Below are 144179 nucleotides of genomic sequence, written 5' to 3'. Positions count from 1 at the left end.
ACTGCTTATTTCGAAATCTGTGGGTCACTGGTCGCACTCTTATCGGAGTCAGAAGGTTGTAGGTTCAATTCCCTCTCCAAACTCCAGTACAAAATCTCAGCTGATACTTCATTATGTTACTGAGGGAGTGCTGCACTGTCGGCAATGTTCCCTCTATTTCCCCTTCTAAGTCTGTGGCACTGCGCCGTCCCTTTAAGATTGCCACGCAGCCGCACATGCACAGGGACTGCTTAAAGGGACTGCTTCCTGTGTATGGCCTCTTTGTCCCCTGCGTGGCAAGTTCTGGCCTGCTGTGTGGCCGCGCACCCGCGCAGCTTAGAGGGAATGTTGACCGTCAGAACTGTTGTCTTTTGGATGAGATTTTAGACCTATTGTCAGACAGACATAAAAGACACCATGGCATTATTCAAAAAGCGCGTGGGAGTTCTTCCAGTGTCCTGGCCAACATTTATTCCTCGATCAACCCTCTGAAACAGATGATCTGGTCATTTATTTCATTAATAATAAAAATGGAAAAGGCTGGAAATCGTCACAATTGCGAGTGGAAGCCTGTGACCAGTTGTGCACCGCAGGGATCCGTGCTGGGACTCTTGCTGTTTGTAGTGTACATTAATGATTTAGACGTGAATATAGGAGGTACGATCAGTAAGTTTGCAGGATGACACGGAAATTTGTCGTGTTGTAAATAGTGAGGAGGAAAGCCTTAGATTACAGGACGATATAGATTGGCTGGTAAGATGGGCACAGCTGTGGCAAATGGAATTTAATCCCGAGAAGTGTGAGGTGATGCATTTTGGGAGGATTACCAAGGCAAGCGAATATACAATGGATGGTAGGACCCTAGGAAATACAGAGGGTCAGAGGGACCTTGGTGTACTTGTCCATAGATCACCGAAGGCAGCAGCACAGGTGGATAAGGTGGTTAGGAAGGCATATGGGATACTTTCCTTTATTAGCTGTGGCATAGAATATAAGAGCAAGGAGGTTATGATGGAGCTGTATAAAACACTGGTTAGGCTACAGCTGGAGTACTGTGTAGTCTAGTCACCACACTATAGGAAGGATGTGATTGCACTGGAGGGTGCAGAGGAGATTCACCAGGATGTTGCCTGGGCTGGAGCATTTCTGCTATGAAGAGAGACTGGAAAGGCTAGGATTGCTTTCCTTAGAGCAGAGAAGGCTGAGGAGGAACCTGATTGAGGTATACAAAATTATGAGGGGCATAGATAGGAAGAAACTTTTTCCCTTAGCGGAGGAGTCAATAACCAGGGGGCATAGATTTAAGGTAAGGGGCAGGAGGTTTAGAGGGGATTTGAGGAAAAAAAATTTCACCCAGTGGGTAGTTGGAATCTGGAACACACTGCCTGATGGGGCGGTAGAGGCAGGAACCCTCAACATTTAAAAGTATTAAGATGAGCACTTGAAATGCCATAGCATACAAGGTTACGGGTCAAGTGCTGGAAAATGGGATTAGAATAGATAGGTACTTGATGGCCGGCACAGACACGATGGGTCGAAGGGCCTGTTTCTGTGCTTATAACTCTATGACTCAGCAGGTCTGGAAGCATCTGTGGAGAGAGAAACAAAGTTAATGTTTCAGACCGATGACTTTTCATCAGAACTAGGAAAGGTTAGAAATGTAATCGGTTTTGAGTGAGTGGAAGTGGGGCAGGTGGGAAGAAGAACAAAAGGGAAGGTCTGTGATAGGGTGGAGGGTAGGAGAGATTAAATGACAAAAGGGTTCATGGTGCCCGGCCAAAAGAAGTGGTAATGGGACAATTTATTTATTTGCTGTTTGTGGGAAGTTGCTGTGTGTACGACATTGACTGTACATCGAAAGTAATTCAATGGTTGTAAAGTGCTTTAGAGGTCATAAAAAGTGCTATATAAATGCAAGTCTTTCTATACATGTGCAGTAAGCATGCCTTGGATTTTTGCCACACTGCTGACGCTAGTCACAAATTCAACTATCTCATTACATGACCACGTTATAAACTACCTTCCAGTCTTCATAATTTTAAAAAGTGTTACTTCAACTTCACAGAAATAATCTGTGAGGAGCAACTTGTAAAAGCATGTGTGAGCAGGAAGTGTGGTTAGATGCGTGGGAGTGGTTATTATAGGATTATTTTCCTGAAAGAGGTTGACTTCCTGGTTAAACTCCGGTAACAGTAACGACAACATCCTGTATTGTATACTTGAAAAGGCAATTGAATGTTAATGACCTTGAGAATAAGATCTCATATCTGTTTATTTTGGCTGTGAAGTATATGTGGGTGGAGGATAGCTGCAGGGAGCTACAGTGAAATGAGCTGACTCAGAAACTTGACATAAGCAGGTACAATTCAGAGGAAAGTACTTGCAGCTTTGTACAGTTCTGGGCACCGCACTTCAGAGAAGATTCACTGGCCTTGGGAGGACTGTAGGGTAGATTCACTAGAATGTTACTAGGGCTCCAAGCGTTGGAAATGCATAAATTAGGCTTGTATTCCTTATAATATAGAAGGTAAGGGGTGACTTGATTGAGATTTTTAGGATCTTGAAAGAAATAGATAGGATAGATAGAGAGAAACATTTTCCACTAGTCCAGGACAATGGGACATAACCTTAAAATCAGAGCCAGGTCATTCAGGAGAGAAGTTAGGAATCACTTTAAGGGTGATAGAAGTATGAAACTCTCTTCTAGAAGCAGCAGTAGATGCTAGCTCAATTAATAATGTTAAATCAGTGATTAATCGATTCTTGCTAGCCAAGGATATTAGGGGATTTGGAACCAAGGTGCATGGATAGAGTTAAGATAAAGATGAGGCGTGGTCTCATCGAATGGCTCGAGGGGATCAATGGTTGACTGCTGTTCCTAATTTCTTGCTAATACGTTCAACTCATTATCGTATCAGCTGTGCAATTCTGTGCGAATGTTTTGTTATTGCAGTCAGTACGGAATGGATATATTTGAAAATCCATCCTGACATTAAGTTACCACATTGGATTAAAAATGTAACACTTCCTGACAATGACAAATTCACTGGCCTGCTTGGGCCTCTTCTGGTCCCCGCTTACCTTCCTGCTGGCTTCATAGAATTACATTGAATTTATAGCATAGTAACAGGCCATTTTGCCTAACTGGTCAATGCCAGTAGTTATGCTCCACACAAGTCCCCTTTAACCCTAACTCAACTAATCCTGTTTGCATATCCTTCTATTCCCTTCTCCCTCATGTATTTATCCACAAACCCCTTAAATGTAGCTATGCTATTTGCCCCAACCACTCCATGTGATACGAACATACAAGTAGGCCACTCGGCCCTTCAAGCCTGCTCTGCCATTCAATAAGTTCATGGATGAACTGATTACTCCACATTTCCACCTATCTCCAATAACCTTCCACCCCCTTGGTTATCAAGAATCTATCTACCTCTGCCTTAAAAATATTCAAAGACTCTGCTTCCACCGCCTTTTGAGGAAGAGAATTCCAAAGACTCACGACCCTCTGAGAGAAAAAATTTCTCCTCATCTCTGTCTTAAATGGGTGACCTCTTATTTTTAAATAGTGACCCCTAGTTCTAGATTGTCCCACAATGAGAAACATCTTTTCCACATCCACCCTGTCAAGACCCCTCAGGATCTTATTTGTTTCAATCAAGTTGCCTCTTACTCTTCTAAATTCCAGCGGATACAAGCCTAGCCTGTCCAATCTTTTGGCTTCTCCGCTCAGGCCTTCCAGTTAAAATACCTGTTAGGGCCCCACTGATGTCATTGGCCCTGATCTACATATTTAAAGAAGGAACCCAGCGGCTTCAAGCAGACAGCCCTCTGCTCAAAATAGCAGTTCAAACTAGATGACAGTGGGAACAGAGAGGAACGTTGGTGGGCAAATCTCCTGGGAAGTTTTAACTCCTTGTCCTGCCAGGCGGGCAGGGTTAAAATCACCACAGATTCTGACAGTCTAGCCTGAATATTTAAACCAAAAGCATAGTTGCTTAGTTTATGAACGAAGAAATGTGCCTTTGAAAAAACTGCTAATTGCATCCTCAAGATGTCATAAAACATTTCTTAGTCAATAAATTGTTTTTGAAGTGCAATCGGTTATGTGAAGAATGTGGTAACCAACAGCATACAGCAAGGTCCCATAAACAGCAAATGAGACGGATGTCCAATTGATCTGCTTTTTGCTGGTGCTGATTAAGGAAGGAATGCTGACCAGGATACTCCTGTTCTGCAAATGGCACCACAGCAACTCTTACTTCTAGCTGAACAGGTAAACAAGGCCTCTGTTTAATACCTGAGAAACAAGCACTTTGAACAGTTCAACACTCTCAGTAACTGCACAGCACCTACTGGAAGGTGTGCCTAATTTTTGTGCTCAAATACCAAAGTCGGCTTGAACACACAACTTTCTGTCTCAGGTATGTGTACCACTGACTGAGGAAAGTTGAAAGTGTTAGAAAAGTTTCCTGATCCCTTACAGTCCAAGTAGTTCAGGTACTAAGAAGTTACAATTATTCAGAAAATCCATTTTAACCAGTGTTGGGATAAAGAAATCCTGTGATCCCGCACTGACCATGTCATTTTCACCATTGGTTGGCAGGACAGTTTAAGCCTCATTATCCCTCTTTATGCCATAATAGAGAGAATCCCTCCATAATAACAAAATTGGTTGAAAGACTCCACCCCCAAAGATTGGTCTTGTGTGTATGGTTCAGCCATACTCTAGCCACAGGGATGAAACAAAGTAAAATAATAGCAAACTGTATTTAAACGTTCTGATGAAGGGCCATAGACCCAAGACATTAACTGTACTTATCTCAGGTGCAGCCTGACCTGCTGAGTATTTTCAGCATTTTCTGTTCTCATTTCAGATTGGCAGAATTTGGAGTACTTTGTTTTTTAACTTAATCTTTCTTGGGTTGTGAGTTGGATTTATGTCAGGCAAGAGAAGATTGACATTAGTGGGCTGTGCAACGATGCCAAGTCCCACATGAAGCAGTAGCCAGAATTTTACACTCCCCTAGGAGTGGGCTGGGAGGTGAGGGGGTGGGGGGCATAAAATCAGGTAGGATGGTGGGGGGGGGGGGGGGGAAAGGTGACAGGTAACCCGTCAGTCCTTAGGCCAATTGAGGCCTGCAAGTGGTCAATTAATGGCCACATAAGGGCCGCTTCCCACCGCCGCTGGTATTTTATCAGCAGTGGGTAGGCACTTCGCCACTTGAGGAGGCTATCCAGTATTACCTGACGGCCTCTTTGCGGACTTGTGGGAGGTTCCTCCTGATCGGGCACCATGTGCCTCATGACAGGCCCCACCAGCCGCACAGGCCACCCTCACTGGAACACCTCCCCCGCCCTCTCAATCAAGACCACCCCCCACCCCCCCGCCCCTCGCTGGGGCCTGGCCAATTGACCCTGGCGAGCCCTGACCCCACTTGTTCCGAGGTTGCCATCCATGGAAGCTCTTCTCATTGGGTGCAGTCCAGCAGTAGCCACCACTCCCACTGGTGCTGCCAGGACTGAAGAGCTGCCGGCCCTCTGATTGGTTGGCAGCTCTGGGAGATGGGACATCCTGCCTCATGGAGGTGGAAGCCATGACTGCAGGCAATTAATTGACTGAGCCACACAAAATGCGCTCATGTCTTCCAGGGCCAGCGGAGGTGAGCTCACCCACCGGATTTCCAGCCAGTGCACAGGGCTTCCTCATCTTGGTGAAATTCCAGCATTTGTTCCATTAAAATTCTCAACAATAATCTGGACAATAGATAATTCTGCTGTAAATAGTGGATTTCACACTATATCTGAATTGTTGCGTAAATGACACTTATCATGCCTAGTTGTGAACGTTAGGAACCACAATAGTTAAATACATACTGCCCCGGCAAAAAATAAAATCCCATTAAACAGCATTACTGTCAGTCAGAACGAGCAGACTCTCCAGTTTGCAGCTCTAACTGACTTCCCTCAGGTGCAGGGTGTCATCGACTGCACGCGTGTGGCAATTAGACACCCAGTAGTGTCCATTAACTGCAAAGGCCACCACTCCATAAATGTGCATCTGGTGTGCTGCCACAAGAAAATGTTTGTGCAGGTGTCATGATGCTTTCATCCTACAGCAGTCCACCCTCCCTAATCCCTCCACACCTGGAAGCAGAGTTACTGGCTGGCTTCTTAAACACATGGGAAACCCATTTAAAACATAGCTGATGACACCTCTCAGAAAGCCAATGAATGAGGCCCAGGAATGATACAATGAATACCATATGACCACCAGATATGTCACTGAACAAGCCATTGGCATGCTGAAGATGCACTTCGGGTACCTGGATAGATCTGGAGGTGCCCTTCAGTATGCATTTGCCAGGCTCTCCAGAATGGTCGTGTTGTATGGTGCTCTGCACAACTCTGCGCATCAGCGAGGTTTGGACCTACATGAGGAACAAGATGCAGAGCTGCGTCAGGTGATTCCGAGGAGAAGGAGGAGGCAAAAGGTGATGCAGCTAATGCACCACCAGTGGCATACATTGCTACCCAGGATGCCCTCATTATTGTGATGTTCACTTAGGTTCTACCAGTGCATCCATCTGAAAATCACATGCAAAAGTCACTTTTGCACCACTCCCCCAACCAATGCTACAAACACAAAATCTTCCCTTTCACAGCCCTCCCATTGCTTGGCATCAATTCATGTCTTCCCATTCATTCATCACACAACTGAGAGAGGATGTTTCCACTGGCAGGTGAAGCTAGGACAAGAGGGCATAGCCTCAAGATTAGAGGGAGCAGATTTAGGACTGAATTAAGAAGGAACTTCTTCACCCAGAGGGTTGTTAATCTATGGAATTCCTTGCCCAGTGAAGTAGTTGACGCTTCTTCAGTAAACGTCTTTAAAGCTAAGGTAGATATCGTTTTGAACAATAAAGGAATTAAGGGATACTGTGGGAGCGCGGGTAAGTGGACCTGAGTCCACGAAAAGATCAGCCATGATCTTATTGAATGTCGGAGCAGGCTCGAGGGGCCGGACGGCCTACTCCTGCTCCTAGTTCTTATGATCTTATGAACTGAAAATGACAATTGCCAACCAAGAAAGGGAAAGACAGGAAAGTGGTGCAAAACAGTAATATTTATGCGGCTTGAATAGAAAACAGAAACTTACCATTCTAACAGTATGTAACACAGCCACGTGCTGTGAAGTCACAGCAACCTCTGTGATTTCAGCAGAGCAGAGACAGAAACAGGCTCTTCAGATCCCTGCTCCGACTGCTGAGATGCTTTTGGCTGACATCCTCTGGATTTGGAGCCTGTGAAGGCTCCCCACAGACTGCTCCAGCTATACCTGTGCAGAGGCAGACTTAACCATCAGGACACAAGGCTGCATGTGGGCTATTGATTGGGGGCTGGGGGGGGAAGTCAACAGGTATGAATTGGAACAAAAACAAGAAATGCTGGATTCACTCAGCAGGTCTGGCAGCATCTGTGGAAAGAGAAGCAGAGTTAACGTTTCGGATCAGTGACCCTTCTTCGGAAGAAGGGTCACTGATCCGAAACGTTAACTCTGCTTCTCTTTCCACAGATGCTGCCAGACCTGCTGAGTGAATCCAGCATTTCTTGTTTTTGTTTCAGATTTCCAGCATCCGCAGTATTTTGCTTTTATATATAGGTATGAATTGGAAGCACTTTCATGACCCCTTTCACAATCATCCCACTCACAGCCCAGCTGCACCTCCCTGCTAGCAATGCACTGGAGAACACACATCTTGTGTCCTCTCTTCTCCTGCAAGTAGGGAAAGAAGAAACCTATCAGTGTGAATAATTGCATGTGTTGAACAGATCGATGGAGAGTATTTGTTGACGGTGACTAAGAGGGAAAGGCATGACATTGCATAGGGATTAGGATGAGTGTTGGTGGTGGTTAGACAGTTGGGGATATGAGCAAGCGCGTAGACAGAGATGGATGGGTGTGCCTGCAAGGTAAGTTGGTGTGAGGGCTAGAATAGGCTTGGGAAAGCAGAGTGATGGGGTTGGGGTGATCTGCACATCAGGATGTAGGTGAATATGCCATTGTTCTCACCTTTCCTGCCCTGCTCAGGTTATTGAACCACTTCCTGCATTAGATCCAGGAGCATGGTACCACACTCTCCTTGTATTCCTAGCTGGCTTCTTCATTTTATTGCTAAGAAACAGTATATCATAGAAACATAGAAAATAGCAGGAGTAGGCCATTCAGCCCTTTGAGCCTGCTCCGCCATTCATTATGATCATGGCAGATCATCCAACTCAGTAGCTTGTTCCGGCTTTCGCCCCATACCCTTTGATCCCTTTAGACCCAAAAGCTATATCTAATTCCTTTTTGAAAACATACAATGTTTTGGCCTCAACTGCTTTCTGTGGTAGCGAATTCCACAGGCTCACCACTCTCTGGGTGAAGAAATTTCTCCTCATCTCAGTCCTGAAATCCCCGTATCCTTAGACTATGACCCCTGGTTCTGGACTCCCCCACCATCGGGAACATCCTTCCTGCATCTACCCTGTCAAATCCTGTTAGAATTTTATAGGTTTCTATGAGATCCCCCCTCACTCTTCTGAACTCCAGCAAATATAATCCTAACCGACTTAATCTCTCCTCAGATGTCAGTCCCACCATCCCAGGAATCAGTCTGGTAACCCTTTGCTGCACTCCCTCTATAGCAAGAACATCCTTCCTCAGATAAGGAGACCAAAACTGCACACAATATTCCAGGTATGGCCTCACCAAGGCCCTGTATAATTGCAGCAAGACATCCCTGCTTCTGTACTCGAATCCTCTCACTATGAAGGCCAAAATACCATTTGCCTTTTTTACTGCCTGTTGGACCTGCATGCTTACCTTCAGCAACTGGTATACGAGAACACCAGAATATCCCTCCGGATCATCACAGCCCCCAGCAACACATCCAGGGAGGCATCACTGGAGGCTCTTATGCCAGGAATGACACCGCTAGGGATCTAAGACAGCTGCCCATATACTTCTAGAGATAACTGAATCTTGGGAGTTTAGATTACAAAACTTCCATAGAAGCTTTGGGATCATTCATAAAAGATATCACTACTGTGTCTATGACCTACACAACTATAATCTCCACTGAAAATACTATTGCCACTGCTATATGCCTAACTGCAGACTAGAGTACATAAAGGTGGTTTTCAGTGACACCAATCGAAATGACAGTGTATTTCTGGTTAATAAATACCTATAGAAAATAATTTTAACTCCTCTGTTTTCTCTCCTTTTTCCTCACTTCTCTTATCTTTTAATATTCTTTCCCTCTGCTATGATTTTTCTGTTATCATACTGAAGAATTATATGTATTGTGCTTAATTTAACTATTCTCATTTACAGGTCCCATTTTGCATTTCTGATCAAGCTGTATTCAAAAAGCCATTAGGTGAAAAGTAGACTACTAACGGGTCAACTTCAGTAAACTGAAGGACCTTTTCTTGGACTCCCACAATGCTCAGATCACTTTCCAATTGGCTTACAGCAATATGCTCCCACTGCTGTAACACCTTCTCTTTGAAAGTTAGCCCACCAAGTTTAGTATCCCCATCTAATTTAGTAAGAATATTTAATATATTGGATCTCTGCACAGTATAGCTAACTCCTCAACTACCATCATCCCTTGATCAAAAGTGCTCCGTCTCCTATCCTGTACTCCCTTGCCAACACCAGTATGAACATCTTGCACAGTTTATCTTTATTCATGCCAGCTTCAAGTGCAGGTGGTAATTATTGGTGTAGGCTTGTGGTGTAGCTAATGCCCACTGAGTTCTCCTTCCTCTATGAAGTGAGTAGATGGAGCATTACGAGTACACAAGCACACTTATGCATTGGTGTGTTGTATTGCGATTTAATGTAATATGCACATATGCATGATGCAGAGCGACAGTTTGGTAACAAATCATAGAATGTGTGGTTAATGCAACACATACCAATAGCACTACATACCATTCTAATATCAAGGTGCAACACTTTCTAAAACTCTCACTCCTGAATAAATCAATGGGAGCCTCCTCATATGGAATGAATTGTCTAATGTCAGGAGGTCCATCACCTGTTCTACATTGTGGGATCCCACTAATAAAAAATTCAACTTTAAAAAATGCAGTAGCCCATGAAAATTGCTTCCAGTAGTACACACTGTATTCCATCACGGCATTCATAATGTAATTTATGTCACCCTGCTATTTTCAATTTATAATGTCTTGCTTGTTACAGTCTTGCTAATATTTCCAATTGCTCAATTCTTTTCAAGTATCTTACACTACAACTTTCTTTCATGTCTACATATGTCATGTGGTGCTCCTTCTCGCTAGTTTTCTTACCTCACCATTGTTCTCTTCTTCAAGTCCTCCAGCCAGAGTCTTCAACTAATTTTCGTTGAGTCCAACAGTGACTTATTACTAAGTACAATGCCTTCTTTGCATATTTAGGAGCTGTCCTCCCCCACCAATATATGCTACATCCCTTCATTACCATTACTTAGTAGCAACAGCAGAGCCTCGTTATTAATATTGTCCTTCATTCGTTGAGGAGCCAGTTTTGTGAAAAAATTGCAAGCTACTGTTGGATTAACAAACGTTGACATTTATACCAGTTAAAGGGCTCATTAGCTGCTTGCAACGCATTAAAGGATCATTACTGCGATGCATGGCGATTAGCTGCTCTTTTCTCGTTGCAGCTAACTAAATTGCATTCTCAGGGAAATAACAGTTTTCAAAGCTGTGCATTCCTTACAGAGTCATTAATAATGCTTTAAATGGGGACATTTGTCACGATTTGTGGAAATTAAAAAAAAAGTCTCCAGTATTTGCAAAGTAGGAAATTGGTTCTCGAGCAATAATTCAATGTAAACTCCTCTTCTTCAGCCACACAATCCCAATAAGAGGAATACAATACTGCAACATTAACTTTTCCTCATTCCAGGCATACATTGGAAATAGACCATGGCAGCCTCAACATACATCCAGCAAGCAGAAGATTCACATGAGCCAAGGCCAACACATACTGTCATGATGCACAGTAGATACAATTGAATTGGTTTCCAATATTAGGAGAAGTCCTCCACCTCCTTGAGTGGGTGCCTTAAGTCACTTTCCCTCCCTTATAAAATATGCATATTTATCCATGTCATGCAAATCTACTCAGTATTTGTTCAGCTTGTTTGTTTGTTTCTCCGTACGCATGTGTTTGTTTCGTTTATCTCCTCATTTGTCGGGAGTGCCTCGAAGATCGATTCCTGCTTTCCTCAGTTTAATGCATGCATCGTGTGCAGTGAAAGTGCGGTCACACCAGCCAGTAATGTGATGGAAGCTCTCAGAGTATCCGAGTTGAAATAAAGCTACCGAACAGCTGAGTGTTTCAATAATTCATGTGGGCAATATGACTTTTTTATGTAAATTCAATGCATTAACCCTCTATTATAATGATGGACGACAGATATGTGGAAGGGTGCATCAGTATGAGCCACTGCATACGAGCCATAAAGGCAATGTTGATTACTTTATTGTTGTGTTGCTGGAGATTTCACACAGAGACAACGCTTTTCACATTCTTGTGTGTCAAGCATTTTCATTTTTGTTCTGAACTGATATCTCCTAAAAACATTCTCAGTAAAAGCTTCAATATAGTAGAACTGTTAACCTAACACAGATTCTTTTGTTCAAAAAACAACAGTACCAAAACATAAAAATTTAAATAACCAAATTGAGTTTTTAGATGGAAAGTCCAAATCAGCAGAAATCTGCAGCACAGATTTCCCACAAGAGTTAGAATATCCCTACCTGAACCTTTGTTGAGAGCAGGCTAAAAAGATTTTTAAAAATTAGAAAATATCAATGATTCTCAGAATTCCCTGCAACAAGAACCTAGTCCACTAAACACCTGCAGTGCCATGCGGTTCCATGACAGGCAACTGATGGTCAACATTAAGCCTGTTTACTTGTTACCATTGCTATAGTCATACATAGAACCATCCCTCCTGCTTCCCTTATGGTTAGTCAGTTGGACTACAATTACTGTGTCAATACAAAAATCAAGTGGCATCAAAGCTTGGTAAGTGGTATAAGACTGCACCTTTTGAGTAGTGTGAACATAGGTCAGCTTTTCTATTGCTCACCCTTACTTTACCCAAGAACAGAGCAGTGTGGAACAGATGGTATAACTCAGTGCTGCTAGCTCACCTTTTTGTAAAGTAGGTGTCAGTCTGTAGTATAAATGGGCCATTTATGATGCTGAAATTTAACAGCACCCTTATCACAGAAATCAAGGTGTCGCATAATGCAACCACCAAAATTGTTACGACAACCAGAGGCCACAGATTTACAGCGATTGTCAAAAGAACCAGAGGTGAGATGAGAAAAAACTTCTTTACGCAATGAGTGGTTCGGATTTGGAATGCACTGCCTGATCGGGTGGTGGAAATAGATTTAATAGCTTTCAAAAGAGAATTGGATAAATATTTGAAGGAGAAAAAAACTGCAGGGGTACAGGGAAAGATCAGAGAGTGGGACTAACTGGATTGCTCTTTGAAGATCCGACACAGACTCTTTCTGTGATGTACTATTGATTCTATGATTCTGTAATTCCATTCTTGAACAGTATTTGGTATAGAGAATGTCAGTCATTTCTTGCTTTATTTCCATCAATTTGTTGATTGATCCTAATGATAATTTTTGAGTAAACAAATGCAACAACAATTTGATCTGTCCTTGCGTTGTTTTTTAGTGAGCCATGCCTTAAAAAAAAGAGTTGTAGAATCATTTACTGGATGTGCACAGAATCTTGTAGTGTTCCCATTGCCAGGACCTAATGGGGGATTTATAGAAGCTACAATTTGTCAAATTATTAAAAAGAGAAATCATCCTATGTTCCTAGTGTATAAACCTTAGTTCACATGGCAGATTCAGTAAATACAGCACCAAAATGCCAGCAATTGTGTGCAAAGAGCAAAACAATAGAATGCCCAGAGCCAGGGAGGAAAATAAAATGTTAAACATTAAATGATTGCTTATGAAAAACAAACTGCGCAACATTTACTACAGCTGCCAGAAACCAAGAGGATGAACAATTTCAAGACGTTCCTACAAATACTCAAGTCGGTGTTCAGGATGCGCTTCTACAAGGGGACCAGCAATAATGTTAAGGGGAAAATGCATTTTTAAGGGCCTTTAAATTGTTAGTATTTACAAATCCAAGTCGAAAAACATACATTCAAGCAAGCTGGGTTTTAACATGACATGACTATGCAAGATACAGAAACACACATAACTGTGTACTTGTGCCATTTCTAGGGTCAATATTCCATTTCTGGCTCAGCAAACAAATAAAAAATCCTTCAAAAATAATTGGCTGGCACAACTCTAATGTTTGGTACACAACCTGTACAACAATGAACACAATGCATGTAAGCAAATGCCATAACCAAACAGACACAATGTTCACTGATTATAAGGCCTGGCTATTGTGCTCCGTACACTAGAAGCCATAATTTTGAATGTGCTGCTGTCAAGGACCCCCTATTGTTCTGTCACGTTGGAGAGTGCACTGATGATTTACATTAATAACAGTTGGAAATGGTCTTTCTTCCCCCACTCCCCCACCATTCAATCTGAAGTACAGTAACATTGGCATATTCCATCAAGCCTGCGTGCTTATGAATGGGCTGTGTGTGTATGCGGGGGAGATGTAAATTCCAGGCAGCTCTTAGTGTCTGGATAGTGTCTTTTCATGCCACTATGCATCATCCCTAATTGGTCAGGAGCAGAATAATAATTTTTAGCATACCAGCAGTACACACCTGCATGTCTCAATAGGATACTGAAGTGTCAAAATAAACACCTAAAAATGATCCACTTAAACATAGGTTTGCAATGCATTTTATTATTGATTTCTCACCACCTATTCTGTGCACATATCCATTCACTGTACGTACATTACAGGTAAAATGTGTGAAGGATTTACAGGCAGATTCTGGTTTCCTCCTAACCATTTAAAACCCCATCACTCATTTATATGTAAAATCAATCTATTCTCATCCAGCACCAGCCACAGGGAAATTGTCTTCATTTCCTGTCAACCTTCCCTCCATGTCAACGTGTCAGTTCACAAAGTCACAAGACCTCCCTTTCACAATTTGCTGGTTTGATAACACTGGATATTTTTATATTCTGAATTCCCCCATATAAATGGTCACTTACTGGTTTTAAATCTGAACATAGAAGTGATCACAATGCCTTCTCTGTGGGAGGAAGACAAAGATGCATTAGCTTGGTCCTAGATATATTTCTAATGCATTTACAATGTAGCTGGATATACTTGCCAGTGAAATTCCTGGCACCCAACTCTACACCACCCATGCCCCCTCACCCCGCCCACAACAAGCCCCCTCTCCCCACACCCCAAAGGTAACATCTGTACTTTTATCATTTTAGAATCAATTCTGCAACATTTCTAATGTTAACCACTTTGTAACTTCAAGTTTGTTACTAGTAATAGTGGAGCAGTATCGTCAGAAATTTCTTTTGATTGAGGTGGAGACAGAGGATGATATCGTACAATAGCCAGTACAAGTATGCACCTAAACACTGCCACGTTTATCTCTTTAAGGATCACTTATGATGCAGCATCAGCCTGAACTGCTCCATGTTTTTTTTAAAAAGCTTTGTAAATTGTCTCTTTTGATTCTTTTCTCCCCTTGACTCCTCACTGTTTATTCTGGTACCTCAGCCATTAATCATTTGAGTGTTGACAAGGTATTCAAATGTGTCTGGCAAACTATTTGACTGCTGGAGGCAATACAGCAGGTCCTGATCGCGTTGTTGCCTGACATACACATATGTACACCTCCAGATGGGTCATTAGCCACTTCATCCTCCCCAACCTAGGGCTGCTGCCAACTGCAAAGCCACTTAGGCTTTCTTTATTCACAGTCAAGGCATTGGATTTGGGACTTTCCTGATCTATGTGTTCCAGCTACTCACTGGATAACATGCTGAGTTACTGGGGTAAGCCTCTTTATTTCAATTTTTAACATAAGCTTGTCACACCAAGGCATATGATGGCTTCATATCACTCAAACAAGTTCACTTACTGGATTTGGGCTATGATGAGGATACATTAAGCTCACTGTGTGCAATAGGAATTGGGAAATTCATGCTGATAATTTGGTGAGAGAACAATAGGCTCTGTATCAACTCACAGAAATTGGAACATAGGCACTGGCTTATTACAGGAGCTAATGCGATGACAAGCTTGAAAATTGGCTTGGCTATTTAATAGTTCCAACGAATGTTAATGGGACATCATCATACCAGTTTACAATGAGAATGTTGATGGCATTGTTTGGAGGCTGGCTGGAAGGATTGAGGCAGCTCAACTAAAGACATACTATAAAAATGACAAGTTTGCTGGATCACCCAGAGTTAGTATTCAGTTCTCTCACATTGTCAGGTTCAGTGACTCAGGGAGAAGGTAGACGGATTGAAAGAATCCCAGGTAATTTGAAGAAGACAAAAAAAAAGCACAAGGCTTCAGACACTGTTGGATGACATGTAACGGAAGAGAGAAAAATTGTTAAATGCTGTTTTGAAAGTGCTTCTTTTTTTTTGAGGACTCATGGTTGAAGATTGTCGAAATGGATTCTTTGGAAGACTGAATTAGTTGCATTAGCTAGAATTCAGTTACAGATGAAGCAGCTTGAACAGGAAAGAGAATTGCAAACAAAAAAACTTGAGCTTGAACAGGAAAAATAAATAAAAAACTTGAACTACAATTTCAAAAGGAAAGAGGAGAGGCAGGAGAGAGAGAAAGTGAAAAAGAAGAAAGGGAGCAAGAAAGGATATTCAAATTTTTAAAAAGCTAGAACTAAAAAAAGTGTGGCCTTGACCTCAATGAAAATTCTGGTGAGGAAAGAACTGACGCCAGTCCAGGACCTAGTAGAGAGCTGGTTAAATGTGTGTAAGCCCTCCCAAAGTTTGCGGAAAGGGACGTAGAGGCATTTTTCATTTCTTTTGAAAAGGTAGCTAGACAGATGAAGTGACCGAAGGAAAGCTAGACACTGCTTATGCAAAGCAGGTTGATGTGCAGAGCACATGAAGTTTATGCCATGCTTTCTGAGGAGGCTTCTGCAGATTATGTGATGGCAAAAAGGCTATTCTCGCTGTTTATAAGTTAGTCCCTGAAGTTTACAGGCAGAAATTTCGGAACTTCCGGAAACAGTCTGGGCAGAATTATATAGAATTTGAGAGGATAAAGCAAATTAACTTTGATCATTGGATGCAGGCACATATGAGAAACTAAGGGAACTTAGAGCGAATTTAAAAATTCACTCCCTCCATTAGTAAGAACCCATGTAAAGAACCAGAAGGTTTCAACAGCCAGACAGGCAGCTGAGATTGCTGCTGATTACAAGCCCAAACCTTGAGTCCGTTACCCCCACAAACCTGAGAAGGATAGAAGGTGGGAGGGTGAAAGGAAGACAAGTACCTGGGGACAAGAGGGATAGCTGGGAATGCCCGGGGATCTCCTCCTCAGGCCAGGAAAGAAGATACTGAAGGTGGAAGTGTGGTTTAAAAGTCTAAGTGTTTCCAGTGCCACAAGGCAGGACACCTTCATGCAGAATGCTGGAAGTTGCGGGGTCAACCCATGGGACTTATTGGGGTACACAAGGCCAATGCAGAGAAAGGGGCCCTCACTGAGAGTACGACAGAGAGTAGCTCTGACTGCAGCTGTAAGGCCAGGTACAAAAACTGCTGTGAGTGCGGGGGATGTGAACAAGATACCTGAGAGTTATAGGGAATTCCTGTCAAGAGGAAAAGTAACTCCTTATCCCTCAAGTGAGGCAGGTAAACCTACAGTTATACTTAGGGAAACAGGAGCCACCCAAACTCTTTTGCTGAGGAAAGGCATAACTTTTCCACCAGACAGTGCACTGAATGCCAAGGTTTTAGTGTATGGTATCAGCGGGGAGTATATACCTGTATCTTTGTACCGGAGTGTAACCTAATGTCTGGAATGGTAAATGAAGGAGTTGTCCATGGTTTGTCTGTAGATGCAGTTGACCTACTCCTGGGGAATGATTTGGCTGGAGCGAAGGTGATAACTTCTCCAGTAGTCATGGAAAGACCAATTGCAAAGCAGCAGAACAATTGCAGGAAAAGGTTCCAGGAGTTTTTCCTTCATGTGTAGTGAGCCAAGCAATGGCTAAACAAGTTCCATTGTAGGAGGTCAAATTGGCACTACAGACAGATAGCCGAACATCTGAAACTTTCTTTGGGGATTTGGATAATACAAAGGAAATGTTCAGTAAGTCTTCTCTGATCAAGGATCAGCAAGCCGATCAAAAGTTAAATAAAATGGCACAATCGGCTCTAACTGAAGCTGAAGCAAAGGGAGTTCTGGAAGGTTACTATATTAAAATGCGATTCTGGTGAGGAAGTGGAGACCTCCTCACAGACCTGCGGACAAAAAATAGACAGTAGTTCATCAGACAGTGGTACTGTTAAAGTATCACCAGGAAATATTACGAATAGCCCATGAAATTCCTATGGCAGGACATGTGGGAATCCAGAAGACCCAATCATATATAAGTCGACATTTTTACTGGCCAGGTCTTGACCAGGACATGGTGCAGTTTTGTAAAACATGCCAGATTGGGGGAAAACCGCAACCTGCCTTAAAACCGGCACCTTTAAGTCCCATAACAGTTTTTGGGGAACCATTTAGTAGGGTGCCAGTAGGCTGCATGGGACCTTTACCGAAAACAAAAGCAGGAAACCAATGTATACTCACTGTCATGGATATGGCTACTCGGTTCCCAGAGGTCATTCCCTTGAGAACAATTTCTGCTAAGGTAGTGGTAGAAAAGTTAACCCAGTTCTTCACCAGATATGGATAACCGATTCAGATCCAGTTGCATGAACGTTCCAATTTTATGTCTAAAGTTTTTCAGGAATGTATGCGTAATCTGGGTATAACACAGTTAAAGTCTTCAGCCTACCACCCACAGACACAAGGGGCTTTAGAATGGTACCATCAAGCCCTCAAAAAGATGATCAGGGCATCCTGTCATGAATATCCCCATAATTGGGATAAAGGACTGGAATTAATTTGTTTGCCACTAGAGATTCACCTAATGATTCTACCAGTTTTAGTCCTTTTGAATTAGTTTCTGGACAAGAGGTAAGAGGTCCTCTAAAACTAATTAAAGAAAAGTTTTAGAATAGGGGGACGAATCTTCTGTGTTAGATTATGTATCCGTGTTCTGGGAGTGGCTCATTAGAGCCTGCAAAGTAGCTCAGGAACGCCTGAAAGCTTCCCAAACAACCATGAAGAAATGGGCAGACAAGTATGCCAAGACCTGAACATTTCAACCAGGAAATGAAGTGTTAGTATTACTGCCTTTACAGGGTGAACCACTGAAAGCACGGTTCAGTGGACTCATATAGAGTGGTCAAAAGGATTGGTAAAGTAAATTATTTGATTGACACCCAGATTACCGGAAAAAGAATCGGCTATGTCACATCAATATGTTGAAACAATATCACCGCCAGGAGGAGGATAAGCAAGAACAGGTATGTCAGGTAGTAGGGACAGTGAAGGATGAAAGGGATAGTCTTGATGAGGCAGAAGACAATTCTCAGATTGAACCTCCTACTATCCAGTTAGCTAATACTGAATTGTTAGGGATTTTGGCACTATGCTTTCATATTTAAAGGCAAAACAACGTGAAGACCTAACAAGCTACTCACAGCATTTAAAGGAGTCTGTAGGGATAAACCAGGATGTACAACCTGAGCCATACATGATGTGGATATAGGAGAATTTTCTCCTATAAAAAAGCATCCCTATCAGTTAAGTCCAGAGAAACAGGCCCAGGCAAAAGCAGAAATCCAATAAATGTTGGAAAACGACCTAATTGAACACAATCAAAGCAGCTGGAGTGCCCCACTCATGTTAGTGCCTAAGCCTGACAGTTCAACTAGATTTTGCACAGACTACAGAAAGGTTAATGCAGTAACAAAGGCTGACTCCTACCCAATCCATTGCTTGGAAGACTATTGACAGAGTTGGCAGTGCCACATTTCTTACCAAAATAGATTTGTTAAAGGGATACCAGCAGGTTCCTTTAACACTCTGAGCTAAAGAAGTATTGGCCTTTGTCACACCAGATGCTCTTTTCCAATGCCGAGTTCAGGCTAAAAAATGCCCTAGCAACTTTCCAGAGACTAATGAACCACGTAGTAGCCAGTGTTCCTAACTATGTGGTTTACCTTAATGATGTGCTGACAGTGGTACTTGGAAGGACCACTTGGAACAACTGGAAGCTCTATTTAGAAAATTACAGTTGGCTGATTTGGTGGTAAACCTTGCCAAAAATGAATTTGCAAAAGCGTGGGTAATCTACCTAGGGTATATAGTAGAGCAAGGACAAGTGTTGCCAAGAACAGTAAAAGTACAAGCATTAATGGAGTTCCTTGCCCCTAAGACTAAATGAGAAATCATGAGGTTTTTGGGGATGTGTGGTTTCTACTTCAAGTTTGTACCAAATTTTAGCACTATAGCTACAAAAAAAGAAAGCCAAGATAGTGTGGTCAGGCAAGTGCCAAGCATCTTTTGAGAGGCTGAAAGCCATTTTGATCAATAAACCAGTGTTGCCTGTCCCAAATTTCACTAGGCCTTTTGAGGTAGTAATTGATATTAGTGACCTGGGAGTCATGCAGTTCTGTTACAAAAAAGTTAATTGGGCATGGAAAGGCCAGTGGGATACTTTTCCACAAAGCTAAATCAACACCAAAAGAGATACTCTACAGTGGAAAAAGAAACCCTGGGCTTGCTACTAGCTGTTAAGCATTTTGAAGTATATGTCTGCCACAACTACAGAGAGACACTGGTATATACGGATCATAACCCTCTAGCCTTTGTGGAAAAATTCAAAAATCAGAATGCCAGACTATTTCAATGGAGTTTACTATTACAGCCCTATCACTTAAAGATTATCCACATTGTGGGGAAAAATAATATAATTGTTGATGCTTTGTCTAGAATTTAACTTTGCTTTGAGTTATCTGAGTACAAAGATGATACAAAGCAGAACTGTATTAGTTACAGGTAAAGAGTGAATGAGAATCAATGCATAAACGTGTTTTAATAATTCTTTCAAATTCTGTTTTGTTTTCATCTTTGTAATGAAACAGATTTAAAAATGGTGTTTCATTCCTCCAAGGATGGAGGTGTTACAAAAGTTCTTCTATTGTTTTAATTTTTTTTGAGGACGTGTGGTTGAAGATTGTAGAAATGGATTCCTTTGGAGGACAGAAGTGATTCAATTGATGCTGGACTTTGTTTTTTTTTAAAGGTCACCAGAAGGACGTTGGGACTTGAGCTTTCTGTTTAAAAACAACACATACTGGAAGTCACATGTCTTCAGCTGAGTAAACAGTGGGTGCCTTCTCAGATCATAGGAAATAGGAGCAGGAGTAGGCCAGTTGGCTCGTCGAGCCTGTTCCGCATTCAAAACGATCAGGGCTGATCATCTACCTCTCAGCCATTTTTTTCCCACGATCCCAATATCCCTTGATGTCATTAGTATTCAGAAATCTATCCATTTCTGTCTTGAACATGCTCAATGATTGAGCTTCCACAGCCCTCAGGGGTAGAGAATTCCACAGATTCACCACCCCCTGGGTAAAGAAATTCCTCCTCATCTCAGTCTTAGATGACCTACCCTTTATTCTGAGATTGTGTCCCTTATTCTGGAGTCACCAGCCAGAGTAAAGATCCTATCCACATCCATCCTGTCATGCCCTGTAAGAATTTTGTAAGTTTCAATGAGGTCACCTCTCATTCTTTGAAACTCTGGAGAATACAGGCCCAGTTTCTGCAATCTCTCCTCATAAGACAATCCCGCCATCCCAGGGATTAGTCTGGTGAACCTCTGTTGCACTCCCTCTACGGCAAGTATATCCTTCCTTCAATAAAGAGACCAAAATTGTACACAATAATCCATCAAAGGGTATGGGGCGAAAGCAGAAACAGGCTATTGAGTTGGATGATCAGCCATGGTCATAATGAATGGCGGAGCAGGCTTGAAGGGCCGAATGGCCTACTCCTGATCCTATTTTCTATGTTTCTATGTTTCCAGGTGTGGTCTCACCAATGCTTTATACAATTGAAGCAATTGATCTTTACTCCTGTAATCAAATCCCCTTGCAATGAAGACTATTTGCCTCTTATCATGAAAACGACACCTGTCATTTAAGAAATACTCTGCCTTTTAGTTTTTTTCTACCAAAGTGGATCACCTCACACATGTTGGTTTGATCATATAGAACATTAATTTTGAACTGTTGTTGGACTGGGGAAAAAATGGCTTGATTTAAAAGACCACTGAAATATGGCTGCACATTTTGCATTCTAAAAAACAGTTGAACAAAGGAGACAATGGGAACCGTTCACTGATTCAATTAGCAAAGATTGGTCTGGGCAACAGTGGTCCACATCTTGTCTGTGTAAGAGACAACACAACACCAACCTCCCCCCCTCCACCCTAGTCACATGACTAACCTGCTGGCCAACTTGGAGTTTTGAATTGTGCTCGCAGAACAGTTGGAAAAGAGACTGCAATTTGAAGACAACTGAGAAAGAAGATCTCTCCCTGTTTTCCTCTCTCTCTCACACACACCAAGTGCCAGGGTGATCCACGGAAGTCACTCAAACCTCAAGAGAGAAGACTCCGACAGCTAAACAAGTTTGAAAGTGTGCACTGGGCCCCAACGAGAACTGCAAGACAACTGCAATCAAAGATTGTACATCAAACCCAAAAGCCAGTAACTGAACTCCAGCTATTACTTTAAACCTTTCCCCTACACTCTCCTCCTCTGTCTTTATTTGCGTGTGTGTTTATCACATATGCATGCTAGCATGGTCATGTCGCATATTTGTAGTAGTTTTAATCGAATTAGAGTTTTAAGGTTAATAAACTTACACCTTTCTTGTTTAAATGTAAGAAAACCTGTCTGGTTGATTTCTTTGCCATTACAATTAGAGAGCAGTGAACAAGGATTCACTGATGGGGAAGCTAAAAACATGGTGTTTTAAAAATTAAACCCTTTTACGGCTAAACCAGGCTAAGGCTGAGAGGGGAGCCCTAGACCCCTTCCTCACCTGGTTGTAACAGTTCTTAATTGCTTGTTGCATCTGCGTACTAGCTTTTAGTGACTCATGAACAAGGACACCTAGGTCTCTTTGGACATCAATACTTTCCAACCTCTCACCATTTAAGAAATACTCTGCCTTTTAGTTTTTTTCTACCAAAGTGGATCACCTCACACTCATGCATATTATATTCTATCTGCCATGTTCTTGCCCATTCACTTAGCGTGTCTACATCCCCTTGAAGCCTCCTTGTATCCTCTTCACAACTTACACTCCCTCCTAGTTTTGTGTCATCTGCAAATTTTGAAATATTACAGATTTTGCCTCCTCACTATGGGAGTTGTTTACAGAGAAGTCACATGTCAAGATTTATGGTGGTCAAGAGTTGGTTTCATTTTGAATACTGTTTTGAGTCAGTTGGGAGTCAGCCTGCTAAGAGAGAAACACCCAACTCATTTTTTCTCCACCTCTCTGAGAAACCCTATGAATCCAGTGTATGATAGCTGAAACCCCTGATGCCGCGTTTCTCCTGGAAAGCCAGCCAGATTAATTCTCGACATTGCCTGAAAAGAACTGCTCCAGAAAGATCCCAATGACAGCCGTCTATGCTTATTTGGGATGCCAGAGTAAATGAACAGCTGATATCATTCCATATCTTCTCCTTTTCCACCAAGAATTAACAAGTATTTGGCCAAAGTATTTTTTTTGCCTTTTTTTTTGTAAAAAGCTCTCTGCAGAGAAAATGTCTTTATTTTTTCTTTAACCTATGTGTGTGTGTGTCTAATTTTAAAAAGGAATTTTCATATTTCAATGTGTGTGTTAATGATTTGCATTGTACTGAATAAGATTTAGTTTATAATAAATTAATAATTTTGTTGTTTATTAAAAAAACCTGGTGGGTGCATTTTATTCTGAAATAAAAATAGCATATTTAATTGGCTGTATCAGTAATGGGGTAAACATTTAAATATATGTTGTGACCTGTGGAGAAGTGGAACTAGAGAAAGACAGTGCACTCCTCCCACCTTGGTCTTAACAATGCCTATGGGGGAGAATGCACATTAAACCATACTGACTACCATGTGGAGGAGATAGTGGTCACATTTTCTATCATCTCTGTCATCCAGTGCCATACAATGTTCAATGATCTAATGAAGATAGGCAACATACACTATCCCTTCTTTTTCTTGAGCACCAACAATCTGTTTGTTAATTACATATTAATTGTGTGTTTAATTTATGCAGGTGGTGGGCATGAACTGGGGACTTACTTGTGCCCCTATAAATAGGAACAGATGGAAACTGTGGTTGTTGGTTTAGAAAGTGCATGCTTGTAATGTGTATCTCTGTAAATAAAAGCTTATAAAAGTGTGTAAAGATTGGCTCCAATTCTATCCTTCACCTGACATTCTTGACAACTTTCTTGATGAAAATGACTCACACATGGAAGCTTCCTACTTTTTAATATATTGTTTCCAGAAGATTTTTACCTCAATACCTGAAGCCACTTGGGAGATACCCCTCAAATACTAGGATAACTGGCATTAAAGATGAGGAGCAGGCAACAGAGGCAATGGAGAGGCACTCCTTTCCAACTGTAGGTGACAGCAAGATCGTTGGGACTTTGCATACAGTTAGTGGATACAAGCCTATATAAACATGTACATGGTATTCCTGTAAAGCAGCAGATGGCCAGAAGTTTCTTCATCATTGACTGTCTACTTAATCTCTAGGGGTTATGATCACCCATTCTTTCTGGCAGATCTACCTCAGCATTATTTACAGATTATGATGATGATGATGAGGAACAACAGGCTATGGGCATAAGATCCTCTGCCTCAACCCTTGCCCCTGTGTCAGTTGCTTTCTCTTTCCCATGCCCCAATTCACCCAAGGTGAGATAGATAGTCAAAGTAAGGATTGTAAATGGGCGATTAACAGAAAAAGAGAGACGTAGAAGAGTGTACCAGCTTCTATCTGCGGTCGTGGTGAGGGATACACTTGGCTTAGGGATCATAGGACTCAGGCGTTATGTGTAATTGCTGGAAAACGATAATCAGCATCTCACTAAAAGCAGGCTGCAGTGGTGATGATTGAAGAGTCAGCAGCAACTGATCAGCAGAACTGGATTGTACATCCCTCATTTATAGGAACATCATGATTTTTTTTTCATATTGCCGCCATCAAGGGACCACACACATTAAAATCTACAACATTACCCCAGCTCAACTCACAATTGGTCCAGGACCAGTCTATGGAAGCACAAACTGCAGACATGAAGTCTGTGCAGCACAGGTTAGATAGAACATAGTGTGCCAACTTTCAGAACTTGGAGCTGGGATACATGCAGCTGCCTCAGCATTTTCACGATTTGATAGAATTAGACCAATCATCTCGCTAAGCAGTAAACAAATCAATCAATGGTCCAGTAGAGTGGCAATGACTGGAGGTGATCTACATGAAGTTGCCAGTTCTCAGAACAGCAGTACATGCCATACATCCAATCTTTCCCTCAGGTAACTATGTAAGTGGCATGTAGAAGGCAATACCAGGCTGAAGCTCAGGATCAAGCTGTCATGAGAGGAGGAGGACCACCTTAGTCCATTATGCCTCAAGAGAAACCAAACCCCACATTCACAATATAGACCCACAGGTTGCACCCAAGAGAAGCACTAGAACAGGAGAAAGACAGGTATGTTTGGACACCAAAGGGGAGCGTAGTGTCAAGAAGGTGTAGAATGACTAATGTTGACACTTGATGTGATGATAATAAAATAGAAAGTACATTTATTAGGTGTTCAGTTATTCCTGGAGTATGTAAAGACCTGCAGAGTCTAGTGAGGGAGAAAGAGTATGATGTGATGCAAAGTTCAAAGATGTACTTTGCACTCAAGAATTTGGACTTGATGTTCAGGTGGGGTATTTGGCTTAATGACAGTGGTTTATAGACACTTCAATAAACAGTGAAATATTTCACTATTCTCATTTTGATGCACTTTTCAGCCATTATTGAAGAATCCTCCAAGTTTCAGTCTTTGAGATGCTCCCTCATACTCCTCTGCGTCCAAAGCATCTGGCACTTCCTCCTTAGGAATCTGCATATCCAGGGGCTGGATTTTAGAAGCTCTCAAAAATGGCGGTCTGCCCGTGCGGACCGCATGTCACAGAGCCGCCACGATATTAGCGCGACGGCTCATTAACATGCCCGCATTGCGCCGACCCCCCAAATGGCATGAAGGGGGTGGGCTTGATGCCACCGTGATCGGCATCAAGTGACAGGAAAGCAGGTGCTGGCACCCTATTAAAATGGCAGCCAGCCCTGCATTACTTAGAAATCAGAAATGCAACCTTGTTGCTGCAACTGCAAAGTGAACATTCCAGAGAAACTTGTTGAGACCAAGGTCCCTTGAACTTTCAGAAGATGGCAGAGGCATGGTCCAGGGTGGCCCCACGGTTCAGCGATTCCTCTCTGCTTAGTCTCCTACAGGCTGTGTGGGCAAGGCAAGAGGTCCTTTACCCCAGCGATGGTAAGAAGAGTCCCTCCTGCCTGAACAAGCAAGCCTGGGTGGAGGTGGCAGAGGAGGTTAATAGACGTGGGGCCATTTGCTGGGACTAGGTGCAACGCTGCAAGAGAGTGAACGATGTCTTGCACTCTGCAAATGTAAATAGCACTTTGTTTCATGGCTCTGCTGAGCCTGGGTGTCCACATACAGAGGGTCACATGTGTGTCACTGCCATGCCAAAGACAGGGAGGTCGGGCAGAGAGGAATGACGTTACATGAATGGATGTATGTATGGAAGAACTCACCCTTGTCTGCTGCTCAGAGCATGGCACCTACATGACAGGCTCACTCAGTCGTGCAGACTGAGCCTTCCCCACCTTTGGGCCCAGCACCCCTGTTATGATATGCGTCGTATTGTTGCTTTATAATGCTTAATATCTGCCTCCTTGCTCCTCCAGGCAAAGAGGGCCCAAAATGCACATGAGGCAAACAGGACTGGTGGAGGAGTGCCCGATGTTTGCCGACTGACACAGGCTGAGGAAGAGGCCAGGGAACACACGCAAATTCACGTGGAACGTTCTGTCGGTGACATTGAGCTCGAGGTCCTGGGCGAACAGACAGCCATTTGATATACACAATGATCACTGTGACAATCTTATTGAGACAATGTTGTCATAATCGTTACATGCACACCACAAAGATTGACAGTGTGCTCTTCACATTGTATCTTGCAAGTCAACGCTCCAAATCCAACCCGGCAGCCCAGGACTCCTCCCGCAGCTCTGATGAAGAGACATCCTCAGAGGACGCAGCGTCCCATGACACTCCCGCACTGTCCACCAGCGCAGATACACTCACCTTGGTGGGAATTCGATTGGCCTTAGAGTCTGGATCACAAGCTGGTGAGAGCACTGCACATGCATCCGAGCAGCTGACTGAGGCTATGACAGCCGAGGCCCCTGACAGTTGGAGGCCTGTGGGTGTCCAGGCCCATGCTGCGCCCCAGCCTAATGATGACCCTCTGTTGTCAACAGCACAAGGCATGCCGATCGCCTGCTCAATGGTGGCTCTTGTTGTGCTGTGGCAGGTGTTGTACTCTCCTCTGCATTACTGGTAGGGTTTCTCACTGGCATCAAGAGACATGTCTGAAAGGGGTAGTCCTTGTCTCCAAGAAGCCAACCTTCCATCTTAGGCAGATCAGTGAACAGCAACGGCACCTGGGACTAGCGCAGGATGAAGGCATCATGGCAGCTGCTGGAAAGTGAGCACAGATTTGCATAAAGCCCCTAGAGTGATCACATACTAGCTGTACTTTGAGCGAGTGGAAGCCTTTTCAGTTTATGTATGCAGCTGGTCGCCCAGTGGGAGCCTTGATGGCCACATGGGTGCAATCTATGACCCCCTGCACCTGTGGGAATCCTGCGATGGAGCCAAATGTGGCTCTCAGTGTCCGTCCTGAAGCGGACATAGTCGCCGGCCCTCCGGTACAGGGCATCGGTGACCTCCCTGATGTAGCGGTGCACTACTGACTATGTGACCCCACATAGGTCGCTGGTGGGCCCTGAAATGATGCAGAGGCATAGAAGTTAAGAGCCACTGTCACGTTAAGGGCCACAGGCACAGGATGTCCATTGAAGCCCATTAGCTGCAGGTCATCGTTCAGCAGGGCACAAAGATGGGTCACCACCTCTCTCAACATCCACAGTCACCTCTGACACCGGCGCGCAGACATCTGCAGATATGTCATGCAGGACCTGTAGATGCATGGCGTTCTATAGTGGCAGGTTCGCCTTGGGGGCTGCTGCTACTCACGACCGGGGGCTTCCATGTGGGCTGCACCTGCCTCTTGGTTCTGCCTGCGGCGCATTTGGCACCTCACGAAAAGCGGATCAACGAATACAGGGTGTACCATCCTCATCTCCAAGTTGCAATTAAACTTGGCTCCTTCACTTCTTCAACGGTATCTAACAAGGCAGAGGCTAATGTTGATTGGTACAGCAGGTGCTTTCATGCATCAACTATGTTGCATGGCATGGAATTGCCCATCTTAGCTTCCATGAACAGTGGCACAGCATGACGACATTCAGATTGTAGCAGTTGCATTGATTGATCCACCGGCCAAATTACCTTTAAACGTCTACCATTTATGTCACCCACCCAACACACAGGGTTCCTGGAGTGACGTTGTTCCTTCACTCACACAAACATTCAATGGGGCAGAGTGCCTCCCTTTACAGAGGGAGGGTACGCGGTGCCCCCCTACATGCCTGCAGAATTGTGCTCCCGGTAATACATCCCCCTCCCATGTCCGTACTTACGCATGCAGAGTTCAGACCCGTCTCGCAACATTAACCTTCACAGGCTCCGAGCACTGCAACTTCTATCCCGCCAGTTTTTATCAGTCAGGAACGAGAAGGCATGTGAGAGATGCCTGTTCACCTGAATATTCGAATGTGTTTGAGAAGTGGCAGTGGGAAGCATAATGCGGCAAGGTAAGTAGCGCTTTGCACATTTAAATTTGGCTTCCGTCGCCGAGCAGCAGTGGGGGCCACCAAGAGGTCGTCGCCGCTGGCAATGTGGGGCTGGGCCTTCCCAGCGTCAGGGAACGTACCGGGCCTATACCGGAGGCATTTTCGCACCCCCCCCCCCCCTACCCCCGCTACGACCCCTGCATCGGGGGATCTGTAAAATACAGCCTCAGGCCTTTTTGGACTGCAAAGTTGGACAGGACACAACAAGTTACCAGTATAAAGTATATACACTCAGTAACCTATTGTAAAGCCCCTCCTGATCTACCCAGACAGTATTAGGACCCATTTAGCTCTCTCAGTGACAACCTGAGTCAAGGTATGGGCTTCATAGTAGCATTCCTCGGCTGATATTCTTACAAATAGCGGATGATCACGATCCACTGTAGTTAGGGTTTGCTGGACTATAGTCCTGGAAGAGAAGTGGCTAGTGAGAAAGTTGATGCGTTGGTTTTAATTTTCCAAAATTCCCTAGATTCAGGGAAGGTTCCATTAGATTGGAAAATAGTGAATGTAACTCCTTTATTCAAAAAGGGAAGGAAACAGAAAGCTGGAAGCTACAGGTCAGTTAGCTTATATCTGTTTTAGGGAAATAAAGACATTATAACAGGGCACTTAGAAAAATACAAGGTAATCAGGCAGAGTAAACATGGTTTTTTGAAAGGGAAATCATGTTTAACCAATTTGTCATTGGGTAGTACAGAGCTTGAGTATTGCTGAAAACAGAGACATTTTGTCAAAGCTTTTCATCTTGCACTCATCAAGACAATTTGCAAGAATACCAATGTAAGGGAAAGCAACAAATTTATACTGTATGAGAAGAGAGTGCTGATTGGTTGGCAAGTGAGACTCTGATTGGTAGAGGCATTGCCATTGGAGAATGCAGCAGTTTATGGTGACTGACAGTTAACTGCCAAGCTTTATTTGAAATTTAAACCAGGCAGCTTGACTCTAATTGATCAAGGCATTGCCTTGAGAAATGGACAGGGAATGGCTACCACTTATTTTGTTTAGCTGAAACAGGCACAATGGCGTACATGTTCTTTCTGTCTGCAAAGAACAGGGCCCTGTGTATTAATATATGTAGCTTCCAGTACGTGCAAATGAGCCACACTGCGAGCCTGACTGACAATCTTAAATTGGTTGTCAGTGTAATTCTTAGCACACTGAGGATTATTTAGCAAATATTGTCCAATCGCAGAATCACATCTAATGTTGGACGCTGTGTTTTGAGTTTTGTAAGCATGGGCTGGTTGGGTACGGTCAGTACCTTGCCCATTGCAAACAGCGGAAGTGACGTGTTGTTTGATACGATCCACCAGTCTTTGGGATATATGGCCTATATACCCAACAACACACTGGCACTGAAATTCATATATCACATTACTCATTTGTGTAATTGGGGTTCTTTGGAGAAGTAACATGCGCTGTGGATAAAGCGGAACTGGTGGATGTACTGTACTTAGATTTCCAGAAGGCATTTGATAATGTGCCACATCAAAGCTTATTGCAGAAAATAAAAGCTTATGGTGTGGAGGGTAACATATTGGCATGGATAGAAGAGTGGATAGCTAACAGGAAACAGAGAGTAGACATAAATGGGTCATTTTCTGGTTGGCAAGAAGTAACAAGCAGTGTGCTGCAGGGATCAGTGCTGGGACCTCAATGTTTTACAATTTATATAAATGACTTGGATGAAGGGACCGAAGGTATGGTTGCTAAATTTGTTGATGACGCAAAGATAGGTAGGAAAGTAGAGCCATAGAGTTATACAACACAGAAACAGGCCCTTCGGCCTATTGTGTCTGTGCCGGCCATCAAACACCTAACTATTCTAATCCCTTTTTCCAGCACTTGGCCCGTAGCCTTGTATGCTATGGTGTTTCAAATGCTCATCTAAATACTTCTTAAATCTTGTGAGGTTTCCTGCCTCTACCACCCCTTCAGGCAGTGTGTTCCAGATTCTAACCACCCTCTGGGTGAAAAATATTTTCCTCAAATCCCCTCTAAACCTCCTGCCCCTTACCTTAAATCTATGTCCCCAGTTATTGACCACTCCGCTAAGGTAGAAAGTTTCCTCCTATCTATCCTACAATGCCCCTCATAATTTTGTATACCTCAATCAGGTCTCCCCTCAGCCTTCTCTGCTCTAAGGAAAACAACCCTAGCCTATCCAGTCTCTCTTCATAGGTGAAATGCTCCAGCCCAGGCAACATCCTGGTGAATCTCCTCTGCACCCTCTCCAGTGCAGTAAGTTTTGAAGAGGATATAAGGAGGCTACAAAGGGATATAGATAGGTTAAGTGAGTGGGCAAAGATCTAGCAAATGGAGTATAATGTGGGAAAATGTGAAATTGTCCATTTTGGCAGGAAGAATAAAAAAGAAGCATCTTATCTAAATGGTGAGAGATTTCAGAGCTCTGAGATGCAGAGGGATCTGGATGTCGTAGTTCATGAATCACAAAAGGTTAGTATGTAGGTTCAGCAAGTAATTAGGAAAGCTAATAGAATGTTATTGTTTATTGTGCGGACAGTTATTCTGAAGCAGTATGTGGATGGTCCTACTAGAAAAGGGACTACACTCGACCTCCTCTTAGGAAATGAGGATGGGGAGGTGGTTGATGTGTCAGTGGGGGAGCACTTTGGGACCAGTGACCATAACTCTATTAGCTTCAAGATAGTTATGGAAAAGGATAGGACTGGTCCTCAGGTTGAAGCCCTAAATTGGGGAAAGGCTAATTTCGATGGCATCAGACAGGAACTCTCAAAAGTTGAATCGGAGAGGCTGTTTCGAGGTGAAGGGACATCTGGCAAGTGGGAGGCTTTAAAAGTGAGATAGGAAGAGTTCAGGGCTGGCATGTTCCTGTTAGATGTAAGGGCAAGGCTGGCAAATTTAGGGAACCTTGGTTGACGAGGGATATTGAGGGTCTGGTCAGGACAGAGAAGGAGGCATATGTCAGGTATAGGCAGCTGGGATCGAGCTAGTCCCTTGAGGAGTATAGGGGATGTAGGAAATTAGGAAGGCAAAAAGGGGCCATGAGATTTCCCTGGCAGATAAGATAAAGGAGAATCCTAAAAGATTTTATAAGTATATTAAGAGTAAAAGGGTAGCTAGGGAGAGAGTAGGTCCCCTTGAGGATCAGTGTGGCAATCTGTGTGTGGAGCCACAGGAAATGGGAGAGATCTTAAATGAATATTTCTTGTCCGTATTTACTGTGGAGAGCCAATGAGTTCAAAGGAGGGAACATCGATAACCTGGAGCATATCAACATTACAAAGGAGGAGGTGTTGGAGGTTTTGAAGCACATTAAGGTGGATAAATCCCCAGGGCCTGACCAGGTGTATCCTAGGATGCTTTGGGAAGCAAGGGAGGAGATTGCTGGGGCCCTGGCAGAGATTTTTGTATCATAGTTAGCCACGGGTGAGGTACCAGAAGACTGGAGGATAGCTAATGTTGTGCCTTTATTTAAAAAGGGCAGCAGGGATAAGCCAGGGAACTATAGGCTGGTGAGCCTTACATTAGTGGTGGGAAAGTTATTGGAAGGGATTCTGAGAGAGAGGATTTATATGCACTTGGAAAGGCATGGTCTGACTAGGGATAGTCAGCATGGCTTTGTGTGTGGGAAATCATGTCTCACGAATTTGATTGATTTTTTCAAGGAGGTGACCAAGAGGATTGACGAGGGCAGGGAGATGGACGTTGTCTACATGGGCTTTAGCAAGGCCTTTGACAAGGTCCCGCATGGTAGGCTGGTCCAGAAGGTTCGAACACATGGGATCCAGGGTGAGCTAGCAAATTGGATACACAATTGGCTTGGTGATAGGACGCAGAGGGTGGTAGCGGAGGGTTGTTTTTCAGATTGGAGGCTGGTGACCAGTGGTGTGCCGCAGGGATTGGTGCTGGGCCCTCTGTTGTTTCTCATATATATTAATGACTTGGATGTGAATGTAAAGGGCATGATTAGTAAGGTTGCAGATGACACCAAAATTAGTGGTATAGTGGACAGTGAAGAAGGTTGTCTAAGGTTACATCAGGATATAGATCAACTGGGAAAGTGGGCAAGGGAGTGGCAAATGGAATTTAACGCAGACAAGTGCGAAGTGATGCATTTTGGGAAGTTAAACCAGTGCAGGACATATACAGTGAATGGCAGGGCCCTGGGGAGTGTTGTTGAGCAGAGAGACCTTGGGGTGCAAGTACATAGTTCCCTGAAAGTGGCAACACAGGTAGACAGGGTGGTGAAGAAGGCGTATGGCATGCTTAACTTCATTGGCCGAGGCATTGAGTACAAGAGTTGGGACGTCATGTTACAGTTGTACATAACGTTGATTAGGCCGCACTTGGAATTCTGTGTGCCGTTCTGGTTGCCGCACTACAGGAAAGATGTGATTAAGCTAGAGAGGGTGCAGAAAAGATTCACAAGGATGTTGCCTGGTTTTGAGGGCTTGAGTTATAAAGAGAGATTGGATAGGCTGGGTCTGTTTTCCCTGGAACAAAGGAGGCTGAGAGGGGACATGATAGAGGTATATAATATTATGAGAGGCATAGATAGGGTAGATAGCCAGAGTCTGTTTCCCATGGTAGGGGTGACTAAAACTAGAGGGCATAGATTTAAGGTGAGAGGGAGGAGGTTTAAAGGGGATCAAAGGTGTAAATTTTTCACACAAAGAATAGTGGCTATCTGGAATGAGCTGCCTGAGGAGGTGGTGGAGGCAGGAACAGTAGCAACATTTAAGAGGCACCTGGACAGGTACTTGAATGAGCAAAGCATAGAGGGGTATGGAATTAATGCAGGCAGATGGGATTAGTATAGATAGGCATTATGGTCGGCATGGACGTGGTGGGCTGAAGGTCCTGTTTCTATGCTGGACGACTCTATGATCTATGACTTTATGACAATTGAATACAAAAGTAGGGAAGTTATGCTTTAGTTATACAGGGCATTGGTGAGACCACATCTGGAAAACTGTGTACATTATTGGTCTCCTTATTTAAGAAAGGATGTAAATGCATTGGAAGCAGATCAGAGAAGGTTTACTACACGAATACCTGGAATGGGCAGGTGTCTTATGAGGAAAGGTTGGACAGACTAGGCTTGTATCCGCTGGAGTTTAAAAGAGTAAGAAGCAACTTGGTTGAAACATATAGGATCCTGAGGAGTCTTGACAGGGTGGAAAGGATGTTTCTCTTTGTGGGAGAATCTAGAACTAGGGGTCACTATTTCAAAATAAGGGGTTGCCCATTTAAGACAGAGATGAGGAGAATTTTTTTCTCTCAGGGGGTCGTGAGTCTTTGGAACTCCCTTCCTCAAAAGGCAGCAGAAGCAGAGTCTTTAAATACTTTTAAGGCAGAGGTAGATAGATACTTGATAAACAAAAGGGTGAAAGGTTATCGGGGGTAGGCGGGAATGTAGAGTCAAGGTTACAATCAGATCAGCCGTGATCTTATTGAATGGCGGAGCAGGCTCGAGGGGCTGGGTTGCCTACTCCTGCTCCTAAATCATATGTTTGTATGTTCGTATATAAAGGGCAGCAGTTCCTGAAGACAAATAAATCTTGACATTGTTCAGCAAATTTAGCTTTGACATGCAAAATTGTTTGCATCAGGTCACTCATGGTCCATACTTTAGAAAGGGCTTCCACTCATCTATTTAGAAAGTTTAGGGAATTTAATGTAAGAACGTGCAATGCTTGTCTTACACTTTGAGAACCAAGCAGCTTGGTTAAAAATGTATAGCCCCACCATGCCAAATGAGATGAATTCCTTTGCTTTCCGTAAAATGGTGTCAGTGACCTGGCATTCTGAGACAGCAACCCAGGTAATATTGTACTGTTCCCCTACAGCATTTTGAAAGAAGCCAGTGATGTAAATGTTGAGTGCAGTGGTAACTTTTAGAGCCAGAGGCCAAATTGTCTGGGTCACGCAGATAATTTTGGCTTTCCTGAATAGGCAGTATTCTGGCGCCAATCCTTTCCGGTCCTTACATCTGATTGGCTTGAGCGATCACATGATGAGGTCATCCCAGCTGTGACTCACTGTCTATTGGGCCCAGCGTGCCTGCATGTTGCACTTCCTCCTCAACCCCATTCACACCGCTAACTCTCAGTTGTTCCATCAGATGATTGGTACACGATCCACCCATTGGTATCTCCTTCAACTGCTGTAGGACCTTTATTTGCATATTATAAATAGCCTTCCCACTGAAACAGGCAGGCGCCTAGGTCATCTTGGTAAAGGTCTTCAGCAAAATGGCAACCGGCTGATCAGGAACGAGGATGAGCTTATAAATTCTGCAGGATGATTTTCTTTATTTCCATCATGATACCACCAAGCGAAGGCCACCAAAATCCGGGCCAATTTTTTTTTAATACAATTGGAGCAAACCATTATTACTGGATTATTTCCTTCAACTGGACATAACGCTTAGGAATAGGGGAGGGACTAAGTGACATTGCAGAACTAAGCCATTAACTGGGTGATAGATTTAGTCAGCACCAAATAAATATTTTGCATGGCGGTGACTAATGAGATGCGAATCTGTCATCCACCTAGAACGTGATCGATGGCTGTGTATCTGACTCACCTTCACAGATGTCATTTGGACGCTGTCTTTAGTCTGGCAGTATCACACTATTTGATACATTCAACTATTGACATTTTTGGCCTTGTGTCTCCTCTGCTCTCAAATAGAACTCCCAGATCACCTCCATTGTCTATCTCCAAGGAAGTAGAGATCCTGTTCACGCCAAACACATCTCTCCTTATCAACTTATTTCTATAAACCCCAATCCACCCGAATCTTAAATCCGGCCTTCATATCTGGGAAGGATCTTTTAATATGAACATCAATTAAACAGTCAGTTTTACAGATTTTTTTTTTCTTTCCCAAGTCATTTTTTTTGTTCAGGTTAAAACATTTCATTCTTGTCCTGTGACAAAACTGTTGAACTATAGTATATCAATTTAAATTGCAGTGCGGATTGATTTTTAATAAGAGATGAAACGGTAAAAAATAAATAATTCCAGTTTAATGCTTATCAAATTATATAACATTGGAATTAGTATAGGGGGCATGTTGTACTTTGAGCTTTTTGGATGTTATGTTTTTGTGCTATTGCACCTTGATGGTAGAAACCTCCTGTCAAAATTGTGCAGTTTCATTTTTCCCTTTAAGTGCAAACAAAATAAGTCATTTGTTTCTGAACATGGCAAATGCTGGAGTAGAATTGGATTTAGTTATGAGAGAGATGCAAGTGCAAAATCAGCTATCAATGATTAAAGAAAAATCTATTTTTTAAAAAGAAAGTCAAGTAAAATTTACGTACAAGAAGATGTCAATGTTGAATGTGACTCTTGGTGTAATCAATTATGAGCAATCAATATCTTCACGAAAATATGTTTCATGAACCAATTTTGTCACTTGGGAATAGTGAGGAGCCAGGATTACCATCACACTACCTTTGTAATGTAGTGAAAAAAAATTAACAGGGTTTGTTCAAATTCAACTCCTTCACAGTCCTCCAAAACAGTTACTTAACCATGTAAATAATTGTTTCTTTATATGAAGGAACTTCAAAAATCAGCAGGAATAAATTGAAAAATCAAAACAATATTCTGTTGGTCATGATTTAGTTAGGACTTTTAGCTTACTATTCTTGGTGAAAATATGGGTCTATTTGCAACAAGGAAGGGTATGTCAATGTTAGTGAATAGACCATTCAGTACCAGCAGTAAGGACTGTCAGGTAAAGCACTGCTGAGTACAGAGTAAAGCTTTCCTACCAATGGGAGATATGGGGCTGAATTTTACTAGCCCTCTGGCTTCAGGGATCGTGGTGGGGGTGACCCAAAATATTCTCCCAGGAGATGCCCGCCACAACACCCGACTCTGGGAAGGCCCCACCGTGTTTTACTGGTGGCAGCAAGGCCTTATTGCGGCCCTCCGCCGCTCAGCAGCGAAGTCTTCATCTCCATATTGACATCAATGTAAATAAATTTAAATGAACGTACCTGGTCCCGATGGCCATCCCACGCCGATATTCCGGCCACCAGCCAAAAATGCCGGGTTTCGGATATCTGTACGGACATCCGAGGAGTGACACTGGTGGGGAAGGGGGAGCACTGAAATTCTCAGGGAGGGAGGGGGGTGGAGAAAACACTTTCTATTGGCTGAGTGGATTGTGGGAAGTGGGTGAAGGGCAAAGGTAACGAGATTCGGGGGGGAAGTTCGGGTTGGGAGTTAAGTTTATTTTGGGTGGGATAGGCCCAGAAACACTGGGGGTTTGGGAGAGGGGATTCTAGCTTTTACTTCGTTTTTTTACACAAATGTGCAATGAATTTCTCTTTACAAATTCAAATGGAACTGCAGGGCTTGAAGACCTTTACAAATGGGGCCGGCAACTGCACGGTGGCGCCAGACGACGTTGCCTGGGACGGACCCATCTATGTCACTGGGGGCGGCCGCTCCGCCTCCTCCATTTAAATGAGCCCCTGCGCAAAATATTGCGGGGACTCAGCAACGACGCATCCACATCAGAAGACCGCTGAGGTCAGAGCGTGCCGACGCGATTTGCAGCACGCTCATAAATTTCAGCCCACGCTCTTTGAAATAAAATCATAAATGAATTTATGATATTCACAGTTTATATATAAATAGCAAAGGAAAATCTGCCCCCAATCTTAACCATAAACAGTGTAAATTTTTGCCCTATTTCCCGGACTAGCCATCCTCATAGCTCGGCTCAGAGAAAGTTGTATAGCTTTGTGCTGTGACCTCCGAGCACTGGTAAATGGACTGTGATTGCCAAATGTATTTCACTTACTACTCTTGAAAAGTATATTTTGCAATCAGCAATGCTGATTTTGGGGCATAAGGTGTGCATTACCAATTATGCATTTCCAATTCTCAGTTACATGCAAGCAAGAAGACTGCAGTCTAATAATTTTGATATTAAGCTCCTGTGAACGCTCGACTATCCTGGATGGATCTTCAGGTGATCATCAATCACACGATGTCATGTATTGCGTGATACTGGATGAAAGTAGCTACACCTGAGTAGTCAATAACCAACACAAAACTAATTGGCCACACCTCCCATGATGTCAATCATATCCAGAAGCCATGGTATAGCTCTCTTGTAGTTATTATGGAGACATGGGCCTATCGAATCCAGATCAGCAGGGAGCCAGATACAGAGCTGTGCCATGTGCTGCAGCGAGGATATATAATAGGCTTGGCACAGCTAGGGACCATAATGATCAGCTTAGGCACAGATAAGCCTCCTACCTCCTTCCAGACATCTTGGAATGATGACCTATGGGGGCGATGTACTGGAATATCAAATATGGCTATCCTCCACACTATCACTTCTAATAGCACCATTCTTTCAGCCAACTAACAGAGGGTCAGATGCTGGGCTGCTCTGTCACTTGACCATGCACCATTATGTACCTCCGCATTGGTTTTCCTTTCATTTCAGTTTTTCCAGTCACTCCTTGCTGGGCAAGGACTTAAGAGGCAACATGTTTAAGTCTTTAGGAGGAATGGGAGGTTGGAGATGGGGCAGTAATTTGCAAGGACAGAGGGGTCAAAAGTTTTCTTTTTGAGGTGGTTGATGATTGTAGAACCGAAAGAAAGAGAGAACAGCATCCAAGAAGAGGGAACTCTTTACACTATTAGCTAGTATGGGGGCCAGGAAGGGAAGCTAACAGAAGAGGTGAAAGGACAGTGTACTGGGCTAATCCTCTGTGCCACTCTCTCCTCCTGAATTTTGAGGCTAGTTTCTGGTGGGAAGAAGCTATATCTAAATGTCTTGTCATTATGAATATATAAACATTTCAAAGTGAGAGTGTCTTTTACCTGGTTGTCAGCATTTGGTTCTGCTTAATTCGGAGTTTTAGTTGGTTCACTCATGACCCACTTTGTTAATGATCCACATGCTTTCTGTGGCTCAGGAATTTTCAGTTTTGACTGACAGGATGCTGTGCAGAACTGGAAATCTTTAATTGGGCAGAGAAATGTTTCACCGTAAAGCTACCAGATATTGTGAATGATTTTCTAATTAGATCCAGTCATACACCACAGATATTCCCATTTCAAGCCGCATTATTAATATTAATAGTGTTAACTGTTAATTACTGGTAGGGGTGTTAAATACAGGTTGCACTCCCATTAGTATTGCCATTTGTAGGTTTAACTCACAACCCGAATGGGGCCAGTTGCTGAAGATGTTAATTGAGTATGGCATTCATAAGTACCCTTTCAGTTCCTGTACACAGACAAGCCTCCAATAATAAATATTTCATTTAATTGTAAACTTATTGTATTTTGGTGAGGTTTTTATTTTCCGATGATTTGAATGATTTGTGACACTGACCTATAAAACTTACCACCAGTGAAGGTAATGTTCATTTGTTCTTTGCTCAGGCACTGCAGCAAATGTCGACGACTCAAAACAAAAACACGCAACAGTCATTTATTTCTGTATATGCATCTTTGAATTTCTTCCTCTGCAAACAAAGGTTTACTCGTATTTTCTTTTTATAGGCGCTATCTAAATAATTTGCATCTATTGGTTTATTACTGTGTGGTTGCTGGAATGTTGCTGTGTGTGCTACTTCATGTCAACTTTAGAAGATACTTCCTGTGTGTATTTATTTAAGCTTTTCTTTGCTTTACTGTTTTCACCTGTATATAAATTTAATACTGCCACGATGTGAAAGGAATTAAAACAAAACAAAGCTATTTAAAAAATAAAACGCCATGCCAGAAATAGCAGCCAGTTACTTTAAAAGGATTAAAGTCACCAGTAAAATAGAGAAGAAAGCAATGTCATATGAATGCATCAAGCCTTCATCCCCCTCATACCACCAACAGGAATTTCTAGCCATATATATGTACATGAAGTGGATATATTATTCATTTTAAGTGATTGCCTTTGAAAATTACTGATATTATGCAGAGATAATAACAAAAGCAGTAATAATCACAAGCTGACATTGGCAGAGAAAGGTTCATCTTAAAAGTGCAACTTTGATTAAAGCAGTGTCTGGTCATTAGAGAGGACATTGTAATGAAAGCCCCTGTGCATTCCCTGCTGGCCATGATAGGCAGATACACTTGTTTCGAGCAGAGAAACCGGGAAGAGCCCAGTCAATGATATTAGTAACTATTTATTTATTAAAGATATGGGGCTGGATTTTATTAGTGCGCCGAGCTCTGTGGCAGCGCGCTTTGAACTCGGTGGCCTTCCGACATGGAAGTGCTGCCATAAGGCCCCGGCGATATTACATGCGGGGGCTGATTTAAATAGAGGGGGCAGAGCGGCCGTCCCCGATGACGTAGAGGGGGAAGCTGCCACGTCCCCGGCAACGGTGTCCTGCGCCATTTGTAAAGGGCTTTAAGGCCTTAGCAAAGATTTAAATGTTTAAAGGTACAGTATGCTTTTTTTTAAAAATAACTATGATATGGAGGCCCTTCCCCAACCCCCCATCAATGGTCTTTTCATTGCCCAATATTGACAAAACTTGCCTTATTCCCGACCCGAACTGTCCCCCCCAACCTTCTAACTTTTGCCCTTCAACCCCTTCCCACTATCCCCACAGCCAATTAAAGTGTTTTGCCCTCTGCCCCACCCCTCCTGCCCTGAAAATGTTATTCCTCCCCCGCTCCCCACCAGGTTCTCGCCTCGGAATTCCGTACAGAGTTCCGAAGGCGCGCGAGCTGCGTTCGACGGCCATATAATCGCCATGGGGCGGCTGCCGCCTGCAGGTAAGTTCATTTACATCTATTTAAGGTTAATCTAAATATTTAGTTTAGTTTAGAGATACAGCACTGAAACAGGCCCTTCAGCCCACCGAGTCTGTGCCGACCATCAACCACCCACTAATCCTACACTAATCCCATATTCCTACCACATCCCCACCTGTCCCTATATTTCCCTACCACCTACCTATACTAGGGACAATTTGTAATGGCCAATTTACCTATCAACCTGCAAGTCTTTTGGCATGTGGGAGGAAACCGGAGCACCCGGAGGAAACCCATGCAGACACAGGGAGAACTTGCAAACTCCACACAGGCAGCACCCAGAATTGAACCCGGGTCACTGGAGCTGTGAGGCTGCGGTGCTAACCACTGCGCCACTGTGCTGCCCCGCTGCCATGCGGCGGGGGAGCCACACCGAGGTCCCCCCGCCACTGGTACTATGCGGCAGGCTCTTCACGATGTCAGGGGTCGAGATGGGCCTCTCCCTGCAGAATTTTACCGGCCCCCCACCCCCCCAACCGTGATCCATGGCATCGAGGGGCTGGTAAAATTCAGCCCGTTTATACAGAATTTCCCCCGTTAAGTTTGAACACTTGTTTACAAAGGTCTCCTGTCCACTGGCACCTAACTCGCACTTGCTTTGTAGGGACCTATAGCATAGGACGTGCTGGACACGTGAGAAAACTATGAAGCAACATCAACATGAGGCAACAGACTCATCACATTACTCGCTTGCAGCTGAACAAACATAGTACAGTACTTTACAGGTTGAAAGAGCGATAAGCTGGACTTTGAGTATTGACTTTCAATTATTGCATTTTTCCTTACTTCGGTGACAGTATAAACATGAGTCCATCATTGTTTACTTAGCTCTCTAAGTGCCATTATATTATAGGGACCCAATAACCACTGGGGCTTCAAACTGGTTCCACCCTCGACTCCAATGGACCTCCTGCAAACCATATAGACTTAATTTTCAAAACTCGGATTGTAAAAATGCCACAGCTCACTCATCCCTAACATTTAAAAATTGAATCTTCCTTTAAGACACCCCTTAAAATCTACCTCTTTGACCAAGCTTTTGGTCATCTGTCCTAATATCACCTTAAGTGGCTCGGTGTCGAATTGTGCTTTAAAAGTGCCTGGGACGTTTTATTACATTAAAGATGCTACATAAATATCAGTTGTTGTTGATGAACCACCCAGACAGCCAAGTTCTACAAATGTTCAGATGTCCTTTGTTAATAAACTTAGTGGAAGGTTTACTCAAGTTTGATGACTCAGCATTGCACTCGCGAGACACCAGTGTCCAGAGCTGTTTAATTGCAGCTTTAAGTGTATTTTCTGTACTTTAGCATTGTTATAAAGCACTTTACTGAAACCCTGGGCTCAATTTCTACCCCCTACCAGGGCCGGGATCATAGGCAGACGGACGCTGTAGAGGGGCTGCCCCACAACCTCACACCCCATTGGTGGCCTGGCTGCAAAAGTAGTTTTTTCATTTAAATATAAAAACATTAGAAGAGGGTGCCTCCATTTTGAAGTGTCCTCTCCCTCACTTACCTTGTATTGCAGCCGACTGCTGCTTTCAAGCTGGACGTGCTGTGATTGGTCCTTAATTGAATGGCGAGCCTATCCTCGAGCTATTAATTGGCTGCTCCCAGGGAAAATCACAATGAGTGACTGTTTCTCACACAATGTGCATTTCTGACCCAAATTTTAGCCTGACCTCGGGGTTCAGAAGCCCGTAGGAAAAATCGTGCCCCCTAAATTTGCAATATAAATTTCAGGTTGTGGGTAATCAGAATCTGGTTGAGTGGCAGAAGCTGTGAGACCTGCTGGACAAAAGATGGTCATTCAATTCACATGGAATGCAATTCCATTGGGATGTAAAATCAAACTTAGGGCTGGATTTTGTTCCCAGCCGAATGTGGGTTCTGTGGCAGGGTGGGGGGGGGGGGTGGGGGGGTGGTGCGGTGAGATGTTGGAAAATTGGAGTGGCAGCAGCCGCCACAGAACCCGACGCCAGGATTGTCAGGCCATATCTTCCCAGCAGCAGGGAAGCTCCGTGGCAGACCGTCCACCACTCTGTGACGGGGCCCAACTTAGCATATTTAAATAACACATTTGCAATGAATTAAAATATAAACTGCAGTGATCTAACCTCCAGTTTCCGATCCTCAGTGCGACGAGCGGCACTCACGCGCCTTCATTTTTCCATCCAGGGTAAGCTGGCGCCACTGAGGTGGGGAAGGGGTGAACTCTGCATTATGGTGCACCGTTTACAAGGCTGGCAGCCTTTTAAAAATGGTGCCAGCACTTGCTCCTTCAACAGGTGACGCCATGAACTGCATTGCTGAGGCCGCCCCCGCCACGTGATTGAGGGAGCGGCCCCCGTGAGTATGTAAAATGGCTGCCCGCTGCATAATCGGGTCGATGTGGCGGCATTGGTCCTGCTCCCAGTGGTGGGAATACAATATCCAGCCCTTAGTGTGCTTAGAGAATCCCTTGGAGTAACTGTGACAGGAGATTACAAGAGAATTTAGGCAGGTTAGTGATGTGGGCAGACAGGTAGCAGGTGCAGTTTAATCCAGAAAATTGTAAAGTAGTTCTTTTTCTTTTCTTTTGGGCCTCCTTATCTCGAGAGACAATGGATACGCGCCTGGAGGTGGTCAGTGGTTTGTGAAGCAGTGCCTGGAGTGGCTATAAAGGCCAATTCTGGAGTGACAGGCTCTTCCACAGGTGCTGCAGAGAAATTTGTTTGTTGGGGCTGTTGCACAGTTGGCTCTCCCCTTGCGCCTCTGTCTTTTTTCCTGCCAACTACTAAGTCTCTTCGACTCGCCACAATTTAGCCCTGTCTTTATGGCTGCCCGCCAGCTCTGGCGAATGCTGGCAACTGACTCCCACGACTTGTGATCAATGTCACACGATTTCATGTCGCGTTTGCAGACGTCTTTATAACGGAGACATGGACGGCCGGTGGGTCTGATACCAGTGGCGAGCTCACTGTACAATGTGTCTTTGGGGATCCTGCCATCTTCCATGCGGCTCACATGGCCAAGCCATCTCAAGCGCCGCTGACTCAGTAGTGTGTATAAGCTGGGGATGTTGGCCGCTTCAAGGACTTCTGTGTTGGAGATATAGTCCTGCCACCTGATGCCAAGTATTCTCCGAAGGCAGCGAAGATGGAATGAATTGAGACGTCGCTCTTGGCTGGCATACGTTGTCCAGGCCTCGCTGCCGTAGAGCAAGGTACTGAGGACACAGGCCTGATACACTCGGACTTTTGTGTTCCGTGTCAGTGCGCCATTTTCCCACACTCTCTTGGCCAGTCTGAACATAGCAGTGGAAGCCTTACCCATGCGCTTGTTGATTTCTGCATCTAGAGACAGGTTACTGGTGATAGTTGAGCCTAGGTAGGTGAACTCTTGAACCACTTCCAGAGCGTGGTCGCCAATATTGATGGATGGAGCATTTCTGACATCCTGCCCCATGATGTTCGTTTTCTTGAGGCTGATGGTTAGGCCAAATTCATTGCAGGCAGACGCAAACCTGTCGATGAGACTCTGCAGGCATTCTTCAGTGTGAGATGTTAAAGCAGCATCGTCAGCAAAGAGGAGTTCTCTGATGAGGACTTTCCGTACTTTGGACTTCGCTCTTAGACGGGCAAGGTTGAACAACCTGCCCCCTGATCTTGTGTGGAGGAAAATTCCTTCTTCAGAGGATTTGAACGCATGTGAAAGAAGCAGGGAGAAGAAAATCCCAAAAAGTGTGGGTGCGAGAACACAGCCCTGTTTCACACCACTCAGGATAGGAAAGGGCTCTGATGAGGAGCCACCATGTTGAATTGTGCCTTTCATATTGTCATGGAATGAGGTGATGATACTTAGTAGCTTTGCTGGACATCCGATCTTTTCTAGTAGTCTGAAGAGACCACGTCTGCTGACGAGGTCAAAGGCTTTGGTGAGATCAATGAAAGCAATGTAGAGGGGCATCTGTTGTTCACGGCATTTCTCCTGTATCTGACGAAGGGAGAACAGCATGTCAATAGTCGATCTCTCTGCACGAAAGCCACACTGTGCCTCAGGGTAGACGCGCTCGGCCAGCTTCTGGAGCCTGTTCAGAGCGACTCGAGCAAAGACTTTCCCCACTATGCTGAGCAGGGAGATTCCACGGTAGTTGTTGCAGTCACCGCGGTCACCTTTGTTTTTATAGAGGGTGATGATGTTGGCATCGCGCATGTCCTGGGGTACTGCTCCCTCGTCCCAGCACAGGCATAGCAGTTCATGTAGTGCTGAGAGTATAGCAGGCTTGGCACTCTTGATTATTTCAGGGGTAATGCTGTCCTTCCCAGGGGCTTTTCCGCTGGCTAGGGAATCAATGGCATCACTGAGTTCCGATTTGGTTGGCTGTATGTCCAGCTCATCCATGACTGGTAGAGGCTGGGCTGCATTGAGGGCAGTCTCAGTGACAGCATTCTCCCTGGAGTACAGTTCTAGGTAGTGCTCAACCCAGCGGTCCATCTGTTTGCGTTGGTCAGTGATTATGTCCCCCGATTTAGATTTGAGGGGGGTGATCTTCTTGATGGTTGGCCCAAGAGCTCTCTTCATGCCATCATACATTCCTCTGATGTTTCCGGTGTCTGAGGCCAGCTGAATATGACTGCATAGGTGTTGCCAGTAGTCGTTTGCGCAACGCCTAGCTGTTCTTTGTGCAGTACTTCTGGCTGCTTTAAGTGCTGCGGATGTTAAATCGCTGGGGGCTTTCTTGTAGTTCAAAAGTGCAATGCGCTTAGCGGCTATGACAGGTTCCAGCTCTTCATTATGAGATTGAAACCAGTCTGCATTTCTCTTCGCACTTTTGCCGTAGGTGGTCAAAGCTGACTCATAGATGGCGTCTCTGATGTGGGCCCACTTGGTCTCAGCATCCCCTGTGGGAGTGTTTTGAAGGGCTGTTACAAGTGAATTTAGAAATTTTTGTAACAGCTGTGGGTGAGAAATTCTGCTCGTGTTGATGCGCGGGTGGCCCTTCTGCTTGGAATGATGCAACTTCTTTGGTCTGAGTCTAACCTTGCTGCACACCAGGGAGTGGTCGGTGTCGCAGTCCGCACAGTAGTACATGCTGAGAAAAACAGCGAAAGGAACTATATCCTAAACAGTAAGCTTCATAACATAGGCGAGAAAGAGACAGAACCAGGTTTGAAGATGTATATTTAACGGGCAGGCAGAAAAGACCTTATAAAAACTAGGCAAATGGAACTTTAGCTATATTTAGCGGCAATGAATACAATAGCAAGGAAGGGATGCTGAATATGTACAAGATAGATGAGGCTACAGCTTGAATAATGCAAGCAATCCATTAAAGGGAGGATTTAGAGCCACAGATCGGCTATGGCAAAGATTCTCTGATGATATGAGGATGAAGAATTTTTTCATTTTTAAATTGTACTTTTTACTTTGTGTTGAGAAAGGTAAAAGGGGCGTTTAATGGAAATTTTCAAAATTATAGGTAATTTTATAAAGGTAACTGGTAAAAGATTGGGCTGGATTTTATGGGCCCCCCCCGCCCCCCGTAGCGGGGGCAGGGTGTCCATAGAAGCGCGTTGAGTGGCCGGGAGCAAAGGGCCCGTCACCAAGCGATTTTGCGGGAGGTAAGATAGGCCGATGACAGCCTTCCTGCCCAGAGACCGATTGAGGCCCTTAAGTGGCCTATTAACAGCCAGTTAAGGGCTTCTTCCCACTGCCGCTGGGATCTAACCTTGTAAAACGAGGCACACTCACTGCAGACTTGGGGGGGGGGGGGGGGGGTGGGGGTAGTGACTCTCCTCCATAGGCAATCTGTGGCACACGGAGGACCCCCGCTGGCAAAACCTCCACCTCCATGAACCCCTCTCTCCCGGTCATCATGCCCATCCCCCCACGCCCCCCTCACCGGGGCCTTCTGGACTGGTCCCGGCGCCCCCACCTCACTTACCTGAGGTCCAGGATTCCAGCGCTGGGCCTGGGTCCAAGACCTCTGCAGTACTGGCAGTGGCCACCACTTCTAGTGGCACTACCAATACTGCTGAGTGCCGGCCCTCTGATTGGCCGGCAGCTCTTGGAGACAGGACCCTGTCTTTAAAAGGACAGAGATCCCGATGCCGGAAAGCTTGTCTCCAGAACAACAGAGGATCATGCCAGGGGAGCGCGAGCAGGCCGAGGCAAGGTTCCACCCCACCATTTTGGCCCAGCACTGGGAACCCCACTGCCTCCACAAGATCCAGGCCATTGGTTCCACAATTCTGGATGATGCTCCGGTGTAGTACTGAGGGAGTGCTGCACTGCTGGAGATGCTATCTTTTGGATGAGACTTTAAAGTAAGGCTCAGTCTGCCCTCTCAGGTGGTGTAAATGATCCCATAGCATTATTCGAATACAAGCAGGTGAGTTTTCCATAGTGTTCTGGCCAATATTTATCCCTCAACCAACATAATTAAAAACAGATTATCTGATCATTTATCATATTGTCGTTTGCAAAACTTTGCCGTGTGCAGATTGCCATGTTTCCTACATTACACCAATGACGATACTATTTAATTGGCTATAAAGTGCTTTGGGACATCCTGAAATCATTGAGGATGCTATAAAAATGCATGTTCTTCCTTTAGACTCAAATTTATCACCAAAAGAATGAAGGAGGAGGCTAAAAGAATTTACAAGAGGATGATTAGACCGTGGAGTGCTTCACCACAAAAGGCCACCAAGGCTGTGATTACAATGTCACTAAAAGCTAAGCACACACAGGCAAAGAACACACAACAAATTAAAAATATAAAGACACATTTCAACTTGCCTATAAAGTTACCCGACTCCTGCCAAATACATTGACTCCCCAAGACAAATTTCAGTTGGGGCCTGGGTTCTAGCTTAGTTCCAAGGGCTCTTCTATGGACCAGGTGCAGTTACTTTTGGACCTGTGGTGTGGCTTTGTTAAAAGAACAGCTCTATCCCCTGCCCTACTGCTGCAACCAAATCCCTCCCAAGGTCTTCCCAAAAAGTCACACTGCATCTTTGACCCATCTTGACACACCCCATTGCTACCATTGCAGGCACAGCTCAACCCCACAACCATTTGTTGAGCCATTTTGTCAAATATAAATGGCAAATACAGAATAAAGCAGACAGCATTAAGACAAAAAAGCTTCAGGCTCAAACAGGGCCACGGAACAGGTTGGGGAGGATTAGAGTGAGTGAGAGACAAGTTCAGGCATTGAAACATAGATTGTTTGCTCTCTATACGACAGGAAAGTATCCTGAACTCTAAAAAAAAATGTGAAAGATAAAAACTGAGCAAATAAAGGACATTATCATTGGGAAAATAGATAAAATTACAGAATATAATCCCCAACATGTTTTTTTAAAAAGAGGAAAGTCATAGCATATATAAAAAAATGTAGATTGACTTAATCACCATAAATGAATAGTCCTGATGGTACATTGTGCTTTACATGACCTAACATCTTATTATTATAAAGCATCTTATCCCCCAGCTCACTATGATAGATCGGCGAGCAATTTATAAAGGTGATATATCTGACACATGTTTTATCAATCACACACCTGGCAACAGATTGTGCATATGCAAATTTCAATGCAACACTTTCATCTGATTGACATAGTCTTAAAAAAAACAAAATTAAGATCCTAACGAATAAGAAGCAACAAAAATTCCCCGAACCACCTTGCTGAAAACATTTGTTTTTTCAGGGGTTTAAAATAAGGTTTCTAACATAATAACATCAAAAAATATATTCTTTACAATAACACAATTAAAAATAACACTATTGTTTGTGCCTTGTATTAGCACTTTTACTTCGAGGCCTCAGCCTCTGTCAAAAGTCTGGGTTTGAGGTTGATACATTTCCCTGAGCTTTCACTCTGTCACTTGGAGGGAATCACTAACTAATTGTACTTTCAGTTCTGCAGGATGTTGCAATCTGGTCAGGTGCAACATGGAACATTTACCAGGGAGCCTCAGTACTATTCTCTTCAGTGCAATCATATTTTCTCTTGTATTGCAATAGCATTCTGAATTTGCCTTCCCCAGACCCTAAGATTTGAAAACAGACAGGAAAATGAATTTGAGCTTTTCTTTTGCTACAATTTCAATTTTAAAGACCATTAGCAAATACTTAATTTTTTGCTGTGTAGTTAGGGAACAGACAGAAAAGCTAAAGGCACAAGAAGTGATTCTATCATCCTTGCTTCACTTTTTTTTTTATAGAGAATTTAAAACAATGATTGTTTACAGGAAAATGTATTTACGTTTCTTTGTGCAAAACTGAAGTTGTGTTATGTTGAGGTTACAATATTCAGTTTTCTTGTCTTTCCAAATAACTTGAAAACAAGTTTGAAGATGAATTTAAGAAGCTTTGGTGATAAGGTTTCAGATGATTGATGTCAAAAAAAAAGTTGAGAGGTTAGAAAACTATACAGAATTGCAGAATTTAATCTCTAAAGCACAGGTAATAACCCAAAATAGCATATATTAAAAATGCAATCAGCATAAATCAATGACCCAGATAATAATACATAGCATAACACCAGCTATAAAACTCAGTACCCTCTGATTTCCCAATGCAACACTCCACTAAGTCAACTAAAAGTTATAAAAATCTATGTCACAGACAAAAGTTATATTTCCACCATTGCATTATTTAGCTAAAGCTTTCTATTGGATATATTAAAAGGGCAATGTTTAGGGTTACCACCTCTGAATAATTTAGTTTTTGAGTGCGCTGTCAAAATATTTCTAAAACTGTAATCTCAATATCAAAACATAGGGCAGGATTTTTCAGCGGGCTTCAAAGCCTTGATGTTGGGACGAAATGGGGGTCCTCAGCACGCACTTGCCGGCAACAGGACCAGCTCAGCAGTTTTCCCGGAGGCGGCTGCCTCTGAGCTCACTGTCCAAGTAAGGAAGACAGGTGGGCTCCAGATACTGCCGGCCCAATTACAGAGAGAGGTGGGTGCTGCTGAGGAAGGTCAGAGAGCGAGAGGACGCTTCAACATGGAGACCCCTTCAGAGAGGTAAGTTTTGAATTAAAATTCAGAGGGGCCACGCAGGGCCCGCTGGGGCTGGCCTTCCCTGCCCACAGCCCCCTTTCTGGGCCATGGAGTCTCCAACACCGATGGCTCCCCAGACTGCCATAGGGAGGCTGTTCCCCTGAAGCTAGCAGCGTCCCCACATTGTGGGGGTGGGGGGGGGGGGCGAGGCCAGGGGGGTTGTCCATTCCACCACCAGCAAAATGCCAGCGGGTACGGAAATTCAGCTTAATAGAGTTGTTAAATATTTAAATTGACTGCCCACCTCCATTCCCCAGGCAGCCGCTCCACAACTGGTCCCGCCGGGAAACTTCCCTAGCAGCGAGACTTCATCAGGAAGCAATCCCGAAGCAGCTCCCACTGTTTTTCCAGCCCCCTTGCCTCCCAGCCTGCCACCCGGGGCCAGGAAAATCCTGCCCATAGAATTTAAAACATAAGTCCACCCCCACATGACACAGGCAGCTTTTCCCATCAGATCCTGCAGTAATGACACGTAGCAAGGCTGAGATTTAACTTGCTTCACAGACTTTATTCAGCCACCTTCACTCTTCAGATACAGTCCTTCAACATGTGCTATCTGACCTTTGAACCCCAAGATCAGGTGACCTCCTAATTGTTGCAGTATGTACCACATTGTATCTAATAAGTGAATACTGTATTGTATCTAATATACAAGTCCACATAACACTCATTTATTATCATGATATCTCCCACCAACAAAGGATCCTTTGAAAATGGCCAGAGCATCATGTTAATAAAGCAGTAAATTTACTGACCCCAATTTGAGGCTGGTACCACCACGTTAACACTAATTCACGGCACTCTGTTGTGTACAAAATGGCTGCCCCGTTCACCTGCATCACACATTGGGATGATATACAAAAGCTGCAATCCCAACACCTGTGCTAAGCATATTCAACCAACCGCCCAGTCTTAGACTTGGCAGCACTTAACAGGATGTCCATTTTAAGTGAAAGGGAAGAATTGGAAAGAGGCACAATCAAATATGGAAAAAGAAAAACAATGCAAAAGATCATAACAGCAGAAGAATAGTAAACTACAGAATAAAAAGAAAATACTGGAAATACTCAGCAGGGGGTCAGGCAGCATCTGTGGAGAGAAAAGCAGTTAAACTTTCATCAGAACTGGAAAAGGTTAGAGATATTTTAAGCAGGGGTAGTGAAGGATGGAACAAAGGGGAAAGCCTGTGATAGGGTGGAAGGCAGAAGAGATTAAATGACAAAGGGATGATGGTGCAAAGCAAAAAGGAGTGGTAATGGGACAAGCAAAGAAATAAAAGATGGGCCTGGAGGAGGTATAAATGACAACAGAATCACGACCAGGAGTTGACTGAAAAAACTGCACTTTTTGTTAATTTACTTGTTGATTGGTGGCACGTGAGTCACCCAAATTAGCCAATAGAGGAGAGCTGCAGCTAAACTCACTGATGGCTTTTTAAACATTATCACCACTTTTGACCATCATTTATTCCACTTTAGTTTCTCTGCACAGGACTGTATGTGAACCAACATGGCTGCTCTGAGAATGAATTATTTCAGTAACATTGTTTGATTCAAAATTTTCTGGAATAAAGGCCCCATGGCATGAATGAAATATTCTCATGCCTTCTGAAAAAATGGCTACAACTGCATTTGCTTGCAACATGAAACCAATGGCTCAGCTGAACTGATATTGAAAGGAAAAATTATCCCACTATTTTTTGCATATGTCAGAGCATTTGGAGATATAAGTTGTGAAAGAAGAAAGAAAGATGAAAGGAGAGAAAAGACAGGTGGAGTGAGAAAGAAAAGTAAGAAGTCATCATCATAGCTTATCATTTCAAAACCATAGTGAGGGTGTGGCGCTGCTATTTATCTGGAGTTGTTCCTTGGCAATACAGAATGTTCACAGCATGACGGAAACCACACCTGCCAAATAGAAACATATTAATTTCATCATATGGAACAGTATTTTAACTTTTACTGGACATTGAACATAACTTGTTTAAAAAGACCACAGAGCAGAATAGCTGAAAACACATTTGCATTCTGAGAGACATTTGCATAGTGAGACAATGGGAGTGCTCCCTGATTCAATTAGCGAAATGGGTTTTGTCAAAAGTGATGATCAAAAGACATTGAGAGTCATTGTCTGTGTAAGAGCCAGCACTCCACCACACCACCCCCCCACCCCCCACCACCACCAAGTGTGTCTAGTAAGCTAGAATCAACAACCCTCGCAGGCAATGCTGTTTCAAACAAAGAGCCAGTCACATGCCGAACAGAAAGATTTAGGGGCAGACTGTAATTTTGAAGACCAAGAGAAGTAAGGTCTCTCTCTCTCTCTGTCTCTCTCTAGCAAAGTTCCAGGGACCCACGGAAGCACCTTAAGCCTCAACACAGAAGACCCCTGCAGCCTTCTGGTACCAGCGAAACAAGTTTGAAAGTGTACACTGGGCCCCAACGAGAACTGCAAGACTTAACTCCAATCAAGGTCTTTACATCCAAACCAAAAACAGTAACTGAATTCCATCTACTACTTCAAACCTTCCTCCTTTAATTCTTTCCCCATCTCTGCGTGTGTGTGTTTATCGTGTATGCATGCTAGCATGGATGCGTCATGTATCTTTAGTAGTTTTAACTGAGATAGAGTGTTAAGGTTAATAAATTTGCACCTTTCTTGTTTAAACCTGAGAAAGCCTGTCTGATTGGTTCATTTACAAATACAATTAGAAAGCAGTGAGCAAGGACTCATTGAGGGGAAGCTAAAGACACTGTGTTTTAAAAAGTTAAATCCTGTTACGGCTAAACCAGGAAAGGGGCAAGAGGGGAGCCTGAGACCCCTTCCCCACCTGGTCGTAATAACAGGGACACTGCATGAGACAACATTCATGTATATTTGTATTTTGGAGTAAGGGGTTTTCAAGAGCAACACTTTTTCTGAACTTCAGCTATTGGATGACAGAATATGTCCATTCATGGGTGTCTAGAATCATACACCTGTTTTTGTCTCTCCTTTTTACTAAAGGCTGGCCATCTCATAGGTGGAAAATTCTAAAAATTATCAGAACTAAACTGCATACATTTTTAAAAAGGTAACATTGAAAGAAAAATGTACCAACCCTTTGGCAAATTTCTAGCCATAATGAATGAGAGAAATTGAATTCTCTGGCCATCAATCTTGGATTGCTTTATAATAAACTGACAGCAATAGCATCATAGTCAACTGTCCTGTTGCACAACTGTTGTCACATTTTAATGAATTGGCACAGAACAACTAGTTTGAACTGAGAACAGGGCTGGCAGCTCACCAAAAATAATAAAACCTCAAACAAAATGGGAATATTATGTATTTTAAATATTAGAAATCAACAATGAATGGTTTCAGTGCTATAACCGACCCTTCGGATGATACATAGGGACTGATTTGATGTAATACATCTATAGAAAACACAGCATACATTGTATTTTGAGGAGGTAATGTGCCATAGGATTCAGATGGCAAAGCTAAATGCCTTAAGTTTTGCTGTCACAGTTCATATCTTCGGAACTGCATGAAGTGTCACTGCTTTCTAACACACTTCAGCCCATACACTATTCTGTCTACTGGTGCCTGTAATAATGACTGACAGCTTTGCCGAGTGTAAAATAGAACATGAAAAACTTAAATCCAGAAGCCTTACAGCATAAAATGTTCCATGGAGTATGGTAACTGATGGTCCCCCTGTTGTTATATCGATGCATTGTTATATGTGTTAAACCCATTCTCCCAGTTGTGTCGTCCTTTGTCCTGAAGGTACTGGTGTACGCGGGGGCTATGACCATCCTTGCAGCTCCTTATCCACCATAAGGAACTTCAACTAAATGACCATTTAATCAACAATATGACATCATGATTTGTTCTGTCCTCACTCAGCTTCCACTTTTACTTGGTACCAATCAGGAGCAGAACCCCTTGAGATTTTTCCTACCCTGTAATACTCATTTGAGATCAGCTAACTCACCATAAGAACAAAGAACAAAGAAAATTACAGCACAGGAACAGGCCCTTCGGCCCTCCAGGCCTGCGCCGATCCAGATCCTCTACCTAAACATGTCGCCTATTTTCTGAGGGTCTGTATCTCCTTGCTTCCTGCCCATTCATGTATCTGTCTAGATACATCTTAAAAGACGCTATCGTGCCCGCGTCTACCACCTCCGCTGGCAACGCATTCCAGGCACCCACCACCCTCTGCGTAAACAACTTTCCACGCATATCCCCCCTAAACTTTTCCCCTCTCACTTTGAACTCGTGACCCCGAGTAATTGAATCCCCCACTCTGGGAAAAAGCTTCTTGCTATCCAGCCTGTCTATACCTCTCATGCTTTTGTACACCTCAATCAGGTCCCCCCTCAACCTCCGTCTTTCTAATGAAAATAATCCTAATCTACTCAACCTCTCTTCATAGCTAGCGCCCTCCATACCAGGCAACATCCTGGTGAACCTCCTCTGCACCCTCTCCAAAGCATCTACATCCTTTTGGTAATGTGGCGACCAGAACTGCACGCAGTATTCCAAATGTGGCCGAACCAAAGTCCTATACAACTGTAACATGACCTGCCAACTCTTGTACTCAATACCCCGTCCGATGAAGGAAAGCATGCCGTATGCCTTCTTGACCACTCTATTGACCTGCGTTGCCACCTTCAGGGAACAATGGACCTGAACACCCAAATCTCTCTGTACATCAATTTTCCCCAGGACTTTTCCATTTACTGTATAGTTCACTCTTGAATTGGATCTTCCAAAATGCATCACCTCGCATTTGTCCTGATTGAACTCCATCTGCCATTTCTCTGCCCAACTCTCCAATCTATTTATATTCTGCTGTATTCTCTGACAGTCCCCTTCACTATCTGCTACTCCACCAATCTTAGTGTCGTCTGCAAACTTGCTAATCAGACCACCTATACTTTCCTCCAAATCATTTATGTATATCACAAACAACAGTGGTCCCAGCACGGATCCCTGTGGAACACCACTGGTCACACGTCTCCATTTTGAGAAACTCCCTTCCACTACTACTCTCTGTCTCCTGTTGCCCAGCCAGTTCTTTATCCATCTAGCTAGTACACCCTGGACCCCATGCGACTTCACTTTCTCCATCAGCCTACCATGGGGAACCTTATCAAGGTATAAGCCAGTGATTGAACCTGGGATCTTCCTGCTATAAATGGCTCAGTTCCACGCAGGCCATTTACCAACTAATGAATAGATCTATATCCTAAAATAAGCACAACTGTTAAAAAAGCCAAACAGAAATGTTGCTTGAAACATGGTTTCAGTTCCTTGTCCTTTGGATGAATCATTATACTACGATTCTATCCACCTGTTCAAGTGGGCATTGAAGATCTCTGAACACTATTCAAAGAAGTAATTTGCTTGGTGTCCTGGCCTACATTCCTCCCTCCGCCATTACCACAAATAGGATTAATAGATCATTCATCTTAAGTGGTTTATGTGACATTACTGATGTAGAATGTCATCACATTTGCCCAGACTAGTCACTGTACTCCAAATGTAGCGCTTTGTGTAAACCATCTTGAAACTTTATATTATAAGCAACAACATAAACACAACTATATAAATAATACTTGATTAAACAATAGTCAAAAATCCTTCAAATGCAGTAATTAGAAATGGCATACACTATAAAACATCATTCAGGCAAAGAAAAATACAATTATTTACTTTTTCTGTGGGTGTTGACAGTTGTATGTATTATTCAATATAACAACATTCAATATTAAAGTATATGTTTGTGTATCATTTTCAAAGTACAGGCACCTCAGTATAAAACCTGTTTCTATTGACAATAATGAGTACACACCCATTGTGTGAGGCTTAGGAAATCCTGAAGGAGGATGATTGAGGGCAATGATCAATTTTTAGATAATTATGTCCTTAATGCAAAATCTAAATTCAAGCTGTTTTCTTTAAGTTGTTTGATATTTCTACATTTCTACTCTAGCTGGGTTTTCCTAGTGATTCATTCCATAACCTGCTTGAGAGCAGGCAGAAAGTTTGTTTCCAAGCCTTTATCAATGGCACACTGTAACTTGCCACAAAAGTATCTGTGAGAGTGGCTCCATGCAATGCTTTCCTGATTCTTCCTCCTCCTCCCTAGGGAATCTCTAAACCTATGATTGACCTGACTACAAATGACATGGCTGAAATTGGAAGTCCTCTTTGCTGGAGGATTACAGTTCATTGTGTCACCATTGACATCCTCATCAAGTTCAGCTAGTTCGTGTAATCATTGTTAAGGATCTCAAGTTAAATGGATGTGAACAATTTCAAGCCAGCTTCCTATGGACATGAGTTCAAAACACAAAATGTCCCTCAAATTTAGCATTAATTCATGGAGGTCCACCTACATTAAAAGTGCAATCTCATCTAAGGTTGGACTTTAAACCCATTTATTTAAATGATGTGGAAAACACTGTGCTCCCCATTTCCAGCACAACCAGTTTGCAAATGGTTGCATAAGCATCCAGACTGCGTTCAGACGTGAATTCTAGCAGAACTGCAATCATTATTGATCTGTTTAATTTGCTTCAAGTGGAATCGGTACTGCAGCCAGAAGGGGTTACTAGAAAGGGTGATCAAGGTCGAATCACTGGAGGAAGATGATAAAATTGGCATTCTGAAAGGATGAGATCTTGTAGGTTGAAGACATTTCTTCATCTGAATCTGTGAGAACCAGAATCTTCCTGGATTCACCAGTACTCAGGAGCAGTGTAAACATGATTCTAGGCTCACAATAATGGTGGCCTTGAGATCAGCCTGTACTAAACCCAACCTGAGAGGGATTGCTGCAGAAAAAGGCTCTTTCCCCAGCACTGTCAACCATCACTTCACCTGGTGCAGCGCAAGCATATTGAAACTTTAGATAGCATTTTACACGTGGAAGATTGACATCAGTTTAGAGGATTAACTCTTTTTAGAACCAAGAATAATTTATTTTACACTTTTTATTCCAATGGCTTGAGGGGAAATGCATGTAAATGAAAGAGTTAAAATCAATGTTGAATGAAGGTGGATCATCTTTTGACAGAGGTATAAAAGCATATCCAGAGCAGTGATCAATAATTTAAGGCCTTACCATAATTTGCTAAAGCAGTGCTCAGTTATACATCAGAGCAAGAGTGGTAATTGTGTTTCGGGGTTAATGCCATGTTAATTAGCTGGCTGCTACATTCCCTCTAGCTACATCTTGTTCAATACATTAAAGAAAAAAGAACCAAAAAGAATTCCAGTGTCCACAGGCCTGGTATTCAATCATTCATTGAGGAGCCGTAGGCCTCAATTGTGCGTCTCCAGATGTTACACTAAAATTGTATCAGCCATTTCATGTCATCTCAAACTTCAGTTGTGTTTTTCTTCTAAAGTTGTTTGTTAAATGTGTCCATTTAAGAGAACAGACCACATATTACTTTAAACTTGATCTCTCTTGTGTTACCTTTCAAGACACTGGGCCAGTAATGAAGCTGACTATATCCCGACTGCAGTAAGTAGTTCTAGAAAAGATTGTTTTTGGCAGTCCTATATCTGTTGAGGCCACAAAACCATTGACTTCTCGCATGTTTGAAGGACTTTGTGCTGCCCATTTAGCAGTGCCTTGGCTGCAGCAGTCATGCTGAGCGTGGTACTGTGATGTCGAGCTCAGACAAAATGCACAGTACAGTTAGTTTGATTTGGTAATATCTCTGTCAAAAGATGGGTTGGGCTCTGGTTCAGATGTCTCTTCTTGAAACAAAGATGGTTAAGTCCCCAGTTAACTGTACCAGGAAGAAAAGTGAGCTTGTCTCAATCTTACAAACTTCAAAGGCAGCAAAGTCCTAGGAGCTTCTCATTGCTATATGGTGTGTGGTTCAACAGGACCTGAAATGTGGAGGCGGGTGGTGTTAATGTAATAGGAAGGGAGGATACAGCCTTTTAAAATCAAATTTGGATTGTTTGCTTTAAAATTAAGGATGAAGAACAATGGCCAAGAACTTGGAGTCAGCTCGTTCAGGTTGATGCTGATTCACTTCTTCACAGGTGAAGGATAAGAATTGTTTTATGATTCAAACCAATCACTACATTCCAATAATAATTTACTGTGTGATGTGTCTGAGATATCTTGATGTCATGTTAAAGTGATTTTTAAATACAAATATAGTTTTGTTACCTTAACTGATTTTCTTCTGTTATAGGTCTTTCATCTGGGCCTCGCTTATAAATAACACGTTATATTCTAATCAGGAGGTTACCAAGAAGTGTGCAAATTTTATGTATTGATTTATGAAATAGACAATAGACTTAACAATTATTTTGGAAGGCAGGGCTCTGATTCAGAACTTTAGACTCCAGGAGGTGGCTATAATTGAACCCCATCCTGGAGTGCTTCTTTGAGGACAAAGGGTTCTGCATGGTTGTGAAATGTGGCTTTTCGTTCAATTTATTCAATGCTATTCCATACCACACCTTCTGCGAAGTCATGCATCGCAGGCAGTAATTCAAAACAGATTCCAGTATTTTTTTAAATGCCCATAACTATAATAATAAACATAAGATGTAACTATAAATGAAGTTTATCGCACAAAATTGCTTCTGTGTCAGGTTGATCCATGCCAAAACCAGCTAATTTAATAAAGCTCCTAATACATACAAACCTCTTTATTGTCTTATTGTTACAGTGGGGTGTGGACGTCACAATATCACCTCACAGATCCAAGAGATGACAACCACATGATATGGTATTTTACAGTAAATTATTATTGGAATGTAGTGATTGGTTTGAATCATAAAACAATTCTTATCCTTCACATGTGAATAAGTGAATCAGCATCAACCTGAACGAGCTGACTCCAAGTTCTTGGCCATTGTCCTTCATCCTTAATCTTAAAGCAAACATTCCAAATCTGATTTATGCTGGTAGTTGCAGTGGAATCATATGAATCAGGAGAGCCCCAGGTTTGATTACTAATCCACTCTGAGTTAGTTGATCTCAGCTGGGGCAACACTATACACTACAATTGGCTAGCATAAATGCCGCAGGTAAATGAGGGTAAAATTAACCCTGGTTGCCATTCTGAATTGAAGATTCAATGCTTTCAGAAAGGGAAAGAGAAAAAAAAAGGAACATTGAAAAAAATGATTGTGGTAGGGAAAGTGGATCAGTGGATGAGATAGGAGCTCTGTCCATTTCTCTCAGGGGCTTGTATTTGAATCATGTCCAGAAAATTGAGTAAAAGCCTCCTCAGTCAAATAGCTGTAAGGCTCCTATGCAAAATCAGATTCTGCAAGCTCAATGTAGTCCTATTGAATATGACACCACAGGACAAAAATTATTCAAAGTTCAGGCACAAATTGGCACTGAGGGACTCAAATTCTGTTCCATGCATCGATGATGCATGTAATGAGTTCTTTATGTTGTCTGATGCAACATAAATGAGATGCGTGGAGTCCAGATGGTTGAAGGTCTCAAACAGGTTTATTGCACCTAAACTATTATATAGAGTACAGAGCAAACTACTTACAGGACCTTCCTCTAGGTGTTATAGTTGCAGAGTGACCCTGGCTTGTAGTCACATGACTGCATCCTGGTACTTAGCTCATTAACATACTAAGATCTTAAAGGGACATCACTCTTAAAGGCAATCATACAACATCCTCCTTTCCAAAGATAAGTCTCATGTGCTACAAGTAGAAATATATAAAATTAAATAACATCAAAATTAGTTATACGGGATAAAGATTATAAAATTTACTGGTACAGGGATAGGGATTGTGAAATTTACAAGTGCAGAGGCTTACAAGTCCATATATCATTTTGATGGTTTGACAATTCTTGCTCGGGGAACTTGCGTCCCGGCTGTTGCTGTTTCTACTGAAGTTTCTCCCTATCTGAATTCAGTTTCTGCTGCTTTGCCTTCAACTTGCTAATATATACTCTATTGCTTTTCTCAAGATGACCACGTTTGAGGCCTTGTCATTCTTGGAGAGTTCCAGCACCTCATTTTAAAGAACTAACAGGTAGTGTTTCAACTCATTCTTCCTCTGCCTCTTCAGGACATTGCGTGTCCATCACTTCTCCTCATCCTCTGTGTCTGAACATCTTGGGCTCAAGGTCAGGGACTTGTTGGGGGAGGAGCAATTGGCCTCATAGAGGTACCAGTCAGATTTGGCTCGTTGTGGTGCTGGTGGTTCTCTAGAGAGCAGAGGTGAAGGTGCGGCATAGTTGTGCTGTTGCTGGATTTCCAAACTGCACCATTTGATTCTGGCCAGAATCTGCAAGTGGACTCCAGTCCTTGGAGATTTTCCCTTGGCAATGTACCCCACTGCCAGCCTTTGCTTCTCAGTAGTGACAACGTCAATCTCTTCTTCTGAATTGCTGAGCGCGAAGAGACACTGCCTGTCGACAGAGAACTTCCACCATGTGAATTTGGATCTTCATTCTCTTGGTGAGGCGTCTCTGGGAAGAGGCTGATACTCTCCAAACCAGAACTACTGAGATCCTGGAAGGACTGTGACTCAATACGGGTACCCTCGGTCTCTTCTGCTGTAATTGGTACCTTGGTGACCTTGAGAATAATTATGATGTTGAGGTCCCTATGCGCTGGTAGTCCTGGCACTGCAGGTCCGCTTGTGTCTACGAGATAAAATATTTGTGGTTTCCATGCCAACTTACCATAGCTGCATTGCATTGTTAATGTGCCACTGCAAGGGATGGGTGACCCATTGTATGCAGATAACTTGGCAGTTGTCAGTTGTATCATTGATTTCCAATGACTCCAGGACATATTCTTCAGGATTCGGACTCATAGGATATTTGCACTAGCTCTGGTGTCAATCTTAACCCTAAGTGTGTTTGCCAACTTTCTTTGGTCACATGATGCTAATCGTGGCGAAAACTTCCAGTTGTTTGACTTCATCAACATGATGTGTCAGGTTCACGATGTAAAATGCTTGTTTGTCTTCTAACTGAGAATCGCTCCGTTCTGAATCTTGTCTCAGGTCTATTTCGCTGTGGGCTTAGTGTATCGGCTTGCGTTTACGCAGGTCTCTGGCACTTTTCTTGTTGCTGTTGCCCTGTTGCTGTGCCTATCTTCTGTTTGCTTGTGTCCTACTGTGACTTCTGGCTGTGTCTTTGGAGCCAGATTTCTTTCATAGGCAGGCCCAGTGTCCTTTTGCACTGCATGCCTTGCACAGATCTTGAAATGCAGGACAACTTCGCAATGAGTGGGACAAACCACACTTACCACACAGCTTGCTTGCTCTTTTCAATTTGATTATTGTGCCGATATTGTTGGCTGCACCTAGTGTTTGCAGGTGCTGTTGGCCAGCTACAATGGCTTCATATTTCTTGCCATCTTCAAGCAGCGCATCAATGCTGTGACCTTTCTTTTTCCCAAAGAGATCTTTCTGAAACATTTCAATGGATGTTGAGGCAATCACCAGCTCCATTAATCGCTGTGACACTCAGTTTCTGAAAAACCACATTCGTTGCCTTTACTACAGCATCGACTGACAAACTGATCTATTGATTCCTGTGGCTGTTACCTTTAGGACATCAATTCCAGGCAGTGAATTCTAAAATTCACCCTTCCAGCACTTACCATATCTTTGTGGGATCTTTCTGGTCCTTGTCAGATAAGCCTGAGGTATTGATTTTGTATTTCCAACTGCTGTTAGTATTGTTTCTCTGGTTCTGTAACAGCTTGGTCAGTGCATTCTTTGTTTAAAAAGTTTGAATTCAGATAGGATATCAATGGCCTTCCAGTTCATGCTAGGAACTTTGGTATCCATCTTTCTGTTGTTCTTTTGCTTAAAACTTGCTTTAAGACTTGTTCTGTGACTCTGCGCTGTTTCCCCTTTAAAATAAAAGACTAGCTCCTTGGATTGAGAAGAGCAGGTGTTTAACAGTGCTCTGTGATTAAATTACTGGGGCCTTGACAGAAATATTTGCATCCTCATTGGCTACAGGTGAGGTCCCAGAGGACTGGAGAATAGCCAATGTTGTTCCTTTGTTTAAGAAGGGTAGCAAGGATAATCCAGGAAATTATAGGCCGGTGAGCCTTACGTCAGTGGTAGGGAAATTATTGGAGAGGATTCTTCGGGACAGGATTTACTCCCATTTGGAAACAAACAAGCGTATTAGCGAGAGGCAGCATGGTTTTGTGAAGGGGAGGTCGTGTCTCACTAATTTGATTGAGTTTTTTGAGGAAGTGACAAAGATGATTGATGAATGAAGGGCAGTGGATGTTATCTATATGGACTTCAGTAAAGCCTTTGACAAGGTCCCTCATGGCAGACTGGTACAAAAGGTGAAGTCACACGGGATCAGAGGTGAGCTGGCAAGATGGATACAGAACTGGCTCAGTCATAGAAGACAGAGGGTAGCAGTGGAAGGGTGCTTTTCTGAATGGAGGGATGTAACTAGTGGTGTTCCGCAGGGATCAGTACTGGGACCTTTGCTGTTTGTAGTATATATATATATGGGCGGCACAGTGGCGCAGTGGTTAGCACCGCAGCCTCACAGCTCCAGGGACCCGGGTTCGATTCTGGGTACTGCCTGTGCGGAGTTTGCAAGTTCTCCCTGCGTGGGTTTTCGCCGGGTGCTCCGGTTTCCTCCCACATCCAAAAGACTTGCAGGTGATAGGTAAATTGGCCATTGTAAATTGCCCCTAGTGTAGGGAGGTGATAAAGAATATGGGATTACTGTAGGGTTAGTATAAATGGGTGGTTGTTGGTCGGCACAGACTCGGTGGGCTGAAGGGCCTGTTTCAGTGCTGTATCTCTAAATAAATAAAAATAAAAATAAATGATTTGGAGGAAAATGTAGCTGGTCTGATTAGTAAATTTGCGGACAACACAAAAGTTGGTGGAGTTGCAGATAGTGATGAGGATTGTCAGAGGATACAGCAGGATATAGATCAGTTGGAGACATGGGCGGAGAAATGGCAGATGGTGTTTAATCCGGACAAATGTGAGGTAATGCATTTTGGAAGGTCTAATACAGGTGGGAAGTATACAGTAAATGGCAGAACCCTTGGGAGTATTGATAGGCAGAGAGATCTGGGCGTACAGGTCCACAGGTCACTGAAAGTGGCAACGCAAGTGGATAAGGTAGTCAAGAAGGTATACGGCATGCTTGCCTTCATCGGTCGGGGCATAGAGTATAAAAATTGGCAAGTACAAAACTTTAGTTAGGCCACACTTAGAATATTGCATGCAAGTCTGGTCGCCACACTACCAGAAGGATGTGGAGGCTTTGGAGAGAGTACAGAGGAGGCTTACCAGGATGTTGCCTGGTCTGGAGGGCATTAGCTATGAGGAGAGGTTGGATAAACTCGGATTGTTTTCACTGGAACGACGGAGATGGAGGGGCGACATGATAGAGGTTTACAAAGTTATGAGCGGCATGGACAGAGTGGATAGTCAGAAGCTTTTTCCCAGGGTGGAAGAGTCAGTTACTAGGGGACATAGGTTTAAGGTGAGAGGGGCAAAGTTTAGAGGGGATGTGCGAGGCAAGTTCTTTACACAGAGGGTGGTGAGTGCCTGGAACTTGCTGCCAGGGGAGGTGGTGGAAGCAGGTACGATAGCGACGTTTAAGAGGCATCTTGACAAATACATGAATAGGATGGGAATAGAGGGATACGGTCGGCGGAAGTGCAGAAGGTTTTAGTTTAGGTAGGCATCAAGATCGGCGCAGGCCTGGAGGGCCAAATGGCCTGTTCCTGTGCTGTACTGTTCTTTGTTCTTTGTAATGAGTTTTTTATGTTGTCTGATGCAACATAAATGAGCTGCGTGGAGTCCAGTTGGTTGAAGGTCTCAAACAGGTTTATTACACCTAAACTATATATACAGTACAGGGCAAACTATTTACAGAACCTTACTCTGGGTGTTACAATTGCAGAGTGACCCTGGCTTGTAGTCACATGACTGCATCCTGGTACTTAGCTCATTAGTATACTAAGATCTTAAAGGGACATCACTCTTAAAGGCAATCATGCAACAATGCACATGTAGGTCATGGGAAGAGGGAGTGGAAAACCAGGATCAAAGGTAGTTTGCCCTGAGTTTTCTAATCGACATGCAACTGGAACATGAGACTTTAGTTTTCTCAGGACACAAGCCTCATTACATCATTCACTTGCGACATGTCCTTGCTGCCTGAGGAATGCTAATGCTTTATGCCTGTGGCACCAGCTCAACACTGCTCACTCCTGCAGGTGCACAAAAGTAGATGAAGAATTGTCTTCACGTACTTTGATCTCTTACTTCCAAAATTCTACCATTTTCCTGCAGTGAATTGACTTTAACCACTCTTTTCGTTAACCCTTTCTAGCTATCTATTCTAATTTCACCTGAAGCACAACAGTCTAGACTGATCATCAGATGAGATTAGTCCTCATTTGTGTTACTTTGATTACTTGGACTACACCATTGCTACTTCCTTTGAATTCAATCTTTACTCGTTCCCTTTCATTTCAACATTGCTGTTAAGCTGCATCATTCAAAATGCATTGCCTGGCAAAGGTTGTTCTTCTTGTTCCTTGGATGTAATCAGTCTCTCACCTCATCTTGCACAAATCACAGCAGAAACTTTCCAATTTCAAACATTGCCACCAACAGGAAGTGAGCACAAAGATAACTAGTGCACTTGAGATGCTATTTGAAGGTTAGATCTTGTTAGAGGAAAGTAAAGAGATCTTGGCATAAATCTAATCTGCTGTATATCTGATCAGGGAGAATTTGATGCTGAAGTCTCACCTTGATGAACACAAAATGGAGAAAAAGAAGGAAAAAAGCAATCTTGATGTAAGTTACATTTTCAAAAGCCTTTTTCCAAAATTTTACAGTGTGCTTAAATTTCCTCCTGCCATCTTTAATTTTACTGGGTACTTCTGAGTTTGGCCTTTCAGTAATGTACCTTCTACGCTAATTGTATTAATTGTTTTACGTTATACCCAAAGTTTTGCTGGATTGTTACCTCACCTGTTGGTTGACACTGTGTCTTATAATTAATTTTCTTTTATTTATTCGGGGGGTATGGGCATTGCTGGCTATGCAAGCATTTATTGCCCATCCCTAATTGCCCTTGAGAAAGTGGTGGTGAGCTACCTTCTTGAACCGCTGCAGTCCTTGGGTTGTAGTTACACCAACAGTGTAGGAAGGGAGTTCCAGGATCTTAACCCAGTAACAGTGAAGGAATGGTGATATAGTTCCAAGTCAGGATGGTATAAGACTTGGAGGGGAACTTGGTGGCGTTCCCATGCATCTGTTGCCCTTGTCCTTCTAGGTGGTAGAGGTTGTGGGTTTGGAAGGTGATGGCGAAGGAATCTTGGCAAATTGCTGCAGTGTATCTTGTAGATGGTACATACTGCTGCCACTGTGCATCAGTGGTGGAGGGAGTGAATGTTTAAGGTGGCGGATGGGGTGTCAATAAAACGGGTTGCTTTGTCCTGGATGGTGTCGAGCTTCTTGAGTGTTGTTGGAGCTGTATCCATCCAGGGAAGTGGAGAATATTCCATCGCACTCCTGACATGTGCCTTGTAGATGATGGACAGGCTTTGGGGAATCAGGATGTGAGTTACTTGCTGCAGAATTCCCAGCTTCTGACTTGCTCTTGTAGCCATTGTATTTATGTGGCTGGTCCAGTTCAGTTTCTGGTCAATGGTGATCCCCAGGATATCAATAGTGGGGGTTTCAGTGATGGTAATGCCATTGAATATCAAGGGGAGATGGTTAGATTCTCTCTTGTTTGAGATGGTCATTGCCTGGCACTCGTGTGGCACGAATGTTACTTGTCGCACAAACTGACAAAAATGGCAACTTGCAGCAACTGAGCAAGGTACAAATACTGAAAAAAATGATTCCTGCTCAGCAGCAGGTAGAAATGGTGTCTTGATCTATACATATCGATAAATGACTTCACAGCTATATTCCTATCATCATCTATTAATTAGCCAGTGACCAATAAATGTTACTGAAAACCAGACACGTGATACATTGGGCTGAATTTTATGGGAATGATGTGGACAGAAATGGAGGCATGGGAGGAATAAAATTGGGATGGGACACATCGGACAGGAAGTTCGATGTTGTGAAGCCCCATCCCAATTTTAACAGTAGCGGTAAAGGTGGAGAACAGAGGTCTGATGGTCACACGACGGGCAAATAATTAAGATACTTTAGCAGCCGATTGAAAGCGATTTTACAGTTGGGATTGCATTTTACAAATGGCGGATGTGTTTCACAGGACTTCAGAGGCTTGCCTCCTTCAAGGAAGTGACATGGAGAGGAGAGAGCATGGCTGTTTGCTAGGGAAGGCCCGAGCGAGGGAAATCAGTAAGGACCTGGCAGAGTTATGAAGGGAGGACATCATACATTGTGTGAAAAGTGAGGGGAAGGTTGTTTGAGATGGGGGGGTTGGTGGGGTTGCCATTACAAGTATGCAATGGGCAAGTAACAGGTGGGAAAAGCTCACAAGTGGGGGCAAGAAGTGGGGGCCGCTGGCAGGGAAGGACTTGCATTCAGGGAGAGGCCTCATTCATACAGGCTTTGGGGACCTTGTTGAAGAGGAGACGCAGCAGAGCAGGAGAGAAGGCCAGGCACCTGCAGTGGCATCGCAATGGCCTATGAATGCACTGGAGGGTCAGCAGCGGCCACAGAAAGGGAGAATGGTGCAAAAGAAAGAGAGGGAGGGAGCTGACCCAGGCAGAAGGGGGTACCCTCTAGAGAGGGTCCAGATGCAGAGGCTCATCTACCTGCAGATGTCTGAGAAGCAGTGCCAACAAAGACTCTGCCTCTCCATAGAGTCCGTCCCAGACATTTGCACCATGATTCAGGATGAGCTGTGACCAGGGGACTTGGTGGGAATCCAATGCCAATAGCCCTGAAGGTCATCGTGGCACTGAACTTCTACACCTCTGGATCATTGCAGGGATCCATTGAAGACATGTGTGGCATCTCACAGTCAGTGGCCAGCCCATTGTTGCATCAAGGAGGGCTGGCAACTGTGTGCATTTCCATACCAATCCCAACACTCAGGCTGAGAGGGCCATCGGGTTTGGGGCCATTGATGGATTCCCCCAGGTGCAGGGTGTCATCCACTGCACATGTCTGCCTATCAAGGCTCCAGAACACCAACCAGCAGCCTTCATCAACAGGAAGGGCTTCCACTCCTTCAATGTGCAACCGGTCTGCAACCACCATAAACAGATTCTGAAGGTCTGTGCACGCTTCCTGGTTAGTTGACACGATGCCTACATTTTAAGGCAGTCCAAGGTGTCAGCTTTTCTGGCCTACTTCCCACCTTCAGGGATGGATCCTTGGAGACAAGGGTAACCTGCTGAGGACGTGACACCTGTGAAGAACACACACACAGATGCAAAAGACAATGTGAACTACCATAGGGCATGCCACTGGTCTGCTCAAGATGAGATTCAGGTGCCTAGATAAGTCTGGTGTAGCCCTACAGTATGCCCCAGCGTGAGTCTCAAATACTGCCATGGTCGGCTGTGCACTGCACAACCTGGCCCTGCAGAGGTGGGGAGCAATGAGCAAAGCGAGGAGCAGACTGCCTCCTCGGACAATGAGGATGCGGAGGGGGAAAATGAGCAAGCTAGGTCAGATGAGGGACCCGACGGGACAACAGGTGAGTGGCCATTAGATACGTGCAAGGGAGGCTGGCGATGCCCTTACACATTCTTGTTTCCTTTGATCCGTACTGCCAGTTGCAGCTTGACCAATAAAGACCTACTTTATGCAGTCCTGTTCTCACCTTCCTTCCTTAAAGATGCACTCGCTCATTGATCATTCGCGCAGTGCACAGCTGTCCAGGCTCTGGAGTTGACCCCTCGCAGCATGTTGTTTCACCTCCAGTCTCTGTGAAGAGGCTGGATTTCAGCAAAGGGCAAAAGGCTTGACAGAAGAGAAAGGAAGGTAGTCTATGCTTGACAGGAACGATTCATTTACATTCACAACAGACTCTATCCTTTGCATGAAAGACACAATCACCTGTGATAACCCTATGATTCTATGTGCACTTCTTTATTCTCTTACGTGAACTCCTACGAGCTGCTCCCCCTGCGCGGTCAGCTAAGGTGGAGGCAGGCTGCTGACCTTGCTGCTCCTTGGCTAGGGATGACCTTGGCAGTCGCCCTCTGGATGCCTTGGGCTTGGAGGGCCTCAGCATGCTGATGACCTCCTGCACAGAAGCAGTACCACCCTTTGTTGGCAGGGATGAAGGAGGATCTGGCGACACTGGCAGAGCAGCAGAGAAGCAGTTGCCCACATCGGGAGCACCCTGAGAGAAGCCCCCAGCTGCAGGAGGCATCCGATTCACCCCCCCCCCCCCCTCTGCAACAAGACATATGTCTGCCTCCCTGCTGACCTGAGAGTGAAGAGGACGTGGCAGCAACTCCAGGCACCCCCGTCCCCCTCTCACCTTCCCACTGCTGCCTTGTGCCCATGGCCAAGACAAGGATATGCAGATCTGTACGAATGTCCTGCAGACACTGAATGCTCTGCTGAATGTTAATGCTCTATCAGAGCCGCCAGTCTCTCAATGGAGGATGCCACTCATGCACCAGTCAGAGACAGTGCCAAACTCAAGGTCTGGATGGACTCCTCCATTGTGTATGCTTGGGTACGCATTGCCTCTGACATCTCTGCCAGATGTTGCTTGACCTCTCACTGCAGCTGCAGCATTTTCTCGTGATGCTGCTGGCACCAGAGGCATGTCAAGATCCTGGGACTCAGCTTGGACCTGGCCTTCCACAAATCTCCAACTGTCAGAGGCCTGGGCTGTCACAGTCTCCGTCAGATGCTCGGACGTGTGTGTGTGCTGTGCTCACCAGGTTGTGTGCCCAGATCTAATCTTGAGTACAAACCCACTGAGGTGTGAGTATCTGTGCTGGTGGAGGGTGCAGGAGCATGAGGTGATAATGGACCAGCAAAGGCTCATTCCTCCCCCTCAGAGCTAGCAGGCTCTCCCGTGATCCCGGACGTTAGCTGACGACCTTCACGAGAGAACAGAGATGTGTAAGGGTCAAGAGCCTCCCTTCCCATCATAGCACACATCTATGATGCAGGCCCCTGTAGGCACTGGATGCCCGATGAGCAGCATGGCTCCATCGCTGCAGATGCAGCCTTGTGCCCCATGGAGATGTTACTCTCTGTCTGCCCCGTCTCTCCATCTGCGACGATGCAGCCGTCCTGAGCTCACTGGCCTCCTGCTCCATTGGGGTTAGCACATGGAGATTAGGCAGCCCACTGCCAGTCTTGGCTCACTCTCTCCAATTGTCTGCTATCTTCTCCTGCAGACAGCGGGCAGGAAGCTGTTGGTTCCCCCAGCGACATCAATCCCAAGACACTATAATATAATGGCACTTAGAGAGCTAAGTAAACAATGATGGACTCATGTTTATACTGTCACCGAAGTAAGGAAAAATGCAATAATTGAAAGTCAATACTCAAAGTCCAGCTTATCGCTCTTTCAACCTGTAAAGTACTGTACTATGTTTGTTCAGCTGCAAGCGAGTAATGTGATGAGTCTGTTGCCTCATGTTGATGTTGCTTCATAGTTTTCTCACGTGTCCAGCACGTCCTATGCTATAGGTCCCTACAAAGCAAGTGCGAGTTAGGTGCCAGTGGACAGGAGACCTTTGTAAACAAGTGTTCAAACTTAACGGGGGAAATTCTGTATAAACGGGCTGAATTTTACCAGCCCCTCGATGCCATGGATCACGGTTGGGGGGGTGGGGGGCCGGTAAAATTCTGCAGGGAGAGGCCCATCTCGACCCCTGACATCGTGAAGAGCCTGCCGCATAGTACCAGTGGCGGGGGGACCTCGGTGTGGCTCCCCCGCCGCATGGCAGCGGGGCGGCACAGTGGCGCAGTGGTTAGCACCGCAGCCTCACAGCTCCAGTGACCCGGGTTCAATTCTGGGTGCTGCCTGTGTGGAGTTTGCAAGTTCTCCGTGTCTGCATGGGTTTCCTCCGGGTGCTCCGGTTTCCTCCCACATGCCAAAAGACTTGCAGGTTGATAGGTAAATTGGCCATTACAAATTGTCCCTAGTATAGGTAGGTGGTAGGGAAATATAGGGACAGGTGGGGATGTGGTAGGAATATGGGATTAGTGTAGGATTAGTGGTTGATGGTCGGCACAGACTCGGTGGGCCGAAGGGCCTGTTTCAGTGCTGTATCTCTAAACTAAACTAAACTAAACTAAACAGAGGCTGGTGGTAGTTCAGCTGCCACTGATGGGGGCAGACAGATGACTCCTGCATGCGTCCCCTTTCCAGGGACCTCACGTGATTGCGCTATGATGCGGGCCTCCTTTCAGGGCCACTTCGCCATGCCTCTGTCAGTCAGCTTGCATTCCCTGACCTGTTTCCCACATCTGGGGGAGTTAATCTCTCTCCTCCCAATGCACCATCCTGCTTCACCCAAGGCCCAAGAAGATGAAGGCATTAAGAGGTACTCAGTTTTGCTGCCCGGATGAGGTCGCTGAGCCACTTGTGGCACTGGATTCATATCCGTGGTGTGTCCCCATGGCTACTGGTCTCCTCTGCTATCTGGAGCCAGGCCTGCTTGGTTTGGCTCCCAGGTCTCCTCCTCCTCCCGTCCTTTGGGAACAAAATGTCCCTCCTCTCCCTTGCAGGCTGCAAAACCACCTGGAGAGAGGGATCAGGGATGTGTGGGGCAGCCCAGGGTCTCTACTCAGTTATCTGTTTGGTTTCTGCAATCACCCCCTCCTCTCCCAAGCCTTCACAGCATAGAGTTCAATGCAGGGCGGGCAGTCCTTTAAAAATGGCGCCAGCACCTGCTGAGGCGTTACCTGACGCCATGCACCCCACCTTTAGGCCTGACACCGAACACACAATTGGTCACATGTCACGGCTCATTAATGTTAATTGGCCGGCCGTCGCTGAATCATGAGTGGCCGGCCGCTCCTGCTCCCAACATGCCTCACGTCTAGTTCCCGTCCCAGCGATGGGACCAGCATTTTAAACATAAAATTTGGCCCGTTGTTTCACTCATCAATAGTCTCTATCTTAAATTAGTACCCAACATCCTATCTTCAGTATTTCTAAAAACAAAAGAATTTACCTGAACAGTTTAAGAGGTAGTTTAATCCAAACTATCCACTAATATCTGTAATATATGCCTGACAATTTTTCTGCACTGAAATAGGGGACTTTGAACTGATTAAATTACCTCCCTGTCCCCTAGTCCAGAGAATCTAGTAAATCATGAATCATGCACCATAGTCTCAGTGCAGACTTGAGGATGCTCAGTGAATTTTGATGTTAGTGGATTTCCTTTTACTTCAGATTTGCTTTTACCTGTAATGCTAATTGCTTTATCTGCATTCTGAAGCAATCTTCAGTTCGAGGTGAATGACAGCATAAGAAAAAAATGGCTAATAAATGATTGATATACTTTTGCACTGATGTACTGTACCTCTGAGGTGTGAATGTGTTCAACATTCTGAGGCTCTCATCAGCCACAATCACCCTTCAATTATTAACCATTTTCCTGTGATATTCATAGAAATGTTTGCAGTTTTAACAAATTTGTTACTTCATTATCTTTTTCACATGGTCTTTAAATATATTGTTTTTACATTTTAACTTTATAATAAATGTTTGCAAAAAAATAGTTTTTAATATTAAATTCAGATGTTTCAGGGTGCCCACCTAATTGTCAAACTGTGGTGGACCCATACTTGGACTCTAAAGTAATGTTTGCTTGTGTGAGGTAATTTCAAGCTTGCAGGATGGAAATTATTGACAACCTTACTTTTGCAAACACAAGAGGTAAATGAATGCATCTTCCATATTGAATATGCTAGATCCATGTTTTGAGTCGGTGATTTTGCTTAATACTGGACTTTGCAATCTGTTTTAATAGGCATTATTTCACAGAGACCAGATCAAATATAACAAACTGTTCTATACTTACAGGTAAAGAGCAGCAAGGACCAAATTAATTTAGTGATCTTTGAGAGCTGATTAGAAAGGCTGTAGTTGATGAAAGTGAAGATTGACCAAAATTATTTTTGTTTGGGGATCCTTTTGTGCTCATCAAGTTGAGGAATGCCATAATTGTTAAGAAACACAATGCTTTACAACATTTGACATCCAGGACCCGACATCAAAGTAAGACTCCCAGTACTATATCCCTGCAATGTACATTACAAAAGCAAGAATAACAACCATTATCGTATGCAAATATCATTGTTGAATTATGGACAGTCTTTTGTTATGGGTTCATTTTACTAGGGACTCTCTTACAGCCATCATAGAGAAGATGGTCGTGCCTGCATTCTATACTATATTTGAATCCAATCCCAGAGATGCGAGTATAATGTTTGAACTCATTCTATCACCCGATCCCAATATCCATGTTTTAATATGAACTGATCCAAGTTAGATCAGAACAATCTATTGTGCAACCTTTAATTTGATGAATAGAACACAGCCAGGGCCAAACTAACATTTTTGGCAAATGCTGTTAGTTATTCTTGGAATTTGGAACTACAATAAAATGACTTAATGGAGCACTATGATTAACCAATATAGCGTCTATGTTTTAACATGAAACACCTAGATGAAAGACTTGCAAGCATATCAATCCGTTGTGTAATCTTTACATGCAAATTGGAACAACCAAAAATGCAGCCAAGACCAGACCAGGTTGGACAAGTCTGCTTAGAAAAAACACCTGAGGCAGGTAACCAAGTACATTTTGTATCAAAAGATTTTTTTAAATCAAAGTTAAACTTCACTTGTAACATTTCAGGCTTCCAAACACCTTTGATTCCAAAACTAAAGTTCAAAAAGTACATAAGAAAGGTGGATGAATATTTAAAAATAATTACTTGATGCCTGAAGGTAAACAGAAAAAGAGTAAATAATTAATAGCACTGGGAATAACACCTCGCTGAGACAGCTTGTAAATCAGAGTGCTTTCACAGTGCAGCGCTGGGATTCAAAGTGAATTCATAACTGCTGTCATTTCATTCTGGGGCCTTGGGTAGAAGGATCATCCTGGGTTAGTTTGGAGAGGTTGGTTTTCTGTAGTTGTCGGAGCGTTAACAGAGATGTGTAATCTTTAGCGATATAATGATCCAATACCAAATATCATGAGACTCTGTTAAAGTGGGAGAGTCAGTATTTGACGCATCTGCAGATTTTCTCTGAAAAATGTTGTGTCCAAAATGTCTTACTTTTTGAAGTAGAAAGATCACAGAGAAAAGCATAACCAGCAAAGCCTAGGAACATGACCATACGTCAATAGAAAATTACCACCATAGTGGCGAAGTGGTAATGTCACTGGACTAGTAGTCATGAGGCCCAGGATAATGCCCTTGGGACATGGGTTCAAATCCCACAATGGCAACTGGTACAATTTAATTAATTCAATTAAGTAATAAAAATCTGGAATTAAAAGCTAGTCTCAGTGATGGTGCCATGAAACTATCATTGATTGTTGTAAAAACCTGTCTGCTTCACTAATATCCTTTAGGGAAGGAAATCTACTGTCCTTACCTGGTCTGGCCTACATGTGACTTCAGACCCACAGAAATATGATTGACTCTTAACTTCCCTCCTAAATGGCCTATCAAGCCATTCAGTTGTCAAGGGCAATTAGGGGAGGGCAACAAATGCTGGCTCTTGCCAGTGACACCCACATCCTATGAAAGAATTTTTAAAAAGGCTTTGTATCATGGTATCCAGTCTGGTAATACATCAAGTTGCAGTGCACCACTTACCAAAATGAAACTTGTCATAAGTCTCCATGCTAGAAGATGTGCCAAATTACCTGAGATAAGACTTTATGTGCCACAAAGACTGATATAGGGAAGGGCACTACTGTCATTCAAACAATGTTTTGCTGATCCAGATCAGAACATTTTATTGAGGTTTGAACACCTTAGAAAGTGAATGTGATAGATTAATGGCACAGTTTTTGCAGCATTTCAAACATCTTGGAAGCATCTGATGGGCTGAGCAGATTGACCCCTCTGACTGAACTTGGATTAAACTCACATTGAAATTGCAAGAACCAACAAGGTTGTAATCTTAGCAAAGGTAGACCAGGGTGGGAAGAGGCTAAATGATGAATTACCATAAGTACATTAGCAGTGCTTTTAAGCAGCCAATTCTGCTGTCTGGCTAAGAAAGTGAATATTAGCCAGAGGTTGGCATTACAGTAGCCCCAGACTATCAGAATATTGACTAAGCTATTACATTTTCCAACACTGAAAGATTAGATGATTATTGGTTTTGATCCTATGGGTATTATTACTGCGACAGTGAACTATCTCTTTGGTTGAAAACATGCTGAAACACACAGGTCCTTATAGTTACAGGGAGGTGGTGAGGGAGTGGGCCAGTGCCAGTAACCAGGATACCCAGAAATGTGAAGGTCCTGTCAAATTTAACAGGAGGACCTCATTAGATTTTTTTATTCGGACCCCTGGGAAATCTAGCCTGCAGCTGTTAAATTTTAAATGGCTGACAAAATCTGAAGAACACAGCCACATTAACATATTAAAATCACTGACACACCTATCCTGAGTGGGTTACTCACTAACTCTAAACCTGCCATGGTTAAAACAGAAGTAGGCTTGTTCGTGAAGGGTTGGGGTCGGGATTCACATTTTTACCAAATTAATCCACCCCCCCCCCCCCACCCCCAACCACCCATCGCCATCGACCCTCTCCTGCCCATCATGGAGGTTAGAATTTCCCCATTATTTGCCTAATATACCGAGTCCAGGGTGGACTTTGCTGTCACTGTGTTGAAATTTAAATCTATTAGATTAGTGGTTGAAATCAATCAATTTGCTGTTGGCTACAAATGCCCAATTTAAAAAAAATGAAATTCCCTTCTCCGTTTTTTAAAGTTTACCCATTTAATTTAAACAGGTTGAGTTCTTCATTAAAATAAAGGGCAGTGGAGTTTCAGACAAATACATTACAAGTCCTGTGCAGAACAATACAATCGCTACTTCTCTCCTAGGCAAAGAAAGTAAGAATGTATTGGTATCTTTTCTATTGAAGATTCTTGTAGGATTTAGAATTAGTAGAACTGAGGAGAACAGGACTGAATGATTCATTTATAAATAGTCGTTTGATAGTACAGAACTTGAGTTTTGCTGAAAATAGAGACATGTTGTCAAAGCTTTTCATCTTGCAATCATCTGGACAATTGCAAGAATAACCAATGTAAGGGAAAACAACAACTTATACTGCATGAGAAGAGAGTGCTGATTGGTTGGCAAATGTAACATCGTAAATTTGGAGAATAGAGGAGAAGGACCTTTACTTCTTGTTTACAAGTCTTGTCAAAACTTTTGAAAACAATTTTCTTTTGGACATACATTCACATGCATATTCATTTTGTATAGATTAGTCTTACAATAACTATGGCGATTAGTCAGAATTGATCACTAACTTATATAAAAAGTTTGGTGATTTAGTTCAATATTCCAATCTGACACACCATTGTTGGCGCTTATTGGCAACGAAAAAGCAAATGTATCTTGTTCAAAGAAAAATTCTGAACTTCAAGCTCTTGTGTCAAGATGTCCAAACTAAATGATATGTTGGAATATTTAACTTGTGTTTTTTTTCCTAGTGGACCATAGTTCCTCTTTAATATTTTCCCAGTTGTAATGCATTTAATAGATTCAATATACTGCTTAATCAGGTTGGCTATTCTTCATTTTATTGCATCTGGCAGTAGGGTACAGCTGTAGTCAGAATTATGGTGCAAATTAAAGTAACTGTCTAAATTGGCAAATTTACTGTTCACCAAAATGTCAGGCTTTCTCGCATTTTATCCTGAACTCTACTTTTAGAGCTTGGGTTTTGTCTGTGCTGAGATCTGTCAAAAAGACTTTATAAGAATCCTTCTTTGTACTATTAGCAGAAATTGGTTAAAGTGCCTGTATTTGCAATTTTAACAACATTGATATTTTATTTAAATTAAACAGGCAAACAACTTAAATAAGGAGCAGATAGATGAATTTCATCAGAATAATGAGTAAACCGATAAATTAAAAATAAGGCACAGAGGAATTTCTAGAATCAGTAACATTAGGTGCCCTGGTGCATGTTCATGTATATGTGCACACTTGCTGGAGAACATGACCTTCTCTTTCCCATAATGGCTGCTGTTGAATTGGAGTGACTGCTATGTAGATGCAGGAAATGACTGTCCATATTTAACTAGTAATCTTTGAATTTTGCATCAATAGTTTGAACTTTTTTTATTCAAAGCATAGAATAGACTCACTGGGCAGTGTAGGTAAATGAAGGAATCTTTCAAATCACACTGCTATGAGCCGAGTGGTTATGGTACTAGACTAACAATCAATGCCTATATTTCAAATGCCTCCGTAACAATGAATCTATTAATTTGGGAGCTGGTAGGTGTAAATGTTAGATTCAATTGGGAGTACTATCAGGCTAAACATTTGGGCAGGAGGGGCAGAAAAAGGATTTTAATTTGTTTAATCACCTTGTTAAAACTTTTGACGACTTTTTTGTTACACATTTGGAAAAGTATTTATTTCTATTTTTATTTACGTTTGCATATCTTAAAATAATTGGATAAAGTTTCCCCTATCTTCTTTGGCCTCCTTATCTCGAGAGATAATGGGTAAGCGCCTGGAGGTGGTCAGTGGTGTGTGGAGCAGCGCCTGGAGTGGCTATAAAGGCCAATTCTAGAGTGACAGGCTCTTCCACAGGTGCTGCAGAAAAATTTGTTTGTCGGGGCTGTTACACAGTTGGCTCTCCCCTTGCGCTTCTGTCTTTTTTCCTGCCAACTGCTAAGTCTCTTCGACTCGCCACACTTTAGCCCCGCCTTTATGACAGCCCGCCAGCTCTGGCGAACGCTGGCAACTGACTCCCACGACTTGTGATCAATGTCACAGGACTTAATGTCACATTTGCCGACGTCTTTAAAGCGGCGACATGGTCGGCCGGCGGGTCTGATACCAGTGGCGAGCTCGCTGTACAATGTGTCTTTGGGGATCCTGCCATCTTCCATGTGGCTCACATGGCCAAGCCATCTCAGACGCCGCTGACTCAGTAGGGTGTATAAGCTGGGGGTGTTGGCCTCCTCGAGGACTTCTGTGTTGGAGATATGGTCCTGCCACCTGATGCCAAGTATTCTCCGGAGGCAGCAAAGATGGAATGAATTGAGACGTCGCTCTTGGCTGACATACGTTGTCCAGGCCTCGCTGCCATAGAGCAAGGTACTGAGGACACAGGCTTGATACACTCGGACTTTTGTGTTCCGTGTCAGTGCACCATTTTCCCACACTCTCTTGGCCAGTCTGGACATAGCAGTGGAAGCCTTTCCCATGCGCTTGTTGAATTCTGCATCTAGAGACAGGTTACTGGTGATAGTTTTGCCTAGGTAGGTGAACTCTTGAACCACTTCCAGAGCGTGGTCGCCAATATTGGTGGATGGAGCATTTCTGACGTCCTGTCCCATGATGTTCATTTTCTTGAGGCTGATGGTTAGGCCAAATTCGTTGCAGGCAGCCGCAAACTTGTTGATGAGACTCTGCAGACACTCTTCAGTGTGAGATGTTAAAGCAGCATCGTCAGCAAAGAGGAGTTCCCTGATGAGGACTTTCTGTACTTTGGACTTCGCTCTTAGACGGGCAAGGTTGAACAACCTGCCCCCTGATCTTGTGTGGAGGAAAATTCCTTCTTCTGAAGACTTGAACGCGTGAGAGCAGCAGGGAGAAGAAAATCCCAAAAAATGTGGGTGCGAGAACACAGCCCTGTTTCACGCCACTCAGGATAGGAAAGGGGTCTGATGAGGTGCCACTATGTTGAATTGTGCCTTTCATATTGTCATGGAATGAGGTGATGATACTTAGTAGCTTTGGTGGACATCCAATCCTATCTCGCAGTCTGAAGAGACCACGACTGCTGACGAGGTCAAAGGCTTTGGTGAGATCTATGAAAGCAATGTAGAGGGGCATCTGTTGTTCGCGGCATTTCTCCTGTATCTGACGAAGGGAGAACAGCATGTCAATGGTCAATCTCTCTGCATGAAATCCACACTGTGCCTCAGGGTAGACGCACTCGGCCAGCTTCTGGAGCCTGTTTAAAGCGACTCGAGCAAAGACTTTCCCCACTATGCTGAGCAGGGAGATTCCACGGTAGTTGTTGCAGTCACCGCGGTCACCTTTGATTTTATAGAGGGTGATGATATTGGCATCGCGCATGTCCTGAGGTACTGCTCCCTCGTCCCAGCACAGGCAAAGCAGTTCATGTAGTGCTGAGAGTATAGCAGGCTTGGCACTCTTGATTATTTCAGGGGTAATGCTGTCCTTCCCAGAGGCTTTTCCGCTGGCTAGAGAATCAATGGCATCACTGAGTTCTGATTTTGTTGGCTGTACGTCCAGCTCATCCATGACTGGTAGAGACTGGGCTGCATTGAGGGCAGTCTCAGTGACCACATTCTCCCTGGAGTACATTTCTAGGTAGTGCTCAACCCAGCGGTCCATTTGCTTGCGTTGGTCAGTGATTATGTCCCCTGATTTAGATTTTAGGGGGGCGATCTTCTTGATGGTTGGCCCAAAAGCTCTCTTAATGCCATCATACATTCCTCTGATGTTTCCGGTGTCGGAGGCCAGCTGAATATGACTGCATAGGTGTTGCCAGTAGTCATTTGCGCAGCACCTGGTTGTTCTTTGTGCAGTGCTTCTGGCTGCTTTAAGTGCTACGGATGTACTACATGCAATAAAATTAGTGATCTCTTTACGAAGAACAGGTTACAATTTCATTACATCCATTGTAGCAAGAAAATCTTCACATAAAATGTGTTAAATAACAGTGTCAGATCATTAACACAAGAGACAAGTAAATGTCTAGACTGTACTTGAGGGGTTAAAAACTAGCATGAATGATAATTTAGTTGCAGTGAGAAGAATAATTGGGTTTCCACTTTCTATTCTTCCTCGGCATCCCTGCTCCCTACAATAGGTGAATTCAAATGTCCTTTTATGAAAATTTGTACATTTATTCTTCCACATTGCAAATAAATCAGATTGCAAGTGAACCCGTTTATAATGTTATGCTTATAAAGAACTATTAAACATCAAGGCCATTAGTACTAGCTAAACATATTATTCCACCTACCGGGGCATTCATTTAGTACATTCAAAAATTATATGCAAGCAAACTGCCCCTTAAGAGCTTGGTGACTGCCAGTGTACTTCAACATTTATCATCTTGTATTGTGTTTGCCAACATTGGGAATACTGGGACTGAAATTAATTGTGCTCTAAGCATTCAGCTCTAAAAATGACAGCAGCCTTGATGGAGTACTGCATTGCAGGTAGCCAATATTTCTCCTGAGATATGTGAGAAATTAATTGGTATAAAAAAAAATGGTTGAAAAAACAGAGATGCCATTGGTTGAGGTAGGTCCGTTGAATAGAATGTTGTGGAGAATTTCTGACCTTAAAGGTATAGAACTCATTTTAGTTATTCTTTATAGTCTAGGGCTATCCTAATTATAGGACTATCAAAATAGTTTATTAACTCCCAGAAAGAGTTAGGCACCTGGCAGGGAGCTGCAGAGCAGTAACCCAGTTGGTGACTTGGATGTCATCAGAAATTGTGAAAGGAAAGTTTGAACTTTGAGAATGGATTTCAACCTTCAACTGCCTTCCAGGTTTTTTTTACTACAGTAGCTTAGATATTATACTGTATGACATAGCAAATACACTAATAATTATGAAAAAGCACAAAAATTACAGTGGGATATAACAAAAAGCAAGACTTGCATTTATATAGCGCCTTTCACAACCACCGGACTCCCAAAACACTTTACAGCTAATGAAGTACTTTTTGACGTGTAGTTACTGTTGTAATGTGGGAAACCCAGCAGCCAGTTTGTGCACAGCAAGCTCCTACAAACAGCAATGTGATAATGACCCAGATAATCTGTTTTTGTGATGTTGACTGAGGGATAAATATTGGCCAGGACACTGGGGAGAATGCCCTTGTTCTTCTTTGAAATGGCGCCATGGTACAGTGGCGCAGTGGTTAGCACCGCAGCCTCACAGCTCCAGCGACTCGGGTTCAATTCTGGGTCCTGCCTGTGTGGAGTTTGCAAGTTCTCCCTGTGTCTGCGTGGGTTTCCTCCGGGTGCTCCGGTTTCCTCCCACAGCCAAAAGACTTGCAGGTTGATAGGTAAATTGGCCATTATAAATTGCCACTAGTATAGGTAGGTGGTAGGGGAATATAAGTACAGGTGAGGATGTGGTAGGAATATGGGATTAGTGTAGGATTAGTATAAATGGGTGGTTAATGGTCAGCACAGACTCGGTGGGCCAAAGGGCCTGTTTCAGTGCTGTATCTCTAAATCTAAAAAATCTAATATCGACCTGAGAGGATAAACAGGGGCCAGAAATTTATGCCCCCCACAGGAGTGGGTGGTGGCGATAGGGGGTGTGGAGGGGGGCATAAAATGGCTCGGGTGCCATTCCATTTGCCTTCCCACCCCTGCTGCAATTTTACCAGCAATGGGGGAGGTGACAAATGGCCTGCCCATCCCAGGCCAATTAAGGCCCTTAAGCAGCCAATTAAGAGCCTCTTCTTGCCGCCGCTGGAATATTACCAGGGTCGGGTAGGTGGTTCAGTAGCTCAGAAGGCCACCCAGTAAAACCTGTGGCCTTATTGCGGACTGTGGGGGGCCCTCCTGATCGGGTACCCTGTGCCCGATGAAGAGTCCCCTTGGTGGCACAAGCTGGCCCTACTGGAGCACCTCCCCCACCTCTCAAGTGACACCCCCACCCACCAGCCTCGCCAGGGTCTAGTTGATTGTCCTCAGCAAGGCCCCACACACTTATGTAGATTCTGGGGCCTTGAACATATTGCCGGTCTTGGCTGGATGCAGTCCCAGCAGTGGCCACCGCTCCCTGTGGCGCTGCTGGGACTGAAGAGCTGCAGGCCACGGATTTGCCGGCAGCTCTTGTAGGCAGAACTTCCTGCCTCAGAGGGGTGGAACTCCTGCCCGAAGTCAGTTAAGGGCCTGGGCCATGTAAAATTACGGTTTGGCTTCCAGGCCCAGCGGAGGCAGGCTTGTCACTGACTTTTTCTACCTCCAGCCCGAAGTACAAATCTGGCCAGGGCCTCAGTTTAACATCTCATCCAAAAGACAGCACCTCCGACATTGCAGCACTCTCTCTATACTGCACTGAATTGTCAGCCTAGATTGTTGCACTGGAGCAGGAATAGAACCCACAACCGATGACTGAGAGCAAGATTGCTACCAACTGAGCCATGGCTAACATTGGCAATATCACTGTTCGATTAACTTTTATCCATGTACATACTTCTTGTCCACAAATATCAGTTCTTCTTGTCACAATTTTTTTGTTCCAATTTTACGGCAATATTTAACATTGAAAATTTTTATTTAATCACTAATAATTGAAATTTATCAAATGTTCATGGCATGTGGGCATCGCTGGCTAGGCTAGCAGTTATTGCCCATCCCTAATTGCCCTTGCAAAGGTGATGGTGAGCACCTTCTTGAACTATCGCAGTCCATGTGGTGTCGGTACACCCACAGTGCCGTTAGGTGGGAAGTTCCAGGATTTGACCCAGTGACAATGTAGGAACGGCGATATATTTCCAAGTCAGGATGGTGTATGCCTTGTGGGTGGGAACATGCAGGTGGTGGTGTTCCCATGCATCTGCTGCCCTTGTTCTTCTAGGTGGTAGAAGTCATGTGTTTGAAAGGTGATGTTGAACAAGCCTTGGTGAGTTGCTGCAGTGCATCTTGTAGATGGTACACACAGCTGCCACTGTGGAGGTGGTGGAGGAAGTGAATGCTTGAGGTAGTGAATCGGGTACAAATCAAGCCAGCAGCTTTGTCCTGGATGGTGTCAAGCTTCTTGAGTGTTGTTTGTCGGGCTTTCAGTTCCCTTCCTTCTTACAATAATTCTTGGACCCCCGAATTATAAGAACAAAATACACATGGCAAACAGGTCTTGGCTGAACCTAAATTTTTTAGTTTATTAGACCAACAAAACCACAGTACAAACCCCTCTATGATTTGACTGAAACTTACAATCACCCATGCAGCTAGTCGTTATCGATGTTGATTGGAGGCCTGGATTTGGAGATGACCGGTCCCCACCCTTCTTCACCTGACTGCAGTGCCCACATTTCGATGTTGTCCTTTCTTATAGTATTCCACACCTGGCCTCAGGCTGTAGTTTCAGTTATCAACCTTCTGAGCTGGCTGGTCTTTCACAGCTCTCTATCTTGGTCTTTCAATCTCCTGAGCCATGCGGAACTGCAAGGTCAGGGACAATGCCTTATCTCCTCCCCTGCTGTCTACACAGCCTAAAGATAATGTGATTTCCCTCACAGTGATGGGCGCTTAGCTCATGGTATTGTTCAGGAGATAATGCATCTTCCATTCTTGCCAGGAACTGATTTTGATTCATAACTTCCGTTAACTTGTGGCATTGTTCAGTTGTTAATGTCCTCGAAACTAAGCTTAAAAAAAAACAGAAAGTGCTGGAAATACTCAGCAAGTCTGGTAGCATCTGTGGAGAGAGACACAGAGTTAACGGTTCTGATGAGAGGTCACAAGTTCCAGCAATTCTGATTTTATTTCAGATTTCCAGCATCGGCAGTATTTTGCTTTGATTTCAGTTAGCTTATTCCTCCTGTGCATTGAGGTTAACTGTCTCATGTCCTCCATGTTGGAGCTGCTCTCATCCAGGCAAGTGGACAGTATTCCATCACACTTCAAATGTGTGCCTTGTAGATGATGGAAAGGCTTTGTGGGGTCAGGAGGTGAGTTACTCGCTGCAGAATTTTCAGCCTCTGAACTGCGCTTGTTCATAAAGTGGCCGGAATTTAGTGCGGCCATTTGGAGTGGGAATGGTGGTGTGGCGAGAAGGTGAATTGCGTTGCAAGTGTCCGTCCAGAAATTCGGCATCATGACGTCGGTTCCAGATTTAGTCGGCAACGGGAAAGCACCAAGGCGGCGTCGCCGTCCCTATGCAACGGGAATGGATTTTAAATTGCTGAACACTTACTTTTAACACATTTGCATTCATCACAATTCAATGGGGTTTAGTTTAGTTTAGAGATACAGCACTGAAACAGGCCCTTCGGCCCACCGAGTCTGTGCCGACCATCAACCACCCATTTATACTAACCCTACACTAATCCCATATTCCTACCACATCCCCACCTGTCCCTATATTTCCCTACCACCTACCTATACTAGGGGCAATTTATAATGGCCAATTTACCTACCAACCTGCAAGTCTTTTGGCTTGTGGGAGGAAACCGGAGCACCTGCAGAAAACCCACGCAGATATAGGGAGAACTTGCAAACTCCACACAGGCAGAACCCAGAATTGAACCCGAGTCGCTGGAGCTGTGAGGCTGCGGTGCTAACCACTGCGCCACCCTTAGGATTAAGTGCACGGTGGGCAGCCCTCACGTGCCTTCGGATTCCTAACTGTTAAAAGCTGGAGGCTCTGAGGCGAGGCCTCAGTACCACAACCGGTCGGCAGCCTTGATGAGCACTGCATAGGGGAAGAAGGGGGGGTGCAGAGGCAATTGTTGGCCTGCAGTGCTGTGCGCTCTGCAAGAGGGGGATTGGGGTCTCGGGTGCTCTGCAAGGGGGGGATTGGGGTGTCGGGCGCTCTGCAAGGAGGGAAATTGGGGTCTCGGGCGCTGTGCAAGAGGGGGTTGGGGTCCCGGGTGCTCTGCAAGGGGGGGATTGGGGTCTCGGGCGCTCTGCAAGGTAGGGTTGGGGTCTCGGGCGCTCTGCAAAGGGGGGGATTGGGGTCTCGGGTGCTCTGCAAAGTGGGGGATTGGGGTCTCGGGTGCTCTGCAAAGGGGCGGATTGGGGTCTCGGGTGCTCGAGTGCTCTGCAAAGGTGGTACCTGGGCTTGGATGGGTATATCGGGTGACCAAACGTTTGGGTGAGATGGTTGGTTGCCCATACTGGATGAGCGGGTCGGCGATCAGCAAGGGTGGGCACTGAGGGCCATCAAGGAGTCTGCCGGGAAGATTGTCAAAAGCTCAGTTGCCAAGACAGGGTCGTCTCTGTATCGACAGCGCTCTGTAGGCCAACTAGGCACCTAACATGAATCCCATACACTCTGTCTTTTTGGACCACTGTAGAGTAATGCAGCATCTCCGATGGAGGGAAGACCAAGAAGCAGATGCACTGCCATGAAGCTCCAGGACGAGAGCAGCATCAGCCAGCCATGCCAAGAAAGGCCCACCTGTGTCAGTGAGTGTATCGGACTCGTATCAGCTGCCTCCAAATAACCGTGCGGCATTGTCAGCGAAGACTCTGCTTCACCGGGGCGGGAGGGGAGGGGGCCTGTCACTGACTTATTTGCCCTGCTGCAGGATGAGTTGCAACCTATAGGATTCAAGGGTCACCTAATGCCAGTAGCCCTGAAGATCACAGTGGCACAAAACTTTTATGCGTCTGGATCATTCCAAGGATCCACTGGGACTTGTGTAGGGTCTCCCAGGCAGCAGCCCACTGCTGCATCATGGAGGTGACCAATACCTTGTTCAAGAAGGCCAGCGACTATGTGCACTACCGGACCGACCCTGACAGTCAGGCCAAGGGGGCCATCAGATTCTGAGCCATCGCTGGATTTCCCCGGGTGCAAGGTGTGATAGATTGCACACATGTGGCCAGCAAGGGTCCATTGGACCAGCCAACTGCATTCATCAACAGGAAGGGCTTTCATTCCTTCAACTGGTCTGTGACCACTGAAAGCATTTCCTGCTGGTGTATGCCCGCAGGTGCCACAGCTTTTCAATCCCCCTGCTCACATTCAGGGATGGATTCTCAGGGACAAGGGCTACCCATTGAAGACATGGCTACTGATGCCTATGAGGAACCCTTTCAACGCAACACAGGAGAGGTACAACACTTGCCATGGCGACCCAGGCGACTATCAAGCAGGCCATTGGGCTGCTGAAGATGAGATTCCGGTGCCTGGATCGATCCGGTGGAATTCTGCAGTATGTCCCAGTGAGAGTATCGCGTATCATGGTGGTCTGCTGTGTTCTGCACAATCTAGCACGGCAGAGGGGGTAGGCCTTGCATGATGATGAGATGCCTGAGTGACACTCCTCCACCAACAAAGCGGACAAGGAGGAGGGAGATGAACAAGCAGCACTGGATATTGAAGCCCTTACATAGCAGATTGAGTGACCAGCCAAGGAGGCAAGAGACAATTTCATATTTACCCACCTCCAGCCACCATGATGGCCTCTTAGAGAAAAAGACAATAAATCCTGAGCTCAATGCACGCAGTCTGTCACCTCCTTTCTATTTGTGTTCTGTGCCTAGTGCCAGCTGAACCATGCCCTAATGCTCATGGGAGATCATATTCAAATGAGGGCTGTGCTACATTGATATCCACTAAAGGGGAAGGGTGAAGTCAGCAGTTCACAATTAATGCATGATGGAATAATCACTTTTACACAATGAAGGTTAATAGCTGGAACAAAAGAACTTTAAATGATGCAGCACATGTCAAATTTCAAATACCTGTGAAACCCCAAGTGCCTCCAGATGGTTTTCTTTCTATGTTTGCAAGTGCTTCCACGAGGTGTGACCCCAGTGCTATCAGCTGGGCTGGAGGCAGGCTGCTGATCAGGCTGCCCCGTGGCCTGTGATGTTTTCAACGGGCGTCTTCTGGCTGCCTGAGGTCTGGAGGGCCCCTGTTGCCTGGAGGCTTCCTACACTGATGCAGGACTCTCCTCAGGCATCGCGGCTGCTAGAGCTGGGCTCACTGGCAGAGGGGCTGAGGAGCTGGTGTTCACACTCAGAGCACCCTGAGGGGAGCCCCCAGCTGTGGGGGTCAGCCTCTCCTCCTCCCTTTCAAGGCTCTTGAATCTCCCTGCTCACCAGAGAAGGAACAGGAAGTGGAGAATACTCCAGGCGCATCCTCCTTCTCTCGTCATGCCACTGTTACATTGAGCTCATGGCCAGGCGATGGTGTGCAGGTTTGTGCACACCTGTGGGATCTGTCTCTCCACGAGAATCACCAACCTCTCAATTGAGAAGCTATGCACTCACACATCTGAGACATGGCAACACTCATGGCATGGATGGACTCCTCCATCGTCTGCTAATGGCTGTGCATTGCCTCTGGCATTTCTGCCATATGCTGCCTTACCTCTCTCTACAACTCCAGCATGCCCTGTGTTCTTGACACCAGAGGCTCATCATCAGCCTGGGGCTCAGCATGAGCCTGGCCACCCACAGTCCTCTAACTGTCAGAAGCCTCGGCTGTCTCAGCTTCAGCCAGTTGCTCGGGTGTGTGCAGTGCTCTCACCAGCTAGTGACCCTGATTCTACTGCTGAATGAATTCCCACCAAGGTGAAAGTATCTGCGCTGGTGGAAGGTACAGGAGTGTCATGGGACAGTGCATCCTCTGAGTGCTCCTCCTTCTCAGAGGTGGATGGCTGTCCCCCTTCTGGTTGAGTCTCCTGCAGCCAACCTGTATGAGAGAACACAAACATGTGTAGGTTAGGCGGTGCAGATCCCAGCATGCCAACCATATGTAATGTGGGTCTCCAGAAGTGAACTGCATGATAGTGGAAGCCAATCCTCACTCTCTTGCACGGAGACTCCAGTCTCTCCATCTGATATGGAGTGGCCACCCTGGTTCACAGCCAATTCTAGTGTCTCCTCCTCTGCTGTGAAAATAGGCTGATGATTTGGGATGCCTCCACCAGTCCAGGATGTCCTGCAAGTGGAAAGAGAGAGATAGTCATACTTTGCAGAGAGATCAACATGATAGTGTCACCCCCTCGTCCCCTACTGGGACATCACGTATAGCTCATGCTCCTGTCTGCTCTCAGGGGAGTTAATGGGTGTGAGCTGTGAAAGAAGGTGGCCTGCACTGAGAAGCAGCCATGCACATGTCAGGATGAGGTGACGCCTAACCCCCTCTGCCATCACCTTGTAGTGCCTCCTTCCCCATGTCCTGTTTCCTCCTACAAAGCTACTTGTAATTGTTAAAAAGGAGAGAGGTGTGGAGCACTCACCTTGGCAGAACGCAAGAGGTTCTTGACCCTCTTGCGGCACTGTACCCATGTCCGGGTTGGGGTGACCCCATGGCTGCTGACCTCCTCAGTGATCTGCACCCAGGCTTGCTTGGTCAGGCGGGAGGGCCTCTTCATGCCATTGCTGGAGTAGAGGACCTCCCTCCTTTCCCTTGCAGCCTGGAGGAGAATCTTGAGCGACACATCGCTAAGCCATGGGGCCACCCTGTGTCTTGTCTCTGCCATCCTGCGGGATCTGCTTTGGGGGGTTATGGGGGTCCAGAATCAATGCAACACGTGTCACAGTTTTGACGCGCTCACAGCAAATGAGTGCAAGGAAGCAATGCAAGGAGACTGGCAGGCCTTTAAATATGGTGCCAACACCTGCTCCGAAGTCATCTGGTGCCATATTCGGTGTCTCACATCCCGCCCCCGCTGCGTTATTACCTAATGGAGGCGCAGGCCCCATCCAAAGTAGCCGCCGGCTGTGTGATCGCGGGGGGATGGCTGCCCACGTGACCAGGGAGAACGGCGCCCACTTCCGTGTCCGCTGTCGGGACCCATGGCTGAAATGCATTCTTTATGTTGTCTTGTGCAATATAAATGAGATACGTGGAGACCAGTTCATTGAAGATCTCAAACAGGTTTATTAACAGCTAAACTAATATCTACAGTATAGAGCAAATTATTTACAGAACATTCATCTGGGTATTACAGTTGCAGAGTGACTCTGACTTGTAGTCACATGACTATATCCTGGTACTTATCTCATTAGCATACTGAGATCTTGAAGGGACATAACTCTTAAGGCGATCATACAACATCCCCTTTCTTTCCAAAGTCTCTTATGCTACAAGTAAAAACACATGAAATTAGATATCAAAATTAGTTATACAGGATATAGATTATAAAATTTACAAGTATAGAAGCTTTAGAGTCCATATATCGCTTTGGTGACTTGACGTCTCTTGCTCAGGGAATTTGCATCTCATCTATTGCTGTTTTTTCCTGAAGTTTCTCCCTCTCTGCATTCAGTTTCTGTTGCTCTGCCTTCAGCCTGCTAACATACTCTGTTGCTTTTCTCAAGTTGACCACTTTTGAGGCCTTGTCATTCTTGGAAAGTTCCAGCACCTCATCTCGAAAAGCCAATAGACATTCCTCCTCTGACTCATCAGGACACTGTGTGTCCTTCGCCTCTCCTCATCATCTGCATCTGAAGTCTTGGGGCTCCATTCTCTTGGTGTGGCATCTCTGAAAAGGGGCTGATACTTTCCAAACCAGAACCACTGAGATCCTGGAAGGACTGTGACTCAATCTCAGACACAGGGGGCTGGACACAGGGATGCATCCTCTCTGGGGTCCTGTACGGCATCGCCTTTGAAGTCTCCCATGGCGTTGAACGTGTCCTGGTACGTTTGTTGCAAGTCCTGGACTGACTCAATGGTCTCTTTTGCTGGAATAGGTACCTTTGTGATCTTGTGGATAGTTGTGATGTTGAGGTCCCTACATGCTGGTAATCCTGCCACTGCTGGTCCGCTCGTGTCTACCAGGTAAAATATTTGCAGTTTCCATGCCAACTTGCCATAGCTGCATCGCATTGTTAGTGTGCCACTGCAGAGGATGGGTGACCCATTGTATGCAGGTAACTTTGCAGTTGTCTCATTGATTTCCAATGACTCCGGTAGATATCCTTCAGGATTTGAACTGGTAGGATATTTGCAGTAGCTCCAGTGTCAATCTTAATCCTGAGTGTGTGTTTGCCAACTTTCTTTGGGCACATGATGTTAATGGGAGCAAAAGCTTCCAGTTATTTGACTTCATCAACACAATGTATCAGGTTCACAATGTGAACCATCGGCTCGTCTTCTGGCTGAGAATTTCTCCGCTCTGAGTCTTGCCTCAGGTCTGTTTCGCTGTGGACTTTGTGTATCGGCTTGTGTTTACGCAGGTCTCTGGCACTCTCCGTGCTGCTGTTGCCCTGTTGCTGCACCTGTCTTCTGTTTGCTTGTATGCTACTGTGACTTCTGGCTGCATTTTTGGAGCCAGATTTCTTGCATAGGCAGGCCCAGTGTCCTTTTGCACTGCATGCCTTGCACAGATCTTGAAATGCAGGTCAACTTCACAATGAGTGGGACAAACCACACTTACCACACAGTTTGCTTGCTCTTTTTGACCTTGTTATTGTGCCAATAACTGTTGGCTTCACCTAGTGCTTGCAGCTGCTGTTGTCCAGCTACAATGTTTTCATATTTCCTGCCTTCTTCTAGTAGCACATCAATGCTGTGACCTTTCTTTTTCCCCATAGAGATCTTTCTGAAATGCTTCAATAGGTGTTGAGACAATCACCAGCTCCATTATTCACTCTGACAGCTCCGTTTCTGAAAAATTGCATTCTTTGCCCTTATTACACATCGACTGACAAACTGGTCTATTGATTCCTGTGGCTGTTGACTGTAGGACATCAATTCTAAGTAGTGAATTCTAAAATTCACTCTTAATTGGAGCTGATCTTCTAGCACTTTCCATAGGATGGGAGGGTCAGTTGTGAGGAGGATACAGAGAGGCTTCAGGGTAATTTGGACAAGTTAAGTGAGTGGGCAAATGCATGGCAGATGCAGTATAATGTGGATAAATATGAGGTTATCCACTTTGGTAGCAAAAACAGGAAGGCAGATTATTATCTGAACAGCTATAAACTGAGAGAGGGGAATATGCAATGAGACCTGGGTGTTCTAGTACGCCAGTCACTGAAGATAAGCATGCAGGTGCAACAGGTGGTAAAAAAGGCAAATGGTATGTTGGTCGTCATAGCGAGAGAATTCGAGTACAGGAGCAGGGATGTCTTGCTGCAATTATACAGGGCCTTAGTGAGCCCACACCTGGAATATTGTGTGCAGTTTTGATCTCCTTATCTGAGGAAGGATGTTCTTGCTATAGAGGGGGTGCAGTGAAGGTTTACCAGACTGATTCCTGGTATGGCGGGACTGACGTATGAGGAGAGATTGAGTCGGTTAGGATTATATTCGCTGGAGTTCAGAAGAGTGAGGGGGGATCTCATAGAAACCTATAAAATTCTAACAGGACTTGACAGAGTAGATGCAGGAAGGATGTTCCCGATGGTGGGGGAGTCCAGAACCAGGGATCATAGTCTAAGGATACAGGGTAAACCTTTCAGGACTGAGATGAGGAGAAATTTCTTCACCCAGAGAGTGGTGAGCCTGTGGAATTCGCTACCACAGAAAGCAGTTGAGGCCAAAACATTGTATGTTTTCAAGAAGGAGTTAGATATAGCTCTTGGGGCGAAAGGGATCAAAGGATAGGGGGGGAAAGCGGGAACAGGTTACTGAATTGGATGATCAACCATGATCATAATGAATGGCGGAGCAGGCTCGAATGGCCGAATAGCCTACTCCTGCTCGTATTTTCCACGTTTCTATGTTTCTATATCTTTGCGGGATATTTCTGGTCCTCTTCAGATAAGGCAGAGGTGTTGATTCTGTGTAATCCCTCATTTCAAACTGCTATCAGTATTTTTAGAGCTCATCACTAAATTCAGCCCAGCATTTAGACAGCTCATCCAGTTAGGTTTCTGGCCAAGTTTTTCACCCACTCCCCTCCACCCCCAGGCTGTTGATGGTGGAAGGGTTTAGCAATGGTCATCCCATTGACCGTTAAGGGGTGCTGTTTAGACTTTCTCTTGTTGGAGATAGTCATTACCTGGCACTTGTGTGGCATTTTCCACTTTGTTGGGTAGGTGCTAGTGTTGGAGCTGCACTGGATCAGCTTGGCTAGGGGCGCAGCTAGTTCTGGCACCCAAGTATTTCCTTGTATTAACAGTTGCCTGTCACTATTTGCTGATGAACCAATCGAATTACTCAAAATGTTTTTTTTTCAAAATGGTGTCACCCACCATTTCTTTTTAACTAACCAAAATTTGTAATGCCCAAGATAAGGCTTGAAGCAAAATAAAGAAATATAAAAAGTTAGGTGTTTCACAACAAAAAATGATTAGATTTATATATTTAATTGTCTTTTGTGTCTTTAACGCCTTAATTGATGTTCTAATTGAAGGTTTCAGCCTGTCTCAACAGCTCAGGCTTCGAGTAATTATTTTTAGCTTGCAGCAGTTGGAGAAAGCTTCCAATCATATTAGTGCATTCTGAGCATGTGCAGTTAGCACGTTACCCAGCATACAATCTGTGAATCAACAGGAGTTCAGAGTGTAACAAAAGCAAAATACTGCAGATGCTGGAATTCTGAAATAAAACCAGTAAATATTGAAACGCTCAGCAGGTGAGACAGCATCTGTCGAGAGAGAAACAGTATACTTGAGATTCAGACTGATAGATCCAGCAGCTCCGATGCTGCCAAATATGACTCCTGTGCTCTGAGACACTTTCATAGTCCAGCAAGATCCCAGGGTGCTCCATCTCAGAAATTTCCTCCACTGCCAGATTCCAGTTCCCTCTGTCCATGCTCACGAACACCTAGAGCCACACCCATCGCTCCCTGATCCCAGAAGCATCTCAATGGTTTCAGACCATTAGACCTTCATTCCCAAATGCCCACACATTTCAGAATCTGCTCCAGTATGCCTCATATCTCACTCTTCAGTGTTCCTAGAATCTTGCGAACCAAACCCTCCAATGTTCCCAGACTCTAGGAGCATCACTCAATATCTTACCAGAATCATGAGACCTATCCCAGTACTACCAGACCCTGGGAACTCTTCCTAGTGGTCCCAGGGTCACTCCCAATGTTGTTAAGTCAATGTCTCTGGTAATACAACATGGAAGAATATCCCTTATTGTTCTTGGAAAATCTCTGACTCTGCCACAGGAGATCTGATAGTAGCCTAGAACTTACACTATAATGTTAATATAGAGCCAAGAAATTATAGTATATGATATTGGTATATAAGGTAGAAATTACATTGAGTGATATTACTACACAACCTATTACTGTATACCTTAGAAATACATGAGAAAAATGTATCAAATGTATCAAGTATTAGGGCTATGCACATTCCCAGCAGAGGCCATAAGATATAGATCTGATGCTGCAAAGCCTACTCTTTCATTCATTAAATATTATTGTGTGGAGGGATATTGGAATTCCTTTTGATGCAAATACTAGATTACATGATGTTATTTGGAACTGCCTTGGGATGATTGTTACATTTTCCCTAACTTTTTAAATTTATTTCTTTCACCTATTTTTGCCCTCTACCATTTCCAAGACCTTTGCCAAAGTGACACTCTATGCTGCATCAATTGTTTCTTCTGTTCATGATCTGTATGGGATTAGGAGTTCACAGTTGTTGGGGTGGAGGATTTTCTTTCTTCATAACTTGTTCCAAAATGGTAAACATATTCTTTATGCTCCCATTTATCATTTGACTTCAAATAGTGATTGGAACAAAACTTCTCCAAGTCATGAATCACAAGTGAAGTTGTCATACTCTCACCTTGTGGAACAGCATTGAACATGATTTTGGACAGTTCACAAATTATATTTTACAAATCATTTGAGAACCGTGATTTCAGATGAGCTTGCAGTTGTCTCATTGCTTTTACCAGTATAAAAGCTCAATTCTTAGCTGCATTATGTCCACACTGGTAGCTAGGTCAACAATTCAGAATTTGGAGTTGGATCAACCAATGATCCAAATGATGCAAAACAGGGAAACCTGCAAAAGGTCAGTAAGAATCAGACCCATGTAACAAGGTTAACAGAGAGTAGGATTGCCTTTTGTTATTAGACTGTCAGCATAACATTAAAAGGCATAGAAATTAAATCACCAGAAAAAATGAGCCATGGATACTAGACAACAATGGATCATGAACCCATAACCATTGGACCATGAGATCATCAACATATAACACTATAGACCATTGGCCCATAAGCACTGGGGCACCATAGATCATGATCCCATTACCACTCATCCACCATGAACCATGAGGCCATGAATATTGGATCAATATGAATCATGAACCCAGAATCACTGGACCATTCATTCAACTGACACAAATACTGGATGAGCTGACTAAACTACTAACTAACATTGATCTCCAGCGAAAGACTATGGCAGCAGGGTAGTTTCATAGAAATTCCTTTCAGTTTAATCTCTTACAATAAGCCATTTTAAGAACCTAAGAAATAGGAGCAAGAGTAGGCCATTCAGCCCCTTGGGCTTCCTCTGCCATTTAATACAATCATGGCTGATCATCCACCTCAACTCCATCTTCCAGCATTATCCCCATATCCTTTAATTCCTGTAGTACCCAAAAATCTATCAATCTCGTCTTAAATATACTCAAGAACTGAGCATCCAAAGCTCTCTGAAGTAGAGAATTCTAAAGATTCACAAGCCTTTGAGTGAAGAAATTTCTCCTCAACTGTCTGAAATGGCCGACCCCTTATTCTGAGACTCCTAGTTCTAGACTCCCTAGTAGGGAAAACATCCTCCCAGTATCTACCCTGTCAAGTCCCTTAAGAATTTTATATGTTTCAATTAGATCACCTCTCATTCTTCTAAATTCTAGGGAATATAGGCCTAATATATTCAATGTCTCCTCACAGAACAATCTTCTCACTCTAGTCTAGTGAAGATTAGTTGCATTCGCTCTAAGGAAAATTTGTTCTTCCTTAGGTAAGGAGACCAAAACTGTACATAGTACTCCAGCTGTGGTCTCATTAAGGTGCTATATAATTGTAGTAAGACTTCTTTACCTTTATACTCACATCCCTTTGTAATAAAGGCTAACATGCCATTTGTCTTCCTAATTGTTTCCTGTATCTGCATGTTAACTTTCTGTGATTCATGTACAAGGACACCCAGGTCCCTTGAGTACCAACATTTCCCAGTCTCACTATTTAAAAAAAAATCCACTTTTCTATTTTTCTTCCAAGGTGGATAACTCAATACTTCCCCACGTTATAGTCCATCTGTCATGTCCTAGCCCACCCATTCAACCTGTTTATATCCTTCTGCAGTTTCTTTTGTGATCCAATCTCAATCTCTTTAATTTCATTCAGCTGACACTCTAAATCTAATGAAGAAGAGTTCACAACCAAAACCCAATAACAAAAAGCTGCTAATGATCTCTACAAAGCAGTTAATGGTGGCTGTTAGGTAAATGGAACACTTAATTTGAAACTTAGTAGATAGAATCATTAAAAAAATCATTTGTGTTAAGAACCAGATAGTAGAATAATGCTCTATGTGTTAAATGTAAATTGTTTGGACTTGGAATTTTCCTAAGGTAACCATCCCATTACTTCAGTAAAATCTTGTTTAATTTGTCACAATCTCATTATGTCATTTAACTGGTTTAGATTGCCAGAACTTGCTAAAGTCCTGAAGTGGTTTGCTTTATGCGGAAGGCTGCATGTAATAGCATTATAGGACAATGATCTGTTCACCTGTCATTTTGTTTTCCTTGCTTACCTCAGGGTGGGGACTGTGATGGGCAGCACAGGGCAAGGGTCAGTGGCAATTGTAAACAATATAGAAAGATTTGGATCGCAATGTCTGCAAAGAAAAAGTCAAATTTCTTAACCAAGCCACATTTCAAATCCATGTTTTTAGGTAACTAATGTCATTTTAACAATAACATTTATTGATAGTCTGTTCAACACTGAACATTAAAAAAGCTAATAAAGGAAAATCAATGAAGTACAAGTTCAATGTGTATATGGAAACATTGGGGGTAATTTTAATTCAGGGGAGGTGGTGGCATAGTAGTATTGTTACTAGCCTAATGACTCAGAACTCTGGGGACATGGGTTTGAATCCCACCGTGGCAGAAGGTGGAATTTGAATTCAAATAATAAATCTGGAATTAAAAAGCTAGTCTAATGATGGCTGTGTAACGATTGTTGTAAAAACTCATCTGCTTCACTAATGCCCTTTAGGGAAGGAAATCTACTGTCCTTACCAGGTCTGGCCTACATGTGACTCCAGACCCACAGCAATGTGGTTGACTCTTAAATGCTCTCTGAAATGGCCTAGTATACCATGCAGTCGTTTCAAACTGCTACATAGTCAATAAGGAACGAAAGCAGAGGGACCAACTAGCAGAGTAGGCACTGGAAACGACAATGACAAACCCAGCCCTGCAAAATTCTTTTGGGCCTCCTTATCTCGAGAGACAATGGATACGCGCCTGGAGGTGGTCAGTGGTTTGTGAAGCAGCGCCTGGAGTGGCTATAAAGGCCAATTCTGGAGTGACAGGCTCTTCCACAGGTGCTGCAGAGAAATTTGTTTGTTGGGGCTGTTGCACAGTTGGCTCTCCCCTTGCGCCTCTGTCTTTTTTCCTGCCAACTACTAAGTCTCTTCGACTCGCCACAATTTAGCCCTGTCTTTATGGCTGCCCGCCAGCTCTGGCGAATGCTGGCAACTGACTCCCACGACTTGTGATCAATGTCACACGATTTCATGTCGCGTTTGCAGACGTCTTTATAACGGAGACATGGACGGCCGGTGGGTCTGATACCAGTGGCGAGCTCGCTGTACAATGTGTCTTTGGGGATCCTGCCATCTTCCATGCGGCTCACATGGCCAAGCCATCTCAAGCGCCGCTGACTCAGTAGTGTGTATAAGCTGGGGATGTTGGCCGCTTCAAGGACTTCTGTGTTGGAGATATAGTCCTGCCACCTGATGCCAAGTATTCTCCGAAGGCAGCGAAGATGGAATGAATTGAGACGTCGCTCTTGGCTGGCATACGTTGTCCAGGCCTCGCTGCCGTAGAGCAAGGTACTGAGGACACAGGCCTGATACACTCGGACTTTTGTGTTCCGTGTCAGTGCGCCATTTTCCCACACTCTCTTGGCCAGTCTGAACATAGCAGTGGAAGCCTTACCCATGCGCTTGTTGATTTCTGCATCTAGAGACAGGTTACTGGTGATAGTTGAGCCTAGGTAGGTGAACTCTTGAACCACTTCCAGAGCGTGGTCGCCAATATTGATGGATGGAGCATTTCTGACATCCTGCCCCATGATGTTCGTTTTCTTGAGGCTGATGGTTAGGCCAAATTCATTGCAGGCAGACGCAAACCTGTCGATGAGACTCTGCAGGCATTCTTCAGTGTGAGATGTTAAAGCAGCATCGTCAGCAAAGAGGAGTTCTCTGATGAGGACTTTCCGTACTTTGGACTTCGCTCTTAGACGGGCAAGGTTGAACAACCTGCCCCCTGATCTTGTGTGGAGGAAAATTCCTTCTTCAGAGGATTTGAACGCATGTGAAAGCAGCAGGGAGAAGAAAATCCCAAAAAGTGTGGGTGCGAGAACACAGCCCTGTTTCACACCACTCAGGATAGGAAAGGGCTCTGATGAGGAGCCACCATGTTGAATTGTGCCTTTCATATTGTCATGGAATGAGGTGATGATACTTAGTAGCTTTGGTGGACATCCGATCTTTTCTAGTAGTCTGAAGAGACCACGTCTGCTGACGAGGTCAAAGGCTTTGGTGAGATCAATGAAAGCAATGTAGAGGGGCATCTGTTGTTCACGGCATTTCTCCTGTATCTGACGAAGGGAGAACAGCATGTCAATAGTCGATCTCTCTGCACGAAAGCCACACTGTGCCTCAGGGTAGACGCGCTCGGCCAGCTTCTGGAGCCTGTTCAGAGCGACTCGAGCAAAGACTTTCCCCACTATGCTGAGCAGGGAGATTCCACGGTAGTTGTTGCAGTCACCGCGGTCACCTTTGTTTTTATAGAGGGTGATGATGTTGGCATCGCGCATGTCCTGGGGTACTGCTCCCTCGTCCCAGCACAGGCATAGCAGTTCATGTAGTGCTGAGAGTATAGCAGGCTTGGCACTCTTGATTATTTCAGGGGTAATGCTGTCCTTCCCAGGGGCTTTTCCGCTGGCTAGGGAATCAATGGCATCACTGAGTTCCGATTTGGTTGGCTGTATGTCCAGCTCATCCATGACTGGTAGAGGCTGGGCTGCATTGAGGGCAGTCTCAGTGACAGCATTCTCCCTGGAGTACAGTTCTAGGTAGTGCTCAACCCAGCGGTCCATCTGTTTGCGTTGGTCCGTGATTATGTCCCCCGATTTAGATTTGAGGGGGGTGATCTTCTTGATGGTTGGCCCAAGAGCTCTCTTCATGCCATCATACATTCCTCTGATGTTTCCGGTGTCTGAGGCCAGCTGAATATGACTGCATAGGTGTTGCCAGTAGTCGTTTGCGCAACGCCTAGCTGTTCTTTGTGCAGTACTTCTGGCTGCTTTAAGTGCTGCGGATGTTAAATCACTGGGGGCTTTCTTGTAGTTCAAAAGTGCAATGCGCTTAGCGGCTATGACAGGTTCCAGCTCTTCATTATGAGATTGAAACCAGTCTGCATTTCTCTTCGCACTTTTGCCGTAGGTGGTCAAAGCTGACTCATAGATGGCGTCTCTGATGTGGGCCCACTTGGTCTCAGCATCCCCTGTGGGAGTGTTTTGAAGGGCTGTTACAAGTGAATTTAGAAATTTTTGTAACAGCTGTGGGTGAGAAATTCTGCTCGTGTTGATGCGCGGGTGGCCCTTCTGCTTGGAATGATGCAACTTCTTTGGTCTGAGTCTAACCTTGCTGCACACCAGGGAGTGGTCGGTGTCGCAGTCCGCACTGTGGAAGCTGCGTGTGATTTGAACACTGTTTAAGGCGGCTCGCCTTGTGACAATGAGGTCTAGCTGGTGCCAACGACGTGATCTTGGGTGCCTCCATGAAACCTGGTGACAGGGTTTAGTGTGAAAGAACGAGTTGGTGATACAGAGGTTATGATAGGTACACAACTCAAGCAGTCTCTGCCCGTTCTCATTCATCCTTCCAACGCCATAGCGCCCAAGGCAGGAGGGCCATGAGTCATGGTCGGCCCCAACCCTGGCATTAAAGTCCCCCAGCAGGAATAGGTGTTCGGTGTTGGGGATGCTGCTAATGATGTTATGGAGTTGTTCATAGAACTGGTCTTTAGCTTCAGGTGTGGAACAGAGTGTTGGAGCATAGATGCTGAGTAGGTGTACTGGACCAGAGGTGGTGAGCAGTCGGATGGACAGTATGCGTTCCGAGCCATTTGAGGGAGGCTCTATCATGCTGAGCAAGGAGTTTCTGATGGCGAAGCCCACTCCATGCTGTCTTGGTTCTTCAGGATCCCTGCCCTGCCAGAAGAAGGTGTAGTCTTGCTCTGCTAGAGAGCCACTCGCGGGGAGGCGAGTCTCCTGAAGTGCTGCAATGTCCACATTGAGTCTACTGAGCTCGTTGTTAATGATGGCGGTCTTCCGAGAATCGTTGATTTGTGTAAGGTCTTCCGACAGGCCAGGACACATAGTTCAGCCCTGCAAAATACTCCTCAATAACATGTGGAGGCTTGTGCCAAAGTTGGGAGAGCTGTCCCACAGACTCATTAAGCAGCAGCCATACTCATGGAAGCATACCTTACAGACAATGTCCCAGATATCTGCCATCACCATCCCTGGGTATGTTCTGATGCAACACAGGTGGCGGCACAGTGGTATACAGACGGGAGGGAGTTGCCCTGGGAGTGCTCAACATTGACTCCAGACCCCATGAAGTCTCTTGGCATCAGGTCAAACATGAGCAAGGAAACCTCCTGCTGATGAATCAGTACTCCTCCATGTTGATCACCACTTGAAGGAAGTGGTGAGGGTGCAGAATGTACTCTGGATGGGGGACTTCAATGTCCATTACCAAGAGTGGCTTGGTAGCACACAGCTGCTAGACTGGGTACCGCAGCAGGTGGTGAGTGAACCAACAAGAGGGAAAACATACGACTTTGTCTTCAACAATCTGCCTGCCGCAGATGCATCTGTCCGTGACAGTATTGGTAGGGGTGACCACCGCACAGTCCTTGTGGAGACGAAGTCCCGCCTTCACATTGAGGGATACCCTCCATCATGTTGTGTGGCACTACCACTGTGCTAAATGGGATAGATTTCAAACCGATCTAGCAATGCAAAACTGGACATCCATGAAGTGCTGTGGGCCATCAGCAGCAGCAGAATTATACTCAACCCCAATATGTAACTTCATGGCCCAGCATATCCCCCTCTCTACCATTAACATCAAGCCAGGAGACCAACCCTGGTTCAATGAAGAGGGCAGGAGGGCGTGCCTCAAAATAAGGTGTCAACCTGGTGAAGCTACAATACAGGATTAATTGCATCCCAAACAGCATAAGCAGCATGCCATAGACAGAGCTACGTGATCCCATAACCAACTGATCAGATCTAAGCTCTGCAGTCCTGCCACATCCAGCCGTGAATGGTGGCGGACAATTAAACAATTAACTAGATGAGGTGGCTCCACAAATGTCCCCATCCTCAATGACGGGGGAGCCCAGCACATCATGAAAGATAAGATGAAACATTTGCAACAATCTTCAGCCAGAAGTGCCGAGCTGAATATACATCTCAGCCTCCCTCTCAAGTCCCCAGCATCACAGATGCCAGATTTCAGCCAATTCAATTCACTCCTCGTGATAGCAAGAAATGACTGAAGGCACTGGATGCTGCAAAGGCTATGGGCCCTGACAATATTCCGGCAATAGTACTGAAGACCTGTGCTCCAGAACTTGCCGCATCCCCAGCCAAGCTGTTCCAGTACAGCTGCAACACTGGCATCTACCCGGCAATGTGGAAAATTGCCCAGGTATGTTCTGTACACAAAAAACAGGACAAGTCCAACCTGGCCAATTACCGCCCCATCAGTCTACTCTCAATAATCAGTAAATTGATGGAAGGTGCCATCGACAGTACTATCAAGCAGCACTTGCTTAGCAATAACCTGCTCACTGACGGTCAGTTTGGGTTCTACCAGGGCCACTCAGCTCCTCACCTCATTACAGCCTTGTTTCAAACATGGACAAAAGAGCTGAACTCCCAATGTGAGGTGAGAGTGACTGCCCTTGAGATCAAGGCAGCATTTGACCAAGTATGGCATCAAGGAGCCCTAGCAAAATTGGAGTCAATGGGAATCAGGGGAAAACGCTCCGCTGGTTGAGTCATACCTAGCGCAAAGGAAGATGGTTGTGGTTGTTGGAGGTCAATCATCTCAGTTCCAGGACATCACTGCAGGAGTTCCTCAGGGTAGTTTCCTCGGCCCAACCATCTTAAGCTGCTTCATCAATGGCCTTCCCTCCATCATAAGGTCAGAAGTGGGGATGTTTGCTGATGACTGCACAATGTTCAGCACCATTTGCGATTCCTCAGATACTGAAGCAGTCCGTGTAGAAATGCAGCAACACCTGGACAACATCCAGGCTTGGGCTGATCAGTAGCAAGTAACATTCTCACCACACAAGTGCCAGGCAATGACTATCTCAAACGATCTCCCTTTGATATTCAATGGCATTACCATTGCTGAATCCCCCACAATCAACATTCTGGGGGTTATCATTGACCAGAAACTGAACTGGAGCAGCATATAAATACCATAGCTATAAGACCAGATCAGAGGCTAGGAATCCTACGACGAGTAATTCACCTCCTGACTCCCCAAAGCCTGTCCACCATCTATAAGGCATGAGTCAGGAGTGTGATGGAAGACTCTCCACTTGCCTGGATGGGTGCAGCTCCAAAGACACTCAAGAAGCTCGACACCATCCAGGACAAAGTCGCCCGCTTGATTGGTACCCCCTCCAGCACTGACACATAGTGGCAGCAGTGTGTACCATCTACAAGATGCACTGCAGCAACGCACCAAGGCTCCTTAGACAGCACCTTTCTTTATAGTAGGAATATACTTTTTCTGAGTATTCTGAAATGTCCGGCACTGCTTCTCTATTGATCAATCTCCTAGCCTAGTAACCCAGTTCACTTCAGCTAGCTCAGTTTTCATGCCCACATCATTGCTCTTATTTAAGTTTAAAATACTAGTCTTAGACCCACTTTTCTCTCTTTCAAACTGGATGTAAACGTCAATCATATTGTGGTCGCTGCTGTCTAGAGGTGCCTTTACTCTGAGGTCATTAATTAATCCTGTTATATTACACAATACTAAGTCTAATATAACCTGCTCTCTGGTTGGTTCCAGAACATGCTGCTCTAAGAAACTATCTCGAAAGCATTCTATGAACTCCTCATCCAGGCTACTATTGCCAATCTGATTTTTCCAGTGTATATGTAGATTAAAATCATACATGATTATTGCCATCTCTTTATCACAAGCACTCAATATTTTTTCTTGTATACTTCATCCAACATTATGGTTACTGTTAGGGGGCCTGTAGACCACTCCCACTAGTGACTTCTTACCCTTACTATTCCTCATCTCCACCCAAACCAATTCTACATCCTGATCTCCTGAACCAAGGTCATCTCTAACTATTGCACCAATGCCATCCTTGATTAACACTGCTACCCCTCCACCTTTACCTAGCTTCCCATTCTCCTTGAACGTCATATACCCCTCAATATTCAGGACCCAATCCTTGTCATTCTGCAGCCACATCTCCGTAATGGCTATCAGATCATATTTATTTACTTCAATGTGCGCTATCAGTTTGTCTACTTTGTTCTGAATGCTACGTGCATTCAGATATAGAGCCTTTTGTTTTGTCTTTTTGTTATCTTTGTAACATCTCGTCTTGACTGTTGGTGTGTTCTTAGGTTTTTTTTCTCTGTCCCTTCCTGCCATTCTCTGACCTTCATTTCCCATATTACTATTCTGCTCTCCTGCCTTGACTCTACCCCTTGGTTTGCTACGTCTGCCCAGGCTTCATCCCTCACCACCAGCCCACCCCCCCCCCCCCCCCCTCCCCCACCTTGTTTAGTTTAAAGCCCTCGCTACTTCCCTAGTTATATGGTTTGCTAGAACATTGGTCCCAGCATTGTTCAGGTGCAAACTGTCCCAACAGTTCCCCAGTCCTGGTGCCAGTGCCCCACGAATTGAAGCCCATTTCTCCCGCAACAGTCTTTGAGCCACGTATTCATTTCACTAATCTTATGTGCCCTCTGCCAATTGGCACGTGGCTCAGATAATAAGCCAGAGATTATTATCCTTGAGGTTCTGGACAGATTCTGTCAATTGGACAGGTTTTCTTGAGTTTAAACAAGAAAGAGCTTAGTCTATTGTACTTAAAATCAAAACCCGATCTAAGTAAAAAAATAATAAGCTGTGCTCTAACTTTCAGACACACACGCACATGAGAATCATCCACACGCACAAATAGGTTACAGAGTGAAGAAGGATAGATTGGTTGGATTAGAGTCCAGAACAAGTAAAACAGTATACAGTCTGTGGAGCCTGGTAATTCAGTTGTCTTCCGGCTGACTTTGTGCTCCTGAGGTTCCTGGCTGATAGAGGTGGCCACCTGGTCAGGGTTTTCTTGGAGACAGTGATGTAGATGGCTTTCTCCCCAGAGTCTCTGTCTGCAGCAATGATAGACTTGGATGTTTTACAGTCCACAGGCAGGGTTCAAAACTTACAGTGTCACCTGGAGAGAGAGAAAGAGACAGCCCCACTGGGGTCCTGCATAGGTTATCTCAGATGCTTAGCTGATATGTCCCAAAAGAAACTCCAGGTTTTCACACAGTTGGGGAGACTGTCACATGATTATTCCAGTGTATTCTCTTTTATACTTTAAGAGATTCATGTCTAAGAATTCCAATCTATCTCAGGTCTTATTGTTTCAATGTTTATCCCTTGAGGTTTGTCTCCACTAGTGTTAATGCTCCAAAATGGCTTTGAATGTCTTGCTAATGAAGGTGCTACCAAATAGCTCATTCAACTGCTCAAGCCATTTTTCTGCATGAGGGCTATTCAGACATGTGTCACCAGCTCGATACCTCGGAATGTGAGGAACTTCAATGCAAATTGCAGTGGCCATCTTAGATGCTTTCCTTTTCAAAATTTGAATTTAGGTTTACAGTTTTCTTTTTAAAAGTTTAATTGATGTTTTCAACTGACGAATTAAAAATCATTCAACATAGCACATTTTCACGACACCATAAAAGGTGCAGCAAGTTCCCCTTGTCCTCATTCTCAGTCGGATGGGGTCTATTTAATAGCCACATGATTAAATCTACAAACTGTGATGTGAAACCTGTTTAGCATCCTTTTTTAAATAAGTTGAAGAGAGGCTTTGCAAAACACATAGCAGAGAGATTCGTGAATCTAGATGCATTTATTTAGACTGAAATCCATCGGCAGAGTATTCACAGGTAATGGTTTTAGTGCACAATGAGTTAAAGAGCATTAAATCAGCGATTAAGAGATGGAATACTTTGAAATACACAAACAGTGTATGCAATTAAATACAAGGACTATTAACCACATTTGGAATAATATTAAACACCTCCTATACGGTTCGGCTAATGCTGATAGATTTCCCACATGCCATAAGGCACATATGGAACTATTGTGATTCATACACCTATATGGATTCATTAATGCAGATTATGATCCAATCAAAAGAAAAGTTTTGGATTTGAAAGGAATGTTTAAAAACTGTGCACAGTCTATGACATTACATTGTAGAGGAAAAAGGAGATCTGTCAGCCCATCCCCCTCCTTTTCTTATTTTCTCCAATGGATTTTCAAATGGTGATTGTCATAACTTGAATGGAGACAATAAGCCAGAGGCAGCAGTCCCAATCATGATGTCATTTGAGGCAGAATTTTCTGATGTCACACCAAGGAGAGTTCTATACAAAACAATCTGTTCTCGGGAGAAAAACAAAATAAACAGTGTAACAATGGGTGGCAAAGATATCTGTAATTATATGAATGACTCGTCTTATGACATTTAGGAGTTTTGCAGAAAATTATTAGCATGTATTTTTTCTACTGGGACAAAATGCTCTCTAGCTACTCTTATGAATTGCCTGGCACAAAGCAGGCTACCATTTACATGTATACAGAAAGGAAATCAGCATTGGTAAAAATTAACAGTTAGGATTCAGGATCACCTTGCAGTTCATGTTGCATGCAAACCATAATGATTTTGCACTGACACCACAGGTATATCGTAAATGAAGCCTGACTGTAGTGTCAAGTTCCAACCTGAAGCTGGAAACAAGCAGTGGAGGTAGTCTTGCTCTGCTCTTCTTAAGAGAATCTGCTTGAGTCTCAACACTGAATTCACAATCCATTTAATATTGGAATGAAGCTGTTTTGTCTTCAGTCAACCATAAACATGTGGTATGTGAATGCACCAATAGATACTTCCTTTTTTAAAATAAAGTTGTGACCACTTTATGTTTCAGGAGCTGATCGGTTATGCAGCTGAACATGAAGAGATGCCCCAATCTTTCAGAAAATTCTGGAGTACGAGATTTATATATAAAGGTAGGGCACTGCTAAATTGGAACATTTTATTCAAATGTTATGTATTTATATCAATCTACAGAGCTAAACATTTTTCTCAGCTCAAGAAATCATTGTTGGATAATGCACCCAGGACTGAGCCTGGGTTTACAAATTCAAGATGGCAACTAATCCTCTGTGTAGAGAGTGGTGAGAAGCAACTCACATGATATAATGGAAAATAAGCATTATCTTCAATATGATGTTCAGTAAATCTTGTTACATTGGTTTAGAAACACATGACGCAATTGACGTCAAATCCACCACATGACCAAATATGCCAAATAGTTCTTTTGGCTCTTTCCCTCCTTGAATTGATTTAACATGCACTTTGTAATGATCACAATGCCCCTTTTGAATTGAATCCCAACAGTAGCATTAAGCACAATTACATTTTAAAAATAAACTTGTCACTAGTCAGTGCCAATTGTGTGAAATGGCTTCTGGTGGTAGGCCCATAAACATGGTGATTGTATTGCACCTTAGTATCCCAAAATAACACCATGCTCTGAGCCTCCTACCAACTTCAAACATGATGAGGTGGTGGTTTGGGGGGCGGTGGGGTGGGGGTAGAGAGAGAGGGAGAGAAGCATTAGAGCTCAGGGATCATGCACGTGGCCCAGACAAATGTGATGGGGGCCAAACAAACACATTTCACAAGGGAAACATACAAGTTGCTTTCAATCTGGCACCAAATCCATTTTCTGAAATAAAATGACATCTGATTAGTTTCTTGTTATTGTAGTGTTCAAAATTGAGTATTATGGACCTGCAGCTCTTTTTTTTCCATTTGAAATGCTTCCACTGCCTTTAGTGATGTGCATGAGAGATAAAGCAAGTAGGATGGCTGCTTCATCCATAGCCTCATTAGTAAGTCACTGCATCACCACAATGAAACCAAAAGCAACCATAACAGTTTGAAATTCAAGGCACATGTTCAAGATTTCAAATTTTTGAGTGGGCTAATTTTACATATTATTTGTCAGATTACACCTAGTGCATTTATACAAAGTTCCTTTGTCCACTATTGTAACAGGGCATTAACCAGTTTATTTATACAATGTAATTTAAAGAACTTTCTTTTTAAAAAACCTAAGTAACCCTATCTACTGAGCAAATGTTAACATCTACTGAAGGGAGAGGACTATTTTCATGCCCCTCAAACACAACAGGGTTTTGTTTAATTAGTAAGTTTGGATGACGGGCAGGATGGAAATAAAGGCAGTTCATCAACACACATAAACAAGCAGATGACAGAATTATACTGCTAACCATTCAGATGCACCATGCCGATCATCATTAGCAGCATTTGTACATAGTGTAGCTTGGCTGAATCAGGATTCACTTTGGTTACAGTGGTTTGAGATCACAAGCAGCTTTATCTGTCCTTATTACATTCTGGCAATTTCCCAAGACTGACCATGAGCATGATGCCTTGTCTCATATTTGCATACAAAACAGTCTCAAAAAAATAACAGCTCTGGAATACCTGTGAATTTTGGTACTTTGGAATCAGGCAGATGCAGCAACTAACACCATGGGAGGAATTTTAACACCAAGGACAGGTGGGCTGGGGGCAGGTGAAAGGTAAAAATTTAAAAATCTCCAACATGGCCTCAACTCACCCACTTCCGGTTTTAAAGGAGGCAGTTCTAGGGGCAGGCGACAAATCTGCTCTCAGGAGGTGGATCGGTCACTAAAATCATTTAAGGAGGCTGTGCCTCCATTTTAATATGTCTTTTATGTTTAACCCATGGAGGTCAGGTTTCCTGGCGTTTGGGAATCTAAGCCAGTAAAATGAGGCGAGAAGGGCCGGATCCATGAGGTATGTGCATTTACAGCACTGCTTGTGGGCCAGGGCGAGCAGGACCACCCCCCCACCCCCAGGCCTGACAGGCTTACCTCTGTACACACCCTGCCATCAGACCCTGAAATGTTTGGATTGACTACCCCCTCCATCAGCAATGTGTTCTGTCATTCTGGCTGGTGGAAAACCTGCTGAAATATTTTAAAAGATGTCCGGCGGTTAATTTCAGCCGGTCGTATAAGAAACCCGTACATCTGAGTTTCCTGAATGGAAATCCTCCCGTGCCATCACCCTCCCCAGCACTGGGTTGTGTCTGAGCATGTACAGAGCATGTTGGGGAATCGTAATGCGTTGGGTCGTGTCTGAGCATGTACAGAGCATGTTGGGGAATCGTAATGCGTTGGGTCGTGTCTGAGCATGTACAGAGCATGTTGGGGAATCATAATGCTGGATGACCCAATCACAGCCAAAAATAGTGGGAAGCTTTATTTCCTCAGGCAGCATCAGGGAAAATCACCTCTTCAGGTCGATCACAGAACCTGTGAAGTTACAGTGCCAGTCCGTTTACTGGGCCCAACATAACAAGCCAAATTCATTTACATATGAAACATTATCTAAACATCTATTCAAACCCTCAGTGTGTGGCAGGGGGGAGGAACCTCTCCTTTCAGTATATATGCACCAGAAATAGGAAATGCATGACCCAGTCAAAACACACATTACCTTTGTACAGTCACTTATGACTAGACTTGTAAACTTACCCCTAACAGGCAGCTTGCTATTCTCTTGTACTGTCTTGCCTTTTCATTGCCTCCTTAATGATTGTAGCTTTTAAGCCTTTGTCGATATATCTCCAGCCAATTATGTCACCAGACAATTATTGTGGTAAGTATTACGTAATAATTCAAAGATTGCCTTTGTGAATCAGCTCAGTCAATATTGTAAATCTATTTATAAAGAATGGAATCACAGCACACAAGGGAATCCTTTCTCATTTCTGTCATTGGGATATGGAATGCACTGGTAAGACCATATATATGACCACTCCCTACCAATCCTGGGAAGGTGGTAAGGGGCTTTCTCCCTGAACCAATGCAGTCCTTGTGGTGATGATGTTCCCATAATAGCGTTAGATATTCTAGGATACTGAACCAGCAATGGTGATGGAATGTTGATATGTGCTGGATGTTGTGGGCTCAAAGGAGAACTTGGACATGATGGTGTTCCCATGCAGTGCTGCTCTTGGCTTTCTTTATGGGACAGGTCTCAGTGAAAGACATGCTTTCCCCTGTATTCTCATACACTTTTGCCCAGATCTCTTCATAGAGTTTGTAAGAAATATATTTCAGAAGATTAAGTTACCAATTTTGAAATGTGCTTTTCTGTCTAACCCATTACAAATACATAAAGTGGATAATGATTGTAAATTAGCAGATAACAGCAATGGCATGTTCCTCTCTCCTAATCACTATAACATTGCATATGTTGGAATGTGAGACGAGCAGCTGATTTAAGTACAAGTTTGGACTTCATGCTTCACTCAGTTCACTGACCTTTTCTTTTGTACAAAATACATTGCTGTATTCATTATAACAATTGTTGATTAAAATGTTATGCCTTATCACGAGTCCTTCTGTGAGTGAGAGAATAGGGAAATAATCTGCACCCCAGTCTGTGCCAATACTGTCCAGGGACAGACCCAAGCCAGCACACTATTGAAATTATACTATGAGAAGGTGCCTACCCTTTATCTAATACCTCTTCCTTTGCCTGGCTGGGATCAAGAATTTGTGGTGCAATGTATTCAATAGCAATAGCTTAAAAATAGCTTTCCAAAATTAAGTCTAAATTCCTGCCCATCAAAAGAAGCAGCATGTTTCTTTTATTTCAGTTTTATTGATAACTTAAGGTTTACAAAATTGTTCATATGTAAAGAAAGGATAGCTGGAAAAAATGCATCCAAGTTTTAAAAAAATGATAACTGTCTGTAGAAAAACAATTAACATATCACAACTGCCCAGCAGAATCTTCCATAACCAAATATGTTTTTACAGGCCCAAGATCTGAAGAACTGGCATCAGTTAAGAGAAGTCACCCAGGGTAAAAACACACACACACACACACACTCATTCATCCACTAATGTGAATTCAGCCCCACATGGGGCTGATGGGGCTGCCAGTGCATAGGCTTTTACAATAAGTCTCTGTCAATGGGGAATTTCACATGTCAGTCTTCCCAGGAAGCCATTGTAGATTTTGAGAAATTGCCCAGCTCTGGCACGCAAACAGAATGCTGTGTGCTCTGTTGCCAGCCAGCCTTGGCCACTTGTTAAAAGGGGCACTATACAACTCTAGTTCCTACAAGGACAGTCAGATTGCCCCAGAGGTTATTAGTTGAACTCTGATACCACAGGGTTTACTGGGTACATGGTAGAGCTCTGGCTATCATGTCTTATGAATAGAGACATACCCACCCTCCCCCAACAAAACTGGTCCGGAACAGCCCTCATTCAATGGATGTGAAAAAATCAACCCTGCAGAAATGACTATGCGTGATCCAAATGGATGGCATAGTTCTAGTACAAATGAACTGTGAATAATAACTTTGAAACAAAAATCCATATTTAATATTTAGCAAAATTGCAGCATATATTCAAAATTAGGTTGCAATGATTTTTTTTTGCCATTACACAGAAAGACGCTTAAATCTATGGTAATATAATTTGGTAAAATTTAAGTCAGTGACCGAGATTCCCAGACTATTGATAGTGGGATACAATCACATCAGTTATTAGATAGCTCTTTCAAAGAATCTGCACAGGTATGATGGCCGAGATGACCACCTTCTGTGCTCTTTGATTCTAAACCACCACAGAAAAGTTGCAGAAAATTTTACCTTGGTAGACAGATCCTATACATAGAATCTAATTTTTTTTGAACTTGTTTGGTTTGTTCTGCCTCAATTACCCGTCTATTGGAGGTGTGGATTATACACAGAACAGTGCAAGCATGGAGCCAAGCCAGAAAAGATTGAATGAGAAACTAAATTATATGGAAGTTTTTCCACTGACTCTTTCCTCTCACCATACAAAGGTATGGTGTATGGTAAAGGAAGGGGCGTCATTAATAATTAAAGCTTTTGTTGGAGGTGACATTTTCACATGGTTTATTCTCTCCTGCAATGATACATGGAGCACTTCCTGTCTGAAAAGTTCAACATCTATTGATGTTGTTACAAAAGTCATGTGCATATTTATCACTTCATCTAGATCAGTGGGCACTTTGTGGCCAAATCCCTCATGCTGTCCCTGGAACTCTTGAAAGTCAGGCTTGTCCTAGCAAACACAAAATTCTCAGAACAGACTCAAATAGACATTAATATAAAACAGCAGAATGAAATGCGTGTATGCTTAATTAAAATTTAAAAATGCAAAGAAATGTCCAGTTCTGAACTATTTATTAGCAGTTATAGTGAATGGCCTAGCAGATTGTATATTTAAATGGGGCCTTGGGATAATTAGAACACTTGGCTTCCACTTTCTGCTTTGATTAGTTCTCTGCCCCTTGTTCCTGTATAAAATCTACTAGTTCACTCACCCAGCCCAAATAATACTCTATGAAACTAGATTGTCATCTAATAATATTGTTTTTAATAATTAATGCATGTTTAATAAAATGGATAAACCAATATAATTATTACTGTTAATATATTAATCTTTCAGTAAACCTATAAATACAAAATAGTAACTGCATCATAAATAATTGATAACTTCATGTAACATCTGTTATTAATTTGTAATAAACATTGGTAATGAAATATTAAAACTGTACTGTCATTACATTCAGGTCTGCAATCTACAATTTATCTCTTCAACCAGAACCGTGTATAATTCCCATTTAGCTTGTAATTCTAAGATGATGGAGGAAATCACCAAGTAACATGTAAATGCATTATAAATGTATCAACCATGTTGCTATATCATTGCAAAATGATAGTGTTTTCCCTTAAAGTCTCCAATACATTATAATCAAGCTAATCATTTGCAATATGTGTTACCTGTCAGTAAAGTATTTCTCTTTCATTGCTCCTTGGTGTTTTTTTCCAAGTGCTTCTGAAGAGTAGATCTGTTTTCAGCAGACTGTTCTTCACGGCTGTTAGCGGGCGGCTGCAGAGTCCTAAATAAATCCTACATAATGCTTGGCCCATTTGCAATTTACATTTGACTACCATGAACTGCTGTTTCCCATTAAAGATGCCCGTCACTTGAACCTTGTGTCATTGTGATACGCCTTGGAAATCAAGTTGCTTCAGAGCTACATAACCTTAAAAGTAATGTATAGTAAAATGTTGTGACAAGGAGAAACAGAAATTACCAGAGAGACACCATAGGTCGATCAGTGTCTGAAATTCACATTTTACGTTAGAATTGATGTACATCAGATGCTTGAGCACAATTCAAAAGACAAAGCATTTCCAACTTGTGCTATTGCTTTTGTGCTCCTGCGCAATAAAGGATGATGGATACAATTTTAAGGGCCACAGGTTGGAGTTAGTGGGCTAGTAATAACCTGAAAATTGTGTTGGCTCACACACTGCTCCATTGAAATGGGATAGATTTCAAACAGATCTAGCAGCTCAAAACTGGGCATCCATGAGGTGCTGTGGGCCATCAGCAGCAGCAGAATTGTATTCAATTACAATCTGTAACCTCATGGCATGGCATATCCCCCACTCTACCTTTACCATCAAGCCAGGAGACCAACCCGGTTCAATGAAGAGTGTAGGAGGGCATGCCAGGAGGAGCACCAGGCATACCTCAAAATTAGGTGTCAGCCTGGTGAAGCTACAACACAGGACTACTTGCATCCCAAACAGCCGAAGCAGCATGCAACAGACAGGGCTAAGTGATCCCACAACCAACGGATCAGATCTAAGCTCTGCAGTCCTATCACATCCAGTCATGAATGGTGGTGGACAATTAAACAACTGATAGGAGGAGGAGGCTCCACAAATATTCCCATCCTCAATGATGGGGGAGCCCAGCATATCATCAGTGCAAATGACAAGGCTGAAGCATTTGCATCCATCTTCAGCCAGATGTGCCGAGTGGATGATCCATCTTGGCCTCCACCTGAGGTCCCAGCATCACAGATGCCAGTCCTCAGCCAATCCAATTCATTCCACACCATATCAAGAAACAGCAGAAGGCACAGGATACTGCAAAGGCTATGGGCCCTGACAACATTCTGGCAATAGTACTGAAGACCTGTGCTCCAGAAATTGCTGCACCCATAACTTAGCTGTTCCAGTACAGCTACAACACTGGCTTCTACCCGGCAATGTGAAAAATTGCCCAAGTATGTCCTGTGCACAATTAACAGGACAAATCCAACCCAGCCAATTACCGCCCTATCAGTCTACTGCCGATCATCACTGAAGTGATGGAAGGGGTCATCGATCGTGCTATCAAGCGGCACTTGCTCAGCAATAACCTACTTACTGACGCTCAGTATGGGTTCCGCCAGGACCACTCAGCTCCTGACCTCATTACAGCCTTGGTCGAAACATGGACAAAAGAGCTGAACTCCAGAGATGAGGTGAGAGTGACTGCCCTTGACATCGAGGCACCATTTGACTGAGTAATCACGGGAATCAGGGAGAAAATACTCCGCTGGTTGGAGTCATACCTAGCACAAAGGAAGATGGTTGTTCTTGTTGGAGGTCAATCATCTCAGTCCCAGGACATCACTGCAGGAGTTCCTCAGGGTAGTATCCTGGACCCAACCATCTTTAGCTGCTTCATCAATGATCTTTCCTCCATCATAACATGAGAAGTGGGGATGTTCGCTGATGACTGCGCAATGTTCAGCACCATTCACGACTCCTTAGATACTGAAGCAACCCATGTCCATATGCAGCAAGGCCTGAACAACATCCTGGCTTGGGCTGATAAGTGGCAGGCAATGACTAGCTCAAACAAGAGAGAATCTAACCATCTCACCTTGAAGTTCAATGGCATTGCCATCGCTGAATCGCCCACTATCAACATCCTGGGGCAGGAGGATGGGGGGTGGGGGGGTCACCATTGACCAGAAACTGAACTGGACCAGCCACACAAATGCTGTGGCTACAAGAGCATGTCAGAGGCTAGGATTCCTGCAGCAAGTAACTCACCTCCTGTCTCCCCGATACCTGTCCACCATCTACAAGGCACGAGTCAGGAGTGTGATGGAATACTCTCCACTTGCCTGGATGGGTGCAGCTCCAACAACACTCAAGAAGCTCAACACCGTCCAGGACAAAGCAGCCCACTTGATTGGTGCCCCTCCACATCTTCAACATTCACTCCCTCCACCACTGATGCATAGGGGCAGCAGCGTATACTATATACAAGATGCACTGCAGCAACTCATCAAGGCTCCCTAAAAAGCAGCTTCAAAACCCACAATCTCTACCACCTAGAAGGACAGGGGCAGCAGATGAATGGGAACACCACCACCTGCAAGTTCTATTGGGCCACCATCCTGACTTGGAACTATATCGCCGTTCCTTCACTGTCGCTCGGTCACAATCCTGGAACTCCCTTCCTACCAGCACCTGTTGGTGTATCTACACCCCAAGGACTGCAACGGTTCAAGAAGGCAGCTCACCACCACCTTCTCAAGGGCAACTAGGGATGGGCAATAAATGCTGGCCTAGTCAGCGACACCCACATCCCACGACTGAATAAAAAGAAAAATTTGGGTTAGCGCATTGGCTGTCGTCATGTTGGATAGGGTCCTGCGATAGGTTGCTGGAATACTTTCCCGTTTCATGCGGGAGATCACTTGTAATATTCAAATTGGGATCCTGTGACATACATTGAACCACATTTGCAATTATGAGCTGCACCCTTCCCATTTTTCAACAGCGTAACCAGTGATCCCTATGTTGTTCACCCTCATCTATCACCTGCACACCCTTCGAGCACAAGTTCAGCATGGAATCATGGAATGTTCTTTAAAATAGAGAGAAGTAATTTTCCATGATTGACTGGCAGTAAATCTGATAGATTGTAACTACCACCTAAACCCCCAGGTAATGAAATTCCTTTTGTTGAACAGTTTAGCGAAAAATGTGGTGCAAGTGATATCATGCTGTGTACACACACAGCCTTTATCGGTGAAATTACCAACAGATGAAATATCAGCCGCAGGATCAGATTATCACCTCAAAACCATGTTACATTTTCAGGTTTTTTATTGCATGTCGAGTTCTGATTTTCTGCTTTAGGTCCTTGTGGTGGCAGTGGCTGTTGGTCCAGAGTGGGAGTGCCAGTGCCTCTGTGTCCCTAATATTTGATGAGGTTCACCCTTCCATCTTGCAATGGCAGATGTTTAATGAGATATTCAAATCCTCCCAACTAAGATATATTCCAGAGCGGAAGAAAGATTGTAAGAGGGGGACAAAACATCCATGGCTAAGCAAGGAAGTTAAGGGTAACATAAAGACAAAAACTAAGGCATACCATATTGCAAAGGCCAGTGGCAGGCTGGAAGATTGGGAAACTTTTAAAGATTAACAAAGGGGTACTAAAAAGGTAATAAAAAGAGCAAAGGTAAATTATGAAAGAAAACTAGCACAAAATATAAAAACAGATAGCAAAAGCTTCTATAAGTATATAAAAGGGAAGAGAGTAGCTAAAGTGAATGTTGGTCCCTTGGAGGATGAGACTGGGGAGTTAATGGTGGGGGACACAGAAATGGCGGAGACACTAAATCAGTATTTTGCCTCAGTTTTCACAGTGGAGGACACTAGTACCATCCCAATAGTAACAAGTAATGCAGAGGTTATAGGAAGGGAGGAACTTAGAACAATCATCATCACTAGGGAAAAAGTACTGAGCAAACTATTGGGATTAAAGGCAGGCAAGTCCCCAGGGCCTGATGGCCTACATCCTAGGGTCTTAAAGGAAGTGACAGCAGAGATAGTGGAACCATTGGCTAGAATATTCCAAAATTCCCTGGATGCGGGAAAGGTTCCGGTGGATTGGAAAAAAGCTAATATAATGCCCTTATTCAAAAATGAAGCGAGGCAGAAAGTAGGAAACTATAGATCAGTTAGTTTAACATCTGTCATTGGGAAATTGTTAGGATCCATTATTAAGGAAGTAATAACAGGACACTTAGAAAGTCAAAATGCAATCCATCAGAGACAACATGGTTTTATGAAGGGTAAATCGTGTTTGGCTAATTTGCTAGAGTTCTTCGAAGATGTAACAAGCAAAGTGGATAATGGGGATCCTGTAGACATAGTATGTCTGGACTTCCAGAAGGCATTTGATAAGGTAAGATCACGTGGGGTTAGGGACAATTTATTAGTTTGGATAGAGGATTGGCTAACCAACAGAAAACAGAGAGTCGGGATAAATGTGTCCTTTTCTGGTTGGCAAGATGTAACTAGTGGGTTGCACAGGGTTTGGTCTACGGGCCCCAACTATTTATAATCTATATTAATGACTTGGATACAGGGATAGAAGGTACTATAGCCAAATTTGCAGATGACACTGAAATAGGTGGGATAGTAAGTTGCAATAAAGAAATAAGAAATTTACAAATGGAAATGGATAGGTTCGATGAATGGACCAAAATTTGGCAGATGGAGTTTAATGTGGATAAGTGTGAGGTTATCCATATTGGTCGGAAGAATAGAAAGGCAAATTATTATCTAAATGGAGAAAAACTTCAGAGTGCTTCGGTGCAGAGGGATCTGGGTGTCCTTGTGCATGAACCGCAGAAAACTAGTATGCAGGTACAGCAGGTAATAAGGAAAGCAAATGGAATTTTGGCATTTATTGCTAAAGGAATAGAGTATAAAAGTAGGGAAGTGTTGCTGCAACTGTACAAGGCATTAGTGAGACCGCACCTGGAGTATTGCTTACAGTTTTGGTCCCCTTACTTGACGAGGGATGTAGTTGCATTGGACACAGTTCAGAGGAGGGTCACTAGATTGATTCCAGAGATGAGGGGTTTGTCTTATGAAGAGGTTGAGCAGTTTAGGCCTTTACTCTCTGGAGTTTAGAAGAATGAGAGGAGATCTAATCGAGGTATATAAGATGGTTAAGGAGATTGACAAAGTAGACGTAGAGAGGATGTTTCCTCTGGTGGGGCAATCTAGAACGAGAGGTCATAGTTTTAGGATAAGGGGTAGCAGATTTAAAACAGAGATGAGCAGAAATTACTTCTCTCAAAGGGTCCTGAGTCTGTGGAATTCACTACCCCAGAGTGCGGTGGACATTGAGTAAATTTAAGGAGGAGATAGACAGATTTTTAATTAGTAAAGGGTTGAAGGGTTATGGAGAACGGGCAGGATAGTGGAGTTGAGACCGAGATGAGATCAGCCATGATCGTATTAAATGGTGGAGCAGGCTTGAGGGGCTGAATTACCTACTCCTGCTCCTAGTTCTTATGTTTTTTTTTAGAGATACAGCACTAAAACAGGCCCTTCGGCCCAACAAGTCTGTGCCGACCATCAACCACCCATTTATACTAATCCTACATTAATCCCATTACCCTCTCACATCCCCACCTTCCCTACCACCTACCTATAGTAACCTACCTATACTAGGGGCAATTTATAATGGCCAATTTACCTATCAACCTGCAAGTCTTTGGCTGTGGGAGGAAACCGGAAACCCACGCGGTCACAGGAAGAACTTGCAAACTCCACACAGGCCGTACCGAGAATCGAACCCGGGTCACTGGAGCTGTGAGGCTGCGGTGCTAACCATTGCGCCACTGTGTTCTTCACTTCGTTCATGGAGCATCTCTGGAGCTCCTCATGGCCTCTTCTCGAGTTCTGCAATTTTTCCAGGTCTGTCTTTGCAGCTTTCTTTTTTTCAAAGATTTCTGGATGTTGTATGGCAAGAACCGCCACTGTTCACCATATTGTATGTTTGGTTTGTCCAGCTAGAAGAGATTACTGAGTCTTCAGTAAGTTTTAAAAATAACTAAATTATATATTAAGAAACTATGTACAAGTTCATTTTAGCATGTCTAATTCCTCTGATGCTATTCTGCATCATTTCCTTCAACTCTCTCTTTTATGTAATCTCGTACATCATCACAGTGGGAGGGGTTAACTTACACTGTTCCAGACATGAATATTTTCAAACCCTTATCCCACAAGGAAATAGTAGCACACCCTACATAAACTTGACGTCATCCAAATCTATGCTGCTTGTACCCTAACTCACACCAAATTCCAATCACCCATCATCCCTGTGCTTACTGACCTACACTGGTTCCCAGTACAGCAACAACTTGATTTTAAAATTCTCAAGCCCTCTATGGCCTCGCCTCTCCCTAACTCTGTAATCTCATCCACCCCTACCTTTTCCAAGATTCCTGCGCTCCTCCAATTCTGGCCTCTTGAGCAACCCCGATTTAAATTACTCCACCATTGGCACCCATGCCTTCAGATGTCTAGGCCCTAAGCTCTGGAATTCCCTCCCTAAACCTCTTCACCCCTCTCTCCTCTTTTAAAGCACTCCCTAAAACCTACCTCTTTGACCAAGCTTTTGGTCAGCTGTGCTACTATTTCCTTGTGGGATAAGGGTTTGAAAATATTCATGTCTGGAACAGTGTAAATTAACTCCTCCCACTGTGATGATGTACGAGATTACATAAAAGAGAGAGTTGAAGGAAAAGATGCAGAATGGCATCAGAGGAATTAGACATGCTTAAATGAACTTGTACATAGCTTCTTAAAATATAATTTAGTTATTCTTAAAACTTACTGAAGACTCAGTAATCTCTTCTAGCTGGACTAACCAAACATACAATATGGTGAACAGTGGTGGTTCTTGCCATACAACATCCAGAAAACTTTAAAAAAAAGAAAGCTGCAAAGACAGACCTGGAAAAATTGCAGAACTCGAGAAGAGGCCATGAGGAGCTCCAGAGATGCTCCATGGATGAAGTGAAGAACATAAGAACATAAGAAATAGGAGCAGGAATAGGCCATTCGGCCCCTCAAGCCTGGCCCACCATTCAATAAGATCATGGCTGATCTGCCCCAGACCTCAACTCCTCTTTCGTGCCAGCTCCTCAGAGCCCTCAACTCCCCGATATTTCAAAATCTATCTACCTCCTCTTTAAATACTTTCAGTGATCTAGCCTCCACAAATCTCTGGGGTAGAGAATTCCAGACATTCGCCATCCGCTGAGAGAAGTAATTCCTTTGCATCTCAGTTTTAAATGAGTGTCCCCTTATTCTGTAACTATGTTCCCTAGTTTGAGATTCCCCCACTAGTGAAAACATCTTCTCAACATCTACCATGTCAAGCCCCCTCAGAATCTTGTACGTTTCAATAAGGTCACCCCTCATTCTTCTAAACTCTAATGAATAAAGGTCTAACCTGTTTAGCCGTTCTTGATAAGTCAACCCCTTCATCCCAGGAATCAGCCTAGTGAATCTCTTTTGAACTGCCTCCAATGCCAGTATATCGTTTCTTAAATACAGGGACCAAAACTGTACACAGTACTCCAGGTGCAGCCTCACCAACACCCTGTACAGTTGTAACAAGACTTCCCCACTTTTAAATTCCAACCCCCGAGCAATAAAGGTCAAAATTCCATTTGCCTTCTTAATTACTTGCTGCACCTGCATGCTAACTTTTTGTGTTTCATGCACAAGAACACCCAGATCCCTCTGTGCTGCACTTTTTTGGAGTCTCTCTCCATTTAAATAATAGTCTGCCTTTTGATTCTTCCTACCAAAGTACATTACCTCACACTTTCCTACATTAAACTCTATCTGCCAAGTTTTTGCCCACTCACTCAACTTATCTATATCCCCTTGCAGATTCCTTATGACCCATCACAACATGCCCTTCCACCTATTTTTGTATCGTCAGCAAATTTAGATATATTACACTCTGCCCCCTCCTCCAAGTCATTAATATAGATAGTATAGATAAAAGGCTTGGTGAGTCGGGGAGTCAGCTTGCGGAGGCATTCAAGTTGCAGCACAGAAGCGTGGTGGTGTGTGAGAAAAAATCCAGATCCAGTGATCGCAGGCTTCGAGTCAGAGAACCAAGTGACAGTCGGGGAACTGGAGAACAACCCTTAAAAAGATAGAAAATTGTTTTAATGGTGCACGAGGCAGGCAGCATTGGAAAAACCAAATCCCTAGCAAGAGTGGATCCAAGGTTGGCGTCATTACATGTGGTGACCATGAGGCAGCAAAGGAAAAAAAAAGAGTGACTACAAATCCTTGATACTCCAGGGAAATGGTGTGAAGAAAATATAAAAATAATGTTGCAGAGCTGAGTTCAAAAAAATTATTACTTAGTCTAGTGGAGAGATTTCCCAGGGAAAGACGGTGACTGCAGCGGAAGTCAGTGCGAGGCTAAGAAGCATGGGAATACCTCCAGTATTGGAAGAAAGATTTAAACACAGAAAATAAACTACCAAGAAAGCTTAGAAAAGTTTTGGATCTTAACTTTACGCTACCAGAGAGGTTTGGACACATGGAAGGACCAAATCAAACTCAAAACTGGTCACTTTCAGAAAAAGACTTCTGGGGTACAGAATTTCTTCAAAATTAGACAGCCAGTCTGAAGCAGAACAAGTCAACACATTACTTTATTCCAGAAGAGCAATAGCATACGATGTTACTGCAAGACAAAAAATTAATGAGGCATCAGATAAATTTGATGAAGTCTGAAAAGCCTTTGATAATTATTTCAACCTGAGAGGCAACAAGATTCTAGAAAGGGCTAAATTCAACAGAACAGTCCAGAAACCAGGTGAACTGGTAGAAGCTTTTATCAATGACCCTTACAGGCTAGTTGAAGGATGTGAATATGGAGACCTAAAATCCGAATTAATACAAGACCATATTGTAGTAGGTATTGCTGATGAATTCCTTTCAGATTTATTGCAGTCTAAGGGAGACCTCACCCTAGAAAAAACAATACAGCTGGTGAGTCAAGCAGAGGTCCGAAAGCAGAACAGAGCAATCCTGAGAGGTGAAAAAAAACCATGGTTCAGGAAACCTCCAGTGACAATACAGTTACTTAAACACAGGACTGTAAAAGAAGCACCAGAAAAGAAGGTACACTTGGGAGGGAAAGTGCAAGAGGCCATGAAAACCTGCTAGTGCTGTGGCACCAAAAAGACCCACAGGCGCAAACAATGTCCTGCAAATAAAGCATAATGCTTCCACTGCAAGGAAGTTGGGCATTTTGGGAAGACGTGCCAAAGTAAAACTTATACTTTCACAGGTTCTCAAGGAAAAGTCTTCACACATAGAGCTATATTAATGAAGTTGAATAATCTCCATCAGAAGATAAATCAGAAAACTTCCTTGGTGAGATCAATGACCCAAATCATGCATTCTGGACTGCAGATACATATGTAAATGGACATATCACCAACTTTAAACTAGACACTGGTGCAAGTGTAACAGTTTTATCGGACAATGAACCGTGGTTTTCAATGCATTGCCTGTAACCAACAGAAAGTCATTTACATGGTCCAGGAGAGAAAGACTGAAAGTCAAGGGAAAGCTACAGGCAACACACCAGTACAAAGAAAAGCAGATATTGGAAACACTGTATGTCCTACAGAATCAAGAATTTTCTCTTTTAAGCAGGTATAGACTGTAGTCTTATCAGGAAAGTGGAAGAAATTAGACAGCAAGAATCCAGGAGTCACTTCCAAAAAGACTTGCCAAAATTATTTATTGGTCTATGCTGACTTAAGACCGAATATAGTATTACTTTGAGAAAAGATACTAAACCTGTATGTCTTTTCACACCTAGGAAGGTACCACACCCACTAATAAAGCAAGTCTAACTTCAGCTAGAAGAGATGACCAGGATGTCATTTCTCTTCTCATTAAGCCAATAGAGTGGTGATTTGGAATGGCTCCAGTTCCTAAACCTAACGGTATTCTTCGCATTTGTGTAGACTTAATACAACAAGGGAAATTCATCAGATGTCCCCAGTAGATGAAAGCTTGGCAAAGTTATTCAAAAGTACCATGTTCACAAAGCGCAAGGCGAAAAGTGGCTTTTGGCAAGTCCCGTTGGATAAGAAGTCTTGGTTATTGACAACCTTCATCACTCCATTCGGAAGATTTTGTTTTAATGGTTTACCATTCAGTATAACGTCACACCAGAAATATTCCAAAGGACTATGTCAAACATTCTACAGGGCCTTAAAGGAGTAATATGCCATCTCGACGAAATCTTAGTCCATGGCGAATCCGTCGAAGAACACGACCTGAGGGTTAGAGTGGTTTTGAATTGTCTGCATGAAGAAGGCCTGACACTTAATGAAAAGTGTGAATTCTTGTAAACGTCTATTCGTTTCCTAGGGCACATTGTTAGTAGCAAGGGCATAATGGCAGACCAACAAAGGACAAGAGCCATTAGTGAATTCCCAATTCCTACTTCTGTCCAAGATCTTCAAAGATTCCTTGGAATGGTTAATCAGCTGGCAAAATGTCTGCCCAATCTAACACAAGTTACTGAGCACTTAAGACAACTATTAAGGAAAGCTCAAACATGGTATTGGAATGCACATCAGGAATAGGCATTTCAAAGGATCAAGAGAATGCTGATTTCTCCAGATATCTTAGAGCATTATAACACCTCACTACTCACCACAATTGCATCAGACTCCTCATCTACAAGGTATGAGGCAGTTCTTTATCAAGAACAGTCAGATGTATGTAACAGACGGGTTTATTATGCACCTCAAACATTGTCTGAGATGGAGATGAAGTATGCCATTATAGAGAAAGAAGTTCTTGCTCACGTGTGCTTGTGAAAAGTTTTCAGATTATATCATCGGCTTAAAGGTCATCATAGTGACGGACCACAAACCCCTTGTTTCCTTACTTGAGGAAAAGGAACTCGCTAGAATGTCTCCGAGAATCCAGAGATTCTGGTTGAGGCTAATGAGATTCACATATCAAACGGTATATGTACAGGGCAAGCTGCAAATGTCAGCAAATGCATTGTCCACAGCTACTGTTGATCATCCTGCACAACAGGATGTAAACTTCATTGATGAGATTGCGTCATATTCTCAGTTCACAATGGCATCACAATGGCTGGCAAGCTCAAAAAAGCTCCAAGATATTTGTCATGCTCAGATGAAAGATGAGGAATGCATCCATATGTACCAATATTGCATGCAGGGTTGGCCACAGCAGCATCCCAGTGGTAAGGTGATGAAAATCTTCTTTGAATATCGAAAGCACTTTAATATTGTGGATGATTTGCTGGTATATAATGAGAGGCTGTTGATTCCGGTCTCATTCCAGGCAGACATCTTGGAGAAAACACACCAGGGTCACATGAATATCACGAAACGGTGGCCAGGAATATCGAGAGATATAGAAGAAACGGTTTCTGATTGCCAGGTTGCGCAGTGCACAGAGCAGACCAGAGGAGAACAGACCCAATTTCCAAGCAGACTGCGGGAATGTCTGGGGAATGATCTATTCATGTTTAATGGGAAATCCTATCTGATTGTCATTGATTATTTTTCCAAGTGGATTGTAGTTAAACGTTTGTACACAACGACTATTGAGACAGTCATTCGAGCTTTAACTGAGATCTTTGCAACACATGGCAAACCTGACCAGGTTGTTTCCGATGATGGTCCACAATTTGCAAATGACTACTTCACGCATTTTGTGGAAAACTGTGGATTAGTACATCTTATAAGTTCCCCTAGATATCCTCAATCTAATTGAGAAGCTGAAAGAGGAGTCAGAACTATTAAAGCACTGTTAAACAAAAATGAAGATTTCCAAACAGCACTCCTCAACTACAGATCTACTCCATTACTATGTGGATTAGCACCATCAGAACTGTTGATGGGAATGAAGCTCAAAACACAACTTCCCATCCCCCCAAAAAAATTACTTCCAGGGCTAGATGTCCAGGATTATCAGAGAGTTCAAAACAGAGCAAAGTCTTATCAAAATAACAGGAGATATCCAACCAGGAACCTACCCAAGTTGATGGAAAGAGAAAAGGTATGGGTATGAAACTAAGGCAGAGAAGGGGTAATCATCCAGAGCGATGAGAATCAACAGAGATTATATTTAGTACATACTTCAGAAGGTACTATAAGAAGAAACAGAAGAAATTGTATTTCTATTAATCAAAGACGTCAATCAGTCATACATTTGGATGAACCAGATGTTGAACTGTGCTGGAATATAGGTATAATGGGCTTATTTAAAAATTTGGAAATAGTTAGTGTATTATGCCTTTTGGAGTTAGGGATTGAATGGATGATCAATTTTCAAAACTCACTGAAATTCCCCTTTAAGAAGTTAGAAAATTTCAAGGTCCCTGTTATGAACAAGTTGGGAAATCCATTTATGTTTCTGTTGCCAGGGAATTGATAGATAAACACACACATTGAAATATCCTGTGTGACCTCAGTAAGAGGTAGCAATAAACTTAATTAGTTTATGGGGTTGTTGATGCAGACAAATCGGCCCCAGAGGTTGCTTTAAGGTACCATGAAAATGGCAATTATAGAAAATGGACTTACAGGAATACGAGGTCACGTAAACACAATTACAAACATTTTGACCAGATAAAGGCTTACAGAAAAACAGGGGGTATCCAGTAAAACATTAGGTGGAGAGTTAGTTCATGATACTGTCAAATATGGATTTTAAAAGGAACACAGGAAGGTCACATAAATGCTGGAAGTCAGATGACACTTTAGAAATAGTATAAAGATGAGAGGTTTTGAAAGCAAAGTTTAGGGGTGTTGTATCCTCAAACAACACTTCTCATCCCAGGGCTTGTTTGGAGGATTTAAGGTAAAAGTATACTTTAAATTTTGATGAATATTCTGGATATTCTAAGATAATTTTGCTGTAACATTAATAAGGTTAAACTTTTGGATTATATGTTAGAAATTAGAATGTGTGTTACATCTCTCAGTAATATTTGATATTGTGATATACTTATCCACTTAAGAAGTTTATTGCATGTTAAATTATTTAATAAATCTATAAAAGTTAGTAAATTGTCTCATGTAGCATTCTGTATACAACTACAGGAACCCCCCTCTCTGTGTCTCTTTAAGTGGAGAGATGCGTATTGAAGAGAGTTTCCCAGGCCCTTATAATATCTGGGATATTTATGACTTAGCCATAAATATTAAAAATAGGCTATCCAAAAGATGGTAATATTCTCTGTTAGTTTTCTTTCTTTGAGGGAAAGCTAGTACAATTCTTTGAACCCAAATAAGTGTCTGAGAATTTTTTTGGTTTGAACTTGATTAAAGGAGATTTATAGGGATGTACTCCTGATTTGGTTTAGTCCCTATAAGGGGTTAAAGTCATAAATCACTTCAGAATCTGAAATTCAGAAAGCCGTCCAAATCAAGAAACAAGAGTTCAGAGAAAGACTACTGATCTTCCAAGTCTGACAACAACACGATCCGGGAGAGTTGCAAAGCCTCCTGATAGATTGAATCTGTGATGTCAGAGACTTGGGGGGAGAAGGGGTAGTATGTAAAAGTAAAAAAAAAATGTATATAGAAAGAAATGGACAAAGACTTGCAGGATATGTAGTATAAGGGTTTGAAAGGGTTAATGTCCGGGACGGTATGAGTAACACCTCCCATTATGTTGATGTAAGAGACCACATGAAAGAGAGACTTGAAGGAGATGATGCAGCATGGCTTCAGAAGAGTTAGACATGCTTAAATGAAATTGTACACAGTTTCTCAATATATAATAGTTATTCTTAAAACTTACCGAAGATTCAATAATCTCTCCTAGACTAGCTAGACTAACCAAACATACAACACTTCTTATGTGGTCCAATGCCAAATTTTGTTTGATAACACTCCTGTGAAGCACCTTGGGACATTTTGCAATGTTAAAGGTGGTAAAGAGGAGGGAGGCAGTAATCAGGGTTGAACAGTAGCCAGCAGAGGTCCTTGGTTTTAATGTGGATTTGGAAGGTGTAGTCCTGCACTTCCCGGCTCAACATTCAGGTAAGTCTTTTTTAAACATAACCTTTTGGTGGCGATTAGGCCACATGTAGACCTGAATTTCCTGAATACAGCTGGTCCGGCAGCCCAATTTTACAAAGGGGCCTCAAATAGGTTTCAGGCACCTTATTTGCATATGCAAAGGGAATAATGCCTTTTTCAGGTGCGGGCCCTGGATGTCTCTTTTGATGTTTATACAAATGTGGTGCATGATGCATCACCAGTATGGAATGTGCGTGCACATACCACCCACCACATTGGACTCTTTGGCACCCTTTATATGCCTGTAAAGTAGGTGCAGCATCATTGAATTTCTACGCCATTATATTTTGGGTATGAGGAAAAATGAAGTATCATGGTAGTTCCAGTGCGGCAGTGTAATTGGCCATGAGGAGATATATGTGTAGCCCAGAATGCACTGCCTCCGATTTTCCAAGAGAAAGCAATTGTCCTTGACTGAGAGGATCCAAAAACGACCCCATGTTCTCCCAGTCAAGGTCACACTTTGACTGAATTTTTAGGTTGATCCATTTAGAGTATAGCTTGCTCTTGTCAGGTCAAATCTGACTACTATGTGCAGTGTATCCTACCTCTGTGATATTGTAGCCTTCAGCTTTGGGAGCAGCAACACAAACAATCAGATTATTCCTCTTTTCCCAATCCGCTCCACATTCCGACTTTTATTGTCAAGTGTATAAAGACCAAATCTCAAGTGCGATATTATCCACACGGTATTTCTGAAACATTAATGTGGATTTAAATGCCTTTACTACTTTGGGTATCGTCAACCATTCCTGTTTTTCATGTTTTTTTTTCAAAAGATGCAGTAGAAAGAGAAACAATTTACTTTAACATGCGCCTTTTACATCCTCAGCATGTCTCAAAACACAATACAGTCAGTGAATTACTCTTGAAATAATTGTTGTTTTATCAGCAAGCGCAACAGTCAATTTGTACACAGCAAGGCCCCATAAACAGCTGAAAGATATCCTAAATTAATCTCCTTTTCAGTGGTGTTGGTTGAACGATTAATGTAGGCCAGGACACAGGGAATTCTTTGAATAGTGCCATGGTATCTTTTAACTCCACCAAAACAGGCAGGTGAGGCCTTGGTTTAAGGTCTTATCCAAAAGACAGCATAGTCACCAATGCAGCATTCCCTCTGTACCGTACTGATGTGTCAACCCAGCCTTTGTGCTCACAACACTTGGGATTTGAACCTGTATCTTTCTAGCTGAGAGGCAAGTGTATAATTGTTGGATTGTTGGGCGAAGCTGTCACATTCTCTTTAAAGAAGATGACGAGAAGAAACAGGTTTTGTAATCAGAGAGGAAGCTGCATGAAAATCAAGAGAGCAATTGTGAGAAACGTTCCTTTGAGCCATATTCTGATGCAGAGCGGGTGCATGATAAGACAAAATTAATGGGAGATCTCCAGACTTATAGGACTGTAAGGAACATTTTACATTTGTATTCTTGTTAATTATTAATTTTGATTTCTATTTTTGTCATTGTTTTATTTGTGGGATTTTAAAGACCGGATTTTCAAATGCTGTCGGGGTTGGGACCCAGTGTGGGCGCAATTTAAAAATCGCAGTCCCGGAGGTCTTCTCTGGATTCTGGATGTCCCCAAGACAGTCTGCAAAATTCAAAGTGCTGGGGGTGGGGGGAGAAAATGAGGAACCCACTCACCTCCAATTAAAGGCCCATTAAACTCCTTTAACAGCTTGTCAAAGGGCCAAGGAGGTCAGCGCTGCAATTTTTAGTAGAGGTTTGTTAGTGCACAGCTGTCGGGTTCGCTGCGGGGGCGAAGAATTCTTTTTTTTTAATGATTAGAATTATCAGGCCCTCCGGTATCCTGCACTGGAACATGCTCTGTTTTGGCAATTTCCACTCATCCCTCTATTCTGCTGGCCCTCTGAGGAGCGGCCTGCTCTCGTCGGCATGGCAACAGCAGGCCCATCATGGCTGCCGCTTGCCTTTGCTGCTGGCGCCAGGCAGGCAGCTCCTACCTTCTGAAGGCACTCAACGCCACTAATTTGGCATCGAGCTTGCCTCCTGCCCAATTAGGGCATTACCATTTAAAAATAGCGTCGCTTGAGCGACGCAGTGGAAGTGCGGGGTCAGGACCTGGAATCCATCCGGGCGTTAGATTCCCTACCCTGCTTTGAAAATCCAGCCCAAAATGCTCTTAGTGCATCTATATAAAGAAAACCTTTATACTGTAGGATGATCACAAGAGTTCTAATTAATTAACTGTTTTGTTTTCATATGGGATTTCATTAGACATTAATTTTAATTATTAATTGGGTTAATGTGTTTTAAGATGTGGTTTTTGTGTGGTTGAAATGAAATAAGAGTGGCCTATTGGTAACTGAAAGTAAATTAATTGTGATATCATTTCAAGTGAGTTCCTCTTCCCACAACACCTGACACTCTCCTCCTGGCAAGATTTAACTGCTAGCAGGTTTACCACGAATAATTTATAAGTATAAACTTTATCTTGCGGGAGAGGGGGAAGGGATTTAATGTAGCCACAGCCACTCTAATTGTGTAAAGGACTTTGAAATGATTTTTCTGTGAGTGGTGATACAAAAATGTATTTTTTATTATCAGTATTATTGTTAAAAATATTTAAAATGCACAAAATACCTTCCTTGGTAAAGGTCAATTGATGCAATTTAGTGTGGGTAAGTATGGGGTAATACTTTTTGGGAGGAAAAGCAAGGAACTGGAGTATACATTAAATGGAAAGAAGCTGAAGGGTGTGGATGAACAGAGATATCTGAGGATTCAAATACATAAAGCACTGAATGCACGAGTGCATGTAGATAAAGTCATTAAAAAGGGGCATAGACTAGAGGAGGTGATGACAAATTTGTACAAAGCAATGGTTCAGTCATAGCTACTGTGCGCAGTTTTAGATGCCCATTAAAGTGGGGACAGAGACCACACAGCATAGATTTACCAGGATGATCGCAAGGATGGGAAACTATAGCTATGAGGAGAAACCTGAGATACTGAGATTGTTTCCATTGAAGCAGTAAGAGAAGATTAAATTAGGATTTTAAAATTATGAAGAGTTTTGATCGGGTGAATACCTGTTTGGGGAGTAAGTGATAAGGGGCCATCAATTTAATATTGTTACTAAGAGTGAGAAGAGAGGTTTCGAGATATTTCTTTACACAGTGGGTTGTTGCAGCATGAAATGCTTTGTATTGGAATGGTTGATTCGGACACCATTGTATTTTTAAAGGAGAAACTAAGTAATATTTGAAGCAGAGGAGGATAGAGGACTCTGGCGAGTGAACAAAGCAGTGGTCTTGATTTTGGATTGATCCAGTAAGAAACCAGCACTTACACAATAGGCTAAATTGCCTCCTTCAGTGCTGAAAACCTCTATGGTTTCACGGTCCTCACCTTCTACCCTCAGTTGTCCAGCCCCAGTTACAGTCTGTGCATCACTCTGTGCTCTCCCCTCTGATTCACTTTTTAATGCTGCATGAAAGGGAAAGGCTGACGACACAAATGATAAAGTGCTGGCAGGGCCTGCATCAGAAGAGTCCGGTAGACTTTTTTTCCTCTTGTTTCTTCTTGGTGTTGCACATCTAGTAGAGGAAAAGAAGATCATTTTAAAAAATGGATTGCAAAGGAGCAAAATACACAAGAGACTTTCAGCACAAGGATTGGCACCGGGGCTTTTATGACCTAATTTGCTGACAGGTTATGTGTGGTGCAGTAGCACGAAAAGGAAGAAAAGCAGAATGTCATGATAACCAGTTAGTCCCTGTCCTCTAGTTTCCTGACTCCAAAACCTTCCATTGTCTGCCTCCCAAGGCATTTCAGTGTTTCCTTCTCATAGGGAGTGATAGGCAGGAGGTCCACCATCTGTGACTGATCTCTCCCTTAGGTTATGTACTGTCTTTTTTAAGGAGAATGCAGTCAATATGAATGTCCTCTAATCGCCATGTAAGGCAATCGAACCCAGATATCAGCAGGCAAACTATAACAGGGATGGTAACTGGTACAAGACACAAGCAGGTACTCATCATGTCAGGATTTTGGTGGAGCCCATTTATATAAGGCTTCATTTGCAAGTGAAGGCTGGGGATGGTCAGGTGTGAAGGGTCCTGTGGTACCTCATGGACATTAATGTTAAGCTCTTGCAGCACTTCAGTGCAGTGAGGAGAAGGTCATTGTTAACTGTCAAACATGCTTAGTAAGGTGTGGCACCCTACTCTTAATCCTGCAGCAGAATCAGTCAGCCTGTTTCCATATTGTAATTTCTATGTAATCTCTCGGACCCCTCCCTCCAGTGGTGAGCTCCCAATCACAGAATCATACATAAGGCACAGAAGGATATCATTTGGCCCATTGTGCCTGGCCATGCTATGTCAGGAGCCTAGCTCCATTAATCGAATTGGGCAAATCCTAGAATATTCACTTGGGTTGGCATCAGCTCACTAAGCCCATCCCTCACACTTCTAGAGCCAAGGCTGCCAGAAATGAAATTCTGACCTAGAGAGAGTCCACAGGATGACTAGTGTGAGACAAATGTCACCTTGCTGATGCTCTTCTGTGGTTAGGCCTGAGTCACACTGGGGCAGACTAAAGGGACCTTCATGTCATATGTGACCTCCTCAGAATCCTTGAGGCTGAAACTGAGTTCTTGAAATGGAAAGTGTTCCTTTTCCCAGCACCCAATTCTTTCACCTTGATGAGCAGTAACATCCTCAAAAAATAAATTCTGGTGTTCGTCGGTCATACAAGGAGCAGCCAAAACCTGGAGGAAGATTCCTTCTGTTTGCTAGACCTCTGTAGAGAAGTCACAAATGGATTTACAATGTCAGTACAAATAGTGAATAAAGTATATCTTCTTTCTTTCCTCCTTCCTTCCCCGTGAATATTCCATATCCCAAACAATATTGTGGTACTGAATAACTCCCATTTCAACACTTTTAAATATTTACATTTTCTACATTGAAGAATATTAAAAATCATTTTATTTACACTGGCACAGGGCCAGATTGCAGAGAAGGCCTCGGGCTAAATCAGGTTTTTGCATGCTCTTAGTGATTTGCTTCAATGTTCAGCAGGCAAGTTCTTTGTGCATACAAACCCCGTAAAAATATTTTAGCTGAACTTAAAAAATCTTCAAAATTAAACAGGATATATATTTGGTAAGTTATTTTAATTAATATTAAAAAGCATATCCCCACTATTGAGAAAAGAAACTAGATTGCCTGCATACCAAGCATATGCTGATTAAAATGAGTATACTGAGAATAATGTATCCTTTCCCACCCACCCGAAGGCAGTTCATGACTCGGTGTCCACCTGTCCTCCCCAAGGCAATCTGACTGAGATCACAAATCAGCAGATGGATGAATCAAATGTACTTTCTTCTCTATTGCTCATGACCATGTATTGGATTTCCAAATGCTTCCTGGCACCTCACCACCCACGAGTTATGATTCTCAGACACAACTGGGCATGGGTTGCACAAATACCAGTGAGGCAAAGGAACAGCAATAAACTCGGTTCTGATAAAGGGTCGCAAATCTGAAACGTTAGCTCTATTTCTCTCTCCACAGATGCTGCCAGACCTGCAGAGTATTTCCAGCACTTTCTGTTCTCATTTCAGAGTTCCAGCATCTGCAGTATTTAGCTCTTATTTTAGCAATAAACATTCCCTCTGCTTGTGGCACTTTGTTATACAACAAGCACATTTTCAATCAAATCAGATTTCCATTTTCATTTGCTACAATTGATTTGACCCTAATTGTACGATTTATGGACCAGTTAAAGCAAATGAATTTGCATTCAGGCAATATAATATAAATCATGATTAACCAGTTTTACTTTGTTATTCGCATCATTAATCCCAATACTTGGTATGCATCACTGTGATGGATTTCAGAAAATACTTTGCAAGTAGCAAGTTTTACTTTACATATTTTTTTTCAACAAGAATTCTTTACTGTGAAAAGTTCAAAATAGACGGCGAGAATTGTCCTGCAGGCCAAAGATCTATTGAGGCAAATTGGGGTATCCAACCTAATGACAGTCTTTGAATTCAGCATAATTAAACCTTCTGGCAAATGAGAAAATGTTGCTGTGTTTCTTAAAATATGTGTTTGGCTTGTAGATACATTTAGGTTTTACCACCTGCTGGTTGTTCTTTGTGATTAACCCAGTGAATGTACTTGCAGAAAATGAAGTACTATCTTGAGCTGAATTTTATGGACCCCCGAGACAAGCTAGGTAACAGGGGGGCCCATAGGATTGTGACAAGAGACAAGATGACCTGTCGCCTTCCCGTCACTCCACAATTTGTTGGGGGCGGATTAGGCCAACGTCAGCCTTCCCATCCAGAGGCCACTTGAGGGCCTTAAGAGGACTATTAACAGCCACTTAAGGGCCTGTTCCCCCCCGTCCAGGAAAACAAGGTGACCTCCCTGCTGGCTTGGGGGGTGGGGGGGCCCTCCTCCGTGGGCAAACTGTGGCCCACGGAGGGCATCCACCAGTAATCAAACCACCTTGCCCTGTACTAAATGCCCACCCTATCCCCTTCGTTGGGGCCTGCTGGACTGTTCCCTGTGACCCTGCCTCACTCGCCTGAGGTCCGGGTCTTCAGCGCTGTGCCTAGGTCCAATGCCTTTGCAGTATCAGCAGTGACCACCACTTCCAGTGGCGCTGCTGGTCCTGTGATTGGCCAGCAGCTCTTGGAGATAGGATCCCTGACTTTAACTGTTAATTGCCCGGGCGCCTTAAAATGGCACTGGGGTGGGGGTGGGGGGCTTCCAAATGGCCATGGCATAGCTCTCCCCTCCTTTTTGGCCTGGCACCAGGAACCCCACCAGCACCACAAGATTCAACCAAACTGGTTTCTGAGCTAGATCTGTCCAATGTTTTCTTTACAATAAATAGTATTTGTAGTTTGCAAGAGCTGCTATAATTTTTAACACCCCCCTCACTGTCTCTGGTTTTTTAAATGTTAATGTTGTTGACAGAGTTGAAGCAAATATTAATGTTACAGCCACCATAATGTGAGGAAAATAGTGGGAGACACTATTAATGAATTACTCGGTTGCATCGGTAAATACAGCAGCCAATTTGCTATAAACTAAACACTTCAGATGTAATTTTAAATATAAAAAATGAAGAGATTAGTAATTTTCCTTGCCCTGCTGCTCCCTCCACCTCATTCCCTCTTTGTGCTTTTTTGAATGTTGTTTGCTTCTTTTTTAAGGAAAGTTGTCTTTTATAACTTTGACATCTTTGACTTATCTTCTTGTTCCAGACTCCTGCTGTCATTTGTGGAGGTTGGTGATGGGGAGGCAATCATTAAAAAATGGATTTTCAGAGGCTGAAAATGGATTTGAAGACTGATCATTCAGCCAATCAAAAACTCAGAATGTAAAGGTCATCATGGCTGCATCTGTTGCATCATGGAATTTACCAAATTGCATTGTAAGGCGTTCTACTGAACAAGTCTACTTTCTCAGATAAGTATAACTCTAGAATGGGAATGTAAGGGTTAATAATACAGAACACTGTTTAAACATTGTTGATCCTGCACAAAGGCAAGTAGTTTCCAATTTCATGGCCTGCCGTCTTTCCTTTTTTGTTCAAGATTGTGACTTTCAACATTTAATGATTAGGAAGGTTGGGAATGGCTCACCTCTTTACTGTTCCCATGGAATTCCAGTATTAGAGCCTGGATTCCTTTTCAAGGTAAAGCAACTCCTGTTAATGTGGAATTTCATTCACTTTATTGTGAATGCTGCCTCTTAATGGGTGAGTAGAAATTTTAGCCACAAAGGATGTACTACCCTTCTGATTCAACAGCTCATCTCAAATCCTCCCTCCCCCAGATTTCAAGAAGAACTCATAAAGTGAAATGTTGGGGGAAACAAAAGTCCTACTACTGGACACAGCAGATAGGGATCCCGACAGTCTGTTCCAAACTGTCCTCCCAAAGATTAATTTAAAAAGGTCATGTTGTATTTGCATATAAGCAGCCAACTTTGATGCTTTGATTCCAGCAGTTTGTTGGCAACTTGCTAAAAAGTAAATGCTAAACTGAAGAATCTTTCTGTGTGATAAATAGGAGATATTTAGGACCTGGTTTCACTTTAACTGAAAGCCTACAAGACAAATATGATTTTCACTGTGTGGGAGTGGGTGTGACTGGGATGTACCTAACCAACAGTAGTAATCTCCACCCTGTACTGTCATTATTTCAGAATAACTACCAGGAATTGCAGAGCGGATCCTGGGGCAAAACCTTGATGACAGTAAGAATAATTACAGTGGAGACAATACTGCATGGCCTCACCTGAACTATCAATTTCTCATGTGATATTCTGGTGACACATTTATAGGTTAAGAACCAGCCACACATATCACCTAAAAGAATCAAGATGTGAATTTCTAGACCACTATATAGGACACCAACTAAATGTTAAATACCTCGAGTCTACTCACTGTGTTGAAGATATTTTTTTAAAGCCATTTATTGAAAGTCACTTGCAGCATCAGCATTTACTGTCCATCTCTAATTTCCCTTCAGAATGTGGTGGTGAGCCACCTTCTTGAACAGAACTGAGTGGCTTGCTGGGCCATTTTAGAGCGCAGTTAAGAGTCAACACATTGCTGTGGGTCTGGAGTCACAGCAAATATCCTTCCCTAAAGCACGCTAGTGAACCAGGTGGGTTTTTACAACAATCCAGTAATTTCATGGCTACCATTACTGATACTAGATTTTTATTCCAGATGTATTTAATTAATTGAATTTAAATTCCACAGCATTCCTGGTGGGATTTGAAATCATGTCTATTGGATCATTAGTCCAGGCCAACATATTATAACAACTATGCTACCGCATCTCCGACAATTACTATTGGAAGTGCCTGGAATAGTCAAAATCTTCTCATAGAAGTCATTTATTGTCACTTAATAATTAACACATATACAGATAAAAGGACAGAAGTGCATCTATGCTCACATGTGACAATGTTTAATGAAACAATATCTTTGCGTGTGAGCAAGAATATAAACAACGCTTAAATAGCTCTTCTCCGAACTTACCCCTTTAAATAAATAATTCCCTTTGTGGCTTTTAAAAGTAATCTGTGACATTTAAATATATTCCACAAATCATAATATTCTTGGAATAAACTACAATAATTGTGCTTTAAATATGATATAAATAATACATTGACAGCACGTTATTCATCAAAATGTCACAAATGCTAAGCATTGGAATGCTACATATAAATCAATAGTACCTAGGTTCTGTGACAAACTCAGACAAATTGTTGTATATTAATTGTGTTTAATTGTATGCAGGTGGCGGGTATTAACTGGGGATTCACTTGTGTTCCTATAAATAGATACAGACTGAAACCGTGATTGTTGGATTAGGAGGTGTAGGCTTGTAATGTATAACTCTGTAAATAAATGCTTATAAAAGTGTGTTAAGATTGGCTGCAGTTCTATCCTTCACCAACTGGTTTTCTGGAGTATAACAACTGTCTCAAACATGAAGTATTCTTCCTTTCAGGTGTTAAGGAATGCAAACTCCAGCAGCTGATGGGGACTAATGCCCCTCCAGATCCTTCTTCCCCCTCACTTCCCTCTGACCTCACCTCTTCTGATCTGACACCTTGCATGTATTCACTACACCCTCTGACCTTCCCCTCTCTGATGCTGAATGTTCTGTACTCAGCAAAGGACGCCGTTTTATACCCTTACGCCCCCACCTCAATGAGTTTCGCACTCGGCATGAAGTTGAGCTCGTCTTCCATCGCCTTCGCCTCCAGGCTCACTTCTTTGACCACGAGTCCTCCCCCCGACTAGCAGACCCATTCACCCGCCTCCAGCATTCTCCCTCCACCTGGACCCCTCCCTCTGGCCTCTTACCCACTCCTGATCTTTTTATTGAAAACTGTCGGTGAGACATCGGCCATCTCAATTTCTCTGCCCCCTTCACTCACTCTAACATGTCCCCCTCTGAACTTGCTGCACTCCGTTTTCTCAGATCTAACCCCGACATTGTCATCAAATCTGCAGACAAGGGTGGTGCAGTTGTTGTCTGGCGTACCGACCTCTACCTTGCAGAGGCTCAGTGCCAACTCTCAGACACTTCTTCCTACTTCCCCTGGACCATGACCCCACCACCGAACATCAAGCTACTGTCCACAGGACTGTCACTGACCTCATCTCCTCTGGAGATCTTCCCTCTACAACTTCCAACCTCATAGACCCGCAAATCCGATCAGCCCGCTTCTACCTCCTTCCTAAAATCCACAAACAGGACTGTCCTGGAAGACCCATTGTTTCAGCCCATTCCTGCCCCACTGAACTTATATCTTCCTATCTTGACTCTATCTTTTCTCCCTTGGTCCAGTCACTTCCCACTTACATCCGTGACTCTTCTGACACGCTACGTCATTTTGACAATTTCCAGTTTGCTGACCCCAACTTCCTCCTCTTCGCTATGGACATCCAATCTCTCTACACCTCCATCCCCCACCAGGACGGTTTGAGGGCTCTCCGCTTCTTCCTTGAACAGAGGTGCAACCGTCCGCCTGGCTGAACTTGTTCTCACGTTGAACAACTTCGCCTTCAACTCCACTCACTTCCTTCAAGTAAAAGGTGTTGCTATGTGTACCGCATGGGTCCTAGTTATGCCTGTCTTTTTGTGGGATATGTTGCACATTCCTTGTTCCAGTCCTACTCAGGCCCCCTCCCCCAACTCTTTTTCTGGTACATTGATGACTGCATCGGTGCCGTTTCCTACTCCCACCCCGAACTGGAAAACTTTATCAATTTTGCTTCCAATTTCTACCCTTCTCTCACCTTTACATGGTCTATCTGCGGCACTTCCCTTCCCTTCCTCGACTTCTCTGTCTCCATCTCTGGGGATAAGCTGTCTATTAATATTCATTTTAAGCCCACCAACTCCCACTTCTTCACACCCTGCCTCCTGTAAGGACTCCATTCCATTCTCCCGGTTTCTCTGTTTCCGATGCATCTGGTCTGATGATGCAACCTTCCATGGCAGCGCTTCTGATATGTCTTCCTTTTTCCTGAGGATTCCCCTCCACTGTGGTTGACAGGGCCCTCAACCGTGTCCAGCCCCTTTCCCGCACCTCTACCCTAACCCCTTCCCCTACCTCCCAGAACCATGACAGGGTTCCCCTTGTCCTCACTTTCCACCCCACCAGCCTTCACATCCAAAGGCCATTTATGCCACGCCCAGTGTGATGCCACTATCAAACACATCATCCCCTCCCCTGTCAGCATTCCGAAGGGATCATTCCCTCCGCGACACACTGGTCCACCCCTCCATTACCCCCAACACCTCATCCCCTTCCCACGGTACCTTTCTATGCAATTGCAGGAGGTGTAATACCTGCCCTTTTATCTCCTCTCTCCTCACTATCCAAGGCCCCAAACACTCCTTTCAGGTGAAGCGGCGATTTACTTGTACTACTTTCAATTTAGTATACTGTATTCACTGCTCACAATGTGGTCTCCTCTACATTGGGGAGACTAAACGCAGATTGGGTGACCGCTTTGCAGAACAGCTCTGCTCAATCCGAAAGCATGATCCCGAGTTTCCGGTTGCTGGCCATTTCAACACCCCACCCCCAAACCCCCACTCTCATGCTCACATCTCTGTCGTGGGATTTCTGCAGTGTTCCAACGAACAGCAACGCAAACTCGAGGGACAGCATCTCATTTACCTTTTAGGCATGCTACAGCCTGCCGGACTGAACATTGAGTTCAATAATTTCAGAGCACCTTTTATTTTTAGTTATTTTTTCTTTTTTATTTGTTAATTTTAGTTTGTTTCATCATTCATTTTTACCACTGTTTTTTTTTTCATGCTTGTGCTTTGGGCCAGGGCTGTTCATTTTTCTGTCAATTAACACCGTCTTTCAGCACACCATTATCACACCATTTGCCTTTGCTCCATGACCTACTTGTCAGTTATTCTCTGTGACCCTGTCCTATCAACACCTTCCCTTTTGTTATCTCTTTCCCCACCCCCACTTAATTGACAGAAAAATGAACAGCCCTGGCCCAAAGCACAAGCATGAAAAAAAAAACAGTGGTAAAAATGAATGATGAAACAAACTAAAATTAAAATTAAAATTTTTCGTTCGTGAGATGTGGGTGTCGCTGGCTAGGCCATCATTTATTGCCCATCCCTAATTGCCCTTGAACTGAGTGGCTTTCTAGGCCATTTCAGAAGGCAGTTAAGAGTCAACCACATTGCTGTGGGTCTGGAGTCACATGTAGGCCAGACCAGGTAAGCACAGCAGATTTCCTTCCCTAAAGGACATTAGTGAACCAGATGGGTTTTTACAACAATCAACAATGGTTTCATGGTCACCATTAGACTAGCTTTTAATTCCAGATTTTTTTATTAATTGAATTCAAATTTCACCATCTGCCATGGTGGGATTCGAACCCATGTCCTCAGAGCATTAGCCAAGGCCTCTGGATTACTAGTCCAGTGATATTACCACTACTCCACCACCTCCCCTATTACATTTCTAACCTTTGCCAGTTTTGATGAAAGTTCACTGACCTGAAATGTTAACTCTGTTTCTCTCTCCACAGATGCTGCCAGACCTGCTGAGTATTTCCAGCATTTATTTAGAGATACCGCACTGAAACAGGCCCTTCGGCCCACCGAGTCTGTGCCGACCAACAACCACCCATTTATATTAACCCTACAGTAATCCCATATTCCCTATCACCTCCCTACACTAGGGGCAATTTACAACGGCCAATTTACCTATCACCTGCAAGTCTTTGGATGTGGGAGGAAACTGGAGCACCCGGCGAAAACCCACGCAGACACAGGGAGAACTTGCAAACTCCGCACAGGCAGTACCCAGAATTGAACCCGGGTCCCTGGAGCTGTGAGGCTGCGGTGCTTACCGCCCATTTCTTGTTTTTATTTCAGATTTCCAGCGTCTGCAGTATTTAGCTTTTATATTAATGAAGTATTTTCACCTTGTTTTAATTTTGGACAAGTTCTTTTCATTCTGTCACAATCCAGCAGGAATTTAAAATCGGACTGCATTTAAAATCTACAGTGCAGTTTAAGTTGATACAGATGTTGCAAGGACAGTCTGATCTGATTAATCGGGTCAAAGGTGAGAAATCTGGCAGCTCTTCTACAGAACTGCGCTGGAAGTTGACCCTTAAAGATAGGGTGGAAACACTCCCAGGAGCATTCACTCTCCTCCTGGCCTCACAAAAATCAGTGGCACAACTTTTTTTTGTTTCGTTTCGAAGTGATCTATAGTGACCTTTTATGAACCACTAGTGCATCCACTCAACACAGTCTCATGTATAAGTAGGCTCCTTCCTGTTTCAAGCAGGAGTGCTGCTCATCTGTTCTCTGACCCACTCCAATGTCATGCTGGACTGGATGTCAATGGGTGGGGCAATACTGACGAAGTTAGCAGAGTGAGGGCCAATTTGGACAAGTGTTCAGACCACAGCTATATTCATCAGGGTCTTTATTTAGGCGGCCTTGACTGTCACCTGAAATGAGCGCTGGCATTATTTCATTATTTCTGCTAAAGTTCTTTAAACTAGCCAGAGATTGTGCTATGCAAGCGCCAACTAGTTTCTCATACTCTGCGAAAACCTAATCAGAGGTGCTTAAAAAGGTCACTGGAGGGTGTGAAATAAACTGGTACATTTTATTTAATTATATTAATGTGGAGCTTGGAGGAAAAAGAGCGTTCCCCCACATTAGTACTGCAGGCCACTGTTGCCCTGCACTTGCCACTAAACCCATCCTGTTTGCCTCTGGTCCTCACCTCCACCCCCGCCCCCCCCCCACCCTTGCAATCGCCACAGGTCAGTTCAATACCAAAGCTGTCCAAAACTCAAAGGGGTCAGATGCTGAACTGTGTTGGGGAGCCTAATTAGCTCCAACAGCTCAATAGATTTATTCCAATGAGGCTTCAAGAGGAATTTAGGATGGTCCTCTGCCTCTGTCTTCTGGCGTGCGAGCCTAACGCGCCAACTATTTTGCGCCTAATATCGGGCACTATCAAATTGATGCCCCAATGCTTTTTATTTAAGCTGTTCAAAATTATGAGGGGTTTAGATAGGGTATATAAGGAGAAACTGTTCTACTAGCAAGAGGATTTGGAAAGTTAGGACTTAAGATAAATGGCAAGAGAACTGGCGGGGCAAGGGTGATGAGGACTTTTTTTTAATGTAGCGAGTTGTTGTGATCTGGAATGCACAGCCTAAATGGAATTGGATAAATACTTAAAATTTGTAGGGCTATGTAGGAAGACTGATGCAGTAGGGCTAATTGGGAACTCTTTCAACGAGTCAGCACAGAGACAATTTGCTGAATGGCCTCCTGTTGTGCTGTATGTTTCTTTAACTGATTAGTATCGCACACGTATCATAGTATAATATGCTATAATCAGTTTTGCATCTTTTGTGCAATGCATTTACTTATCATCTAAAGTCTGAAACAATGTCTGGGATTTTATCCAGACGATGGGAGTCTCGACATCCAGCAAAAGCAAGACCAAGAACCCCGCATCACCTCTTTAGTGGCATGCCCAAGTGCCAATTAGGTACTGAACTGGACAAAGGCAGGCCTTCCACGGCATCAAGGACCCCAGTGACAGAAGCCCCGCTCTCTAAAAGCAGCTGGCTAATCAGAGGCCGGCAGCTCTTTAACTGAGCAGCGCCACCGCAGAGGCGTTGGCTGCTGCCAATGGAGCACCCACCCAAGGCCCAGGAGTGGTATTGGATCCAGGCCAGAGGTAAGTCACAGCGGGAGGCGTCTCGTGGGGTGGAGTCATGGGGGATTGCGGTGTGAGGGAGGTTGGTATCAAGGGCAGGGGGATGGATCTCAACAGCACCCCCCTTACCTTTTCTAATGCCAGGTACCTCGTTCAGGCACTAAGTGCCTTTTAAGGAGGGGTCCCCACCCCAGAGCCAGGAAGCAGCCCATACTGTTTTTCCTGCCATAATTCCCGTGCGCGTCAAGGCCACCCACCACTTGGCTAATTGCGGCGGCAGTGGGATAAGGCCCTTAATTGGGCATTAATTGCCCAGTTAAGGGCCTCAATTTGCAGTGGGGCAGAAAAGCCATTCACAGTCCTTCTCGCCCCAGACTTAATTTTGGTGGAGGCGGGAGAATGGCAGGGTCCCCCCCACCACCACCATCCCACTCAATTATATGCTCTTCCCACCTCCAAACCCACCGCAGGGGAAAGCATAAAATTCCCCCAAATATCTCGTCGTGATTTTTTTTTTCATTGTTCTTCGAAGACATGAGAAAGGTCACATGGAGATAGAGGATAGATCTAGTTCTTAGAGCAATTTATAGAAAAGGTTCCTGGTTATTGTCCTGGGCTTGTTCACCAAAAACCTATCCAGATACTAGAGCAAATTAAGATATTCTTGACTTTAAGGACCAAAAGCTTCCACGTGATAGTGAATTAAAGTAGAAATTTCAAAGTATCAAGGATAAAAGCAGAAAAGATCCAAACACCGAACAGAAAGTAAAAATAGTTGTTTGGTAGTACAGAACCTGAGTATTGCTGAAAATAGAGACATGTTGTTGAAGCTTTTCGTCTTGCACGCATCAGGACAATCGCAAGAATAACCAATGTAAGGGAAAACAACAACTTATACTGCATGAGAAGAGAGTGCTGATTGGTTGGCAAGTAAACTCTGATTGGTAGAGGCATTACCATGGAGAATGCACCAGTTTACGGTGACTGACAGTTAACTGCCAAGCTTTGTTTAAAATTTAAACCAGGCAGCTTGACTCTAATTGGTCAAGACATTGTTCTGAGGAATGAACCAGCGAATGAATGGCTGTCACTTATTTTGTTCAGTGGAAACAGATGCATTGCTTGTACATATTCTTTCTATCTGCAAGGAACAGGGCCTTGTGTAATATATGTAGCTTGCAGTATGCACAAATGTGCCACACTGCGAGTCCTACTGACAATCTTCAATTGGTTGTCAGCATAATTCTTAGCACACTGTGGATTATTTAGCAAATGTTGTCCAATCACGGAATCACATCTAATGTTGGACATTGTGTTTTGAATTTTGCAAGCACGGGCTGGTTGGGTACAGCCTGCACCTTGCCCGTTGCAAACAGCAGAAGGGACATGTTTGATACGATCCACCAATCTTTGGGACGTACGGCCTACATACCTAGCATCACACTGGCATTTTTTAAAAGCCTGCCGAAAAACCCCGAATCTGTCCAAAGTTCAGAAACTGCTGTTCCCAATGTCAGGATCTGTCAGCTGTGAAACTGACTTGCAATTTAAAAAAGACTGATTAACCATCTGCTGAGCATTCTCACTTTCTGCAACTGTCAGAGAGAGAGAAAGGGGGACAGAGAGAGAGAAAGGGGGGGAAAGGGCACAGAGAGAGAGAGAGGGGGGGAGGCAGCGAGAGAGAGAGAGCAAGGGAAAGGAGCACATAGAAAGAGAGAGCAGCAGAGAGAGAGGGGGAAAGAGAGAGACAGGGAAAGGGGGGGCAGAGAGAGAGGGGGGGGAAGGGGGATAGAAAGAGACGGGGGCAGAGAGAGAGAGGGATAGAGAGAGAGGGGGGGACAAAGAGGGAGATGAAGACAGAGAGAGAAAGAGTGATCAAGATCACTTTTGACAGATGGACATCTATCCAGAATACTCCGCATTGCTACGAGAAGTGTGCAGGCAAACAGTGACTACTTGTGCAAGCAAAAAAATGCCAGGGATCTCACTAAGTCAGTGTCTACTATAGTGACCAGAAAGTAAGTCAATAAATTAGTCTTCTCATTTAAAGTGTCTTCACAAAAATGCACATTTGTTGTTGTTTTGATTAATAGTAAGATCAATTTTAATGCCTTTATCTTTCCAAAATTGTCTCACCAGCCCCCCCCCCCCCCCCCATATAAGATAAAAATTGTAGCTTGGTCGCCCACCCCCACGTGAAAAGGTTGGACAATCCTGATCTAGTGCCTGTGAGAAGGTTCTGAGTTTGGAACCTGTTGTGAAAATGGTGAAACCTCAAGGGCTACAGACTGCTGACTCATGGCAACAGTTCAAAGAAATGTTTCTAAGTGCTAGAGCTCTGAAATGCTAGAGATTTTAACTGTCTGGATAAATTAAGCATAACATTGAAATTGTTGAATGTCATGCCAGACGAATCAAATTTGAAGACTCTGCAAAGTTTTTTATTTAATAAGCATAAACTTTTCAGACACTGTATGCCAAGAATCACATTTACGTACTAGTGCTGTTTAGCAAAAGAAATGAACCGATCTTAAAGGGATGTGTTTAAAAGAGTGACCTGACCCTTGGTGAATGTGTTTAGAAAGATTTTCAATCAAATCACTGCATGGGGTGCCATGGAGAATGTGGGATAAGGAAAGAGGAAGAAAGAAAGACATTGTGATTCACCTTTTCTGAATTACTACTTCCTGTCAGTTAACATCAGTGTAATACTGATAGCAGACATAGGGACATTTTTCAGGTCACACCGTTCCACTATATTCAGACTGAAGGGGGTTTTATATCGATAAACTATGTGATATGGGGAGTATTTTATTAGTTTACAATTTTAAAACTCTTTATAGTAAATACATTCATTAAATAATTTTCTGTGTAAACCTAACTTTTATATTCATCGGGCTCCTACATGTGCCATCATCACACCTTCTTCTTTAACCAGAGGTGAAAATTAGGTTTGCATAATCTATAGTTTCTGATACTCCCAGGCCATCGCATTCAAATATTCATCCCACCCACTCACTTTAGCTTCTGAAATCAGCGACATCCAGGCTGGTGTTGCTGCAGGCCTGCCACATCATTGTCTATGTGTGTATGTATATAAATGTTAGTGGTCTCAATAATTGTTTCTCCCTCTTGAGATGGAGTATTCCATTATTAGAGTGTTCCATCTAACAACTCACATGTTACAGTGAAAACGCATTCGAAGATTTTTGGACTTGAATTGGCATATAGTAGCTGTTAATATTACTAAGGTTTCAAATGACAAAACTCTCCATAATGTTTTTACCTTACTACCTTTAAGAATATATTTTACCTTGTTCCTCTTGGGCTTCAGTTGGTAAGTATACTGTTCCGTGCGAAAGTAACCCATATAGACTAAAAGAAGGAGAAAGCCTATCAGTGGATTCCTCTTCCTCTAAACAACCCCAAAGATGGGCTTTTATAAGCCTCGGTCTTTGTTGAGGACTTCAAAGGGCTTTGCTGCCTTTAACTGACTAGCCACCTCTTCATGTGCTGCATTGATGGGCCTTTCGCAACACTGCCTTCCTCTGTAGTGATAGTTGGTGGGGACACCGCTGAGAGCTCACCCTACATACAAAATACCCCAACCCAGGAAAATGGGTGGGACTTACAGAGTGGTGAGCTGAAATTTGCCCAGGCGACACTACACTGTAAAGTAGAGAATCCAGTTATAATATAGAGAATCCAGTTCTTTGAATCAAATCTATTCAGGAGGTAAAATTAAGTACAACACATTTCACTAAAATATAGAATATTGCTTTATTCGCACTCTCAAAGACAAATTAATAGTCTTAAATACAAATTAATAACGTGTTTCGAAGTTCTTCCTGCTCTCTGTAAACTTACACCTGTGCTTTCAATTAATACATGAGGCAAAGTACCTGCTTTTAATTTGGTTTATGTCTTGACTGAGTTGTATGTCTTGCTTATATTGTATTTGAATAGCCTGTTTAACAGCATCCCACACATCTGATGGGTGATTTGTTGCCTGGCCCTCTTTCACTGCAGGACTGCATTCCTGCTCTTGAGCTCACAGAACAAATCAGACATCTCCTGGATGGAATAGTGAATTCTTCATCAAAGGAATGGACTGGCAAGAGAGTGAGGGTTGGATGGTGTAATATTGCAGAGAACCAGAAACAACTTCTCCCTAAGTTCTGTAATAAAGTAAAAAAAGTCCTCAGCTGAGTTGAGCTATATTAACATTCAGCTGTATGAAACTTTAATGCTGCTAACACTTCAATTTTGGTTTCACATCCTTCAGTGTTAGATGCCTGTTGTTCTGAAGCTGCCTGTTGTTCTGTCACGCTCCACCATAAGTCAAGTTTCTGAAGAAAGGAGTGAAGTGGGATGTAAGATCGATTGGTCCTGAGCACTGAGGTATTGAGTCCCCTGCACTCACCCATGCCTCCATAGACATAAGTTGAATGGGGGTTTCCAACCCCTTCCTCACCAGTGTGTAAAACTTTCATTTCAATTCACTTCTGTTTGTGATTACTGCAGAATATCCCTACATCATCCCACCTCCATCACTCTAAGGAACATTTTTGTTCTCCTAATTTTTTTCCTTAAACACCTTCAAATCCTGTTCCATCTTAACTTACAGTTATCAGTCCAATATTCACGGCATCTATATAAGTTGCAATTCTAGTTATTATAAGAAGTGTTTTCTGTCCTTCTTGACATAGTGCATGCAGTAGAATTGCGCTATACTTTTAAAACCACCAGGAGTTAATTTTGTTAAAATATTTGGCAAATATATCCATCACTTACACTGAAAGGATTAAGGACGGTTGCAAAGTTTAGCAGCAAGGCGAATTGTCTAATGGATTCTACAGTAATGGAAGCTGTTATTGAAAAAGGAATCATTAAAGTGAAAGCATTTCACTGCCATTGCACAGCAGTGTTAGCAACAGTAATATGATGTTGCCAGACCAGCAACATCTACAGTGAAGAAACATTCTGCAAGTAGAAACCAGCACAACAAACCACAGGATTTGCATATAATAAAACCCACTATTCCAGTTTAGCAAGGACACCTTATGCAAGACAGTGAAACCAATTTATCATTATAAAATGTCTGAAACAGCACTGAAACAGGCCCTTCGGCCCACCGAGTCTGTGCCGACGATCAACCACCCATTTATACTAATCCTACACGAATACCATATTCCTACCACATCCCCACCTGTCCCTAGGATCGTATAAATCAGATGTTGCAACTTTCTTTAACATAACAATTACACCTATGTTCCTGTAGTTGTAATTTTGCAAATATTTGAAAAGTACAGATGATGATTTTCTACTTTGCCATTGTTTGTTGAAAACTTAAATATTCAACATAGTAATTATACCGAACATGTGCTTGTTGGTATTAAGATAATCAGTAACAAGTTCTAAGGAAATTATTGGCAACTTCAGCAGTCAAATCATTTTTAAAAAACTTATACTTTCATTAGAAAGGAGAAACACAGTGGACAAAGAATTGGGAGAAACGGATAGCACAGTAAGATATGAGGTAGGGTCAGGCTAAGAGGCAATGCAATAAGATTTAAATTAGGTTTACAGTGCATGTATGTAAATGCATGAAGTGTGGTAAGTAAGGTTGGTGAGCTCTAGGCACAAATAGCCACATAGGTGTATGTTGTCATGGTGATAAAGGAGTCCTGGTTCAAAAAAGGGTAGGACTAGACACTAAATATTCTGGATACAAGAGGTTCAGGAAAGATAGGGAAGGAGAGAAAGGAGGAGGGGTGACAGTATTGATTAAGGCAAATATTACAGTGCTGGAGAGAGAGGATGTCCTGGAGGGGTCAAGGACTGAATCTGTTTGGTTAGAGCTAAGCTACAATAGAGGTGCCATTACACTACTGGATGCATTCTATAGGCCACCAACTAGTGAGAAAGATATAGAGGAGCAAATCTTCAGGCAAATTACAGAGAGGTGCAAAAGCTATAGAACAATGATAATATGGATTGGGATAGTAACGATGTAAAGGGCAGAGAGGGGAGGAGT

General features: G+C 43.5%; 1 long non-coding RNA gene across 2 annotated transcripts; it reads left to right on the top strand.

Annotated features, from left to right (window-relative positions):
• Nucleotides 1-71703: 71703 nt before the first annotated feature.
• Nucleotides 71704-132815, top strand: LOC137346958 (uncharacterized). 2 transcript variants are annotated; one of them, XR_010968835.1, is made up of 3 exons: nt 71704-71821; nt 103403-103484; nt 130639-132815. It is a non-coding gene; the product is annotated as an uncharacterized lncRNA (long non-coding RNA). The 2 variants fall into 2 exon arrangements; XR_010968836.1 differs by having other exon boundaries at nt 71704-71825.
• Nucleotides 132816-144179: the final 11364 nt, after the last annotated feature.

The sequence above is a fragment of the Heterodontus francisci genome, chromosome 31, assembly GCF_036365525.1.
Source record: "Heterodontus francisci isolate sHetFra1 chromosome 31, sHetFra1.hap1, whole genome shotgun sequence".
NCBI classification, from domain to species: Eukaryota; Metazoa; Chordata; class Chondrichthyes; order Heterodontiformes; family Heterodontidae; genus Heterodontus; species Heterodontus francisci.
The sequence above is the reverse complement of the archived record's forward strand: the minus strand, read 5'-3'. Positions and strand labels throughout refer to the sequence as shown.